This window comes from Leuresthes tenuis, unplaced genomic scaffold (assembly GCF_036924035.1).
Source record: "Leuresthes tenuis unplaced genomic scaffold, fLeuTen1.0.hap1 SCAF_14, whole genome shotgun sequence".
In the NCBI taxonomy this organism is placed as follows: domain Eukaryota; kingdom Metazoa; phylum Chordata; class Actinopteri; order Atheriniformes; family Atherinopsidae; genus Leuresthes; species Leuresthes tenuis.
In genome coordinates, this window is record NW_027325368.1 from 18,725,421 (window position 1) to 18,826,392 (window position 100,972).

Consider the following 100,972-nt stretch of genomic DNA (forward strand, 5'->3'; position numbering starts at 1 on the left):
GATTTTTTCATTGGAAGCCCAAGAACAAGCTGGAGAAATCGTTTATTAAAAAAGTATTTATTAGTGGTCACATAGTAAAGTATATTGCAGCGCTGGACTCGGAGTGCCAGAGCTCCCGCAGGAAATCCGTCAGGCCGAGCCCCGATATCCGGAAACATGTCATATTTATATTCAGCTTTATCTCACAGAAGTTGTTTTCACACTTGTCAGAGTATAATTGGCCAGTTTTGGGTGGCATGATCAGGCCAGTTGCTGTCCTTGTTGTGTTCTTTGGATGTGAGAAACAATGTGTGTGTATGTGTGAGTGCTGTTTTAGGCGTGGATCTAATGTACCAGACCTATCTACTCTACTAGAGATGTTTTGTCTGACCCAGTTGTTTATGTCATTCTAAAGTCTTGGACCCTTTTAAGGTCATCGATTGTGCAGCATGAACAGAGTGGAAAAGTACCAGCTAGGAACATTTAGGAAAATAAAGAATATGAATTTATAATGTCTAAGAACAAAGCCAATCATAACACTAGTCTCTCAAATAATTGAGTGTACCAAAAAAAGAGGGGAAAAATGATGGGAGACTTATTTACATTTACAGTTATACACATTTTGTGTGCTGCCCCCTACAGTAGGCTTTAGTAACATCCAAAGCACTGTGGTATGTTGGGGTGTTGCCACAATACAGGTTCGAATCCCACAAGAAACATGAAAATTAAATGGATTGATAAACCTTGCAATAAGTGCAGAGGTGTGTGTAAACAATGTTGAGAAGATAAGAGAATAGAGAAAAGTGGATATAGTGTACGTTTTCCTCCTTTTTTCTCCTTTTCTTTTTCTCTCTTTTCCCCCCCTCCTTCCTCTTTTTTTTCCTTTTCCCCCCTTTCGGGCAGTCCCTTTTGCCCCATTTTGTAGGGTTCCATGGCCGTACCCGCCGGTTTTCACTTCCGAACACATTCTGTCAGGTCCGAACAAGGTCCGAACACTTTCCTAACGACATCAAAGAGTTCCTAACGAGGTCCGAACAAGGTCCGAACAAGGTCCGAACACAGGTCCGAACACAGCCAAAAATGGGGCAAAAGGGACACGTGACGTGACGTCGAAGGGGGCGCGGTTAACGCTTTTGAGTGTCGGCCATATTTTTCTTCGCATACACTTGTGACAAGCACGGGAACAAGGTTTGTAAACTTGATTAATACTCATAAAAGTAACGCCATGTATAAGCCGAATGTTAAACCGTGGGACAAACAATATGCAATTTAATCTTCCGTCCTCTCGGCACTTTATCCAAGTTGTATTTCAACTTCCTTGTAACGTAGCCATTTTGCCAATGGAAGTTCTGCCTGTAATAGCGTCGCTGTTCATACCAGCATTGTGTGGCGACGGTGGGGATGTTAGTGATATGACAGAATCAGAAGACAAATAGTAACTTATTTTTTTGTTTATTTGCCTTATAAACTCTGCCGATTCCTCGGGGAAAGCCTTAAGATTTGAACTATCTATTTTTGCATTTATTGTCCGTCAGTGCAATAGTAATTAATCGGCTATCTGTGGCGTTTTCTCCACTCTGGTATCGGAGCCTGGTTATGTGTTTGAGCAGAGCAGACAGATGTGTCCAGATGTATTAACCCTTGTTTTCTGGTCATATTTTTGTTACTCAAGCAATGTTTGTTGGTCTGGTGGACCCGCTGCATTTTTGGGGTTTTTAATTCAACACAATCAAACAATTTTATGTTAAAATACTCTACAGATGTTTACTTCATCCCAATTTCAAGCAATATAAACAACAAGGTTTTTTGGTATAACTATCATGTATTATTCATTTACAACTTTTTTAGAACTTTGAACATTTACAAAACATAAGTAAGATCTCAATCTCAGCTTGGCTGCTGACCACTTGGTCCTGGGGCCTGCTGCTGTCTAGCTGTGGTTCATTCTCATTTAGGAGATAGCTGATGATTAATGTCATCCTCTTCTAAAAGTCACTGTCAGACTCTGAATTTGATCTTCATATTCTGAAACCTCCTCCCCCACATTGTCATCAAATGTGTCTGTCTTGACCAAAATCAATTTCAAGGCCTTGTGTGCGATGAATCTTTTGGTTGTTGCGGAGAATCGGTTGTATTAGTAGTTATCACTGGGAAAGCTATATTTATTGCCCCCCCCCCCAAAAAAAGAGGAATATGATAACAGGTGCAAATGCGTGAATGTCGGTTTGACACACGCACATGTGTATAATTACAACAAACAGTTTGAAAGTAGTGTTTGTTTTACAGATCACCAAGAAGCTGGCTGGCGCTATTGGGGACAGTGCTGCATGGATGACAAACATCGGCAACGAGTTTGGCCAGGTTCTGAACTCTGTTCTGACGACGGGTGAAGGTGCAGGGTTGGAAGAGTTGTGCCATGGCATCGTCACTCGATACAAGAATGCGGGCCAAGCTGAACCTGAGGTCATCTATGTTGACCGGGACTGCTGCAGCCAGTCAGGTGGGTAAAAATGATAAAATTCTTTATCAAATATACGTTTGAAAAACTGTGTGCCACACACACACACACTGTTACCACTCCACTTGTGGGAGGAGGGGTACTGGCAATTGGGCAGCGGCTGACTTTGTTTTTCACAGGTGTGTCTTCAGTGGTCAAACTCTTCCACCCACGGAGGTCTGCAGTGCGCTTGGACAGCTTCCATTTCATGCGGCGTTTTAACTGCGGCGTTAAGTTTACATTAAGTGTCTGTCTGTCTGTCTGTCTGTCTGTTCGCAGATGATTGCTCGTCTGTTACTGTGTGATTATTGTTACAATGTTAATAAAGTTTGATAATTTTACTTGAACCAAGAACAGCCTTCACATTTTTATTTAATTTCCATTTGCAAAACAGGACGACAGTGAGTGTGAGTGACATCCATTTAATGCAATTGTCAAAAGTGAAGCCAGAATTACTTGGAGAATTATTTTACATTTATTAATAAAACCCAACACTCTTTGTCTCAACCAAAGATTTTTTAAAAATACTTTCTTTGCTCAATTTGGAATTTGTTTCATTCACTTGTGTTGCACAAATAGTGATACAGATAGATAGCTAGTGTTAGCCCGATTTTTTCATTGGAAGCCCAAGAACAAGCTGGAGAAATCGTTTATTAAAAAAGTATTTATTAGTGGTCACATAGTAAAGTATATTGCAGCGCTGGACTCGGAGTGCCAGAGCTCCCGCAGGAAATCCGTCAGGCCGAGCCCCGATATCCGGAAACATGTCATATTTATATTCAGCTTTATCTCACAGAAGTTGTTTTCACACTTGTCAGAGTATAATTGGCCAGTTTTGGGTGGCATGATCAGGCCAGTTGCTGTCCTTGTTGTGTTCTTTGGATGTGAGAAACAATGTGTGTGTATGTGTGAGTGCTGTTTTAGGCGTGGATCTAATGTACCAGACCTATCTACTCTACTAGAGATGTTTTGTCTGACCCAGTTGTTTATGTCATTCTAAAGTCTTGGACCCTTTTAAGGTCATCGATTGTGCAGCATGAACAGAGTGGAAAAGTACCAGCTAGGAACATTTAGGAAAATAAAGAATATGAATTTATAATGTCTAAGAACAAAGCCAATCATAACACTAGTCTCTCAAATAATTGAGTGTACCAAAAAAAGAGGGGAAAAATGATGGGAGACTTATTTACATTTACAGTTATACACATTTTGTGTGCTGCCCCCTACAGTAGGCTTTAGTAACATCCAAAGCACTGTGGTATGTTGGGGTGTTGCCACAATACAGGTTCGAATCCCACAAGAAACATGAAAATTAAATGGATTGATAAACCTTGCAATAAGTGCAGAGGTGTGTGTAAACAATGTTGAGAAGATAAGAGAATAGAGAAAAGTGGATATAGTGTACGTTTTCCTCCTTTTTTCTCCTTTTCTTTTTCTCTCTTTTCCCCCCCTCCTTCCTCTTTTTTTTCCTTTTCCCCCCTTTCGGGCAGTCCCTTTTGCCCCATTTTGTAGGGAATGGTCAGCACTTTGGACTCTGAATCCAGCGATCCGAGTTCAAATCTCGGTGGAACCTGATCTTTGCTATCAACAACCAATTCTTCCCTTTGTCATGTTTGATGAGAATGCTGAATCTGTCATATATGAATACCTCACTTACAGTTACTCATTTGATGCAAGTTCTCATACACAGCTGCTGCACAAACAGACTCCAACAACACCTTTATCCCCCTGGCCGTAAGACTGTACAACTCTTCTCTGGGTGGCCAGGGATAATCATGATTAAACCCATATTCACATGCATATCAGAACTGTTTGCACATGAGCACATCACACAATTTCATATTCATTTTTTCATACTTATATCCTATTACACTTTTACAGTAATGCGCTGCATTATCATGTTATTATGTTGTTACTAGGGCTGTCAAACGATTATTTTTTAATGGCGATTAATCACACTTTTTCCATAGTTAACTCACGATTATTCTCTATTTTGAAAATTTAGTTAGAATCAAATAAACACAAAGAAAAAATGTCTTTTATCTTTATATCTATAAATTATATAGCCTGTATATACCCTGTAAACCTTTCTTTCTTTGCCTCTGTCACAACTTTGCGATTAATCGCGATTAATCACACTTTTTCCATAGTTAACTCACGATTATTCTCTATTTTGTAAATTTAGTTAGAATCAAATAAACACAAAGAAAAATTGGCTTTTCTCTTTATATCTATACATTATATACCCTGTATATATACCCTGTAAACCTTTCTTTCTTTGCCTCTGTCACAACTTCATTTAAGAGTGCTTCAAACTCATATTATCTAAATGCTTTGAAATAAGTCTTAAGATTAAGAAATAAGACTGAAATAACTCATTTGTGCTTTTCTCTTTTAGATAATGGTTCAAACGAATTAATCAACAATGGTTAATATTTTGTATTAATGGTCATATTCTCCGTTATAATATAAAATAGGCCCATTTTTTATGTAAATGAGTTCATTTTGGGTTACTGAACCAGTCCAGATTTTTATTTTGAACTATCTACCTGAACATTTCCAAGCTTACGGTGAAGACTTTCTGTTTGATTTTTGAATATTCACATTTGAACTGGAAGAAGGGTTTAAAAGTGAAAGCACTTTGATATTTAGTTTATTCTTTTCCAGGAGTTCAGATGTAACTGGGCAAATCGACTTCATTTGGTCAGACCTTTGGCAAAGTGCATAGAGAGGAAGAATTTTTTTTTTTTGAAGTTATGATACTGTATGTAGGGTTCCATGGTGTAATGGTCAGCACTTTGGACTCTGAATCCAGCGATCCGAGTTCAAATCTCGGTGGAACCTGATCTTTGCTATCAACAACCAATTCTTCCCTTTGTCATGTTTGATGAGAACGCTGAATCTGTCATATATGAATACCTCACTTACAGTTACTCATTTGATGCAAGTTCTCATACACAGCTGCTGCACAAACAGACTGCAACAACACCTTTATCCCCCTGGCCGTAAGACTGTACAACTCTTCTCTGGGTGGCCAGGGATAATCATGATTAAACCCATATTCACATGCATATCAGAACTGTTTGCACATGAGCACATCACACAATTTCATATTCATTTTTTCATACTTATATCCTATTACACTTTTACAGTAATGCGCTGCATTATCATGTTATTATGTTGTTACTAGGGCTGTCAAACGATTATTTTTTAATGGCGATTAATCACACTTTTTCCATAGTTAACTCACGATTATTCTCTATTTTGAAAATTTAGTTAGAATCAAATAAACACAAAGAAAAATTGGCTTTTCTCTTTATATCTATACATTATATACCCTGTATATATACCCTGTAAACCTTTCTTTCTTTGCCTCTGTCACAACTTCATTTAAGAGTGCTTCAAACTCATATTATCTAAATGCTTTGAAATAAGTCTTAAGATTAAGAAATAAGACTGAAATAACTCATTTGTGCTTTTCTCTTTTAGATAATGGTTCAAACGAATTAATCAACAATGGTTAATATTTTGTATTAATGGTCATATTCTCCGTTATAATATAAAATAGGCCCATTTTTTATGTAAATGAGTTCATTTTGGGTTACTGAACCAGTCCAGATTTTTATTTTGAAGTATTTACCTGAACATTTCCAAGCTTACGGTGAAGACTTTCTGTTTGATTTTAGAATATTCACATTTGAACTGGAAGAAGGGTTTAAAAGTGAAAGCACTTTTATATTTAGTTTATTCTTTTCCAGGAGTTCAGATGTAACTGGGCAAATCGACTTCATTTGGTCAGACCTTTGGCAAAGTGCATAGAGAGGAAGAATTTTTTTTTTTTGAAGTTATGATACTGTATGTAGGGTTCCATGGTGTAATGGTCAGCACTTTGGACTCTGAATCCAGCGATCCGAGTTCAAATCTCGGTGGAACCTGATCTTTGCTATCAACAACCAATTCTTCCCTTTGTCATGTTTGATGAGAATGCTGAATCTGTCATATATGAATACCTCACTTACAGTTACTCATTTGATGCAAGTTCTCATACACAGCTGCTGCACAAACAGACTCCAACAACACCTTTATCCCCCTGGCCGTAAGACTGTACAACTCTTCTCTGGGTGGCCAGGGATAATCATGATTAAACCCATATTCACATGCATATCAGAACTGTTTGCACATGAGCACATCACACAATTTCATATTCATTTTTTCATACTTATATCCTATTACACTTTTACAGTAATGCGCTGCATTATCATGTTATTATGTTGTTACTAGGGCTGTCAAACGATTATTTTTTAATGGCGATTAATCACACTTTTTCCATAGTTAACTCACGATTATTCTCTATTTTGAAAATTTAGTTAGAATCAAATAAACACAAAGAAAGAATGTCTTTTATCTTTATATCTATAAATTATATAGCCTGTATATACCCTGTAAACCTTTCTTTCTTTGCCTCTGTCACAACTTTGCGATTAATCGCGATTAATCACACTTTTTCCATAGTTAACTCACGATTATTCTCTATTTTGTAAATTTAGTTAGAATCAAATAAACACAAAGAAAAATTGGCTTTTCTCTTTATATCTATACATTATATACCCTGTATATATACCCTGTAAACCTTTCTTTCTTTGCCTCTGTCACAACTTCATTTAAGAGTGCTTCAAACTCATATTATCTAAATGCTTTGAAATAAGTCTTAAGATTAAGAAATAAGACTGAAATAACTCATTTGTGCTTTTCTCTTTTAGATAATGGTTCAAACGAATTAATCAACAATGGTTAATATTTTGTATTAATGGTCATATTCTCCGTTATAATATAACATAGGCCCATTTTTTATGTAAATGAGTTCATTTTGGGTTACTGAACCAGTCCAGATTTTTATTTTGAACTATCTACCTGAACATTTCCAAGCTTACGGTGAAGACTTTCTGTTTGATTTTTGAATATTCACATTTGAACTGGAAGAAGGGTTTAAAAGTGAAAGCACTTTGATATTTAGTTTATTCTTTTCCAGGAGTTCAGATGTAACTGGGCAAATCGACTTCATTTGGTCAGACCTTTGGCAAAGTGCATAGAGAGGAAGAATTTTTTTTTTTTGAAGTTATGATACTGTATGTAGGGTTCCATGGTGTAATGGTCAGCACTTTGGACTCTGAATCCAGCGATCCGAGTTCAAATCTCGGTGGAACCTGATCTTTGCTATCAACAACCAATTCTTCCCTTTGTCATGTTTGATGAGAACGCTGAATCTGTCATATATGAATACCTCACTTACAGTTACTCATTTGATGCAAGTTCTCATACACAGCTGCTGCACAAACAGACTGCAACAACACCTTTATCCCCCTGGCCGTAAGACTGTACAACTCTTCTCTGGGTGGCCAGGGATAATCATGATTAAACCCATATTCACATGCATATCAGAACTGTTTGCACATGAGCACATCACACAATTTCATATTCATTTTTTCATACTTATATCCTATTACACTTTTACAGTAATGCGCTGCATTATCATGTTATTATGTTGTTACTAGGGCTGTCAAACGATTATTTTTTAATGGCGATTAATCACACTTTTTCCATAGTTAACTCACGATTATTCTCTATTTTGAAAATTTAGTTAGAATCAAATAAACACAAAGAAAAATTGGCTTTTCTCTTTATATCTATACATTATATACCCTGTATATATACCCTGTAAACCTTTCTTTCTTTGCCTCTGTCACAACTTCATTTAAGAGTGCTTCAAACTCATATTATCTAAATGCTTTGAAATAAGTCTTAAGATTAAGAAATAAGACTGAAATAACTCATTTGTGCTTTTCTCTTTTAGATAATGGTTCAAACGAATTAATCAACAATGGTTAATATTTTGTATTAATGGTCATATTCTCCGTTATAATATAAAATAGGCCCATTTTTTATGTAAATGAGTTCATTTTGGGTTACTGAACCAGTCCAGATTTTTATTTTGAAGTATTTACCTGAACATTTCCAAGCTTACGGTGAAGACTTTCTGTTTGATTTTAGAATATTCACATTTGAACTGGAAGAAGGGTTTAAAAGTGAAAGCACTTTTATATTTAGTTTATTCTTTTCCAGGAGTTCAGATGTAACTGGGCAAATCGACTTCATTTGGTCAGACCTTTGGCAAAGTGCATAGAGAGGAAGAATTTTTTTTTTTTGAAGTTATGATACTGTATGTAGGGTTCCATGGTGTAATGGTCAGCACTTTGGACTCTGAATCCAGCGATCCGAGTTCAAATCTCGGTGGAACCTGATCTTTGCTATCAACAACCAATTCTTCCCTTTGTCATGTTTGATGAGAATGCTGAATCTGTCATATATGAATACCTCACTTACAGTTACTCATTTGATGCAAGTTCTCATACACAGCTGCTGCACAAACAGACTCCAACAACACCTTTATCCCCCTGGCCGTAAGACTGTACAACTCTTCTCTGGGTGGCCAGGGATAATCATGATTAAACCCATATTCACATGCATATCAGAACTGTTTGCACATGAGCACATCACACAATTTCATATTCATTTTTTCATACTTATATCCTATTACACTTTTACAGTAATGCGCTGCATTATCATGTTATTATGTTGTTACTAGGGCTGTCAAACGATTATTTTTTAATGGCGATTAATCACACTTTTTCCATAGTTAACTCACGATTATTCTCTATTTTGAAAATTTAGTTAGAATCAAATAAACACAAAGAAAGAATGTCTTTTATCTTTATATCTATAAATTATATAGCCTGTATATACCCTGTAAACCTTTCTTTCTTTGCCTCTGTCACAACTTTGCGATTAATCGCGATTAATCACACTTTTTCCATAGTTAACTCACGATTATTCTCTATTTTGTAAATTTAGTTAGAATCAAATAAACACAAAGAAAAATTGGCTTTTCTCTTTATATCTATACATTATATACCCTGTATATATACCCTGTAAACCTTTCTTTCTTTGCCTCTGTCACAACTTCATTTAAGAGTGCTTCAAACTCATATTATCTAAATGCTTTGAAATAAGTCTTAAGATTAAGAAATAAGACTGAAATAACTCATTTGTGCTTTTCTCTTTTAGATAATGGTTCAAACGAATTAATCAACAATGGTTAATATTTTGTATTAATGGTCATATTCTCCGTTATAATATAAAATAGGCCCATTTTTTATGTAAATGAGTTCATTTTGGGTTACTGAACCAGTCCAGATTTTTATTTTGAACTATCTACCTGAACATTTCCAAGCTTACGGTGAAGACTTTCTGTTTGATTTTTGAATATTCACATTTGAACTGGAAGAAGGGTTTAAAAGTGAAAGCACTTTGATATTTAGTTTATTCTTTTCCAGGAGTTCAGATGTAACTGGGCAAATCGACTTCATTTGGTCAGACCTTTGGCAAAGTGCATAGAGAGGAAGAATTTTTTTTTTTTGAAGTTATGATACTGTATGTAGGGTTCCATGGTGTAATGGTCAGCACTTTGGACTCTGAATCCAGCGATCCGAGTTCAAATCTCGGTGGAACCTGATCTTTGCTATCAACAACCAATTCTTCCCTTTGTCATGTTTGATGAGAACGCTGAATCTGTCATATATGAATACCTCACTTACAGTTACTCATTTGATGCAAGTTCTCATACACAGCTGCTGCACAAACAGACTGCAACAACACCTTTATCCCCCTGGCCGTAAGACTGTACAACTCTTCTCTGGGTGGCCAGGGATAATCATGATTAAACCCATATTCACATGCATATCAGAACTGTTTGCACATGAGCACATCACACAATTTCATATTCATTTTTTCATACTTATATCCTATTACACTTTTACAGTAATGCGCTGCATTATCATGTTATTATGTTGTTACTAGGGCTGTCAAACGATTATTTTTTAATGGCGATTAATCACACTTTTTCCATAGTTAACTCACGATTATTCTCTATTTTGAAAATTTAGTTAGAATCAAATAAACACAAAGAAAAATTGGCTTTTCTCTTTATATCTATACATTATATACCCTGTATATATACCCTGTAAACCTTTCTTTCTTTGCCTCTGTCACAACTTCATTTAAGAGTGCTTCAAACTCATATTATCTAAATGCTTTGAAATAAGTCTTAAGATTAAGAAATAAGACTGAAATAACTCATTTGTGCTTTTCTCTTTTAGATAATGGTTCAAACGAATTAATCAACAATGGTTAATATTTTGTATTAATGGTCATATTCTCCGTTATAATATAAAATAGGCCCATTTTTTATGTAAATGAGTTCATTTTGGGTTACTGAACCAGTCCAGATTTTTATTTTGAAGTATTTACCTGAACATTTCCAAGCTTACGGTGAAGACTTTCTGTTTGATTTTAGAATATTCACATTTGAACTGGAAGAAGGGTTTAAAAGTGAAAGCACTTTTATATTTAGTTTATTCTTTTCCAGGAGTTCAGATGTAACTGGGCAAATCGACTTCATTTGGTCAGACCTTTGGCAAAGTGCATAGAGAGGAAGAATTTTTTTTTTTTGAAGTTATGATACTGTATGTAGGGTTCCATGGTGTAATGGTCAGCACTTTGGACTCTGAATCCAGCGATCCGAGTTCAAATCTCGGTGGAACCTGATCTTTGCTATCAACAACCAATTCTTCCCTTTGTCATGTTTGATGAGAATGCTGAATCTGTCATATATGAATACCTCACTTACAGTTACTCATTTGATGCAAGTTCTCATACACAGCTGCTGCACAAACAGACTCCAACAACACCTTTATCCCCCTGGCCGTAAGACTGTACAACTCTTCTCTGGGTGGCCAGGGATAATCATGATTAAACCCATATTCACATGCATATCAGAACTGTTTGCACATGAGCACATCACACAATTTCATATTCATTTTTTCATACTTATATCCTATTACACTTTTACAGTAATGCGCTGCATTATCATGTTATTATGTTGTTACTAGGGCTGTCAAACGATTATTTTTTAATGGCGATTAATCACACTTTTTCCATAGTTAACTCACGATTATTCTCTATTTTGAAAATTTAGTTAGAATCAAATAAACACAAAGAAAAATTGGCTTTTCTCTTTATATCTATACATTATATACCCTGTATATATACCCTGTAAACCTTTCTTTCTTTGCCTCTGTCACAACTTCATTTAAGAGTGCTTCAAACTCATATTATCTAAATGCTTTGAAATAAGTCTTAAGATTAAGAAATAAGACTGAAATAACTCATTTGTGCTTTTCTCTTTTAGATAATGGTTCAAACGAATTAATCAACAATGGTTAATATTTTGTATTAATGGTCATATTCTCCGTTATAATATAAAATAGGCCCATTTTTTATGTAAATGAGTTCATTTTGGGTTACTGAACCAGTCCAGATTTTTATTTTGAAGTATTTACCTGAACATTTCCAAGCTTACGGTGAAGACTTTCTGTTTGATTTTAGAATATTCACATTTGAACTGGAAGAAGGGTTTAAAAGTGAAAGCACTTTTATATTTAGTTTATTCTTTTCCAGGAGTTCAGATGTAACTGGGCAAATCGACTTCATTTGGTCAGACCTTTGGCAAAGTGCATAGAGAGGAAGAATTTTTTTTTTTTGAAGTTATGATACTGTATGTAGGGTTCCATGGTGTAATGGTCAGCACTTTGGACTCTGAATCCAGCGATCCGAGTTCAAATCTCGGTGGAACCTGATCTTTGCTATCAACAACCAATTCTTCCCTTTGTCATGTTTGATGAGAACGCTGAATCTGTCATATATGAATACCTCACTTACAGTTACTCATTTGATGCAAGTTCTCATACACAGCTGCTGCACAAACAGACTGCAACAACACCTTTATCCCCCTGGCCGTAAGACTGTACAACTCTTCTCTGGGTGGCCAGGGATAATCATGATTAAACCCATATTCACATGCATATCAGAACTGTTTGCACATGAGCACATCACACAATTTCATATTCATTTTTTCATACTTATATCCTATTACACTTTTACAGTAATGCGCTGCATTATCATGTTATTATGTTGTTACTAGGGCTGTCAAACGATTATTTTTTAATGGCGATTAATCACACTTTTTCCATAGTTAACTCACGATTATTCTCTATTTTGAAAATTTAGTTAGAATCAAATAAACACAAAGAAAAATTGGCTTTTCTCTTTATATCTATACATTATATACCCTGTATATATACCCTGTAAACCTTTCTTTCTTTGCCTCTGTCACAACTTCATTTAAGAGTGCTTCAAACTCATATTATCTAAATGCTTTGAAATAAGTCTTAAGATTAAGAAATAAGACTGAAATAACTCATTTGTGCTTTTCTCTTTTAGATAATGGTTCAAACGAATTAATCAACAATGGTTAATATTTTGTATTAATGGTCATATTCTCCGTTATAATATAAAATAGGCCCATTTTTTATGTAAATGAGTTCATTTTGGGTTACTGAACCAGTCCAGATTTTTATTTTGAAGTATTTACCTGAACATTTCCAAGCTTACGGTGAAGACTTTCTGTTTGATTTTAGAATATTCACATTTGAACTGGAAGAAGGGTTTAAAAGTGAAAGCACTTTTATATTTAGTTTATTCTTTTCCAGGAGTTCAGATGTAACTGGGCAAATCGACTTCATTTGGTCAGACCTTTGGCAAAGTGCATAGAGAGGAAGAATTTTTTTTTTTTGAAGTTATGATACTGTATGTAGGGTTCCATGGTGTAATGGTCAGCACTTTGGACTCTGAATCCAGCGATCCGAGTTCAAATCTCGGTGGAACCTGATCTTTGCTATCAACAACCAATTCTTCCCTTTGTCATGTTTGATGAGAATGCTGAATCTGTCATATATGAATACCTCACTTACAGTTACTCATTTGATGCAAGTTCTCATACACAGCTGCTGCACAAACAGACTCCAACAACACCTTTATCCCCCTGGCCGTAAGACTGTACAACTCTTCTCTGGGTGGCCAGGGATAATCATGATTAAACCCATATTCACATGCATATCAGAACTGTTTGCACATGAGCACATCACACAATTTCATATTCATTTTTTCATACTTATATCCTATTACACTTTTACAGTAATGCGCTGCATTATCATGTTATTATGTTGTTACTAGGGCTGTCAAACGATTATTTTTTAATGGCGATTAATCACACTTTTTCCATAGTTAACTCACGATTATTCTCTATTTTGAAAATTTAGTTAGAATCAAATAAACACAAAGAAAAATTGGCTTTTCTCTTTATATCTATACATTATATACCCTGTATATATACCCTGTAAACCTTTCTTTCTTTGCCTCTGTCACAACTTCATTTAAGAGTGCTTCAAACTCATATTATCTAAATGCTTTGAAATAAGTCTTAAGATTAAGAAATAAGACTGAAATAACTCATTTGTGCTTTTCTCTTTTAGATAATGGTTCAAACGAATTAATCAACAATGGTTAATATTTTGTATTAATGGTCATATTCTCCGTTATAATATAAAATAGGCCCATTTTTTATGTAAATGAGTTCATTTTGGGTTACTGAACCAGTCCAGATTTTTATTTTGAAGTATTTACCTGAACATTTCCAAGCTTACGGTGAAGACTTTCTGTTTGATTTTAGAATATTCACATTTGAACTGGAAGAAGGGTTTAAAAGTGAAAGCACTTTTATATTTAGTTTATTCTTTTCCAGGAGTTCAGATGTAACTGGGCAAATCGACTTCATTTGGTCAGACCTTTGGCAAAGTGCATAGAGAGGAAGAATTTTTTTTTTTTGAAGTTATGATACTGTATGTAGGGTTCCATGGTGTAATGGTCAGCACTTTGGACTCTGAATCCAGCGATCCGAGTTCAAATCTCGGTGGAACCTGATCTTTGCTATCAACAACCAATTCTTCCCTTTGTCATGTTTGATGAGAATGCTGAATCTGTCATATATGAATACCTCACTTACAGTTACTCATTTGATGCAAGTTCTCATACACAGCTGCTGCACAAACAGACTCCAACAACACCTTTATCCCCCTGGCCGTAAGACTGTACAACTCTTCTCTGGGTGGCCAGGGATAATCATGATTAAACCCATATTCACATGCATATCAGAACTGTTTGCACATGAGCACATCACACAATTTCATATTCATTTTTTCATACTTATATCCTATTACACTTTTACAGTAATGCGCTGCATTATCATGTTATTATGTTGTTACTAGGGCTGTCAAACGATTATTTTTTAATGGCGATTAATCACACTTTTTCCATAGTTAACTCACGATTATTCTCTATTTTGAAAATTTAGTTAGAATCAAATAAACACAAAGAAAGAATGTCTTTTATCTTTATATCTATAAATTATATAGCCTGTATATACCCTGTAAACCTTTCTTTCTTTGCCTCTGTCACAACTTTGCGATTAATCGCGATTAATCACACTTTTTCCATAGTTAACTCACGATTATTCTCTATTTTGTAAATTTAGTTAGAATCAAATAAACACAAAGAAAAATTGGCTTTTCTCTTTATATCTATACATTATATACCCTGTATATATACCCTGTAAACCTTTCTTTCTTTGCCTCTGTCACAACTTCATTTAAGAGTGCTTCAAACTCATATTATCTAAATGCTTTGAAATAAGTCTTAAGATTAAGAAATAAGACTGAAATAACTCATTTGTGCTTTTCTCTTTTAGATAATGGTTCAAACGAATTAATCAACAATGGTTAATATTTTGTATTAATGGTCATATTCTCCGTTATAATATAACATAGGCCCATTTTTTATGTAAATGAGTTCATTTTGGGTTACTGAACCAGTCCAGATTTTTATTTTGAACTATCTACCTGAACATTTCCAAGCTTACGGTGAAGACTTTCTGTTTGATTTTTGAATATTCACATTTGAACTGGAAGAAGGGTTTAAAAGTGAAAGCACTTTGATATTTAGTTTATTCTTTTCCAGGAGTTCAGATGTAACTGGGCAAATCGACTTCATTTGGTCAGACCTTTGGCAAAGTGCATAGAGAGGAAGAATTTTTTTTTTTTGAAGTTATGATACTGTATGTAGGGTTCCATGGTGTAATGGTCAGCACTTTGGACTCTGAATCCAGCGATCCGAGTTCAAATCTCGGTGGAACCTGATCTTTGCTATCAACAACCAATTCTTCCCTTTGTCATGTTTGATGAGAACGCTGAATCTGTCATATATGAATACCTCACTTACAGTTACTCATTTGATGCAAGTTCTCATACACAGCTGCTGCACAAACAGACTGCAACAACACCTTTATCCCCCTGGCCGTAAGACTGTACAACTCTTCTCTGGGTGGCCAGGGATAATCATGATTAAACCCATATTCACATGCATATCAGAACTGTTTGCACATGAGCACATCACACAATTTCATATTCATTTTTTCATACTTATATCCTATTACACTTTTACAGTAATGCGCTGCATTATCATGTTATTATGTTGTTACTAGGGCTGTCAAACGATTATTTTTTAATGGCGATTAATCACACTTTTTCCATAGTTAACTCACGATTATTCTCTATTTTGAAAATTTAGTTAGAATCAAATAAACACAAAGAAAAATTGGCTTTTCTCTTTATATCTATACATTATATACCCTGTATATATACCCTGTAAACCTTTCTTTCTTTGCCTCTGTCACAACTTCATTTAAGAGTGCTTCAAACTCATATTATCTAAATGCTTTGAAATAAGTCTTAAGATTAAGAAATAAGACTGAAATAACTCATTTGTGCTTTTCTCTTTTAGATAATGGTTCAAACGAATTAATCAACAATGGTTAATATTTTGTATTAATGGTCATATTCTCCGTTATAATATAAAATAGGCCCATTTTTTATGTAAATGAGTTCATTTTGGGTTACTGAACCAGTCCAGATTTTTATTTTGAAGTATTTACCTGAACATTTCCAAGCTTACGGTGAAGACTTTCTGTTTGATTTTAGAATATTCACATTTGAACTGGAAGAAGGGTTTAAAAGTGAAAGCACTTTTATATTTAGTTTATTCTTTTCCAGGAGTTCAGATGTAACTGGGCAAATCGACTTCATTTGGTCAGACCTTTGGCAAAGTGCATAGAGAGGAAGAATTTTTTTTTTTTGAAGTTATGATACTGTATGTAGGGTTCCATGGTGTAATGGTCAGCACTTTGGACTCTGAATCCAGCGATCCGAGTTCAAATCTCGGTGGAACCTGATCTTTGCTATCAACAACCAATTCTTCCCTTTGTCATGTTTGATGAGAATGCTGAATCTGTCATATATGAATACCTCACTTACAGTTACTCATTTGATGCAAGTTCTCATACACAGCTGCTGCACAAACAGACTCCAACAACACCTTTATCCCCCTGGCCGTAAGACTGTACAACTCTTCTCTGGGTGGCCAGGGATAATCATGATTAAACCCATATTCACATGCATATCAGAACTGTTTGCACATGAGCACATCACACAATTTCATATTCATTTTTTCATACTTATATCCTATTACACTTTTACAGTAATGCGCTGCATTATCATGTTATTATGTTGTTACTAGGGCTGTCAAACGATTATTTTTTAATGGCGATTAATCACACTTTTTCCATAGTTAACTCACGATTATTCTCTATTTTGAAAATTTAGTTAGAATCAAATAAACACAAAGAAAGAATGTCTTTTATCTTTATATCTATAAATTATATAGCCTGTATATACCCTGTAAACCTTTCTTTCTTTGCCTCTGTCACAACTTTGCGATTAATCGCGATTAATCACACTTTTTCCATAGTTAACTCACGATTATTCTCTATTTTGTAAATTTAGTTAGAATCAAATAAACACAAAGAAAAATTGGCTTTTCTCTTTATATCTATACATTATATACCCTGTATATATACCCTGTAAACCTTTCTTTCTTTGCCTCTGTCACAACTTCATTTAAGAGTGCTTCAAACTCATATTATCTAAATGCTTTGAAATAAGTCTTAAGATTAAGAAATAAGACTGAAATAACTCATTTGTGCTTTTCTCTTTTAGATAATGGTTCAAACGAATTAATCAACAATGGTTAATATTTTGTATTAATGGTCATATTCTCCGTTATAATATAAAATAGGCCCATTTTTTATGTAAATGAGTTCATTTTGGGTTACTGAACCAGTCCAGATTTTTATTTTGAACTATCTACCTGAACATTTCCAAGCTTACGGTGAAGACTTTCTGTTTGATTTTTGAATATTCACATTTGAACTGGAAGAAGGGTTTAAAAGTGAAAGCACTTTGATATTTAGTTTATTCTTTTCCAGGAGTTCAGATGTAACTGGGCAAATCGACTTCATTTGGTCAGACCTTTGGCAAAGTGCATAGAGAGGAAGAATTTTTTTTTTTTGAAGTTATGATACTGTATGTAGGGTTCCATGGTGTAATGGTCAGCACTTTGGACTCTGAATCCAGCGATCCGAGTTCAAATCTCGGTGGAACCTGATCTTTGCTATCAACAACCAATTCTTCCCTTTGTCATGTTTGATGAGAACGCTGAATCTGTCATATATGAATACCTCACTTACAGTTACTCATTTGATGCAAGTTCTCATACACAGCTGCTGCACAAACAGACTGCAACAACACCTTTATCCCCCTGGCCGTAAGACTGTACAACTCTTCTCTGGGTGGCCAGGGATAATCATGATTAAACCCATATTCACATGCATATCAGAACTGTTTGCACATGAGCACATCACACAATTTCATATTCATTTTTTCATACTTATATCCTATTACACTTTTACAGTAATGCGCTGCATTATCATGTTATTATGTTGTTACTAGGGCTGTCAAACGATTATTTTTTAATGGCGATTAATCACACTTTTTCCATAGTTAACTCACGATTATTCTCTATTTTGAAAATTTAGTTAGAATCAAATAAACACAAAGAAAAATTGGCTTTTCTCTTTATATCTATACATTATATACCCTGTATATATACCCTGTAAACCTTTCTTTCTTTGCCTCTGTCACAACTTCATTTAAGAGTGCTTCAAACTCATATTATCTAAATGCTTTGAAATAAGTCTTAAGATTAAGAAATAAGACTGAAATAACTCATTTGTGCTTTTCTCTTTTAGATAATGGTTCAAACGAATTAATCAACAATGGTTAATATTTTGTATTAATGGTCATATTCTCCGTTATAATATAAAATAGGCCCATTTTTTATGTAAATGAGTTCATTTTGGGTTACTGAACCAGTCCAGATTTTTATTTTGAAGTATTTACCTGAACATTTCCAAGCTTACGGTGAAGACTTTCTGTTTGATTTTAGAATATTCACATTTGAACTGGAAGAAGGGTTTAAAAGTGAAAGCACTTTTATATTTAGTTTATTCTTTTCCAGGAGTTCAGATGTAACTGGGCAAATCGACTTCATTTGGTCAGACCTTTGGCAAAGTGCATAGAGAGGAAGAATTTTTTTTTTTTGAAGTTATGATACTGTATGTAGGGTTCCATGGTGTAATGGTCAGCACTTTGGACTCTGAATCCAGCGATCCGAGTTCAAATCTCGGTGGAACCTGATCTTTGCTATCAACAACCAATTCTTCCCTTTGTCATGTTTGATGAGAATGCTGAATCTGTCATATATGAATACCTCACTTACAGTTACTCATTTGATGCAAGTTCTCATACACAGCTGCTGCACAAACAGACTCCAACAACACCTTTATCCCCCTGGCCGTAAGACTGTACAACTCTTCTCTGGGTGGCCAGGGATAATCATGATTAAACCCATATTCACATGCATATCAGAACTGTTTGCACATGAGCACATCACACAATTTCATATTCATTTTTTCATACTTATATCCTATTACACTTTTACAGTAATGCGCTGCATTATCATGTTATTATGTTGTTACTAGGGCTGTCAAACGATTATTTTTTAATGGCGATTAATCACACTTTTTCCATAGTTAACTCACGATTATTCTCTATTTTGAAAATTTAGTTAGAATCAAATAAACACAAAGAAAAAATGTCTTTTATCTTTATATCTATAAATTATATAGCCTGTATATACCCTGTAAACCTTTCTTTCTTTGCCTCTGTCACAACTTTGCGATTAATCGCGATTAATCACACTTTTTCCATAGTTAACTCACGATTATTCTCTATTTTGTAAATTTAGTTAGAATCAAATAAACACAAAGAAAAATTGGCTTTTCTCTTTATATCTATACATTATATACCCTGTATATATACCCTGTAAACCTTTCTTTCTTTGCCTCTGTCACAACTTCATTTAAGAGTGCTTCAAACTCATATTATCTAAATGCTTTGAAATAAGTCTTAAGATTAAGAAATAAGACTGAAATAACTCATTTGTGCTTTTCTCTTTTAGATAATGGTTCAAACGAATTAATCAACAATGGTTAATATTTTGTATTAATGGTCATATTCTCCGTTATAATATAAAATAGGCCCATTTTTTATGTAAATGAGTTCATTTTGGGTTACTGAACCAGTCCAGATTTTTATTTTGAACTATCTACCTGAACATTTCCAAGCTTACGGTGAAGACTTTCTGTTTGATTTTAGAATATTCACATTTGAACTGGAAGAAGGGTTTAAAAGTGAAAGCACTTTGATATTTAGTTTATTCTTTTCCAGGAGTTCAGATGTAACTGGGCAAATCGACTTCATTTGTTCATCTGTCAAACTTTGTTCAGACCTTTGGCAAAGTGCATATAGAGGAAGAATTTTTTTTTTTTTTAGAGTTATGATACTGTATGTAGGGTTCCATGGTGTAATGGTCAGCACTTTGGACTTTGAATCCAGCGATCCGAGTTCAAATCTCGGTGGAACCTGATCTTCGCTTTCAACAACCAATTCTTCCCTTTATCATGTTTGATGAGAATGCTGAATCTGTCATATATGAATACCTCACTTACAGTTACTCATTTGATGCAAGTTCTCATACACAGCTGCTGCACAAACAGACTCCAACAACACCTTTATCCCCCTGGCCGTAAGACTGTACAACTCTTCTCTGGGTGGCCAGGGATAATCATGATTAAACCCATATTCACATGCATATCAGAACTGTTTGCACATGAGCACATCACACAATTTCATATTCATTTTTTCATACTTATATCCTATTACACTTTTACAGTAATGCGCTGCATTATCATGTTATTATGTTGTTACTAGGGCTGTCAAACGATTATTTTTTAATGGCGATTAATCACACTTTTTCCATAGTTAACTCACGATTATTCTCTATTTTGAAAATTTAGTTAGAATCAAATAAACACAAAGAAAAAATGTCTTTTATCTTTATATCTATAAATTATATAGCCTGTATATACCCTGTAAACCTTTCTTTCTTTGCCTCTGTCACAACTTCATTTAAGAGTGCTTCAAACTCATATTATCTAAATGCTTTGAAATAAGTCTTAAGATTAAGAAATAAGACTGAAATAACTCATTTGTGCTTTTCTCTTTTAGATAATGGTTCAAACGAATTAATCAACAATGGTTAATATTTTGTATTAATGGTCATATTCTCCGTTATAATATAAAATAGGCCCATTTTTTATGTAAATGAGTTCATTTTGGGTTACTGAACCAGTCCAGATTTTTATTTTGAACTATCTACCTGAACATTTCCAAGCTTACGGTGAAGACTTTCTGTTTGATTTTAGAATATTCACATTTGAACTGGAAGAAGGGTTTAAAAGTGAAAGCACTTTGATATTTAGTTTATTCTTTTCCAGGAGTTCAGATGTAACTGGGCAAATCGACTTCATTTGTTCATCTGTCAAACTTTGTTCAGACCTTTGGCAAAGTGCATATAGAGGAAGAATTTTTTTTTTTTTTAGAGTTATGATACTGTATGTAGGGTTCCATGGTGTAATGGTCAGCACTTTGGACTTTGAATCCAGCGATCCGAGTTCAAATCTCGGTGGAACCTGATCTTCGCTTTCAACAACCAATTCTTCCCTTTGTCATGTTTGATGAGAATGCTGAATCTGTCATATATGAATACCTCACTTACAGTTACTCATTTGATGCAAGTTCTCATACACAGCTGCTGCACAAACAGACTCCAACAACACCTTTATCCCCCTGGCCGTAAGACTGTACAACTCTTCTCTGGGTGGCCAGGGATAATCATGATTAAACCCATATTCACATGCATATCAGAACTGTTTGCACATGAGCACATCACACAATTTCATATTCATTTTTTCATACTTATATCCTATTACACTTTTACAGTAATGCGCTGCATTATCATGTTATTATGTTGTTACTAGGGCTGTCAAACGATTATTTTTTAATGGCGATTAATCACACTTTTTCCATAGTTAACTCACGATTATTCTCTATTTTGAAAATTTAGTTAGAATCAAATAAACACAAAGAAAAAATGTCTTTTATCTTTATATCTATAAATTATATAGCCTGTATATACCCTGTAAACCTTTCTTTCTTTGCCTCTGTCACAACTTTGCGATTAATCGCGATTAATCACACTTTTTCCATAGTTAACTCACGATTATTCTCTATTTTGTAAATTTAGTTAGAATCAAATAAACACAAAGAAAAATTGGCTTTTCTCTTTATATCTATACATTATATACCCTGTATATATACCCTGTAAACCTTTCTTTCTTTGCCTCTGTCACAACTTCATTTAAGAGTGCTTCAAACTCATATTATCTAAATGCTTTGAAATAAGTCTTAAGATTAAGAAATAAGACTGAAATAACTCATTTGTGCTTTTCTCTTTTAGATAATGGTTCAAACGAATTAATCAACAATGGTTAATATTTTGTATTAATGGTCATATTCTCCGTTATAATATAAAATAGGCCCATTTTTTATGTAAATGAGTTCATTTTGAGTTACTGAACCAGTCCAGATTTTTATTTTGAAGTATTTACCTGAACATTTCCAAGCTTACGGTGAAGACTTTCTGTTTGATTTTAGAATATTCACATTTGAACTGGAAGAAGGGTTTAAAAGTGAAAGCACTTTTATATTTAGATTCTTCTTTTCCAGGAGTTCAGATGTAACTGGGCAAATCGACTTCATTTGGTCAGACCTTTGGCAAAGTGCATATAGAGGAAGAATTTTTTTTTTTTGAAGTTATGATACTGTATGTAGGGTTCCATGGTGTAATGGTCAGCACTTTGGACTCTGAATCCAGCGATCCGAGTTCAAATCTCGGTGGAACCTGATCTTCGCTTTCAACAACCAATTCTTCCCTTTGTCATGTTTGATGAGAATGCTGAATCTGTCATATATGAATACCTCACTTACAGTTACTCATTTGATGCAAGTTCTCATACACAGCTGCTGCACAAACAGACTCCAACAACACCTTTATCCCCCTGGCCGTAAGACTGTACAACTCTTCTCTGGGTGGCCAGGGATAATCATGATTAAACCCATATTCACATGCATATCAGAACTGTTTGCACATGAGCACATCACACAATTTCATATTCATTTTTTCATACTTATATCCTATTACACTTTTACAGTAATGCGCTGCATTATCATGTTATTATGTTGTTACTAGGGCTGTCAAACGATTATTTTTTAATGGCGATTAATCACACTTTTTCCATAGTTAACTCACGATTATTCTCTATTTTGAAAATTTAGTTAGAATCAAATAAACACAAAGAAAAAATGTCTTTTATCTTTATATATATAAATTATATAGCCTGTATATACCCTGTAAACCTTTCTTTCTTTGCCTCTGTCACAACTTTGCGATTAATCGCGATTAATCACACTTTTTCCATAGTTAACTCACGATTATTCTCTATTTTGTAAATTTAGTTAGAATCAAATAAACACAAAGAAAAATTGGCTTTTCTCTTTATATCTATACATTATATACCCTGTATATATACCCTGTAAACCTTTCTTTCTTTGCCTCTGTCACAACTTCATTTAAGAGTGCTTCAAACTCATATTATCTAAATGCTTTGAAATAAGTCTTAAGATTAAGAAATAAGACTGAAATAACTCATTTGTGCTTTTCTCTTTTAGATAATGGTTCAAACGAATTAATCAACAATGGTTAATATTTTGTATTAATGGTCATATTCTCCGTTATAATATAAAATAGGCCCATTTTTTATGTAAATGAGTTCATTTTGGGTTACTGAACCAGTCCAGATCTTTATTTTGAAGTATTTACCTGAACATTTCCAAGCTTACGGTGAAGACTTTCTGTTTGATTTTAGAATATTCACATTTGAACTGGAAGAAGGGTTTAAAAGTGAAAGCACTTTTATATTTAGATTCTTCTTTTCCAGGAGTTCAGATGTAACTGGGCAAATCGACTTCATTTGGTCAGACCTTTGGCAAAGTGCATAGAGAGGAAGAATTTTTTTTTTTTGAAGTTATGATACTGTATGTAGGGTTCCATGGTGTAATGGTCAGCACTTTGGACTCTGAATCCAGCGATCCGAGTTCAAATCTCGGTGGAACCTGATCTTTGCTATCAACAACCAATTCTTCCCTTTGTCATGTTTGATGAGAACGCTGAATCTGTCATATATGAATACCTCACTTACAGTTACTCATTTGATGCAAGTTCTCATACACAGCTGCTGCACAAACAGACTGCAACAACACCTTTATCCCCCTGGCCGTAAGACTGTATAACTCTTCTCTGGGTGGCCAGGGATAATCATGATTAAACCCATATTCACATGCATATCAGAACTGTTTGCACATGAGCACATCACACAATTTCATATTCATTTTTTCATACTTATATCCTATTACACTTTTACAGTAATGCGCTGCATTATCATGTTATTATGTTGTTACTAGGGCTGTCAAACGATTATTTTTTAATGGCGATTAATCACACTTTTTCCATAGTTAACTCACGATTATTCTCTATTTTGAAAATTTAGTTAGAATCAAATAAACACAAAGAAAAAATGTCTTTTATCTTTATATCTATAAATTATATAGCCTGTATATACCCTGTAAACCTTTCTTTCTTTGCCTCTGTCACAACTTTGCGATTAATCGCGATTAATCACACTTTTTCCATAGTTAACTCACGATTATTCTCTATTTTGTAAATTTAGTTAGAATCAAATAAACACAAAGAAAAATTGGCTTTTCTCTTTATATCTATACATTATATACCCTGTATATATACCCTGTAAACCTTTCTTTCTTTGCCTCTGTCACAACTTCATTTAAGAGTGCTTCAAACTCATATTATCTAAATGCTTTGAAATAAGTCTTAAGATTAAGAAATAAGACTGAAATAACTCATTTGTGCTTTTCTCTTTTAGATAATGGTTCAAACGAATTAATCAACAATGGTTAATATTTTGTATTAATGGTCATATTCTCCGTTATAATATAAAATAGGCCCATTTTTTATGTAAATGAGTTCATTTTGGGTTACTGAACCAGTCCAGATTTTTATTTTGAACTATCTACCTGAACATTTCCAAGCTTACGGTGAAGACTTTCTGTTTGATTTTAGAATATTCACATTTGAACTGGAAGAAGGGTTTAAAAGTGAAAGCACTTTGATATTTAGTTTATTCTTTTCCAGGAGTTCAGATGTAACTGGGCAAATCGACTTCATTTGTTCATCTGTCAAACTTTGTTCAGACCTTTGGCAAAGTGCATATAGAGGAAGAATTTTTTTTTTTTTTAGAGTTATGATACTGTATGTAGGGTTCCATGGTGTAATGGTCAGCACTTTGGACTCTGAATCCAGCGATGCGAGTTCAAATCTCGGTGGAACCTGATCTTCGCTTTCAACAACCAATTCTTCCCTTTGTCATGTTTGATGAGAATGCTGAATCTGTCATATATGAATACCTCACTTACAGTTACTCATTTGATGCAAGTTCTCATACACAGCTGCTGCACAAACAGACTCCAACAACACCTTTATCCCCCTGGCCGTAAGACTGTACAACTCTTCTCTGGGTGGCCAGGGATAATCATGATTAAACCCATATTCACATGCATATCAGAACTGTTTGCACATGAGCACATCACACAATTTCATATTCATTTTTTCATACTTATATCCTATTACACTTTTACAGTAATGCGCTGCATTATCATGTTATTATGTTGTTACTAGGGCTGTCAAACGATTATTTTTTAATGGCGATTAATCACACTTTTTCCATAGTTAACTCACGATTATTCTCTATTTTGAAAATTTAGTTAGAATCAAATAAACACAAAGAAAAAATGTCTTTTATCTTTATATCTATAAATTATATAGCCTGTATATACCCTGTAAACCTTTCTTTCTTTGCCTCTGTCACAACTTTGCGATTAATCGCGATTAATCACACTTTTTCCATAGTTAACTCACGATTATTCTCTATTTTGTAAATTTAGTTAGAATCAAATAAACACAAAGAAAAATTGGCTTTTCTCTTTTTATCTATACATTATATACCCTGTATATATACCCTGTAAACCTTTCTTTCTTTGCCTCTGTCACAACTTCATTTAAGAGTGCTTCAAACTCATATTATCTAAATGCTTTGAAATAAGTCTTAAGATTAAGAAATAAGACTGAAATAACTCATTTGTGCTTTTCTCTTTTAGATAATGGTTCAAACGAATTAATCAACAATGGTTAATATTTTGTATTAATGGTCATATTCTCCGTTATAATATAAAATAGGCCCATTTTTTATGTAAATGAGTTCATTTTGGGTTACTGAACCAGTCCAGATTTTTATTTTGAACTATCTACCTGAACATTTCCAAGCTTACGGTGAAGACTTTCTGTTTGATTTTAGAATATTCACATTTGAACTGGAAGAAGGGTTTAAAAGTGAAAGCACTTTGATATTTAGTTTATTCTTTTCCAGGAGTTCAGATGTAACTGGGCAAATCGACTTCATTTGTTCATCTGTCAAACTTTGTTCAGACCTTTGGCAAAGTGCATATAGAGGAAGAATTTTTTTTTTTTTTAGAGTTATGATACTGTATGTAGGGTTCCATGGTGTAATGGTCAGCACTTTGGACTTTGAATCCAGCGATCCGAGTTCAAATCTCGGTGGAACCTGATCTTCGCTTTCAACAACCAATTCTTCCCTTTGTCATGTTTGATGAGAATGCTGAATCTGTCATATATGAATACCTCACTTACAGTTACTCATTTGATGCAAGTTCTCATACACAGCTGCTGCACAAACAGACTCCAACAACACCTTTATCCCCCTGGCCGTAAGACTGTACAACTCTTCTCTGGGTGGCCAGGGATAATCATGATTAAACCCATATTCACATGCATATCAGAACTGTTTGCACATGAGCACATCACACAATTTCATATTCATTTTTTCATACTTATATCCTATTACACTTTTACAGTAATGCGCTGCATTATCATGTTATTATGTTGTTACTAGGGCTGTCAAACGATTATTTTTTAATGGCGATTAATCACACTTTTTCCATAGTTAACTCACGATTATTCTCTATTTTGAAAATTTAGTTAGAATCAAATAAACACAAAGAAAAAATGTCTTTTATCTTTATATCTATAAATTATATAGCCTGTATATACCCTGTAAACCTTTCTTTCTTTGCCTCTGTCACAACTTTGTGATTAATCGCGATTAATCACACTTTTTCCATAGTTAACTCACGATTATTCTCTATTTTGTAAATTTAGTTAGAATCAAATAAACACAAAGAAAAATTGGCTTTTCTCTTTATATCTATACATTATATACCCTGTATATATACCCTGTAAACCTTTCTTTCTTTGCCTCTGTCACAACTTCATTTAAGAGTGCTTCAAACTCATATTATCTAAATGCTTTGAAATAAGTCTTAAGATTAAGAAATAAGACTGAAATAACTCATTTGTGCTTTTCTCTTTTAGATAATGGTTCAAACGAATTAATCAACAATGGTTAATATTTTGTATTAATGGTCATATTCTCCGTTATAATATAAAATAGGCCCATTTTTTATGTAAATGAGTTCATTTTGGGTTACTGAACCAGTCCAGATTTTTATTTTGAAGTATTTACCTGAACATTTCCAAGCTTACGGTGAAGACTTTCTGTTTGATTTTAGAATATTCACATTTGAACTGGAAGAAGGGTTTAAAAGTGAAAGCACTTTGATATTTAGTTTATTCTTTTCCAGGAGTTCAGATGTAACTGGGCAAATCGACTTCATTTGTTCATCTGTCAAACTTTGTTCAGACCTTTGGCAAAGTGCATATAGAGGAAGAATTTTTTTTTTTTTTAGAGTTATGATACTGTATGTAGGGTTCCATGGTGTAATGGTCAGCACTTTGGACTTTGAATCCAGCGATCCGAGTTCAAATCTCGGTGGAACCTGATCTTCGCTATCAACAACCAATTCTTCCCTTTGTCATGTTTGATGAGAACGCTGAATCTGTCATATATGAATACCTCACTTACAGTTACTCATTTGATGCAAGTTCTCATACACAGCTGCTGCACAAACAGACTCCAACAACACCTTTATCCCCCTGGCCGTAAGACTGTACAACTCTTCTCTGGGTGGCCAGGGATAATCATGATTAAACCCATATTCACATGCATATCAGAACTGTTTGCACATGAGCACATCACACAATTTCATATTCAATTTTTCATACTTATATCCTATTACACTTTTACAGTAATGCGCTGCATTATCATGTTATTATGTTGTTACTAGGGCTGTCAAACGATTATTTTTTAATGGCGATTAATCACACTTTTTCCATAGTTAACTCACGATTATTCTCTATTTTGAAAATTTAGTTAGAATCAAATAAACACAAAGAAAAAATGTCTTTTATCTTTATATCTATAAATTATATAGCCTGTATATACCCTGTAAACCTTTCTTTCTTTGCCTCTGTCACAACTTTGCGATTAATCGCGATTAATCACACTTTTTCCATAGTTAACTCACGATTATTCTCTATTTTGTAAATTTAGTTAGAATCAAATAAACACAAAGAAAAATTGGCTTTTCTCTTTTTATCTATACATTATATACCCTGTATATATACCCTGTAAACCTTTCTTTCTTTGCCTCTGTCACAACTTCATTTAAGAGTGCTTCAAACTCATATTATCTAAATGCTTTGAAATAAGTCTTAAGATTAAGAAATAAGACTGAAATAACTCATTTGTGCTTTTCTCTTTTAGATAATGGTTCAAACGAATTAATCAACAATGGTTAATATTTTGTATTAATGGTCATATTCTCCGTTATAATATAAAATAGGCCCATTTTTTATGTAAATGAGTTCATTTTGGGTTACTGAACCAGTCCAGATTTTTATTTTGAACTATCTACCTGAACATTTCCAAGCTTACGGTGAAGACTTTCTGTTTGATTTTAGAATATTCACATTTGAACTGGAAGAAGGGTTTAAAAGTGAAAGCACTTTGATATTTAGTTTATTCTTTTCCAGGAGTTCAGATGTAACTGGGCAAATCGACTTCATTTGTTCATCTGTCAAACTTTGTTCAGACCTTTGGCAAAGTGCATATAGAGGAAGAATTTTTTTTTTTTTTAGAGTTATGATACTGTATGTAGGGTTCCATGGTGTAATGGTCAGCACTTTGGACTTTGAATCCAGCGATGCGAGTTCAAATCTCGGTGGAACCTGATCTTCGCTTTCAACAACCAATTCTTCCCTTTGTCATGTTTGATGAGAATGCTGAATCTGTCATATATGAATACCTCACTTACAGTTACTCATTTGATGCAAGTTCTCATACACAGCTGCTGCACAAACAGACTCCAACAACACCTTTATCCCCCTGGCCGTAAGACTGTACAACTCTTCTCTGGGTGGCCAGGGATAATCATGATTAAACCCATATTCACATGCATATCAGAACTGTTTGCACATGAGCACATCACACAATTTCATATTCATTTTTTCATACTTATATCCTATTACACTTTTACAGTAATGCGCTGCATTATCATGTTATTATGTTGTTACTAGGGCTGTCAAACGATTATTTTTTAATGGCGATTAATCACACTTTTTCCATAGTTAACTCACGATTATTCTCTATTTTGAAAATTTAGTTAGAATCAAATAAACACAAAGAAAAAATGTCTTTTATCTTTATATCTATAAATTATATAGCCTGTATATACCCTGTAAACCTTTCTTTCTTTGCCTCTGTCACAACTTTGCGATTAATCGCGATTAATCACACTTTTTCCATAGTTAACTCACGATTATTCTCTATTTTGTAAATTTAGTTAGAATCAAATAAACACAAAGAAAAATTGGCTTTTCTCTTTTTATCTATACATTATATACCCTGTATATATACCCTGTAAACCTTTCTTTCTTTGCCTCTGTCACAACTTCATTTAAGAGTGCTTCAAACTCATATTATCTAAATGCTTTGAAATAAGTCTTAAGATTAAGAAATAAGACTGAAATAACTCATTTGTGCTTTTCTCTTTTAGATAATGGTTCAAACGAATTAATCAACAATGGTTAATATTTTGTATTAATGGTCATATTCTCCGTTATAATATAAAATAGGCCCATTTTTTATGTAAATGAGTTCATTTTGGGTTACTGAACCAGTCCAGATTTTTATTTTGAACTATCTACCTGAACATTTCCAAGCTTACGGTGAAGACTTTCTGTTTGATTTTAGAATATTCACATTTGAACTGGAAGAAGGGTTTAAAAGTGAAAGCACTTTGATATTTAGTTTATTCTTTTCCAGGAGTTCAGATGTAACTGGGCAAATCGACTTCATTTGTTCATCTGTCAAACTTTGTTCAGACCTTTGGCAAAGTGCATATAGAGGAAGAATTTTTTTTTTTTTTAGAGTTATGATACTGTATGTAGGGTTCCATGGTGTAATGGTCAGCACTTTGGACTTTGAATCCAGCGATGCGAGTTCAAATCTCGGTGGAACCTGATCTTCGCTTTCAACAACCAATTCTTCCCTTTGTCATGTTTGATGAGAATGCTGAATCTGTCATATATGAATACCTCACTTACAGTTACTCATTTGATGCAAGTTCTCATACACAGCTGCTGCACAAACAGACTCCAACAACACCTTTATCCCCCTGGCCGTAAGACTGTACAACTCTTCTCTGGGTGGCCAGGGATAATCATGATTAAACCCATATTCACATGCATATCAGAACTGTTTGCACATGAGCACATCACACAATTTCATATTCATTTTTTCATACTTATATCCTATTACACTTTTACAGTAATGCGCTGCATTATCATGTTATTATGTTGTTACTAGGGCTGTCAAACGATTATTTTTTAATGGCGATTAATCACACTTTTTCCATAGTTAACTCACGATTATTCTCTATTTTGAAAATTTAGTTAGAATCAAATAAACACAAAGAAAAAATGTCTTTTATCTTTATATCTATAAATTATATAGCCTGTATATACCCTGTAAACCTTTCTTTCTTTGCCTCTGTCACAACTTTGCGATTAATCGCGATTAATCACACTTTTTCCATAGTTAACTCACGATTATTCTCTATTTTGTAAATTTAGTTAGAATCAAATAAACACAAAGAAAAATTGGCTTTTCTCTTTTTATCTATACATTATATACCCTGTATATATACCCTGTAAACCTTTCTTTCTTTGCCTCTGTCACAACTTCATTTAAGAGTGCTTCAAACTCATATTATCTAAATGCTTTGAAATAAGTCTTAAGATTAAGAAATAAGACTGAAATAACTCATTTGTGCTTTTCTCTTTTAGATAATGGTTCAAACGAATTAATCAACAATGGTTAATATTTTGTATTAATGGTCATATTCTCCGTTATAATATAAAATAGGCCCATTTTTTATGTAAATGAGTTCATTTTGGGTTACTGAACCAGTCCAGATTTTTATTTTGAAGTATTTACCTGAACATTTCCAAGCTTACGGTGAAGACTTTCTGTTTGATTTTAGAATATTCACATTTGAACTGGAAGAAGGGTTTAAAAGTGAAAGCACTTTTATATTTAGATTCTTCTTTTCCAGGAGTTCAGATGTAACTGGGCAAATCGACTTCATTTGGTCAGACCTTTGGCAAAGTGCATAGAGAGGAAGAATTTTTGTTTTTTGAAGTTATGATACTGTATGTAGGGTTCCATGGTGTAATGGTCAGCACTTTGGACTCTGAATCCAGCGATCCGAGTTCAAATCTCGGTGGAACCTGATCTTTGCTATCAACAACCAATTCTTCCCTTTGTCATGTTTGATGAGAACGCTGAATCTGTCATATATGAATACCTCACTTACAGTTACTCATTTGATGCAAGTTCTCATACACAGCTGCTGCACAAACAGACTGCAACAACACCTTTATCCCCCTGGCCGTAAGACTGTACAACTCTTCTCTGGGTGGCCAGGGATAATCATGATTAAACCCATATTCACATGCATATCAGAACTGTTTGCACATGAGCACATCACACAATTTCATATTCATTTTTTCATACTTATATCCTATTACACTTTTACAGTAATGCGCTGCATTATCATGTTATTATGTTGTTACTAGGGCTGTCAAACGATTATTTTTTAATGGCGATTAATCACACTTTTTCCATAGTTAACTCACGATTATTCTCTATTTTGAAAATTTAGTTAGAATCAAATAAACACAAAGAAAAAATGTCTTTTATCTTTATATCTATAAATTATATAGCCTGTATATACCCTGTAAACCTTTCTTTCTTTGCCTCTGTCACAACTTTGCGATTAATCGCGATTAATCACACTTTTTCCATAGTTAACTCACGATTATTCTCTATTTTGTAAATTTAGTTAGAATCAAATAAACACAAAGAAAAATTGGCTTTTCTCTTTATATCTATACATTATATACCCTGTATATATACCCTGTAAACCTTTCTTTCTTTGCCTCTGTCACAACTTCATTTAAGAGTGCTTCAAACTCATATTATCTAAATGCTTTGAAATAAGTCTTAAGATTAAGAAATAAGACTGAAATAACTCATTTGTGCTTTTCTCTTTTAGATAATGGTTCAAACGAATTAATCAACAATGGTTAATATTTTGTATTAATGGTCATATTCTCCGTTATAATATAAAATAGGCCCATTTTTTATGTAAATGAGTTCATTTTGGGTTACTGAACCAGTCCAGATTTTTATTTTGAAGTATTTACCTGAACATTTCCAAGCTTACGGTGAAGACTTTCTGTTTGATTTTAGAATATTCACATTTGAACTGGAAGAAGGGTTTAAAAGTGAAAGCACTTTGATATTTAGTTTATTCTTTTCCAGGAGTTCAGATGTAACTGGGCAAATCGACTTCATTTGTTCATCTGTCAAACTTTGTTCAGACCTTTGGCAAAGTGCATATAGAGGAAGAATTTTTTTTTTTTTAGAGTTATGATACTGTATGTAGGGTTCCATGGTGTAATGGTCAGCACTTTGGACTTTGAATCCAGCGATCCGAGTTCAAATCTCGGTGGAACCTGATCTTTGCTATCAACAACCAATTCTTCCCTTTGTCATGTTTGATGAGAACGCTGAATCTGTCATATATGAATACCTCACTTACAGTTACTCATTTGATGCAAGTTCTCATACACAGCTGCTGCACAAACAGACTCAACAACACTTTTGTCCCCCTGGTCATAAGACTGTACAACTCTTCTCTGGGTGGCCAGGGATAATCATGATTAAACCCATATTCACATGCATATCAGAACTGTTTGCACATGAGCACATCACACAATTTCATATTCATTTTTTCATACTTATATCCTATTACACTTTTACAGTAATGCGCTGCATTATCATGTTATTATGTTGTTACTAGGGCTGTCAAACGATTATTTTTTAATGGCGATTAATCACACTTTTTCCATAGTTAACTCACGATTATTCTCTATTTTGAAAATTTAGTTAGAATCAAATAAACACAAAGAAAAAATGTCTTTTATCTTTATATCTATAAATTATATAGCCTGTATATACCCTGTAAACCTTTCTTTCTTTGCCTCTGTCACAACTTTGCGATTAATCGCGATTAATCACACTTTTTCCATAGTTAACTCACGATTATTCTCTATTTTGTAAATTTAGTTAGAATCAAATAAACACAAAGAAAAATTGGCTTTTCTCTTTATATCTATACATTATATACCCTGTATATATACCCTGTAAACCTTTCTTTCTTTGCCTCTGTCACAACTTCATTTAAGAGTGCTTCAAACTCATATTATCTAAATGCTTTGACATAAGTCTTAAGGTTAAGAAATAAGACTGAAATAACTCATTTGGGCTTTTCTCTTTTAGATAATGGTTCAAACGAATTAATCAACAATGGTTAATATTTTGTATTAATGGTCATATTCTCCGTTATAATATAAAATAGGCCCATTTTTTATGTAAATGAGTTCATTTTGAGTTACTGAACCAGTCCAGATTTTTATTTTGAAGTATTTACCTGAACATTTCCAAGCTTACGGTGAAGACTTTCTGTTTGATTTTAGAATATTCACATTTGAACTGGAAGAAGGGTTTAAAAGTGAAAGCACTTTTATATTTAGATTCTTCTTTTCCAGGAGTTCAGATGTAACTGGGCAAATCGACTTCATTTGGTCAGACCTTTGGCAAAGTGCATAGAGAGGAAGAATCTTTTTTTTTTGAAGTTATGATACTGTATGTAGGGTTCCATGGTGTAATGGTCAGCACTTTGGACTCTGAATCCAGCTATCCGAGTTCAAATCTCGGTGGAACCTGATCTTTGCTATCAACAACCAATTCTTCCCTTTGTCATGTTTGATGAGAACGCTGAATCTGTCATATATGAATACCTCACTTACAGTTACTCATTTGATGCAAGTTCTCATACACAGCTGCTGCACAAACAGACTCCAACAACACCTTTATCCCCCTGGCCGTAAGACTGTACAACTCTTCTCTGGGTGGCCAGGGATAATCATGATTAAACCCATATTCACATGCATATCAGAACTGTTTGCAAATGAGCACATCACACAATTTCATATTCATTTTTTCATACTTATATCCTATTACACTTTTACAGTAATGCGCTGCATTATCATGTTATTATGTTGTTACTAGGGCTGTCAAACGATTATTTTTTTAATGGCGATTAATCACACTTTTTCCATAGTTAACTCACGATTATTCTCTATTTTGAAAATTTAGTTAGAATCAAATAAACACAAAGAAAAAATGTCTTTTATCTTTATATCTATAAATTATATAGCCTGTATATACCCTGTAAACCTTTCTTTCTTTGCCTCTGTCACAACTTTGCGATTAATCGCGATTAATCACACTTTTTCCATAGTTAACTCACGATTATTCTCTATTTTGTAAATTTAGTTAGAATCAAATAAACACAAAGAAAAATTGGCTTTTCTCTTTATATCTATACATTATATACCCTGTATATATACCCTGTAAACCTTTCTTTCTTTGCCTCTGTCACAACTTCATTTAAGAGTGCTTCAAACTCATATTATCTAAATGCTTTGAAATAAGTCTTAAGATTAAGAAATAAGACTGAAATAACTCATTTGTGCTTTTCTCTTTTAGATAATGGTTCAAACGAATTAATCAACAATGGTTAATATTTTGTATTAATGGTCATATTCTCCGTTATAATATAAAATAGGCCCATTTTTTATGTAAATGAGTTCATTTTGGGTTACTGAACCAGTCCAGATTTTTATTTTGAAGTATTTACCTGAACATTTCCAAGCTTACGGTGAAGACTTTCTGTTTGATTTTAGAATATTCACATTTGAACTGGAAGAAGGGTTTAAAAGTGAAAGCACTTTTATATTTAGATTCTTCTTTTCCAGGAGTTCAGATGTAACTGGGCAAATCGACTTCATTTGGTCAGACCTTTGGCAAAGTGCATAGAGAGGAAGAATTTTTTTTTTTGAAGTTATGATACTGTATGTAGGGTTCCATGGTGTAATGGTCAGCACTTTGGACTCTGAATCCAGCGATCCGAGTTCAAATCTCGGTGGAACCTGATCTTTGCTATCAACAACCAATTCTTCCCTTTGTCATGTTTGATGAGAACGCTGAATCTGTCATATATGAATACCTCACTTACAGTTACTCATTTAATGCTTGTTTTGATACACAACATCCACTACACTCAATTCTGATGAGACAGAGGAGCATCATCAGCAGCAGGCTGCTGTCTCTGAGCTGCTCCACAAACAGACTCAACAACACTTTTGTCCCCCTGGTCATAAGACTGGACAACTCTTCTCTGGGTGGCCAGGGATAATCATGATTAAACCCATATTCACATGCATATCAGAACTGTTTGCACATGAGCACATCACACAATTTCATATTCATTTTTTCATACTTATATCCTATTACACTTTTACAGTAATGCGCTGCATTATCATGTTATTATGTTGTTACTAGGGCTGTCAAACGATTATTTTTTAATGGCGATTAATCACACTTTTTCCATAGTTAACTCACGATTATTCTCTATTTTGAAAATTTAGTTAGAATCAAATAAACACAAAGAAAAAATGTCTTTTATCTTTATATCTATAAATTATATAGCCTGTATATACCCTGTAAACCTTTCTTTCTTTGCCTCTGTCACAACTTTGCGATTAATCGCGATTCATCACACTTTTTCCATAGTTAACTCACGATTATTCTCTATTTTGTAAATTTAGTTAGAATCAAATAAACACAAAGAAAAATTGGCTTTTCTCTTTATATCTATACATTATATACCCTGTATATATACCCTGTAAACCTTTCTTTCTTTGCCTCTGTCACAACTTCATTTAAGAGTGCTTCAAACTCATATTATCTAAATGCTTTGAAATAAGTCTTAAGATTAAGAAATAAGACTGAAATAACTCATTTGTGCTTTTCTCTTTTAGATAATGGTTCAAACGAATTAATCAACAATGGTTAATATTTTGTATTAATGGTCATATTCTCCGTTATAATATAAAATAGGCCCATTTTTTATGTAAATGAGTTCATTTTGGGTTACTGAACCAGTCCAGATTTTTATTTTGAAGTATTTACCTGAACATTTCCAAGCTTACGGTGAAGACTTTCTGTTTGATTTTAGAATATTCACATTTGAACTGGAAGAAGGGTTTAAAAGTGAAAGCACTTTTATATTTAGATTCTTCTTTTCCAGGAGTTCAGATGTAACTGGGCAAATCGACTTCATTTGGTCAGACCTTTGGCAAAGTGCATAGAGAGGAAGAATTTTTTTTTTTTGAAGTTATGATACTGTATGTAGGGTTCCATGGTGTAATGGTCAGCACTTTGGACTTTGAATCCAGCGATCCGAGTTCAAATCTCGGTGGAACCTGATCTTCGCTTTCAACAACCAATTCTTCCCTTTGTCATGTTTGATGAGAATGCTGAATCTGTCATATATGAATACCTCACTTACAGTTACTCATTTGATGCAAGTTCTCATACACAGCTGCTGCACAAACAGACTCCAACAACACCTTTATCCCCCTGGCCGTAAGACTGTACAACTCTTCTCTGGGTGGCCAGGGATAATCATGATTAAACCCATATTCACATGCATATCAGAACTGTTTGCACATGAGCACATCACACAATTTCATATTCATTTTTTCATACTTATATCCTATTACACTTTTACAGTAATGCGCTGCATTATCATGTTATTATGTTGTTACTAGGGCTGTCAAACGATTATTTTTTAATGGCGATTAATCACACTTTTTCCATAGTTAACTCACGATTATTCTCTATTTTGAAAATTTAGTTAGAATCAAATAAACACAAAGAAAAAATGTCTTTTATCTTTATATCTATAAATTATATAGCCTGTATATACCCTGTAAACCTTTCTTTCTTTGCCTCTGTCACAACTTTGCGATTAATCGCGATTAATCACACTTTTTCCATAGTTAACTCACGATTATTCTCTATTTTGTAAATTTAGTTAGAATCAAATAAACACAAAGAAAAATTGGCTTTTCTCTTTATATCTATACATTATATACCCTGTATATATACCCTGTAAACCTTTCTTTCTTTGCCTCTGTCACAACTTCATTTAAGAGTGCTTCAAACTCATATTATCTAAATGCTTTGAAATAAGTCTTAAGATTAAGAAATAAGACTGAAATAACTCATTTGTGCTTTTCTCTTTTAGATAATGGTTCAAACGAATTAATCAACAATGGTTAATATTTTGTATTAATGGTCATATTCTCCGTTATAATATAAAATAGGCCCATTTTTTATGTAAATGAGTTCATTTTGGGTTACTGAACCAGTCCAGATTTTTATTTTGAAGTATTTACCTGAACATTTCCAAGCTTACGGTGAAGACTTTCTGTTTGATTTTAGAATATTCACATTTGAACTGGAAGAAGGGTTTAAAAGTGAAAGCACTTTGATATTTAGTTTATTCTTTTCCAGGAGTTCAGATGTAACTGGGCAAATCGACTTCATTTGTTCATCTGTCAAACTTTGTTCAGACCTTTGGCAAAGTGCATATAGAGGAAGAATTTTTTTTTTTTTAGAGTTATGATACTGTATGTAGGGTTCCATGGTGTAATGGTCAGCACTTTGGACTTTGAATCCAGCGATCCGAGTTCAAATCTCGGTGGAACCTGATCTTCGCTTTCAACAACCAATTCTTCCCTTTGTCATGTTTGATGAGAATGCTGAATCTGTCATATATGAATACCTCACTTACAGTTACTCATTTGATGCAAGTTCTCATACACAGCTGCTGCACAAACAGACTCCAACAACACCTTTATCCCCCTGGCCGTAAGACTGTACAACTCTTCTCTGGGTGGCCAGGGATAATCATGATTAAACCCATATTCACATGCATATCAGAACTGTTTGCACATGAGCACATCACACAATTTCATATTCATTTTTTCATACTTATATCCTATTACACTTACAGTAATGCGCTGCATTATCATGTTATTATGTTGTTACTAGGGCTGTCAAACGATTATTTTTTAATGGCGATTAATCACACTTTTTCCATAGTTAACTCACGATTATTCTCTATTTTGAAAATTTAGTTAGAATCAAATAAACACAAAGAAAAAATGTCTTTTATCTTTATATCTATAAATTATATAGCCTGTATATACCCTGTAAACCTTTCTTTCTTTGCCTCTGTCACAACTTTGCGATTAATCGCGATTAATCACACTTTTTCCATAGTTAACTCACGATTATTCTCTATTTTGTAAATTTAGTTAGAATCAAATAAACACAAAGAAAAATTGGCTTTTCTCTTTATATCTATACATTATATACCCTGTATATCTACCCTGTAAACCTTTCTTTCTTTGCCTCTGTCACAACTTCATTTAAGAGTGCTTCAAACTCATATTATCTAAATGCTTTGAAATAAGTCTTAAGATTAAGAAATAAGACTGAAATAACTCATTTGTGCTTTTCTCTTTTAGATAATGGTTCAAACGAATTAATCAACAATGGTTAATATTTTGTATTAATGGTCATATTCTCCGTTATAATATAAAATAGGCCCATTTTTTATGTAAATGAGTTCATTTTGGGTTACTGAACCAGTCCAGATTTTTATTTTGAAGTATTTACCTGAACATTTCCAAGCTTACGGTGAAGACTTTCTGTTTGATTTTAGAATATTCACATTTGAACTGGAAGAAGGGTTTAAAAGTGAAAGCACTTTGATATTTAGTTTATTCTTTTCCAGGAGTTCAGATGTAACTGGGCAAATCGACTTCATTTGTTCATCTGTCAAACTTTGTTCAGACCTTTGGCAAAGTGCATATAGAGGAAGAATTTTTTTTTTTTTTAGAGTTATGATACTGTATGTAGGGTTCCATGGTGTAATGGTCAGCACTTTGGACTTTGAATCCAGCGATCCGAGTTCAAATCTCGGTGGAACCTGATCTTCGCTTTCAACAACCAATTCTTCCCTTTGTCATGTTTGATGAGAACGCTGAATCTGTCATATATGAATACCTCACTTACAGTTACTCATTTGATGCAAGTTCTCATACACAGCTGCTGCACAAACAGACTCCAACAACACCTTTATCCCCCTGGCCGTAAGACTGTACAACTCTTCTCTGGGTGGCCAGGGATAATCATGATTAAACCCATATTCACATGCATATCAGAACTGTTTGCACATGAGCACATCACACAATTTCATATTCATTTTTTCATACTTATATCCTATTACACTTTTACAGTAATGCGCTGCATTATCATGTTATTATGTTGTTACTAGGGCTGTCAAACGATTATTTTTTAATGGCGATTAATCACACTTTTTCCATAGTTAACTCACGATTATTCTCTATTTTGAAAATTTAGTTAGAATCAAATAAACACAAAGAAAAAATGTCTTTTATCTTTATATCTATAAATTATATAGCCTGTATATACCCTGTAAACCTTTCTTTCTTTGCCTCTGTCACAACTTTGCGATTAATCGCGATTAATCACACTTTTTCCATAGTTAACTCACGATTATTCTCTATTTTGTAAATTTAGTTAGAATCAAATAAACACAAAGAAAAATTGGCTTTTCTCTTTATATCTATACATTATATACCCTGTATATATACCCTGTAAACCTTTCTTTCTTTGCCTCTGTCACAACTTCATTTAAGAGTGCTTCAAACTCATATTATCTAAATGCTTTGAAATAAGTCTTAAGATTAAGAAATAAGACTGAAATAACTCATTTGTGCTTTTCTCTTTTAGATAATGGTTCAAACGAATTAATCAACAATGGTTAATATTTTGTATTAATGGTCATATTCTCCGTTATAATATAAAATAGGCCCATTTTTTATGTAAATGAGTTCATTTTGGGTTACTGAACCAGTCCAGATTTTTATTTTGAAGTATTTACCTGAACATTTCCAAGCTTACGGTGAAGACTTTCTGTTTGATTTTAGAATATTCACATTTGAACTGGAAGAAGGGTTTAAAAGTGAAAGCACTTTGATATTTAGTTTATTCTTTTCCAGGAGTTCAGATGTAACTGGGCAAATCGACTTCATTTGTTCATCTGTCAAACTTTGTTCAGACCTTTGGCAAAGTGCATATAGAGGAAGAATTTTTTTTTTTTTAGAGTTATGATACTGTATGTAGGGTTCCATGGTGTAATGGTCAGCACTTTGGACTTTGAATCCAGCGATCCGAGTTCAAATCTCGGTGGAACCTGATCTTCGCTTTCAACAACCAATTCTTCCCTTTGTCATGTTTGATGAGAACGCTGAATCTGTCATATATGAATACCTCACTTACAGTTACTCATTTGATGCAAGTTCTCATACACAGCTGCTGCACAAACAGACTCCAACAACACCTTTATCCCCCTGGCCGTAAGACTGTACAACTCTTCTCTGGGTGGCCAGGGATAATCATGATTAAACCCATATTCACATGCATATCAGAACTGTTTGCACATGAGCACATCACACAATTTCATATTCATTTTTTCATACTTATATCCTATTACACTTTTACAGTAATGCGCTGCATTATCATGTTATTATGTTGTTACTAGGGCTGTCAAACGATTATTTTTTAATGGCGATTAATCACACTTTTTCCATAGTTAACTCACGATTATTCTCTATTTTGAAAATTTAGTTAGAATCAAATAAACACAAAGAAAAAATGTCTTTTATCTTTATATCTATAAATTATATAGCCTGTATATACCCTGTAAACCTTTCTTTCTTTGCCTCTGTCACAACTTTGCGATTAATCGCGATTAATCACACTTTTTCCATAGTTAACTCACGATTATTCTCTATTTTGTAAATTTAGTTAGAATCAAATAAACACAAAGAAAAATTGGCTTTTCTCTTTATATCTATACATTATATACCCTGTATATATACCCTGTAAACCTTTCTTTCTTTGCCTCTGTCACAACTTCATTTAAGAGTGCTTCAAACTCATATTATCTAAATGCTTTGACATAAGTCTTAAGGTTAAGAAATAAGACTGAAATAACTCATTTGTGCTTTTCTCTTTTAGATAATGGTTCAAACGAATTAATCAACAATGGTTAATATTTTGTATTAATGGTCATATTCTCCGTTATAATATAAAATAGGCCCATTTTTTATGTAAATGAGTTCATTTTGAGTTACTGAACCAGTCCAGATTTTTATTTTGAAGTATTTACCTGAACATTTCCAAGCTTACGGTGAAGACTTTCTGTTTGATTTTAGAATATTCACATTTGAACTGGAAGAAGGGTTTAAAAGTGAAAGCACTTTTATATTTAGATTCTTCTTTTCCAGGAGTTCAGATGTAACTGGGCAAATCGACTTCATTTGGTCAGACCTTTGGCAAAGTGCATAGAGAGGAAGAATTTTTTTTTTTTGAAGTTATGATACTGTATGTAGGGTTCCATGGTGTAATGGTCAGCACTTTGGACTCTGAATCCAGCGATCCGAGTTCAAATCTCGGTGGAACCTGATCTTTGCTATCAACAACCAATTCTTCCCTTTGTCATGTTTGATGAGAACGCTGAATCTGTCATATATGAATACCTCACTTACAGTTACTCATTTGATGCAAGTTCTCATACACAGCTGCTGCACAAACAGACTCAACAACACTTTTGTCCCCCTGGTCATAAGACTGTACAACTCTTCTCTGGGTGGCCAGGGATAATCATGATTAAACCCATATTCACATGCATATCAGAACTGTTTGCACATGAGCACATCACACAATTTCATATTCATTTTTTCATACTTATATCCTATTACACTTTTACAGTAATGCGCTGCATTATCATGTTATTATGTTGTTACTAGGGCTGTCAAACGATTATTTTTTAATGGCGATTAATCACACTTTTTCCATAGTTAACTCACGATTATTCTCTATTTTGAAAATTTAGTTAGAATCAAATAAACACAAAGAAAAAATGTCTTTTATCTTTATATCTATAAATTATATAGCCTGTATATACCCTGTAAACCTTTCTTTCTTTGCCTCTGTCACAACTTTGCGATTAATCGCGATTAATCACACTTTTTCCATAGTTAACTCACGATTATTCTCTATTTTGTAAATTTAGTTAGAATCAAATAAACACAAAGAAAAATTGGCTTTTCTCTTTATATCTATACATTATATACCCTGTATATATACCCTGTAAACCTTTCTTTCTTTGCCTCTGTCACAACTTCATTTAAGAGTGCTTCAAACTCATATTATCTAAATGCTTTGACATAAGTCTTAAGGTTAAGAAATAAGACTGAAATAACTCATTTGTGCTTTTCTCTTTTAGATAATGGTTCAAACGAATTAATCAACAATGGTTAATATTTTGTATTAATGGTCATATTCTCCGTTATAATATAAAATAGGCCCATTTTTTATGTAAATGAGTTCATTTTGAGTTACTGAACCAGTCCAGATTTTTATTTTGAAGTATTTACCTGAACATTTCCAAGCTTACGGTGAAGACTTTCTGTTTGATTTTAGAATATTCACATTTGAACTGGAAGAAGGGTTTAAAAGTGAAAGCACTTTGATATTTAGTTTATTCTTTTCCAGGAGTTCAGATGTAACTGGGCAAATCGACTTCATTTGTTCATCTGTCAAACTTTGTTCAGACCTTTGGCAAAGTGCATATAGAGGAAGAATTTTTTTTTTTTTAGAGTTATGATACTGTATGTAGGGTTCCATGGTGTAATGGTCAGCACTTTGGACTTTGAATCCAGCGATCCGAGTTCAAATCTCGGTGGAACCTGATCTTCGCTTTCAACAACCAATTCTTCCCTTTGTCATGTTTGATGAGAACGCTGAATCTGTCATATATGAATACCTCACTTACAGTTACTCATTTGATGCAAGTTCTCATACACAGCTGCTGCACAAACAGACTCCAACAACACCTTTATCCCCCTGGCCGTAAGACTGTACAACTCTTCTCTGGGTGGCCAGGGATAATCATGATTAAACCCATATTCACATGCATATCAGAACTGTTTGCACATGAGCACATCACACAATTTCATATTCATTTTTTCATACTTATATCCTATTACACTTTTACAGTAATGCGCTGCATTATCATGTTATTATGTTGTTACTAGGGCTGTCAAACGATTATTTTTTAATGGCGATTAATCACACTTTTTCCATAGTTAACTCACGATTATTCTCTAATTTGAAAATTTAGTTAGAATCAAATAAACACAAAGAAAAAATGTCTTTTATCTTTATATCTATAAATTATATAGCCTGTATATACCCTGTAAACCTTTCTTTCTTTGCCTCTGTCACAACTTTGCGATTAATCGCGATTAATCACACTTTTTCCATAGTTAACTCACGATTATTCTCTATTTTGTAAATTTAGTTAGAATCAAATAAACACAAAGAAAAATTGGCTTTTCTCTTTATATCTATACATTATATACCCTGTATATATACCCTGTAAACCTTTCTTTCTTTGCCTCTGTCACAACTTCATTTAAGAGTGCTTCAAACTCATATTATCTAAATGCTTTGACATAAGTCTTAAGGTTAAGAAATAAGACTGAAATAACTCATTTGTGCTTTTCTCTTTTAGATAATGGTTCAAACGAATTAATCAACAATGGTTAATATTTTGTATTAATGGTCATATTCTCCGTTATAATATAAAATAGGCCCATTTTTTATGTAAATGAGTTCATTTTGAGTTACTGAACCAGTCCAGATTTTTATTTTGAAGTATTTACCTGAACATTTCCAAGCTTACGGTGAAGACTTTCTGTTTGATTTTAGAATATTCACATTTGAACTGGAAGAAGGGTTTAAAAGTGAAAGCACTTTTATATTTAGATTCTTCTTTTCCAGGAGTTCAGATGTAACTGGGCAAATCGACTTCATTTGGTCAGACCTTTGGCAAAGTGCATAGAGAGGAAGAATTTTTTTTTTTTGAAGTTATGATACTGTATGTAGGGTTCCATGGTGTAATGGTCAGCACTTTGGACTCTGAATCCAGCGATCCGAGTTCAAATCTCGGTGGAACTTGATCTTTGCTATCAACAACCAATTCTTCCCTTTGTCATGTTTGATGAGAACGCTGAATCTGTCATATATGAATACCTCACTTACAGTTACTCATTTGATGCAAGTTCTCATACACAGCTGCTGCACAAACAGACTCAACAACACTTTTGTCCCCCTGGTCATAAGACTGTACAACTCTTCTCTGGGTGGCCAGGGATAATCATGATTAAACCCATATTCACATGCATATCAGAACTGTTTGCACATGAGCACATCACACAATTTCATATTCATTTTTTCATACTTATATCCTATTACACTTTTACAGTAATGCGCTGCATTATCATGTTATTATGTTGTTACTAGGGCTGTCAAACGATTATTTTTTAATGGCGATTAATCACACTTTTTCCATAGTTAACTCACGATTATTCTCTATTTTGAAAATTTAGTTAGAATCAAATAAACACAAAGAAAAAATGTCTTTTATCTTTATATCTATAAATTATATAGCCTGTATATACCCTGTAAACCTTTCTTTCTTTGCCTCTGTCACAACTTTGCGATTAATCACACTTTTTCCATAGTTAACTCACGATTATTCTCTATTTTGTAAATTTAGTTAGAATCAAATAAACACAAAGAAAAATTGGCTTTTCTCTTTATATCTATACATTATATACCCTGTATATATACCCTGTAAACCTTTCTTTCTTTGCCTCTGTCACAACTTCATTTAAGAGTGCTTCAAACTCATATTATCTAAATGCTTTGACATAAGTCTTAAGGTTAAGAAATAAGACTGAAATAACTCATTTGTGCTTTTCTCTTTTAGATAATGGTTCAAACGAATTAATCAACAATGGTTAATATTTTGTATTAATGGTCATATTCTCCGTTATAATATAAAATAGGCCCATTTTTTATGTAAATGAGTTCATTTTGAGTTACTGAACCAGTCCAGATTTTTATTTTGAAGTATTTACCTGAACATTTCCAAGCTTACGGTGAAGACTTTCTGTTTGATTTTAGAATATTCACATTTGAACTGGAAGAAGGGTTTAAAAGTGAAAGCACTTTTATATTTAGATTCTTCTTTTCCAGGAGTTCAGATGTAACTGGGCAAATCGACTTCATTTGGTCAGACCTTTGGCAAAGTGCATAGAGAGGAAGAATTTTTTTTTTTTGAAGTTATGATACTGTATGTAGGGTTCCATGGTGTAATGGTCAGCACTTTGGACTCTGAATCCAGCGATCCGAGTTCAAATCTCGGTGGAACCTGATCTTTGCTATCAACAACCAATTCTTCCCTTTGTCATGTTTGATGAGAACGCTGAATCTGTCATATATGAATACCTCACTTACAGTTACTCATTTGATGCAAGTTCTCATACACAGCTGCTGCACAAACAGACTCAACAACACTTTTGTCCCCCTGGTCATAAGACTGTACAACTCTTCTCTGGGTGGCCAGGGATAATCATGATTAAACCCATATTCACATGCATATCAGAACTGTTTGCACATGAGCACATCACACAATTTCATATTCATTTTTTCATACTTATATCCTATTACACTTTTACAGTAATGCGCTGCATTATCATGTTATTATGTTGTTACTAGGGCTGTCAAACGATTATTTTTTAATGGCGATTAATCACACTTTTTCCATAGTTAACTCACGATTATTCTCTATTTTGAAAATTTAGTTAGAATCAAATAAACACAAAGAAAAAATGTCTTTTATCTTTATATCTATAAATTATATAGCCTGTATATACCCTGTAAACCTTTCTTTCTTTGCCTCTGTCACAACTTTGCGATTAATCACACTTTTTCCATAGTTAACTCACGATTATTCTCTATTTTGTAAATTTAGTTAGAATCAAATAAACACAAAGAAAAATTGGCTTTTCTCTTTATATCTATACATTATATACCCTGTATATATACCCTGTAAACCTTTCTTTCTTTGCCTCTGTCACAACTTCATTTAAGAGTGCTTCAAACTCATATTATCTAAATGCTTTGACATAAGTCTTAAGGTTAAGAAATAAGACTGAAATAACTCATTTGTGCTTTTCTCTTTTAGATAATGGTTCAAACGAATTAATCAACAATGGTTAATATTTTGTATTAATGGTCATATTCTCCGTTATAATATAAAATAGGCCCATTTTTTATGTAAATGAGTTCATTTTGAGTTACTGAACCAGTCCAGATTTTTATTTTGAAGTATTTACCTGAACATTTCCAAGCTTACGGTGAAGACTTTCTGTTTGATTTTAGAATATTCACATTTGAACTGGAAGAAGGGTTTAAAAGTGAAAGCACTTTTATATTTAGATTCTTCTTTTCCAGGAGTTCAGATGTAACTGGGCAAATCGACTTCATTTGGTCAGACCTTTGGCAAAGTGCATAAAGAGGAAGAATTTTTTTTTTTGAAGTTATGATACTGTATGTAGGGTTCCATGGTGTAATGGTCAGCACTTTGGACTCTGAATCCAGCGATCCGAGTTCAAATCTCGGTGGAACCTGATCTTTGCTATCAACAACCAATTCTTCCCTTTGTCATGTTTGATGAGAACGCTGAATCTGTCATATATGAATACCTCACTTACAGTTACTCATTTGATGCAAGTTCTCATACACAGCTGCTGCACAAACAGACTCCAACAACACCTTTATCCCCCTGGCCGTAAGACTGTACAACTCTTCTCTGGGTGGCCAGGGATAATCATGATTAAACCCATATTCACATGCATATCAGAACTGTTTGCAAATGAGCACATCACACAATTTCATATTCATTTTTTCATACTTATATCCTATTACACTTTTACAGTAATGCGCTGCATTATCATGTTATTATGTTGTTACTAGGGCTGTCAAACGATTATTTTTTAATGGCGATTAATCACACTTTTTCCATAGTTAACTCACGATTATTCTCTATTTTGAAAATTTAGTTAGAATCAAATAAACACAAAGAAAAAATGTCTTTTATCTTTATATCTATAAATTATATAGCCTGTATATACCCTGTAAACCTTTCTTTCTTTGCCTCTGTCACAACTTTGCGATTAATCGCGATTAATCACACTTTTTCCATAGTTAACTCACGATTATTCTCTATTTTGTAAATTTAGTTAGAATCAAATAAACACAAAGAAAAATTGGCTTTTCTCTTTATATCTATACATTATATACCCTGTATATATACCCTGTAAACCTTTCTTTCTTTGCCTCTGTCACAACTTCATTTAAGAGTGCTTCAAACTCATATTATCTAAATGCTTTGAAATAAGTCTTAAGATTAAGAAATAAGACTGAAATAACTCATTTGTGCTTTTCTCTTTTAGATAATGGTTCAAACGAATTAATCAACAATGGTTAATATTTTGTATTAATGGTCATATTCTCCGTTATAATATAAAATAGGCCCATTTTTTATGTAAATGAGTTCATTTTGGGTTACTGAACCAGTCCAGATTTTTATTTTGAAGTATTTACCTGAACATTTCCAAGCTTACGGTGAAGACTTTCTGTTTGATTTTAGAATATTCACATTTGAACTGGAAGAAGGGTTTAAAAGTGAAAGCACTTTTATATTTAGATTCTTCTTTTCCAGGAGTTCAGATGTAACTGGGCAAATCGACTTCATTTGGTCAGACCTTTGGCAAAGTGCATAGAGAGGAAGAATTTTTTTTTTTTGAAGTTATGATACTGTATGTAGGGTTCCATGGTGTAATGGTCAGCACTTTGGACTCTGAATCCAGCGATCCGAGTTCAAATCTCGGTGGAACCTGATCTTTGCTATCAACAACCAATTCTTCCCTTTGTCATGTTTGATGAGAACGCTGAATCTGTCATATATGAATACCTCACTTACAGTTACTCATTTGATGCAAGTTCTCATACCCAGCTGCTGCACAAACAGACTCCAACAACACCTTTATCCCCCTGGCCGTAAGACTGTACAACTCTTCTCTGGGTGGCCAGGGATAATCATGATTAAACCCATATTCACATGCATATCAGAACTGTTTGCAAATGAGCACATCACACAATTTCATATTCGTTTTTTCATACTTATATCCTATTACACTTTTACAGTAATGCGCTGCATTATCATGTTATTATGTTGTTACTAGGGCTGTCAAACGATTATTTTTTAATGGCGATTAATCACACTTTTTCCATAGTTAACTCACGATTATTCTCTATTTTGAAAATTTAGTTAGAATCAAATAAACACAAAGAAAAAATGTCTTTTATCTTTATATCTATAAATTATATAGCCTGTATATACCCTGTAAACCTTTCTTTCTTTGCCTCTGTCACAACTTTGCGATTAATCGCGATTAATCACACTTTTTCCATAGTTAACTCACGATTATTCTCTATTTTGTAAATTTAGTTAGAATCAAATAAACACAAAGAAAAATTGGCTTTTCTCTTTATATCTATACATTATATACCCTGTATATATACCCTGTAAACCTTTCTTTCTTTGCCTCTGTCACAACTTCATTTAAGAGTGCTTCAAACTCATATTATCTAAATGCTTTGAAATAAGTCTTAAGATTAAGAAATAAGACTGAAATAACTCATTTGTGCTTTTCTCTTTTAGATAATGGTTCAAACGAATTAATCAACAATGGTTAATATTTTGTATTAATGGTCATATTCTCCGTTATAATATAAAATAGGCCCATTTTTTATGTAAATGAGTTCATTTTGGGTTACTGAACCAGTCCAGATTTTTATTTTGAAGTATTTACCTGAACATTTCCAAGCTTACGGTGAAGACTTTCTGTTTGATTTTAGAATATTCACATTTGAACTGGAAGAAGGGTTTAAAAGTGAAAGGACTTTTATATTTAGATTCTTCTTTTCCAGGAGTTCAGATGTAACTGGGCAAATCGACTTCATTTGGTCAGACCTTTGGCAAAGTGCATAGAGAGGAAGAATTTTTTTTTTTTGAAGTTATGATACTGTATGTAGGGTTCCATGGTGTAATGGTCAGCACTTTGGACTTTGAATCCAGCGATCCGAGTTCAAATCTCGGTGGAACCTGATCTTCGCTTTCAACAACCAATTCTTCCCTTTGTCATGTTTGATGAGAACGCTGAATCTGTCATATATGAATACCTCACTTACAGTTACTCATTTGATGCAAGTTCTCATACCCAGCTGCTGCACAAACAGACTCCAACAACACCTTTATCCCCCTGGCCGTAAGACTGTACAACTCTTCTCTGGGTGGCCAGGGATAATCATGATTAAACCCATATTCACATGCATATCAGAACTGTTTGCAAATGAGCACATCACACAATTTCATATTCGTTTTTTCATACTTATATCCTATTACACTTTTACAGTAATGCGCTGCATTATCATGTTATTATGTTGTTACTAGGGCTGTCAAACGATTATTTTTTAATGGCGATTAATCACACTTTTTCCATAGTTAACTCACGATTATTCTCTATTTTGAAAATTTAGTTAGAATCAAATAAACACAAAGAAAAAATGTCTTTTATCTTTATATCTATAAATTATATAGCCTGTATATACCCTGTAAACCTTTCTTTCTTTGCCTCTGTCACAACTTTGCGATTAATCGCGATTAATCACACTTTTTCCATAGTTAACTCACGATTATTCTCTATTTTGTAAATTTAGTTAGAATCAAATAAACACAAAGAAAAATTGGCTTTTCTCTTTATATCTATACATTATATACCCTGTATATATACCCTGTAAACCTTTCTTTCTTTGCCTCTGTCACAACTTCATTTAAGAGTGCTTCAAACTCATATTATCTAAATGCTTTGAAATAAGTCTTAAGATTAAGAAATAAGACTGAAATAACTCATTTGTGCTTTTCTCTTTTAGATAATGGTTCAAACGAATTAATCAACAATGGTTAATATTTTGTATTAATGGTCATATTCTCCGTTATAATATAAAATAGGCCCATTTTTTATGTAAATGAGTTCATTTTGGGTTACTGAACCAGTCCAGATTTTTATTTTGAAGTATTTACCTGAACATTTCCAAGCTTACGGTGAAGACTTTCTGTTTGATTTTAGAATATTCACATTTGAACTGGAAGAAGGGTTTAAAAGTGAAAGCACTTTTATATTTAGATTCTTCTTTTCCAGGAGTTCAGATGTAACTGGGCAAATCGACTTCATTTGGTCAGACCTTTGGCAAAGTGCATAGAGAGGAAGAATTTTTTTTTTTTTAGAGTTATGATACTGTATGTAGGGTTCCATGGTGTAATGGTCAGCACTTTGGACTTTGAATCCAGCGATCCGAGTTCAAATCTCGGTGGAACCTGATCTTCGCTTTCAACAACCAATTCTTCCCTTTGTCATGTTTGATGAGAACGCTGAATCTGTCATATATGAATACCTCACTTACAGTTACTCATTTGATGCAAGTTCTCATACACAGCTGCTGCACAAACAGACTCCAACAACACCTTTATCCCCCTGGCCGTAAGACTGTACAACTCTTCTCTGGGTGGCCAGGGATAATCATGATTAAACCCATATTCACATGCATATCAGAACTGTTTGCAAATGAGCACATCACACAATTTCATATTCGTTTTTTCATACTTATATCCTATTACACTTTTACAGTAATGCGCTGCATTATCATGTTATTATGTTGTTACTAGGGCTGTCAAACGATTATTTTTTAATGGCGATTAATCACACTTTTTCCATAGTTAACTCACGATTATTCTCTATTTTGAAAATTTAGTTAGAATCAAATAAACACAAAGAAAAAATGTCTTTTATCTTTATATCTATAAATTATATAGCCTGTATATACCCTGTAAACCTTTCTTTCTTTGCCTCTGTCACAACTTTGCGATTAATCGCGATTAATCACACTTTTTCCATAGTTAACTCACGATTATTCTCTATTTTGTAAATTTAGTTAGAATCAAATAAACACAAAGAAAAATTGGCTTTTCTATTTATATCTATACATTATATACCCTGTATATATACCCTGTAAACCTTTCTTTCTTTGCCTCTGTCACAACTTCATTTAAGAGTGCTTCAAACTCATATTATCTAAATGCTTTGAAATAAGTCTTAAGATTAAGAAATAAGACTGAAATAACTCATTTGTGCTTTTCTCTTTTAGATAATGGTTCAAACGAATTAATCAACAATGGTTAATATTTTGTATTAATGGTCATATTCTCCGTTATAATATAAAATAGGCCCATTTTTTATGTAAATGAGTTCATTTTGGGTTACTGAACCAGTCCAGATTTTTATTTTGAAGTATTTACCTGAACATTTCCAAGCTTACGGTGAAGACTTTCTGTTTGATTTTAGAATATTCACATTTGAACTGGAAGAAGGGTTTAAAAGTGAAAGCACTTTTATATTTAGATTCTTCTTTTCCAGGAGTTCAGATGTAACTGGGCAAATCGACTTCATTTGGTCAGACCTTTGGCAAAGTGCATAGAGAGGAAGAATTTTTTTTTTTTGAAGTTATGATACTGTATGTAGGGTTCCATGGTGTAATGGTCAGCACTTTGGACTTTGAATCCAGCGATCCGAGTTCAAATCTCGGTGGAACCTGATCTTCGCTTTCAACAACCAATTCTTCCCTTTGTCATGTTTGATGAGAACGCTGAATCTGTCATATATGAATACCTCACTTACAGTTACTCATTTGATGCAAGTTCTCATACACAGCTGCTGCACAAACAGACTCCAACAACACCTTTATCCCCCTGGCCGTAAGACTGTACAACTCTTCTCTGGGTGGCCAGGGATAATCATGATTAAACCCATATTCACATGCATATCAGAACTGTTTGCAAATGAGCACATCACACAATTTCATATTCGTTTTTTCATACTTATATCCTATTACACTTTTACAGTAATGCGCTGCATTATCATGTTATTATGTTGTTACTAGGGCTGTCAAACGATTATTTTTTAATGGCGATTAATCACACTTTTTCCATAGTTAACTCACGATTATTCTCTATTTTGAAAATTTAGTTAGAATCAAATAAACACAAAGAAAAAATGTCTTTTATCTTTATATCTATAAATTATATAGCCTGTATATACCCTGTAAACCTTTCTTTCTTTGCCTCTGTCACAACTTTGCGATTAATCGCGATTAATCACACTTTTTCCATAGTTAACTCACGATTATTCTCTATTTTGTAAATTTAGTTAGAATCAAATAAACACAAAGAAAAATTGGCTTTTCTCTTTATATCTATACATTATATACCCTGTATATATACCCTGTAAACCTTTCTTTCTTTGCCTCTGTCACAACTTCATTTAAGAGTGCTTCAAACTCATATTATCTAAATGCTTTGAAATAAGTCTTAAGATTAAGAAATAAGACTGAAATAACTCATTTGTGCTTTTCTCTTTTAGATAATGGTTCAAACGAATTAATCAACAATGGTTAATATTTTGTATTAATGGTCATATTCTCCGTTATAATATAAAATAGGCCCATTTTTTATGTAAATGAGTTCATTTTGGGTTACTGAACCAGTCCAGATTTTTATTTTGAAGTATTTACCTGAACATTTCCAAGCTTACGGTGAAGACTTTCTGTTTGATTTTAGAATATTCACATTTGAACTGGAAGAAGGGTTTAAAAGTGAAAGCACTTTTATATTTAGATTCTTCTTTTCCAGGAGTTCAGATGTAACTGGGCAAATCGACTTCATTTGGTCAGACCTTTGGCAAAGTGCATAAAGAGGAAGAATTTTTTTTTTTGAAGTTATGATACTGTATGTAGGGTTCCATGGTGTAATGGTCAGCACTTTGGACTCTGAATCCAGCGATCCGAGTTCAAATCTCGGTGGAACCTGATCTTCGCTTTCAACAACCAATTCTTCCCTTTGTCATGTTTGATGAGAACGCTGAATCTGTCATATATGAATACCTCACTTACAGTTACTCATTTAATGCTTGTTTTGATACACAACATCCACTACACTAAATTCTGATGAGACAGAGGAGCATCATCAGCAGCAGGCTGCTGTCTCTGAGCTGCTCCACAAACAGACTCAACAACACTTTTGTCCCCCTGGTCATAAGACTGGACAACTCTTCATTGGGTGGCCAGGGATAATCATGATTAAACCCATATTCACATGCATATCAGAACTGTTTGCACATGAGAACATCACACAATTTCATATTCATTTTTTCATACTTATATCCTATTACACTTTTACCGTAATGCGCTGCATTATAGTGTTATTATGTTGTTACCAGGGCTGTCAAACGATTATTTTTTAATGGCGATTAATCACACTTTTTCCATAATTAACTCACGATTATTCTATTCTTGATTTTAGAATATTCGCATTTGAACTGGAAGAAGGGTTTAAGAGTGAAAGCACTTTGATATTTAGTTTCTTCTTTTCCAGGAGTTCAGATGTAACTGGGCAAATCGACTTCATTTGTTCATCTGTCAAACTTTGTTCAGACCTTTGGCAAAGTGCATATAGAGGAAGAATTTTTTTTTTTTTAGAGTTATGATACTGTATGTAGGGTTCCATGGTGTAATGGTCAGCACTTTGGACTTTGAATCCAGCGATCCGAGTTCAAATCTCGGTGGAACCTGATCTTCGCTTTCAACAACCAATTCTTCCCTTTGTCATGTTTGATGAGAACGCTGAATCTGTCATATATGAATACCTCACTTACAGTTACTCATTTGATGCAAGTTCTCATACACAGCTGCTGCACAAACAGACTCCAACAACACCTTTATCCCCCTGGCCGTAAGACTGTACAACTCTTCTCTGGGTGGCCAGGGATAATCATGATTAAACCCATATTCACATGCATATCAGAACTGTTTGCAAATGAGCACATCACACAATTTCATATTCGTTTTTTCATACTTATATCCTATTACACTTTTACAGTAATGCGCTGCATTATCATGTTATTATGTTGTTACTAGGGCTGTCAAACGATTATTTTTTAATGGCGATTAATCACACTTTTTCCATAGTTAACTCACGATTATTCTCTATTTTGAAAATTTAGTTAGAATCAAATAAACACAAAGAAAAAATGTCTTTTATCTTTATATCTATAAATTATATAGCCTGTATATACCCTGTAAACCTTTCTTTCTTTGCCTCTGTCACAACTTTGCGATTAATCGCGATTAATCACACTTTTTCCATAGTTAACTCACGATTATTCTCTATTTTGTAAATTTAGTTAGAATCAAATAAACACAAAGAAAAATTGGCTTTTCTATTTATATCTATACATTATATACCCTGTATATATACCCTGTAAACCTTTCTTTCTTTGCCTCTGTCACAACTTCATTTAAGAGTGCTTCAAACTCATATTATCTAAATGCTTTGAAATAAGTCTTAAGATTAAGAAATAAGACTGAAATAACTCATTTGTGCTTTTCTCTTTTAGATAATGGTTCAAACGAATTAATCAACAATGGTTAATATTTTGTATTAATGGTCATATTCTCCGTTATAATATAAAATAGGCCCATTTTTTATGTAAATGAGTTCATTTTGGGTTACTGAACCAGTCCAGATTTTTATTTTGAAGTATTTACCTGAACATTTCCAAGCTTACGGTGAAGACTTTCTGTTTGATTTTAGAATATTCACATTTGAACTGGAAGAAGGGTTTAAAAGTGAAAGGACTTTTATATTTAGATTCTTCTTTTCCAGGAGTTCAGATGTAACTGGGCAAATCGACTTCATTTGGTCAGACCTTTGGCAAAGTGCATAGAGAGGAAGAATTTTTTTTTTTTTAGAGTTATGATACTGTATGTAGGGTTCCATGGTGTAATGGTCAGCACTTTGGACTTTGAATCCAGCGATCCGAGTTCAAATCTCGGTGGAACCTGATCTTCGCTTTCAACAACCAATTCTTCCCTTTGTCATGTTTGATGAGAACGCTGAATCTGTCATATATGAATACCTCACTTACAGTTACTCATTTGATGCAAGTTCTCATACCCAGCTGCTGCACAAACAGACTCCAACAACACCTTTATCCCCCTGGCCGTAAGACTGTACAACTCTTCTCTGGGTGGCCAGGGATAATCATGATTAAACCCATATTCACATGCATATCAGAACTGTTTGCAAATGAGCACATCACACAATTTCATATTCGTTTTTTCATACTTATATCCTATTACACTTTTACAGTAATGCGCTGCATTATCATGTTATTATGTTGTTACTAGGGCTGTCAAACGATTATTTTTTAATGGCGATTAATCACACTTTTTCCATAGTTAACTCACGATTATTCTCTATTTTGAAAATTTAGTTAGAATCAAATAAACACAAAGAAAAAATGTCTTTTATCTTTATATCTATAAATTATATAGCCTGTATATACCCTGTAAACCTTTCTTTCTTTGCCTCTGTCACAACTTTGCGATTAATCGCGATTAATCACACTTTTTCCATAGTTAACTCACGATTATTCTCTATTTTGTAAATTTAGTTAGAATCAAATAAACACAAAGAAAAATTGGCTTTTCTCTTTATATCTATACATTATATACCCTGTATATATACCCTGTAAACCTTTCTTTCTTTGCCTCTGTCACAACTTCATTTAAGAGTGCTTCAAACTCATATTATCTAAATGCTTTGAAATAAGTCTTAAGATTAAGAAATAAGACTGAAATAACTCATTTGTGCTTTTCTCTTTTAGATAATGGTTCAAACGAATTAATCAACAATGGTTAATATTTTGTATTAATGGTCATATTCTCCGTTATAATATAAAATAGGCCCATTTTTTATGTAAATGAGTTCATTTTGGGTTACTGAACCAGTCCAGATTTTTATTTTGAAGTATTTACCTGAACATTTCCAAGCTTACGGTGAAGACTTTCTGTTTGATTTTAGAATATTCACATTTGAACTGGAAGAAGGGTTTAAAAGTGAAAGCACTTTTATATTTAGATTCTTCTTTTCCAGGAGTTCAGATGTAACTGGGCAAATCGACTTCATTTGGTCAGACCTTTGGCAAAGTGCATAGAGAGGAAGAATTTTTTTTTTTTGAAGTTATGATACTGTATGTAGGGTTCCATGGTGTAATGGTCAGCACTTTGGACTTTGAATCCAGCGATCCGAGTTCAAATCTCGGTGGAACCTGATCTTCGCTTTCAACAACCAATTCTTCCCTTTGTCATGTTTGATGAGAACGCTGAATCTGTCATATATGAATACCTCACTTACAGTTACTCATTTGATGCAAGTTCTCATACACAGCTGCTGCACAAACAGACTCCAACAACACCTTTATCCCCCTGGCCGTAAGACTGTACAACTCTTCTCTGGGTGGCCAGGGATAATCATGATTAAACCCATATTCACATGCATATCAGAACTGTTTGCAAATGAGCACATCACACAATTTCATATTCGTTTTTTCATACTTATATCCTATTACACTTTTACAGTAATGCGCTGCATTATCATGTTATTATGTTGTTACTAGGGCTGTCAAACGATTATTTTTTAATGGCGATTAATCACACTTTTTCCATAGTTAACTCACGATTATTCTCTATTTTGAAAATTTAGTTAGAATCAAATAAACACAAAGAAAAAATGTCTTTTATCTTTATATCTATAAATTATATAGCCTGTATATACCCTGTAAACCTTTCTTTCTTTGCCTCTGTCACAACTTTGCGATTAATCGCGATTAATCACACTTTTTCCATAGTTAACTCACGATTATTCTCTATTTTGTAAATTTAGTTAGAATCAAATAAACACAAAGAAAAATTGGCTTTTCTCTTTATATCTATACATTATATACCCTGTATATATACCCTGTAAACCTTTCTTTCTTTGCCTCTGTCACAACTTCATTTAAGAGTGCTTCAAACTCATATTATCTAAATGCTTTGAAATAAGTCTTAAGATTAAGAAATAAGACTGAAATAACTCATTTGTGCTTTTCTCTTTTAGATAATGGTTCAAACGAATTAATCAACAATGGTTAATATTTTGTATTAATGGTCATATTCTCCGTTATAATATAAAATAGGCCCATTTTTTATGTAAATGAGTTCATTTTGGGTTACTGAACCAGTCCAGATTTTTATTTTGAAGTATTTACCTGAACATTTCCAAGCTTACGGTGAAGACTTTCTGTTTGATTTTAGAATATTCACATTTGAACTGGAAGAAGGGTTTAAAAGTGAAAGCACTTTTATATTTAGATTCTTCTTTTCCAGGAGTTCAGATGTAACTGGGCAAATCGACTTCATTTGGTCAGACCTTTGGCAAAGTGCATATAGAGGAAGAATTTTTTTTTTTTAGAGTTATGATACTGTATGTAGGGTTCCATGGTGTGCCGAGTGGTTAAGGCGATGGACTGCTAATCCATTGTGCTTTGCACGCATGGGTTCAAATCCCATTCTCGTCGGCTTTCCATCTAAAGCAGTGTTGTCAACACTTGTTTCTGATTCCACTTTGTGCAAATGCATTTTTCAAACAATGCTTATGTGGCAATATTTTTATTTTAGCTTACATTAGGGGGATTGAATGTGTCATGAACAATTTGTTTTCTGACTTCAGGGTAATCATGCTCTGAAAGATTACTTTTGCTTTCAGTTTACACCCACCTTTGACTTGTATATTAGCTGCAATCAGCTGTAAATGACTTTCTCCACAGAGCACAAGCAAGTTAAAGCTTCCTGGAGAATGCGGGCATCCCGCTATGTCTCGCATGTTAAGCAGGCGCTCTACCACTTGCGCTAATTCCCCTTTCATTGTTGAGTAGAGACTGCAGATATCATGGAACCCTAGCACCCCCCCAGCACCACCCCACCCCACCCCCCCGTGCTTGTCCTAGGGTCATTTGCATTGATTTATGCTTTTTGAAGGTAATTGACTCTAATCCATTTCCATGCAAGTGGGTCAACTCCGGTCCTGATGGGCACTTATTTGCAAATCAGATGATGTGTTCAGGAGCTATGTCAGTCTTTACTTAGTGCTTCCAAATCAACGACCATTTCTGACCAAAAGATCTATTCCTCGATCCATCAAAAGGAATAGATCTCACGATTGTGGCTTGTTGGTTTTACTCAGTGTGTTTTTCAGACTGGTTGAATGTATCAAGAAGAGTCTTGCATCCGATTAGTGAGACACAGGAATTCCGTAGTGTTTCATGCTTTCAGTTTTTAAACAAATTTGAATTTGCATATTAGTTGGTCTGCCTTTATAAGACCACCATTTAGACCTCTCACTAGAAGAGCACCTAAAAGATTTCTGAGGAATGAGGACATGAATCCCGCCACATTTTGCATGGAAAGCAAGCCCTTTATAGTTTGACCCAATTTGCCTTCCATATTTGAGTATATACTGAAGAGACTTAAACCCTAAATTTGAATTGCCCTAAATCCAACTGCATTTGTTTTGCCCTATTTGTAAATCAAAGAACCTCAAAGATCCCTACATGAAAACATATTTAGATCATAATGATTCTCCTTTTGTGAAAGGAGGAATTCATATGCTCTGCCCACAAGGCCTTTGTACCTTGTGACGCGCTCATGTGAGATTGAAATTTTACAAAGGCAACACAAGACCAAACGATGACAATAACCTCCAATGATCATGTCAAAGCTTCCTGGAGAAGGCATGAATGGATCACAACATGCTCAACGAGCTCTTCGATTCGAACACCATCCCCTATGGTTGTAGGGCTCACGATGCAGATTGAAATTTTACAAAGGCAACACAAGACCAAACGATGACAATAACCTCCAATGATCATGTCAAAGCTTCCTGGAGAAGGCATGAATGGATCACAAGATGCTCAACGAGCTCTTCGATTCGAACACCATCCCCTATGGTTGTAGGGCTCACGATGCAGATATCGCAAAACCCTAAGCCAACTTCAGCTGTACCACCACAGCTGTTGATGATTTCCTCCACTGAAATGTGAAGCTAAGGAAGGATTCCTGGAGAATGCAGGTATAGATCCCGCTACCTCTCACATGCAAAGCGAGCGCTCTACCACTTGAGCAAATTCCCCTTTTTTTCCTTTTGTGAAGGAAGGGAGAATTGATTTCCTCCTTTCACAGCCCTGCGTTACTAATGAGGCTGCAATGTGAGACTGAAATTTTAGCAGCTGTTGTTGAGGACGCGAATTTTTAGCATCAAAACAACAGATGAGGGGACGAGGTGGCCGAGTGGTTAAGGCGATGGACTGCTAATCCATTGTGCTTTGCACGCATGGGTTCAAATCCCATTCTCGTCGGCTTTCCATCTAAAGCAGTGTTGTCAACACTTGTTTCTGATTCCACTTTGTGCAAATGCATTTTTCAAACAATGCTTATGTGGCAATATTTTTATTTTAGCTTACATTAGGTTCATTAGGGGGATTGAATGTGTCATGAACAATTTGTTTTCTGATTTCAGGGTAATCATGCTCTGAAAGATTACTTTTGCTTTCAGTTTACACCCACCTTTGACTTGTATATTAGCTGCAATCAGCTGTAAATGACTTTCTCCACAGAGCACAAGCAAGTTAAAGCTTCCTGGAGAATGCGGGTATCCCGCTATGTCTCGCATGTTAAGCAGGCGCTCTACCACTTGCGCTAATTCCCCTTTCATTGTTGAGTAGAGACTGCAGATATCATGGAACCCTAGCACCCCCCCATCACCACCCCACCCCACCCCACCCCACCCCCCCCCCCCGTGCTCGTCCTAGGGTCATTTGCATTGATTTATGCTTTTTGAAGGTAATTGACACAAATCCATTTCCATGCAAGTGGGTCAACTCCGGTCCTGATGGGCACTTATTTGCAAATCAGATGATGTGTTCAGGAGCTATGTCAGTCTTTACTTAGTGCTTCCAAATCAACGACCATTTCTGACCAAAAGATCTATTCCTCGATTCATCAAAAGGAATAAATCTCACGATTGTGGCTTGTTGGTTTTACTCAGTGTGTTTTTCAGACTGGTTGAATGTATCAAGAAGAGTCTTGCATCCGATTAGTGAGACACAGGAATTCCGTAGTGTTTCATGCTTTCAGTTTTTAAACAAATTTGAATTTGCATATTAGTTGGTCTGCCTTTATAAGACCACCATTTAGACCTCTCACTAGAAGAGCACCTAAAAGATTTCTGAGGAATGAGGACATGAATCCCGCCACATTTTGCATGGAAAGCAAGCCCTTTATAGTTTGACCCAATTTGCCTTCCATATTTGAGTATATACTGAAGAGACTTAAACCCTAAATTTGAATTGCCCTAAATCCAACTGCATTTGTTTTGCCCTATTTGTAAATCAAAGAACCTCAAAGATCCCTACATGAAAACATATTTAGATCATAATGATTCTCCTTTTGTGAAAGGAGGAATTCATATGCTCTGCCCACAAGGCCTTTGTACCTTGTGACGCGCTCATGTGAGATTGAAATTTTACAAAGGCAACACAAGACCAAACGATGACAATAACCTCCAATGATCATGTCAAAGCTTCCTGGAGAAGGTATGAATGGATCACAACATGCTCAACGAGCTCTTCGATTCGAACACCATCCCCTATGGTTGTAGGGCTCACGATGCAGATTGAAATTTTACAAAGGCAACACAAGACCAAACGATGACAATAACCTCCAATGATCATGTCAAAGCTTCCTGGAGAAGGCATGAATGGATCACAACATGCTCAACGAGCTCTTCGATTCGAACACCATCCCCTATGGTTGTAGGGCTCACGATGCAGATATCGCAAAACCCTAAGCCAACTTCAGCTGTACCACCGCAGCTGTTGATGATTTCCTCCACTGAAATGTGAAGCTAAGGAAGGATTCCTGGAGAATGCAGGTATAGATCCCGCTACCTCTCACATGCAAAGCGAGCGCTCTACCACTTGAGCAAATTCCCCTTTTTTTCCTTTTGTGAAGGAAGGGAGAATTGATTTCCTCCTTTCACAGCCCTGCGTTACTAATGAGGCTGCAATGTGAGACTGAAATTTTAGCAGCTGTTGTTGAGGACGCGAATTTTTAGCATCAAAACAACAGATGAGGGGACGAGGTGGCCGTACCCGCCGGTTTTTGGACTGCCTCAGAGGTCCTAACACTTCCGAACACATTCTGTCAGGTCCGAACAAGGTCCGAACACTTTCCTAACGACATCAAAGAGGTCCGAACGAGGTCCGAACAAGGTCCGAACAAGGTCCGAACAAGGTCCGAACACAGGTCCGAACACAGCCAAAAATGGGGCAAAAGGGACACGTGACGTGACGTCGGAGGGGGCGCGGTTAACGCTTTTGAGTGTCGGCCATATTTTTCTTCGCATACACTTGTGACAAGCACGGGAACAAGGTTTGTAAACTTGATTAATACTCATAAAAGTAACGCCATGTATAAGCCGAATGTTAAACCGTGGGACAAACAATATGTAATTTAATCTTCCGTCCTCTCGGCACTTTATCCAAGTTGTATTTCAACTTCCTTGTAACGTAGCCATTTTGCCAATGGAAGTTCTGCCTGTAATAGCGTCGCTGTTCATACCAGCATTGTGTGGCGACGGTGGGGATGTTAGTGATATGACAGAATCAGAAGACAAATAGTAACTTATTTTTTTGTTTATTTGCCTTATAAACTCTGCCGATTCCTCGGGGAAAGCCTTAAGATTTGAACTATCTTTTTTTGCATTTATTGTCCGTCAGTGCAATAGTAATTAATCGGCTATCTGTGGCGTTTTCTCCACTCTGGTAACGGAGCCTGGTTATGTGTTTGAGCAGAGCAGACAGATGTGTCCAGATGTATTAACCCTTGTTTTCTGGTCATATTTTTGTTACTCAAGCAATGTTTGTTGGTCTGGTGGACCCGCTGCATTTTTGGGGTTTTTAATTCAACACAATCAAACAATTTTATGTTAAAATACTCTACAGATGTTTACTTCATCCCAATTTCAAGCAATATAAACAACAAGTTTTTTGGTATAACTATCATGTATTATTCATTTACAACTTTTTTAGAACTTTGAACATTTACAAAACATAAGTAAGATCTCAATCTCAGCTCGGCTGCTGACCACTTGGTCCTGGGGCCTGCTGCTGTCTAGCTGTGGTTCATTCTCATTTAGGAGATAGCTGATGATTAATGTCATCCTCTTCTAAAAGTCACTGTCAGACTCTGAATTTGATCTTCATATTCTGAAACCTCCTCCCCCACATTGTCATCAAATGTGTCTGTCTTGACCAAAATCAATTTCAAGGCCTTGTGTGCGATGAATCTTTTGGTTGTTGCGGAGAATCGGTTGTATTAGTAGTTATCACTGGGAAAGCTATATTTATTGCCCCCCCCCCCAAAAAAAAGAGGAATATGATAACAGGTGCAAGTGCGTGAATGTCGGTTTGACACACGCACATGTGTATAATTACAACAAACAGTTTGAAAGTAGTGTTTGTTTTACAGATTACCAAGAAGCTGGCTGGCGCTATTGGGGACAGTGCTGCATGGATGACAAACATCGGCAACGAGTTTGGCCAGGTTCTGAACTCTGTTCTGACGTCGGGTGAAGGTGCAGGGTTGGAAGAGTTGTGCCATGGCATCGTCACTCGATACAAGAATGCGGGCCAAGCTGAACCTGAGGTCATCTATGTTGACCGGGACTGCTGCAGCCAGTCAGGTGGGTAAAAATGATCTTTATCAAATATACGTTTGAAACACTGTGTGCCACACACACACACACACACACACTGTTACCACTCCACTTGTGGGAGGAGGGGTACTGGCAATTGGGCAGCGGCTGACTTTGTTTTTCACAGGTGTGTCTTCAGTGGTCAAACTCTTCCACCCATGGAGGTCTGCAGTGCGCTTGGACAGCTTCCATTTCATGCGGCGTTTTAACTGCGGCGTTAAGTTTACGTTAAGTGTCTGTCTGTCTGTTCGCAGATGATTGCACGTCTGTTACTGTGTGATTATTGTTACAATGTTAATAAAGTTTGATAATTTTACTTGAACCAAGAACAGCCTTCACATTTTTATTTAATTTCCCTTTGCAAAACAGGACGACAGTGAGTGTGAGTGACATCCATTTAATGCAATTGTCAAAAGTGAAGCCAGAATTACTTGGAGAATTATTTTACATTTATTAATAAAACCCAACACTCTTTGTCTCAACCAAAGATTTTTTAAAAATACTTTCTTTGCTCAATTTGGAATTTGTTTCATTCACTTGTGTTGCACAAATAGTGATACAGATAGATAGCTAGTGTTAGCCCGATTTTTTCATTGGAAGCCCAAGAACAAGCTGGAGAAATCGTTTATTAAAAAAGTATTTATCAGTGGTCACATAGTAAAGTATATTGCAGCGCTGGACTCGGAGTGCCAGAGCTCCCGCAGGAAATCCGTCAGGCCAAGCCCCGATATCCGGAAACATGTCATATTTATATTCAGCTTTATCTCACAGAAGTTGTTTTCACACTTGTCAGAGTATAATTGGCCAGTTTTTAGTGGCATGATCAGGCCAGTTGCTGTCCTTGTTGTGTTCTTTGGATGTGAGAAACAATGTGTGTGTATGTGTGAGTGCTGTTTTAGGCGTGGATCTAATGTACCAGACCTATCTACTCTACTAGAGATGTTTTGTCTGACCCAGTTGTTTATGTCATTCTAAAGTCTTGGACCCTTTTAAGGTCATCGATTGTGCAGTATGAGCAGAGTGGAAAAGTACCAGCTAGGAACATTTAGGAAAATACAGAATATGAATTTATAATGTCTAAGATCAAAGCCAATCATAACACTAGTCTCTCAAATAATTGAGTGTACCAAAAAAGAGGGGAAAAATGATGGGAGACTTATTTACATTTACAGTTATACACATTTTGTGTGCTGCCCCCTACAGTAGGCTTTAGTAACGTCCAAAGCACTGTGGTATGTTGGGGTGTTGCCACAATACAGGTTCGAATCCCACAAGAAACATGAAAATTAAATGGATGATAAACCTTGCAATAAGTGCAGAGGTGTGTGTAAACAATGTTGAGAAGATAAGAGAATAGAGAAAAGTGGATATAGTGTACGTTTTTCTCCTTTTCTTTTTCTCTCTCCCCCCCCCCCCCCTTCCTCTTTTTTTCCTTTTCCCCCCTTTCGGGCAGTCCCTTTTGCCCCATTTTTGGCCGAGTGGTTAAGGCGATGGACTGCTAATCCATTGTGCTTTGCACGCATGGGTTCAAATCCCATTCTCGTCGGCTTTCCATCTAAAGCAGTGTTGTCAACACTTGTTTCTGATTCCACTTTGTGCAAATGCATTTTTCAAACAATGCTTATGTGGCAATATTTTTATTTTAGCTTACATTAGGTTCATTAGGGGGATTGAATGTGTCATGAACAATTTGTTTTCTGATTTCAGGGTAATCATGCTCTGAAAGATTACTTTTGCTTTCAGTTTACACCCACCTTTGACTTGTATATTAGCTGCAATCAGCTGTAAATGACTTTCTCCACAGAGCACAAGCAAGTTAAAGCTTCCTGGAGAATGCGGGTATCCCGCTATGTCTCGCATGTTAAGCAGGCGCTCTACCACTTGCGCTAATTCCCCTTTCATTGTTGAGTAGAGACTGCAGATATCATGGAACCCTAGCACCCCCCCATCACCACCCCACCCCACCCCACCCCACCCCACCCCACCCCACCCCACCCCACCCCGTGCTCGTCCTAGGGTCATTTGCATTGATTTATGCTTTTTGAAGGTAATTGACGCTAATCCATTTCCATGCAAGTGGGTCAACTCCGGTCCTGATGGGCACTTATTTGCAAATCAGATGATGTGTTCAGGAGCTATGTCAGTCTTTTCTTAGTGCTTCCAAATCAACGACCATTTCTGACCAAAAGATCTATTCCTCGATCCATCAAAAGGAATAGATCTCACGAATGTGGCTTGTTGGTTTTACTCAGTGTGTTTTTCAGACTGGTTGAATGTATCAAGAAGAGTCTTGCATCCGATTAGTGAGACACAGGAATTCCGTAGTGTTTCATGCTTTCAGTTTTTAAACAAATTTGAATTTGCATATTAGTTGGTCTGCCTTTATAAGACCACCATTTAGACCTCTCACTAGAAGAGCACCTAAAAGATTTCTGAGGAATGAGGACATGAATCCCGCCACATTTTGCATGGAAAGCAAGCCCTTTATAGTTTGACCCAATTTGCCTTCCATATTTGAGTATATACTGAAGAGACTTAAACCCTAAATTTGAATTGCCCTAAATCCAACTGCATTTGTTTTGCCCTATTTGTAAATCAAAGAACCTCAAAGATCCCTACATGAAAACATATTTAGATCATAATGATTCTCCTTTTGTGAAAGGAGGAATTCATATGCTCTGCCCACAAGGCCTTTGTACCTTGTGACGCGCTCATGTGAGATTGAAATTTTACAAAGGCAACACAAGACCAAACGATGACAATAACCTCCAATGATCATGTCAAAGCTTCCTGGAGAAGGCATGAATGGATCACAACATGCTCAACGAGCTCTTCGATTCAAACACCATCCCCTATGGTTGTAGGGCTCACGATGCAGATTGAAATTTTACAAAGGCAACACAAGACCAAACGATGACAATAACCTCCAATGATCATGTCAAAGCTTCCTGGAGAAGGCATGAATGGATCACAACATGCTCAACGAGCTCTTCGATTCAAACACCATCCCCTATGGTTGTAGGGCTCAGGATGCAGATATCGCAAAACCCTAAGCCAACTTCAGCTGTACCACCGCAGCTGTTGATGATTTCCTCCACTGAAATGTGAAGCTAAGGAAGGATTCCTGGAGAATGCAGGTATAGATCCCGCTACCTCTCACATGCAAATCGAGCGCTCTACCACTTGAGCAAATTCCCCTTTTTTTCCTTTTGTGAAGGAAGGGAGAATTGATTTCCTCCTTTCACAGCGCTGCGTTACTAATGAGGCTGCAATGTGAGACTGAAATTTTAGCAGCTGTTGTTGAGGACGCGAATTTTTAGCATCAAAACAACAGATGAGGGGACGAGGTGGCCGTACCCGCCGGTTTTTGGACTGCCTCAGAGGTCCTAACACTTCCGAACACATTCTGTCAGGTCCGAACAAGGTCCGAACACTTTCCTAACGACATCAAAGAGTTCCTAACGAGGTCCGAACAAGGTCCGAACAAGGTCCGAACACAGGTCCGAACACAGAAAAATGGGGCAAAAGGGACACGTGACGTGACGTCGAAGGGGGCGCGGTTAACGCTTTTGAGTGTCAGCCATATTTTTCTTCGCATACACTTGTGACAAGCACGGGAACAAGGTTTGTAAACTTGATTAATACTCATAAAAGTAACGCCATGTATAAGCCGAATGTTAAACCGTGGGACAAACAATATGCAATTTAATCTTCCGTCCTCTCGGCACTTTATCCAAGTTGTATTTCAACTTCCTTGTAACGTAGCCATTTTGCCAATGGAAGTTCTGCCTGTAATAGCGTCGCTGTTCATACCAGCATTGTGTGGCGACGGTGGGGATGTTAGTGATATGACAGAATCAGAAGACAAATAGTAACTTATTTTTTTGTTTATTTGCCTTATAAACTCTGCCGATTCCTCGGGGAAAGCCTTAAGATTTGAACTATCTATTTTTGCATTTATTGTCCGTCAGTGCAATAGTAATTAATCGGCTATCTGTGGCGTTTTCTCCACTCTGGTATCGGAGCCTGGTTATGTGTTTGAGCAGAGCAGACAGATGTGTCCAGATGTATTAACCCTTGTTTTCTGGTCATATTTTTGTTACTCAAGCAATGTTTGTTGGTCTGGTGGACCCGCTGCATTTTTGGGGTTTTTAATTCAACACAATCAAACAATTTTATGTTAAAATACTCATACAGATGTTTACTTCATCCCAATTTCAAGCAATATAAACAACAAGGTTTTTTGGTATAACTATCATGTATTATTCATTTACAACTTTTTTAGAACTTTGAACATTTACAAAACATAAGTAAGATCTCAATCTCAGCTCGGCTGCTGACCACTTGGTCCTGGGGCCTGCTGCTGTCTAGCTGTGGTTCATTCTCATTTAGGAGATAGCTGATGATTAATGTCATCCTCTTCTAAAAGTCACTGTCAGACTCTGAATTTGATCTTCATATTCTGAAACCTCCTCCCCCACATTGTCATCAAATGTGTCTGTCTTGACCAAAATCAATTTCAAGGCCTTGTGTGCGATGAATCTTTTGGTTGTTGCGGAGAATCGGTTGTATTAGTAGTTATCACTGGGAAAGCTATATTTATTGCCCCCCCCCCCCAAAAAAAAAAGAGGAATATGATAACAGGTGCAAGTGCGTGAATGTCGGTTTGACACACGCACATGTGTATAATTACAACAAACAGTTTGAAAGTAGTGTTTGTTTTACAGATTACCAAGAAGCTGGCTGGCGCTATTGGGGACAGTGCTGCATGGATGACAAACATCGGCAACGAGTTTGGCCAGGTTCTGAACTCTGTTCTGACAACGGGTGAAGGTGCAGGGTTGGAAGAGTTGTGCCATGGCATCGTCACTCGATACAAGAATGCGGGCCAAGCTGAACCTGAGGTCATCTATGTTGACCGGGACTGCTGCAGCCAGTCAGGTGGGTAAAAATGATCTTTATCAAATATACGTTTGAAAAACTGTGTGCCACACACACACACACACACACACACACTGTTACCACTCCACTTGTGGGAGGAGGGGTACTGGCAATTGGGCAGCGGCTGACTTTGTTTTTCACAGGTGTGTCTTCAGTGGTCAAACTCTTCCACCCATGGAGGTCTGCAGTGCGCTTGGACAGCTTCCATTTCATGCGACGTTTTAACTGCGGCGTTAAGTTTACATTAAGTGTCTGCCTGTCTGTCTGTCTGTTCGCAGATGATTGCTCGTCTGTTACTGTGTGATTATTGTTACAATGTTAATAAAGTTTGATAATTTTACTTGAACCAAGAACAGCCTTCACATTTTTATTTAATTTCCATTTGCAAAACAGGACGACAATGAGTGTGAGTGACATCCATTTAATGCAATTGTCAAAAGTGAAGCCAGAATTACTTGGAGAATTATTTTACATTTATTAATAAAACCCAACACTCTTTGTCTCAACCAAAGATTTTTTTAAAATACTTTCTTTGCTCAATTTGGAATTTGTTTCATTCACTTGTGTTGCACAAATAGTGATACAGATAGATAGCTAGTGTTAGCCCGATTTTTTCATTGGAAGCCCAAGAACAAGCTGGAGAAATCGTTTATTAAAAAAGTATTTATCAGTGGTCACATAGTAAAGTATATTGCAGCGCTGGACTCGGAGTGCCAGAGCTCCCGCAGGAAATCCGTCAGGCCGAGCCCCGATATCCGGAAACATGTCATATTTATATTCAGCTTTATCTCACAGAAGTTGTTTTCACACTTGTCAGAGTATAATCGGCCAGTTTTTAGTGGCATGATCAGGCCAGTTGCTGTCCTTGTTGTGTTCTTTGGATGTGATAAACAATGTGTGTGTATGTGTGAGTGCTGTTTTAGACGTGGATCTAATGTACCAGACCTATCTACTCTACTAGAGATGTTTTGTCTGACCCAGTTGTTTATGTCATTCTAAGGTCTTGGACCCTTTTAAGGTCATCGATTGTGCAGTATGAACAGAGTGGAAAAGTACCAGCTAGGAACATTTAGGAAAATACAGAATATGAATTTATAATGTCTAAGATCAAAGCCAATCATAACACTAGTCTCTCAAATAATTGAGTGTACCAAAAAAAGAGGGGAAAAATGATGGGAGACTTATTTACATTTACAGTTATACACATTTTGTGTGCTGCCCCCTACAGTAGGCTTTAGTAACGTCCAAAGCACTGTGGTATGTTGGGGTGTTGCCACAATACAGGTTCGAATCCCACAAGAAACATGAAAATTAAATGGATGATAAACCTTGCAATAAGTGCAGAGGTGTGTGTAAACAATGTTGAGAAGATAAGAGAATAGAGAAAAGTGGATATAGTGTACGTTTTCCTCCTTTTTTCTCCTTTTCTTTTTCTCTCTTTTCCCCCCCTCCTTCCTCTTTTTTTCCTTTTCCCCCCTTTCGGGCAGTCCCTTTTGCCCCATTTTTGGCCGAGTGGTTAAGGCGATGGACTGCTAATCCATTGTGCTTTGCACGCATGGGTTCAAATCCCATTCTCGTCGGCTTTCCATCTAAAGCAGTGTTGTCAACACTTGTTTCTGATTCCACTTTGTGCAAATGCATTTTTCAAACAATGCTTATGTGGCAATATTTTTATTTTAGCTTACATTAGGGGGATTGAATGTGTCATGAACAATTTGTTTTCTGACTTCAGGGTAATCATGCTCTGAAAGATTACTTTTGCTTTCAGTTTACACCCACCTTTGACTTGTATATTAGCTGCAATCAGCTGTAAATGACTTTCTCCACAGAGCACAAGCAAGTTAAAGCTTCCTGGAGAATGCGGGCATCCCGCTATGTCTCGCATGTTAAGCAGGCGCTCTACCACTTGCGCTAATTCCCCTTTCATTGTTGAGTAGAGACTGCAGATATCATGGAACCCTAGCACCCCCCCAGCACCACCCCACCCCACCCCCCCGTGCTTGTCCTAGGGTCATTTGCATTGATTTATGCTTTTTGAAGGTAATTGACGCTAATCCATTTCCATGCAAGTGGGTCAACTCCGGTCCTGATGGGCACTTATTTGCAAATCAGATGATGTGTTCAGGAGCTATGTCAGTCTTTACTTAGTGCTTCCAAATCAACGACCATTTCTGACCAAAAGATCTATTCCTCGATCCATCAAAAGGAATAGATCTCACGATTGTGGCTTGTTGGTTTTACTCAGTGTGTTTTTCAGACTGGTTGAATGTATCAAGAAGAGTCTTGCATCCGATTAGTGAGACACAGGAATTCCGTAGTGTTTCATGCTTTCAGTTTTTAAACAAATTTGAATTTGCATATTAGTTGGTCTGCCTTTATAAGACCACCATTTAGACCTCTCACTAGAAGAGCACCTAAAAGATTTCTGAGGAATGAGGACATGAATCCCGCCACATTTTGCATGGAAAGCAAGCCCTTTATAGTTTGACCCAATTTGCCTTCCATATTTGAGTATATACTGAAGAGACTTAAACCCTAAATTTGAATTGCCCTAAATCCAACTGCATTTGTTTTGCCCTATTTGTAAATCAAAGAACCTCAAAGATCCCTACATGAAAACATATTTAGATCATAATGAATCATAATGTGACGCGCTCATGTGAGATTGAAATTTTACAAAGGCAACACAAGACCAAACGATGACAATAACCTCCAATGATCATGTCAAAGCTTCCTGGAGAAGGCATGAATGGATCACAACATGCTCAACGAGCTCTTCGATTCGAACACCATCCCCTATGGTTGTAGGGCTCACGATGCAGATTGAAATTTTACAAAGGCAACACAAGACCAAACGATGACAATAACCTCCAATGATCATGTCAAAGCTTCCTGGAGAAGGCATGAATGGATCACAAGATGCTCAACGAGCTCTTCGATTCGAACACCATCCCCTATGGTTGTAGGGCTCACGATGCAGATATCGCAAAACCCTAAGCCAACTTCAGCTGTACCACCGCAGCTGTTGATGATTTCCTCCACTGAAATGTGAAGCTAAGGAAGGATTCCTGGAGAATGCAGGTATAGATCCCGCTACCTCTCACATGCAAAGCGAGCGCTCTACCACTTGAGCAAATTCCCCTTTTTTTCCTTTTGTGAAGGAAGGGAGAATTGATTTCCTCCTTTCACAGCCCTGCGTTACTAATGAGGCTGCAATGTGAGACTGAAATTTTAGCAGCTGTTGTTGAGGACGTGAATTTTTAGCATCAAAACAACAGATGAGGGGACGAGGTGGCCGTACCCGCCGGTTTTTGGACTGCCTCAGAGGTCCTAACACTTCCGAACACATTCTGTCAGGTCCGAACAAGGTCCGAACACTTTCCTAACGACATCAAAGAGTTCCTAACGAGGTCCGAACAAGGTCCGAACAAGGTCCGAACACAGGTCCGAACACAGCCAAAAATGGGGCAAAAGGGACACGTGACGTGACGTCGGAGGGGGCGCGGTTAACGCTTTTGAGTGTCGGCCATATTTTTCTTCGCATACACTTGTGACAAGCACGGGAACAAGGTTTGTAAACTTGATTAATACTCATAAAAGTAACGCCATGTATAAGCCGAATGTTAAACCGTGGGACAAACAATATGCAATTTAATCTTCCGTCCTCTCGGCACTTTATCCAAGTTGTATTTCAACTTCCTTGTAACGTAGCCATTTTGCCAATGGAAGTTCTGCCTGTAATAGCGTCGCTGTTCATACCAGCATTGTGTGGCGACGGTGGGGATGTTAGTGATATGACAGAATCAGAAGACAAATAGTAACTGATTTTTTTGTTTATTTGCCTTATAAACTCTGCCGATTCCTCGGGGAAAGCCTTAAAATTTGAACTATCTTTTTTTGCATTTTTGTCCGTCAGTGCAATAGTAATTAATCGGCTATCTGTGGCGTTTTCTCCACTCTGGTAACGGAGCCTGGTTATGTGTTTGAGCAGAGCAGACAGATGTGTCCAGATGTATTAACCCTTGTTTTCTGGTCATATTTTTGTTACTCAAGCAATGTTTGTTGGTCTGGTGGACCCGCTGCATTTTTGGGGTTTTTAATTCAACACAATCAAACAATTTTATGTTAAAATACTCTACAGATGTTTACTTCATCCCAATTTCAAGCAATATAAACAACAAGGTTTTTTGGTATAACTATCATGTATTATTCATTTACAACTTTTTTACAACTTTGAACATTTACAAAACATAAGTAAGATCTCAATCTCAGCTTGGCTGCTGACCACTTGGTCCTGGGGCCTGCTGCTGTCTAGCTGTGGTTCATTCTCATTTAGGAGATAGCTGATGATTAATGTCATCCTCTTCTAAAAGTCACTGTCAGACTCTGAATTTGATCTTCATATTCTGAAACCTCCTCCCCCACATTGTCATCAAATGTGTCTGTCTTGACCAAAATCAATTTCAAGGCCTTGTGTGCGATGAATCTTTTGGTTGTTGCGGAGAATCGGTTCTATTAGTAGTTATCACTGGGAAAGCTATATTTATTGCCCCCCCCCCCCCCCCCCCCCCCAAAAAAAAAAGAGGAATATGATAACAGGTGCAAGTGCGTGAATGTCGGTTTGACACACGCACATGTGTATAATTACAACAAACAGTTTGAAAGTAGTGTTTGTTTTACAGATCACCAAGAAGCTGGCTGGCGCTATTGGGGACAGTGCTGCATGGATGACAAACATCGGCAACGAGTTTGGCCAGGTTCTGAACTCTGTTCTGACGACGGGTGAAGGTGCAGGGTTGGAAGAGTTGTGCCATGGCATCGTCACTCGATACAAGAATGCGGGCCAAGCTGAACCTGAGGTCATCTATGTTGACCGGGACTGCTGCAGCCAGTCAGGTGGGTGAAAATGATAAAATTCTTTATCAAATATACATTTGAAAAACTGTGTGCCACACACACTGTTACCACTCCACTTGTGGGAGGAGGGGTACTGGCAATTGGGCAGCGGCTGACTTTGTTTTTCACAGGTGTGTCTTCAGTGGTCAAACTCTTCCACCCATGGAGGTCTGCAGTGCGCTTGGACAGCTTCCATTTCATGCGGCGTTTTAACTGCGGCGTTAAGTTTACATTAAGTGTCTGTCTGTCTGTCTGTCTGTCTGTTCGCAGATGATTGCACGTCTGTTACTGTGTGATTATTGTTACAATGTTAATAAAGTTTGATCATTTTACTTGAACCAAGAACAGCCTTCACATTTTTATTTAATTTCCATTTGCAAAACAGGACGACAATGAGTGTGAGTGACATCCATTTAATGCAATTGTCAAAAGTGAAGCCAGAATTACTTGGAGAATTATTTTACATTTATTAATAAAACCCAACACTCTTTGTCTCAACCAAAGATTTTTTAAAAATACTTTCTTTGCTCAATTTGGAATTTGTTTCATTCACTTGTGTTGCACAAATAGTGATACAGATAGATAGCTAGTGTTAGCCCGATTTTTTCATTGGAAGCCCAAGAACAAGCTGGAGAAATCGTTTATTAAAAAAGTATTTATCAGTGGTCACATAGTAAAGTATATTGCAGCTGGACTCGGAGTGACAGAGCAGGAAATCCGTCAGGCCGAGCCCCGATATCCGGAAACATGTCATATTTATATTCAGCTTTATCTCACAGAAGTTGTTTTCACACTTGTCAGAGTATAATTGGCCAGTTTTTAGTGGCATGATCAGGCCAGTTGCTGTCCTTGTTGTGTTCTTTGGATGTGAGAAACAATGTGTGTGTATGTGTGAGTGCTGTTTTAGGCGTGGATCTACTGTACCAGACCTATCTGCCCTAATAGAGATGTTTTGTCTGACCCAGTTGTTTATGTCATTCTAAAGTCTTGGACCCTTTTAAGGTCATCGATTGTGCAGTATGAACAGAGTGGAAAAGTACCAGCTAGGAACATTTAGGAAAATACAGAATATGAATTTATAATGTCTAAGATCAAAGCCAATTATAACACTAGTCTCTCAAATAATTGAGTGTACCAAAAAAAGAGGGGAAAAATGATGGGAGACTTATTTACATTTACAGTTATACACATTTTGTGTGCTGTCCAAGTAACGTCCAAAGCACTGTGGTATGTTGGGGTGTTGCCACAATACAGGTTCGAATCCCACAAGAAACATGAAAATTAAACGGATGATAAACCTTGCAATAAGTGCAGAGGTGTGTGTAAACAATGTTGAGAAGATAAGAAAATAGAGAAAAGTGGATATAGTGTACTTTTTTCTCCTTTTCTTTTTCTCTCTTCCCCCCCCCTCCTTCCTCTTTTTTTCCTTTTCCCCCCTTTCGGGCAGTCCCTTTTGCCCCATTTTTGGTGTAATGGTCAGCACTTTGGACTCTGAATCCAGCGATCCGAGTTCAAATCTCGGTGGAACCTGATCTTTGCTTTCAACAACCAATTCTTCCCTTTGTCATGTTTGATGAGAACACTGAATCTGTCATATATGAATACCTCACTTACAGTTACTCATTTAATGCTAGTTTTGATACACAACATCCACTACACTAAATTCTGATGAGACAGAGTAGCATCATCAACAGCAGGCTGCTGTCTCTGAGCTGCTCCACAAACAGACTCAACAACACTTTTGTCCCCCTGGTCATAAGACTGGACCACTCTTCATTGGGTGGCCAGGGATAATCATGATTAAACCCATATTCACATGCATATCAGAACTGTTTGCACATGAGCACATCACACAATTTCATATTCATTTTTTCATACTTATATCCTATTACACTTTTACCGTAATGCGCTACATTATCGTGTTATTATGTTGTTACTAGGGCTGCCAAACGATTATTTTTAATCGCGATTAATCACATTTTTTCCATAGTTAACTCACGATTATTCTCTATTTTGAAAATATAGTTAGAATCAAATAAACACAAAGAAAAAATGGCTTTGATCTTTATATCTATATAGTATACACCCTGTATATACCCTGTAAACATTTCTTTCTTTGCCTCTGTCACAACTTCATTTAAGAGTGCTTCAAACTCATAATTTCTAAATGCTTTGAAGTAAGTCTTAAGATTAAGAAATAAGACTTAAATCACTCATTTGTGCTTTTCTCTGTTAGATAATGGCTCAAACGAATTAATCAACAATGGTTAAAATTTTGTATTAATGTTCATATTTTCCATTATAATATAAAAAAGGCCCATTTGTTATGTAAATGAGTTCATTTTGGGTTACTGAACCAGTCCAGATTTTTATTTTGAACTATTTACCTGAACATTTCCAAGCTTACGGACAACTCTTCATTGGGTGGCCAGAGATAATCATGATTAAACCCATATTCACATGCATATCAGAACTGTTTGCACATGAGCACATCACACAATTTCATATTAATTTTTTCATACTTATATCCTATTACACTTTTACCGTAATGCGCTGAATTATCATGTTATTATGTTGTTACTAGGGCTGTCAAACGATTATTTTTGAATCGCGATTAATCACATTTTTTGTTAGTTAACTCACGACTCTTTTCTATTTTGAAAATATAGTTAGAATTTGTTCATTAGTCAAACTTTGTTTAGACCTTTAGTAAAGAACACATAGACGAAGGATTGTTTTTTTTTTTGTAATAATGACGTAATGGTAACGTTTTCAAGGTTCCATGGTGTAATGGTTAGCACTCTGGACTCTGAATCCAGCGATCCGAGTTCAAATCTCGGTGGAACCTGATCTTTGCTTTCGAGCAACAATTATTGATGCACTTGCGCTGGCCGGTTGCGAATAGCTGTAACAGAGTGACAGTCAGTGAAATTGTTGATTAGACCATTTTAATTATTTCTATCAAGTTACAATCCAGTTAAAAATGTAAATGTCACAATACAGTGAATGTTTTCTCTTTCTCATTAGGCCATTATAATAGTACATTTAGTTTCAAAATATTAACATAAAAATATTCTTGTATGACAAGAACACGTCCATCTTTTGTGAGACTTATCTTGAAACGTCTTTCGTTGTCAGACAACAGTTACTTGGTGTTCACACGTTCTCTGTTTTGTACAGACGGCTACCGGAAGCAGAACAGCTGAGACGGAAGAGAAGAGGAACAGCGAGCCTTCCCTTGACTGTATCGTGAACGTGTGGACAACGTGAATATTATATAATTGAGCTTTTCTGCGCGGCCTTAGAACAGGAATTGACTCATCAATTGTGCCACCTCGTCTCCGGAATCCATGATGTTTAACAGACAGAACAGCCTGTGGATGGGTGATGTAAGTCTGAAGTCTTCGTTTCGTTTTGTGTGTGGACATTAGCTTAGCTAAGCGTGCTGGTCGCAAGCTGAGTTCGCCTAGATGTCGTTAAACACAAAACTAAACTCTGCGTCTCAGTGCTTGGTTTGGGTGACTTGTCGTTGAACATTTTAGGAGAAGCACAAGTCAATGTGCAGCTGTAATGTACCAGTGGTTTGGAAAACACTCCCTCCATCAGTATTTTTTCTGGATAAGCGCTTAGTCGTCGTCCAGCAAGAGTTAGCTAAATAAGTGACTGCATTCAAGCTATAGTTAATGCATAATGCTGATTTTTTTGGATTGCAAAAAAAAAAGTGTATTAAAATGCGCCATGTAAGACCTTACGTCGTGTAACTCTTAATATAGCTGAGGACAGATTTTGGCGGCTTGTTGTGCCTGAACGAAAATACGAAAATAACAAGTGATAATTAGTTCGAAGTGTGTTCCTGGCAATGGTCTGGTTATATGGCCAGCTTGTGAACACAGTGTTCATTTAAGGACTTGGTAGTTAACCAGCTATCAAACGTTTATCAAATGTTAAGTTAACAGAAAGTAGTTAACTAGCTGTTACGATGTGGACCACTAGTCGCTTGTGACACTCTTAACTCGACCGGATGATATTAGCCTAAGTGACACTTTTTTTCCAACAATAATTACGGTCTAAAAGCAACTAAACGAATAAGATTTTTTTTAAACTAACAAATGCTTTAATCTAGGCAATCAGGCTGAGAAGTCCTTCCCAGGCTGTAGACGCCCCTCAGGGTTGTCATGACGCTTTTGTTTGTTGGCAGTATTTTCGCTGCCAGCGAATAAGCTTTACATTGTAACAGTGAATCCCCCTTCTGTTTTATAAAATAAAAATAAGAAACTCAAAGGCATTCTGCTAAGAAGACACACCGTTATTTCGTCAGCTGGTGGTCAGCAGGGTAGACTGTAAAAGGTTTAATGTGCAGAAGAGAACAATGGTAAAGCAATTGAGAACCAGAGGAATGACGCCTGTCCGCACCATCTTACCCTGACCCAAGTCTGAACAGCAGCATTTGTTCACAGCGAAAGCTTGTAACAGCTAAGGGAACGTTTTATCCTCCATGCAAGCTTTTTTTTTTTTTAAGTGAAAAGCTAATTCTAACCAACATTTTAAAACTGTAATTTGCTATGTCAGTAATGGAAACTGATCACTACACTGTATATATCTGCACTGAAACATTTAAAAGCAGAATGTGTTCAACAAATGTTAAGAACGTGAGCTATTCTAACTTTGAAATCTTTTTCTACAACCTATACATATCCACGCTGTGCACAAATGACACTGTGTTCTGCTGTGTGAAATATTTGTCTTTAGTTTAATGTGTTTCACTTAATTTCTTCATTTACTTGCAGCTGGACCCATACATGGATGAGAACTTCATCAAGCAGGCCTTTAGCGCTATGGGAGAATCACCATTTGGAGTCAAGATCATCACTCACAGGATAACAGGGTAAGTAATGCAGAGTTAGTTGATCGCCACATGTAGTCTGGAGTGAATACTGCGTACGTTTGCATTATCATATGCCGGCCTTCCAGGCCAAGCCATCAAAAATTTAGATTTGTATTTAATGCTCTTGTATTGGACAAGTCCTATTTAGTCCCTCAGGCGAGGTTCTGATTTACAGTCCAGCCACAGACTCATGTTCACGACGTTGCTGTCTTGTTGTGCAGTGGTTCAGCAGGATACTGCTTTGTGGAGCTGGCAGATGAAGCAAGCGTCGACCGCTGCGTCCAAAGACTCAATGGAAAACTGGTTCCCGGATCAAACCCGGTAAGTTCTATTGTATAGTTGCAAAATTCCTAATCATGTCTATGTTGTACTTCTTACAACAATATTTTTTTTTACCATTGTTTCTCCATAAATATATACTTTATTGATAATGTAATGCCACCTTCCTTTTTTTCAGTGTTAGACTCATGTTATCAAGCAGTGTTTACTTTTTGATTTGACTGTGGATGGTGGAGCTCTACTAGCCTTGGTCTTGCTTTGTTATAGCAGAAACACAATAGTATTGGATGCTTAAAAAGTCATTACAGCAGACTGTTTTTTGTCACAACACCAGGTTTTTAAAGACCATCGGTGAATCTGCCGGATCCGGTAGATTGTCTGTTAGTGCTGTCACCAGCGAGCTCTTCAGGCTTTAGTAAGATGCCAACTGAATACTTGTTACATACATTAGCATTTATCCGTTTGGCTGAAGTGACAGCAAGCTCACATGTGAAGGTCTGATGATGTCAAACAAACAAGTTGTGACCTATTGGGAATGCTGAGGCCCCTGTGGGCTGGCCAAGCTACTGGGCTCCCCTGTTCACCGGCCTGTATCTGCTGCTGAAGGTGGCTAAGAGGCTGCTTGTACATGAATGTACTTTGTTTGAAGCTGGTGAATAGAGTCTCTGGTAGGAACTAACTGAGGAAGGGGCTAAAGGCTGGTCTGGGTGGTGGAGGTATGTAAACCTAAATAACAATAACAATAACTCCACTCTTTATTTCCAGCAATATCAGAGCTATACTACACGTCATTGGTGTGTGAAGTTGGCTTTATGTGTGTGTTTTGTCTCTTTCTGCGCAGCCCCGCAAGTTTAAGCTAAACTATGCCACGTATGGGAAACGACCAGAGGCAGGGTAAGATATGGTTTACATTCAGCCCTGTTTGTTAATACAAGAGTCCAGAAAAAGTAAAGAAACGCCTCCATACTTTTAAAAAAATGGCTGTCCTTACAACTTAACATTTGAGACTGTGGTTTAATTCAAAAAAGTTATATAGATATACAGGTGGTGGAGGTGTTGTAGAGTAGCTCTAGACCTTTGCACAGAACTGTTTATTTTCTTTTTCTTCGTATGTTTATTTGAAAACAAGTTTTCCAAAAGAAGTTTAATAGATTTGTGAGAAGAAAAAAAGACCTAGAAGTTACATCTCAGACTGATTATTGTTTGATTATTTAAAAAATCTAATCTGTCATGCTGGTTTAGAAATTGCTACAGTGTAAAAAGAAAGGAGAGATTATCAGAGCTGTCAGTGGATTTTGATTTGAATCCAACCTCGAAACAACACCAAAATTGGCTTATCTCATTGAATGTACATCTATACATGGCTGCCTCTGTACAGTGTCATGGACGGGACAGGGTGGAGTGTTCATGATGGGTGAACATGCTTCAGCAGATGGATGAAGGTGTTGTCTAAACCCACAATTAGATATTGTGATAATCAAACTGGGGAGAGTCAAAGAGCAGGTTTCAGCTTTGCTCCAAGGTGGTCTAGAACCGGTTTCTCCAGTCCCTTTGGAACACATGAGGTGGCGGCGACATGAAGCTGCACCCTTTACATAAAAGACAGATACTTCCATCATTTGTCTAGTTCTAAATAAAGTGGCGAAAATATAGTATTCTCTTTACTTCTTCACAGCAATCGAGCCTTTTTTTTCTTCTTTTTTTTTCTTTTTTCAGGCCAGAGTTCTCAGTGTTTGTGGGTGATTTGGCCTCTGAGGTGGACGATTTCCAGCTCCATCAAGTTTTTAAGAAGTACCCCTCCTGCAAAGGAGCCAAAGTAGTCACCGACCAGTATGGGTACTCCAGGTATGTCAGCTCCTGTTGGTGGACCATACAGCAGCGGAACTATGGTGTGATTATAGGATTTCTTTGATGTGATGCAATACATTGTGACTTATTAAACTTTTGTTAAGAAGTATACAATACTCAATCAAGTGTTTTCTGTGGTGTAATGATTATTAGGATAGCAGTGTTATGGACGTTGACCACCAGTGCATCTTCATCTATTTTCGAAGAAAGGCTGAAGAAATGTTTTCTTGCCGTCTTATGCTAAAACTATTGTTTTCCCCATATAGGCTAAGCAAGAGCAACTCACAATTCAAGTGATGCTACCTCATGTTAAAAAGTAAAACAGCAAGTTTCAGTTCTACCATAATAATACCCATTATATTCTCTTTCTCATTATAAGTGGCTATTACATGGCAAGTATGTGGCGCTTGTTGTTGGGCAGAGGAGGTGTAACTCTCGTCTGACTTTCAGAGGTTACGGTTTTGTCAAGTTCGGGGAGGAAAGCGAGCAGAAGAAGGCGATTGAGGAGTGCCAGGGTACGATGCTGGGAGGAAAGCCACTCAGGCTTAGTATCGCTGTAGCCAAGAGGTAAGACACAAGGTGACAGAACGAGATTGGTGGTTTTGAAATCAAAATCTGTAAGACCACGCTTAAAATGCACGGCTTCTATTGTGTGGGGTTTTTCACTGCTCTACACTGTTCGTTCTGAAAGTTTTTTTATAATCGCTGGTTAAGTTTCTACTATAAATGTTAGCAATAAGAATAAAAACTTAAAGAATACTAAATGTAACCTATTTCCCACAGAGCCCTCAGTCGCAGTTGAAACTTTGAAACCACAACAAAGTTCAAGTACAACTTGAACTTATAGAGGTTCATAAGTTTGTGCTGTAGCAAGTTGTCAAAGCACCTGTCCTCTCATGTCGCTGTGATACGCTCGCTGATGACAGTAGGCGGAGCTCTTGACAAGAAGCCCTCCTTCTCAGATAGCACTGAAGACTCTGCCCTCCTCTCCTCTTCTCTTCCCCTCCCAACACCCTGACCTTTTGCATTCTCACTTGTCTTTAATGCCGTCTTTACCACTGGCGTGTGCGCGGGTTCAAACTGAAAAGGCTGAACAACAAGACTCATACCAAGTCCCACATGCTCTACTGCACATGTCAGCAAAGCACCAAATGTCAATTAATCTGCAGCTGAAAATGATTCCTATCCACTGTCGTATTTCTTGTTTGAGCATCATATCTGATGTGGCAGATCTTAAAGACTTTGTAAATACTTGTTCTTTACTTAATTCCTTGTTGTATTTATGAAACTTTGTTGCATTTGTTGTTTTGCAGCCAGAAGATGAGTAACTACCATGGAACCCAGGGCCAGAGTTACCATAGCAACTACAACCAGACTCAGTCGGGATACTATGGCAATCATACAGGTGGCAGTCAAAGCGGTTACTATTCTCAGTGGGGTGGCTATGACCAGTATGGTGGCTACAACAGTAGTGGCTACGGCAGCGGTTATGGCAGTGGCTACAACAGCGGCTACAACTACAACTACGGGCCCTATGGTTACCCTCCACCAGGCCACATGATGCCACCGCCTCCCATGGGGATGCCACCCATGTCCACGGACATGTCAGGAGCTGCAGAGGTGAGAGAAGCTCTGCTAAACTCTCAAGGATGCAGACCCTTTAAATGAAATGACATAAGCTACTCAAATAAAAGCTAAAAATCCTAGAGTAGTCGTGGTCGTTTCTGATCTTACAGCCTCATTGGGTTTCATGGGATACTTCTCGTGTTCAAGAAATGTTTCCTAATGTTGGGTGTGTTTCTCCAGCAGAGCCACGAGCAGTCTGAAGAGATAGAGGATGATAATGCCGAAGGTAAAACCCTGTTTGCATTTAAATGGTCTTTATTTTTTTATCTGCTGTGATGTGAAAGCGACTCAGGAACCGTTTATTACTGATCTCAGGAACCGTTTATTACTGATCTCGTGCTCCGCATGTTAACCGTTTACTTTTGTTATATACTTGGCACCTCAAAGTGTTTCATTATGAAAGTTTTTGGAACATCTCTTTAGTTTCCGTCATGATGAGTAACATTTGAGCAGGTGAACAGCTTGTTGAAACCACAGCTGCAGGCATGGTGTTGTGGCACAGGCGGCTTCTCCCCATCACATTGCTCTTTGGCTAGATGTTGCTATGCTGCTATTGGTGTTTTTCTCCTTGTATGTCATATTTCTTCAATGTGTGTTTAAATATGTGCTCGATGGCATTTTACAGAGCCCATCCCTGAATGTGACGTGGAGCAGTGGAACAAAGATTTTATGCAGCGCAGTGAGGAGCTCTATGACGCCATGATGAACTGTCACTGGGAGCCGCTGGACTCTGTGGACTCCCCCATCTCTTCCCTTTCTTGATAACTCTTTTTTTTTTTTTAAACCTCTATCTCCTTTACTGTTCAATACGTAATTTTTAATGATTTTGTAATCCCAGATCTTTCCACCACACTGACACCTTATAGGAGCCAGCAGGAGTTCACCATCTCAGTACTCATCTAAGTACAGACTGGCTGTATGTACAAATGTACTTGTTCCTCTCCAAATACTTTTAAGTGCACACAAACATTCACTTGACTGAGTCATTTACCATGTTGGTAACAAAGAATAAGTTGGTCAATAATCAGTGCAGTTGCTGTGTAAGGGCGTGCCATCACCAGAGCTACAGAGATGAAGTGCTGAAGCCTATTGGCACACGAGAGCTGTAGAGTTGTAAACTGGATGTAGTCTTTACGTTTCACCACTTAATGATGTCACAGAGGAACTAACGCCACGGGTCATTCATTGTTGTTGATCCTTGTTGTAATGATCCGCCAAAAAGGACTTGGCTCATCAGTCCTCAAAAAAACAAAAACTATGCCTTTGTTGTCTTTTGCCTCCTGTCCTCCTGTCAGTCCAGGATGGTCAATAGAATTATATTGTAGATAAAGGACATGCATCCTAATTGGCTTCTTCAGATTTTAATGAAGGACCTCTACACATTTTCTTTTCTTTTCTTTGCTTTTAGATTTGTTGAACTTGATCTGACTTTCGTGCGCAGTGTGGGAACGCTGGTGATATTGAGTATTTCAAAAGACAAAATGTTATTTATCACTATTTTCACACAAGAAGCTCAATGTCCTTATGTAACGAATGAATGCTAGAACCTGATATGTTTGAGTGCTGTTAAACTGTCCACAAGGTTTTTGTGCATCCGATGTCAAGGTAGCATTTATTTTCTGCTTGTAAATGTCTTTACATTTTGTACATAATTTCTTTCTGGAGATGTTTTATCAATAAAACAAATTTAGGAAGAAAGCGTGACTGTCCCTACCACGGCGATCTTTTTGCCTTCACCCATTTTCTATCTACTGCAGTTTTACATTCATTCATGTAAAATTTTGTAACACATACTTAGACTCGATAAATCAGATCTGAGGACTGATCCACAAAAGCCTTAGCCTGCAACCAACAGTATCTGAAAAAATCTGTTTCTACCCGTGGGGCCACAGGTCACCATGGATTTGCATTCAGTAAGTCCCCACTGGGCATATCAAACGATATGCTCTAAAGCTGTAACTAAGTGTAACTCCTGAGCAGATGACATGGCTGTAGTCATCTGTTAGTTGTGTATTTAATCATCTTAAAATGTTTCATGCAACAGCTGGTTTATCACGTGACTATATTTAAGTTGAAATCAGTATATTTCACATTAATACAAGGAGGAAAAACAAGCCAAACTCAACCAGCATCTCTGTGAAGTCTTGTGCTCTCAACTTATTTATTTTTTAGCTGGTTTTGTGTCATTAAGCAAATGCTGTCCATGTGGAGACTCTCCTGGCATCTGCTCCCCATAACCTCTGCATAGAAAAGACACTGATGATTTAGCATGTGTTTGCTCCACAAGTGTACAGATAAAGAGGAGCACAAATACACATTCACTATCATTGTTGATAGCGTAATTCATTTGAAACTGAATGCACAAGTGTTCACATTTTTGTTCTATTCAGTTAACTGTAGTGATTGTGGTTTAGTGCATCCTCTGTCTCAGTGCTGCTCTTGGTTTTAAGAAGTCCCTGACCCGGCCTCCCAGGGCAGTACCAACGGGGCCCCTGGCGGAACCAGCCCTGATACAGTCCCCTCCAACTGAGACAACCTAGAGCTCCCCCTAACAGCTGTGTAGGGAACTGAGGGAAGTAAGCTAAGAGACATAGCAGCAGAAAGATCCAAAGGCAGAGCAGGAGAACACAGAACAGGAAGAGGATCCTCAGGGGGGCGTCTGAGATGCCCCCAAGGCTCAGATAAGGGCCAAACACAGCCGTCTCTTCTGCCAGCACCAGGCAGCACAGACAGAGGAGGAAGACGTCTTCTGAAACTTCATACCCCCTCCACAGCATCCCAGCTTTCATGCACTCAGATTTGCTCGCCCCCTCTCGCAATACCAACAGAGGCTGCCCATTGGTGACCTCTGGGCCAGTGTGTAGAGGTTCATAGCAGCTTCCTGTAGTGTTCTCCAGCAGATCCAGGAGTTTGCAGAAACCAAACCACAGTCCACCAGCCACCACGAGCCTGGAGAGATGACGGATTGAGAGAGAGATGGAGCGCCTGATGGAAAAGGAGAGGACGAAAACAAAAGAACCGACGAAGATGCAGGTCCAGCCCCAACCAGAGCGCAAGAACAGCCTGCAGGAAGGAGAGGAAAGTTATACATTATAAAACCCATATTAATAATTCCCATACAAAATGTTACAACAAATTTTCTGATGATGACAAGGCACACAATCTTTTGATGATGCATGAATCGCATATGATCATAATATAAATATATAAAAGTGCATTCCTACAAGAGAGGTTAAACAAATCTTTGTGTGTCAGCTGAGTTCATCCTGTGTAACATAAGCTACTCTCCTTAAGCTACTGAGTTACTTTTTGAGAGCCATATAATTTGGCAGGCAAATCTGCATCATATGTGGTCGCATTTTAGAGCATTTGGAAACAGTTTTAAAGGTTAGAGTCTCCTTTTGTTTGATAGAAAGTTGCACTGTTCAACGGTTTGGTGCCTGTTTTGTCTTACTTTTTCCATAATGCATCAAATGTTTTCAGTGCATAACGGGTCCAGACTGCACAGAGGTCAGTTTAGCTCCAGGACTCTTTTACTGAACAGAATGTGGTTTGACAATGTCTTGCTGAAATAAGCAAAGCCTTCATTAACAAAGAGGTCATTTAGGTCGCAATATGTGTTACTCCAAAACCTGTAGACATGCAAAATGCACAAATGCAACCCTAAATCATCATCATCCATTCTGGCTGATAACAAGATGGTCCTGTTCTGTATTCAGTACTTAAAGGAAAGGCGGTTTTCAGTTTGAACCATTCTAGAGCCAGCGTTGGGCTTTCCTTCATAGGCCACTACAGGAACATGGCAGTAATGACACTGGCCACAGGGAACAACCCTCCATTACCCCACCCACAAACTGGGTTAATAAGAGGTTTGTGTGACTAAAATCAAGAAGCAACTTGCATCAGGTTGTAAGCCTACGCCATCTGTAGATATAAAGAACTTAATACTTAATACTACAAAGATGAAGAAATGTATTTAACATGCAACATGTTCCCAATGCAGATTTGACCAAACCATTTAAAAAAACTCACATTTTCCAGATGCTGGAAATTTTGATACACAATGTGATAGATCCTCCATGAGTAATACACAGACACAGAATTGTACAATGACACAAGTGGGCCAAAGTACATAACCGTAAACAGGAAGTGGTCTCACCTGTAGAGAAAATGACTTCTCTTGGCAAAAATGCTGTGCGGAGATACCCAGAGGCTCAGTGCAGGGCCAAACATCACCATCGCTGACAGCAGCAGGTGGAAGTGCCGCCGGAACAACGTGTTACCCAGCAACCTGGCTGCCAGGTCCGTTAGTACCACTAGCACCTTGTTGAGGAACATCTGAACCCACGTCCAAAACGCTGACCAGATCTAAGCTAATACAGGAGAGTTACCTACTGTATCCAGCAGTGGGTTTGTATAGATTATCCACTTCAGACCCAACAACATACACTGTTTTCATGTGATAAAGCTGTAATCCTCTATAGAATGCACTGAAAACAGTAGGTGTGGGTTACCTCCGTTGCAAGCAGGAACAATTTAGCATCTTTTATAGTCCAGAAAAAAGCCCAGCTTGAAATCCACCAGTTTAGACAAACTAAACTATATTTTTAAAGCTTGAGATCAGATCCTTCTGTGCTTTGATGGTTAATCCAGCAAAATCCAAAACTGCTGGCTGTGCATTGAAAATAGTTGAAGTCCAAAGATATGAGCAGTTACGTTTCTGTATCCATGTGTTGGTGTTGCACTGTGTAACCTGAATGAAGTGACAACTGGTTTCTAGCATTCCACAGACTCCAAATATGTGCACACAGTGTGAAATCCAGCCCCGAAATTCTCTAGTCCAGGAGGTTCCAACTGTGACTCAGAGCAGGTTACTTTTATGGGCTCGTAGTTTTAGCTGCAGCTCAGCAACGTTTGTGCAGGGTTTCCCTTCTTGTTTTCTTGCTGTGGAGTGACTGTCGTTGCTCACCTCTGTTTGCCTCTGTTGGAGGGCAGTGTCCTCTGTTGTGTTACATTATGAGTTGTCCAGCAGTTGTAGCTTCAGAATACTCTTCTATTTCCACTGTAACTGTAGCCTCTCTGCTCTTCTCTTGACATTGACACCCGTCCTCTTCAGCACACACATTTAAAAGTCTGTAGTTCTCACCCTGACATATGCCTCCTGAGCCTTGAAGGTGTCAAATTACTCCTACTGAGATGAGGTTGGAGCAATGAAAGAAATCCCCCCGCAGTGATGGGACAGTTTATGACCAACCTCACTTTAATGCAGAGGGGATTAAGAGGCTGGGAGATGAGAAGAACAATATCATTAATTAAAAGAGACATCAATTAGATGCAACGTGTCTCATTATGTGTGTTTGAAAATGGATTCATGTGTATTAATAGCAGTAACCTTTGCACTGTATCTGGTCTCAGACTCAGCTGCTGCAGCAGTCTGTCTCTGTCAATCACAGAAAGCCAACACACACACAGAATTCACACAGATCACAGTTATTGTCTTTTCTCTCTTGTTCTCCTCCCACCCTGAAATCTTTCTGTTTAATTTGCTTTTGTTTAATTAACCCTAAATTATTTCCATCAGTTAACTGGATTGTCACCTCAAATCCACAAAGCTCCTCTCACAAGCAAAGCAGCTTATGTGAACATCCGGCACATGTAAAGTATATACATTCCTCATAAGGCTGTGCTGTGTAAGAAAACTCTGAATAAGTTAGATTGCTAAGAGGTTTGAGGTTCTTTGTTTTTTCTTCAGGCAACCCTTTCCCTTGACATTTACAGAGAGGTGATCAAAGCTAGAGGAGAACAGCTTAGGAAGGTAAATTAAATTAAAGCAATTACAGTATATCACTAAAGACAGAAATAAATAAAAGAATGAATGTATCTATAGTAACAGAGAAAGAAAGACATTTTGTTTTGAACAGACACAGCCTGACCAGAAACTTAACAGATTTAATTTAACAGACCAACGCCTCTAACACTCTAACCCAAAATGTGGGGTCATTCTGCCATGTGGGTGGTCTCACAAGGGCCACCCACCGTTGAATTTATTCAGTGCAACGCTCTCGTCACACCAAGGATAATGATCATGTTGACCAGACGTTGGTAAAAAGTCATGTTTTAAATCTTGTAACGGATTAAACAAGCTTTGAATGATTTGTAATTGATTTTGTTGATGCATTTGGCAGACAATACAAAGACAGGAAGTTTTGTAGTTGCATCATTCCTAATTTCTGACTTAGCCAAACCCTTGCTGCCTGCTGCTGTTTTGCTGCTTGCACAAAAGTGAAGAATGAACTGGTTTCAAAGTGTTAAATGTCCTCCTTCTCTTTTTTTAACCACATGCTGAGAAGATGAGCAGTCTTGTCATGGAAGCACCTCTTAGGTTACAGACATAATTCAATCAACTCGTCACTGAATCTGTTATGCAACCTCTAACTGCTATAAATAATATGCTGGAATTGAGGAAATGGATTAACATGGGTTCTCTCCGGGTTCTCCGGCTTCCTTCCACCGTTCAAAAACATGCATGTTGGGTTAATTGGTGACTCTAAATTGTCCTTAGGAGTGAGTGTGAGCGTGTGTGGTTGTTTGTCTCGTTTGTCTCTGTGTGGCCCTGTGATGGACTGGCGACCTGTCCAGGGTGTACCCCGCCTCTCGCGGGGACGGATTAGATGGTATAGGAAATCGATGGATGGATGGATGGATTAACATGTTTGAGGACACTGCTTGTTTTGTTTTTTTTTTCCCAGCCATTCTTACAGTTAACAGTCAGTTATAAATTCATGCACATCCACTACAAGAAAATGCAATTCTGATTGAGGTAATTTGCCATTATCAGATATCCTCCATTCATTAATTTTCTTACTGATTAGCGGACCATGTTCAGCTTCAGGTTTTACAGTTTACAAAATGATGTTTTCTTAAATGCAGACCTGTGTTATTGTGAAATGTTTCTCTCTCATTTTTGTACATTTGGTAATGAAAACAAGGAAACTTCTTTCAAAATTATGTGTAATGAACAGTGGCTGGAAAGGGAGTCAAACCCCTTCTTCTCCACAGTATTTTAAGTAAATTTCACCTAATGTGAAGGTGAAAAAAGCAGAGCATCTATTTTGTAATGGGTGAGGTGCAGGTTGCATGCAACAGCTTAAAAAAAAAAAGTATAGGAGGTCATTCCTGTCCATTGCAATGATTAATGACTTATTGATTCTTTATGCAGCAAACTAATTTCTCATTTGGGCTCACTAAGGTGGTTGTTTATGATTGAACCCAGAGCTCTGACCTCCTGCTACCATAATCTCAATCACCATTTAGAGCAGTGCATATCATCCCGTCTGGCAATGGTCTGTCAAAACTGAGACTCTAACAATATTACTGTCACTAAAATAAATAGGTTGTTGTTGTTGTATTCCATGGGGATCTATTTATTTTTACATCAAAGAGGTTCTGATACTAATCATTATCAGGTGCTACAGAATCTTAAAAAGCAGCGCTGCGGTCTAATGATATTTCTGCAATACTGCTGACGTCTAGAAGCGTACTACGGTGGCCGAGAAGGGTCAAACAGACGTCAACTACTCCATACGTGTCAGCTCGAGAGAACAGCTTCAAGTACAGAAACGATGCAAAATCACAAACTCAAACACAAGTCTAAACGAGATACAAGACGAGGAAAGTGGTGCAAATGAAAAAAAAGTGCTGCAAAAAACTGACACATGCATCATTATCAAACATGCTGCAAATAGAAAATCGATTTGCAAACGAAAAGCGATGGTACTCCAAACCTGCAGGGGGCGCTCTCAGCGTAACAGCTTAATATAGAGACACGCGGGATGGAGAGAGAAGGAACAGCTGACTGAACCACAACAGTGCATGAAAATACAGCGGGAACGGTAATGTGACTTTTACTTAAGGTGACCAGACGTCACCAATTTCCCCGAAAACGTCCCTGATTTTGACACTGAATGGGGCGAAGTGCGCGCAGACTCAAAGTAACACCAGTTACTATGGTAGCAAATTAACACATCGCCAGAGAAGACGTCGTATGACGTTTAAACGCAGCAGCGTAAACAACAACAATCTAGAGGTGGCAAAAAGGAAAGAAAAGGGGACCAGCGGCCGCGATAAATGGTATGTTGTGTATTAACTTATTTATTTTTGGAAGTTTTTTTTTTTGGCAGATTTTTCACCTCCGCATTGAAAATATCCCCGATTTTCATTTCACAAATCTCGTCACCTTACTTTTACTTGATGTATATATATACATCAAGTAAAAGTAAGGTGATATATATGGTATATATGGTATATATATATATATATATATATATATATTACGTTCATATCACAGCACAACGCTGCACATTTACATGTAGATTAGCCTGCTTCGTAAAACAAAATGATTAGAGATTGATATGAAACACCTGTTTTAATAGTACATCAAAAGGCCTTCTTACCATACAACGGTGCACATTACAGCTTGTTAATGGCAGCAGTTAGCTTGTAAGCAGTTATGAATTATCTCCATTGTGTGTCAAGAGGTAGTGAAGAGTATTAGGCTAATACTCACCTCAACAACGTTACTTAGGCTATCAAGATTCTCATTTTTAGTTTTCTAGATTATACTGGTCTTCTTTTTTCCAGGCTATGTTTTGCCCTTACTGTGGACTAGATCTGGGAACAATTTACATGTTCTGTGGCTCATGTGCATTTTTTGGCAGAATATGCAGACAACAGTGAGTGGACTCATGTCCAGTTTGTTAATAACATTGATGTAGTTCACACCACATCTTTATGTAAAATGCATTATATTTGACTTTTAACAGCTTGTGTTGTGTAATAAAGTTACAGTGCAAACTAACCAAATCTTGAGCTGTGTGTCATTGAGATGCAGATAGTGAGTTTCACTGCCATATGGGTAGAAAATTTGCATTTGTGCAGGTTCTGATGTTAAAGGACCTCCACTGTCCACCAGAGGCAAAGTGTAATAATTCTAATAAAATTCAATCTCTGCCTTTATCCCACTTAATGTTTGTCAGGATCAGCATCAGATGACACTCTCCATAGGCAAAGTGGTGTAACGCAGCCAATGACCTGGGAGACCTGTGTGGAGCTTTATATGACATTGAAGAACATGGCTGATTTGTAACAGAACTGAAAATACAGGTATTAACTGCTGAACTTTAGACACTAAAGGTCAACCTAACAGTTTGTTATACAATAAAAAAAAATTAGTACAGTCTAAAACCAGGTGAGTTTTCTATTCCGAAGTCCATGTCCTTTGCAAACTCTTCATCAGTCATTGACAGTGGAATTTCCATTGTGTTTGCACAGGTTCTGCTGCAGGGGAAGCGAGACTTCCTTTGAAACACCAGCTTTGGTCTTGGGTTAATCCGAGATGGGGGCAGAGAACTGAGTCCTGTGGCAAACATCAGGATGTCAGCCAGGGAAAGTCCTGTTTTTTTATCTGGGAAAAAACATAAAGTTATAATGTGTTTTATTAAACCTGTCATTCATAAAAGATGAGAGAAATGGGAACAATTGTATGACATGCAATTGTAATAAACCTGTATCGAGGAGATAGTCTCTCCAGAATGCTGGTACTCTGGTTTCCTCTTGGCGTCTTGTAGTGCCTTGTTCACTGAGTTGAACCTCAAAAAGGTTACCCAGTGTTGTGGATGTCAGCTGTTCCACACTTGAGCACATAAACGCCTTGAATGTGGATGCATGCTGCTCCAAAGCAGGACTCATATAAAGTGCTGAAAGCCCATCCTTGAACCTACAAAATATTCAGAGAGAAAAAAACACTGTAAAATTACAAGAAAAATAGCAGTATCAGAGAAGACTGGTAACATTAAAGGGTATTTCAACAGTTTCGTAAATTGGCCTAATGCTATAATCCCTATAGTCATATGAATAGGTGCATTACCTTCTATTATCAGTGCCTGTAATAGCAATAGGTCAATTTGCCAAAATGTTGAACTATCGCTTTAAGCACACTAATTACTTGATACAATTAACTTTATGTAAAAGTCTTAAAAAATTTGATGAATGAATATGTGAAAATAAAGAACATTACCTTTGTATTGAGAAATGGTTGCGGTAAATGAAGTACCACTGCATGAAGTCCTTAATGATAATCTTCTTGTCCACCACAACATTTGGGTACTGAAGACAACCAGCAGTCTGCAACAGACCTGAATGTTTGTCGATCACTGGATGCAGTTCATCCAGTGTTGCTGCACTGGATATCTGGGAGACAATTACCACACATCTAAGTGAAATGCCACAAATTTCCCATACTGAAAGATAAATATGAAAAGAAATCAAACTATTTGCCATGCCATAAAATAGGAAGGAGGGGCTTAATTTAGCTAATGTTCTGAGATGGTGTAAACTGGATTTTACAACAAATGGTTGGGTTGTTAGATTCCAAGTATTTACTATTCATGTTTAAAAAAAGACGGAAAAAATACCTAAGAACAGACATTTGGTTTAAAAAAGGGCCCAATTAGTCAAAATTTTGTTTCGGGGGATTGGATAGACAGTTGGGAAAGTTGTTTTGTGATAATACTTTGTGAACTATGTTGATTTGACAACACACCTCAAGCAAGGACGCTTGGTATGGTATCATCTGTGATGTACTCGATCCTTGCTTCAGCATCAACGGTTGATTTTCCCATGAGGTGGTCGTAGAGAATTTCTGACAAAAATCGAGGGCCTGGACCACTGTGGACTATAGATGTAGCGATCATCCTCCCGACATGAAAATATTCATCATCTCTGGCAGCTGTTAATATTTTACCATCCATTAGTGCCACTATTAAAATCAGTTTCAAATCCACATGAAAATGCATGAATAAGTTAATTTCACTGAATCCAGGTGCAGAGCTAATGAATTTCCAGAATGAATTCCAAAATTATTTTCAGAAATACAATGTACTTAGTAGTCTGAAACAATCAAATGTTTACTTGCACAGTCAAACGTGAGAAATTTCCTATCTTCTGCACCATCAAAGATTCTCCTTGATCTACGGCAGTCCATCAGCAGGGTGAGGAACTCCCGTTGAGGACCACCAGTGTCTACTGCATCTTCTGCTCGCCCCTCATCATCAGTGAATTTAACCAAATTCTCATGTGATGGGTCATAAGATGGTTGCTTAAAGCCTCTGAGTGCTCCATCCCATATATTTGTCCTGTTGATGTTGAACCTGATGTATTGGTAATCCTGGAGGCCAGTTCTGAAACAATGTTTTCAGCACTCAAGCTCAAACCCTGTGGACTGTAAGAGAATATCAGTGTCCATGATTTCTAATAATGGAGCCAAAAATAACATTGAGGTACTAACTGGTAATACATCATACCTTTCCACTGCAGGATAGTCTGTGTGGTCATCTGCATCAGACTCACTGTCAACAACTATTGGTGCATAACACGTTGGTGTACTTTCTGCAAGAAAAGAGTTTGTAGACTCAACTATAAAATGCACAGTTAACTGTTTTAAAAAAAATATAAAGGGATTGTAGGAAATAAGCTAAATGTTAGCATAACACCTTCCTTTTTTAACTATCTATTATTTTCTTCATTCGACACCGCTGTATTTCCATGCACTGTTGTGGTTCGGTCAGCTGTTCTGTCTCTCTCCAGCTCATGTGTCTCTCTATTGACTGCACTGAGAGCGCCTCCTGCAGGTTTGTAGCACGATCGTTTTCGTTTGCAGATCGTTTTTGTTTGAAAATCGTTTCTTGGTTTGCAGATCGTCTCTCCATTTGCAGATCGTTTGATGATGATGCATATGTCTGTTTTTTGCAGCACTTTTTTTTTTTTTTACTTTGCACCAATTTCCTCGTTTCATACCTCGTTTAGACTTGTGTTTGTGATTTTGCATCGTTTCTGTACTTGAAGTTGTTTTCTCGAGCTGAGACGTTTTGAGCAGTTGCCGCACTGCAAAGAGACAAGGTGCAGCACTGTGTCCAGAGAAAAATCAGACTTGCAGGTGATAAATGGAAACATATGCCCTCTGCTGGTGGCTGGCATCAAATACAGCAAATCTGGTGTTTATTTGACAAAAATGATGATATTCTGTTAAACAGAACCCTTACCAGTTATTGTCTTGTATACGTACATACTGTATGCTGTAACAGAAACCAAACTCAACTCATTAACAAGCACCACTGTGGTCTTTAGGAAGAAATGCAAGACAGTAGAAGAGCCTATTCCAGCTGTCATTTGGCGAGAGGCGGGGTACATCCTGGACAGATCGCCAGTCCATCACAAGGGCCACATGGAGACAAAACTCCACACACAACCATACATGCTCACACTCACTCCTTGGTACAATTTAGAGTCACCAATTAACCTCATATGCATGTTTTTGGATGGTTGGAGGAAGCCGGAGTACCCGGAGAGAACCCACTTATACACAGGGAGAACATGCAAACTCCACACAGAAAGGCCCCAGCCGGGAATCTGTACTTTAACACTGGTTCCTAAATATGTCTGAAACCCATCAAATGATTACTAGAGACTGATTGTAATGTGAATTTAAGAAAACTAGGACTTGTGAGCGTACACTGCACCAGTTACAACAGTCCTTCACCTGCTCAGAATGGTTGTTATTCAGAAAACCTGCTGCCTGATAAATCCAGAAAAATATGTCACAAAGGGTCAATTTATAAAAACGTATTATCTTTTTTGTTTTGGTTATCAAGCAGTAGTAATGGTAATGTTCTGAAAGTCCTCTGTTTGAAATGGAATATTTGTCATTCTGGTTTCTGTTTTTGCACTCTTCAGTGCATTTCTGTTGTATTTACATTGCTCCAAATTTGAACATATATTTCCTTTTATATGGGGATATTTGCCTCCTTATGAGTTTTAACTTATGTTGTCAGATATGATTTTTAACATTACCTTTTTTTGTGTTTATAGATTCCTATTGGCTGCAGTATGAAAAGATACAGTGGTGACATTTTGCTTTTATTGAGGGGGGAGGTGCATGTCTGAACTCAAGATTGTGACATGTACATGTTATACCTGACGTTATGCACATTAACCACAGCTCTGCTGCATCTCTGAAGTTCTGGGGAGCAGAAAAAAATCCAATCTTCCTCTTGTGGAGGGGACATCATCAACTCCCAGTTCCACAGAGAAGCATATTAAATCCATGCATCATCGGCAACAGTGAAGAATTTAATTAGTCTGTTTTCAGTGCTGTACTGTACATGTTACATGATGTTCACAAGATGTTTGTATTTCTTTTTTTCGTCATTGGAACTTTGAAAGATATTTGTTCTTCTGTGTCTGACGGTATTAGCTGTGTGGCATTTGGACACTTGGTCCACTGTTTGTCTATGCGTCAGCTGGCTAAATGTGATTTAGAGCAACCAGGGAGGAGTTTATCTTTTAAATAGAAGGAAATACGTATAGCTGCACGAGGGGGCGTCAGTTTAAGAAAACCATGTTATCAGTGCTACGTTTGTCAGTGTTTATGTCATTAATTGTTGACCAGATAAAAGGCGCCGCAGAGAAAAAAAAAGTAGCAACAATTTGCTGGTTAATATACAGCCAAGAATGAAACATATTCAGTTGATGATTTAGTTAATTAATTTAACACCATGTTTTTTCTTCAGCTAAGCACCTGATTCAGTTGCAAGCTGCTGCAAGACATGGAAAATGCTGTTCTTAAACTATAAGTCATTTCAGTTCATTTGGATGGCAATCTGACATGAAAAAAAGGCTTAGGATAGAGAATCAACAAACAAAGTAGACTAAGCAGGTTATTGGCCCCCAGTAAGAACATGTCAGATACCCACAGAAATGTAAAGGTAGTATACAGAGAGGAAAAAGCACAGACTAAAGGAGAGAGAACATTACTAAAACTAATATTATGAAATGAAGCAGGCTGTACCTCCACCGACCTCTCCCTCTACTGCCTCTCAGGGCAGATCTATTGAAAGACCTGTATCTGTGTGGCGTCCAGGCAGTCAGAGGAACTGTAAGCGGTAGGATCTCACCCCTAATCCCCCATAAAGCAAAGACTGACAACACAAACAGCTGCCTGCCTCACTGTCTCTGCCCTGTCCTGCTGCTGAAAATGTTCCAAGCAATAAGCCAGAAAGGATGGATGTGGACGGACGTGCTAGAAGCATTGCGTTTGCTCCTATAAAGAATTTGTGACAATAGTATTTAAAATAAAAAAAAAAGAGAATAGCTTTTCTCTGCCACAGTGTTTGGCAAGTACACCTAGTGATTCATGGGTACAGCTCTGTGACTTAAAAAGTTATTTCCATCAGTATTTAGAAATATTCAGCAGCCTAACAGCTTCATACAACTTTCAACATATGAAATAAACCAGTGTGAGAATAAATAAATAGAAGTTCTTTGTCTAGTCATGGTGGTTATTTTTTCCCCCATGACGGTGTCTTCTGTGCATGGCTCCAGTCAGTCCTTTTAAAAGGGAACCTTTATCTCCTTGGCTGCTGTTAAGCTGAAAATGCCCATTGATAATGTGGCCAGCAAACAGGCTCTAACACAGCTGGTGTGGTTTGTTTATACAGCAGAGGACAGCGAGGTCAGGCAAGGTATCAAACAAAAGGTCTATTAATATCCATCACACCCAAAGTATTAATAAGAGCACACATGCTCGATACCAAAACAGTGAGACAATACCAGTGAGCACAGCTTTTTATGGACAGAGTGCTTTTATTTAAAGCGCTGCTACAAATCTAAAACAGATCATGCACTCTGTCTTTCTTTTGAGATTTCGATGTTTAAGTGGACAAATGATGGGTCAATAATTCTTAAGACTGTCATTCACTTAAGAAAAAAAGTAGCTGGAATTGAAAACATGTTTATAACGCTTGCAACCATAATAAAGTTAGTGTGAAGGTCACTTTGTTATTCTGGGGTGCAGAGATGTGTCCAAGAGGACATATTTTCTTCACTTGCTGTAAATCATTTGGATAAAAACAGCTAATCCCTGTCATCTGATCACAGCTGGTGTTAATCCTCACACTCATTCAATGCATGACACTCTGTGCAGAAGGCATTTTTCTGGGTGGGGCTTTTTCAGCTTTCCAATGTTTTATGTGGAAAATCAATGTCAGTTTCCTTTTATCTAGCACATTTCAATTTATGTAAACCCAATGTGCTGAACATAAGCAAAGTATGAGAGAACCATACAAATAACAAAATATACAGCAGTACAAGTGCACTTACTCAAACTCACATGAATGTAGACACAGGTGTATGAAGCTCAGGCCAGAAGGCAGCTTGCTCTGGAGATATGGACCACAGTGACTGAAAGCACCCTCAGAGGACTTGGATTTAATTCTGTAAACAACTAAAACAGCTGCATCTGATGAGCTGTGAGACTTGATAACCTCATAAAAATAAGCCCCGGACAGCTGCTTACCCTCACTTGTGAATGCCTGAATTTCTGCTCTTTAAAAAAATTCTGATGCATGGTCAGATACCTGCACTGCAGAAATAAAAGTGATCAAAACGGTATTATATCTGCGGCAGGACTGATCACAGAAAAATAAATAATGTTTTTTGTTTTTTTTTTACTTCACACTTTACTACACATTTTCACCCACCCAAGTGTTTTTTCCACCCTGAGTAAAAACGCTTCCTGTTTTATGGTTTAATCATCTAAATGTTCATGTAAACTCTTGGCTGAAACAATGTCTGCCACTATGGGACATATCCGCTGTGACTGCTTCAGATGTCAGATGGCTAACATGAAAGAGGCCAGACGCCAGAGATTCTCTTTGAGTGTTGATGTTTGGAACAACTGCTCTTTAACAGCTGATGTGCATGTGATAATCCCACTGCGGGTAAATTCAGATTTCCATCATTTGGTATTCATTCTTTGAGAGCTGTCCATGTGTTTCAGATATATTTTATCAATTCATGAGAACACATTCAATAGGTAATGACAGAGCTGTCACTGAAATGTCAGTAAGTGGCTACTGACAGGATGCCAACTACATGTTGCTTGACCGGCCGACATTAGATACAATGGTCTTAAAACTTGGCACTGCCTAAACACATCGTAATGACAGAAGTGTTAAGTTAAAGGTATTACTCGAACACTCAACTCAACCCTTAAGGGAGGAGTGACAAGAAAGGCAACAAGCACACAGTGGCTGTCTGCAATACCTTTCTATCAACTCTGCATAGATCAGAGTAGAGGTTATGGGAGTATGTGAAACATCACAGCTCAAGTAACTGCAAGTTGAAAAATAATTGAATTACTAAGATTAACACTGCAGAAAGGTATTTCAGCTGATCTAAGAAAAAATACAGCGGGAAATTATTAAAAACACTTCAAACGGAGCCTGACTCAAGCAGATGGTGGGAAGACATTCCCAGAAAGAAAGAATACACCCATGATGGATTTCAAATTAGATCAACAAATCAGTCCACCATGATGTGACAGATGGAGCTGTATGCTGCCAAGCATACAAGGAAGAGCCAGCTGACGATGGCCTGTGCTTCCTATATACATGTACAGTGGAAATAATATCATCTTAATTGAAAATAGCAATCAAAATCAAATCAGAGATGGCAAAGACAGTTGTTTACTGTGAGCTTTTTATTACATACATTCATTAATAACACCACGCAAACTGGGAACTGAATGTATTTGAATGCAATTCAAAGTTTTCTATAAATGATAGCTTCGAGGTTTGTAGTGGAGTGAATTCAAATACAAATTTACTTACAAACAGACCTTACAGACCGAAACAAGGTTATTCAAAGTTCTTCAGAAAGTCAAAAGATTTAAAAAGAAGAAATGATAAATTAATAAAGAATAAACAAGTTTCAATCAGAATTGACAGTATAGAATAAGTATGTGGTCTTAAAAAAGGGAAATTATGAGCAGTGGTAAAAACAACAGTTAGGTCAAATCTAAGATAGACTGGGAGTTGGTTCCAGTTGTGTGCAGCATAATGGCTGAAAGCCATTTTACCTTGTTTGGTTTGAACTCTGGGCACCACCAGCTGACCAGTCATTGCAGCTCTGAAACACTTGTTCAAAGCAAACATATCCCTGATATATTTGACTCAAACCACTCAAAGCCTCATAGATTTTGAACAGGGACATTTTTTAATTGAAATCTATGTTTAACTGGAAGTGCAAGTTCTAGGAATTGTGGTTATCTCTTGTGGTCCCTCCTCCTGGTGTTTGTCAGCAGTCTGGCAGCATTACTTTGAATGAGTTAAAATTATCTAACGGTGTCATGATAAGACCTGTAGGAGGTGGATTTTAATAGTTCATCTTCAAAGAAATACATGAATTTACTTTTCAAAAGCTAAACTGACTCAGGCAAGAGGGTTAGTGGTTCCAGACCGAGCTGCCATTTGCTTTTTACTTTTATAGCTTAGGACCAGCAAAAAAGGAAAAGTGAAAAACAACTGGAAGACGGTGAAAGCAATAGCAAATAAAAAATAAGATGATAAGTTAGAAAATAGATAAAAATATACAAGAAATTTACAAAGAATTATTTAAAGAACGGTTATATAAAATAAAATCCTTGAGTAATACATTTTTATTTATTTATCTCTCATGTATTTCTCTGTTCTTTTTTACTTATTAATTATTTTCACAGCCCTCCCTGAGAAGACCCATTAAGAAAAAAACATTCTTAAACAATGTGGTCATGTCTCAACTGTGTTGAGTGTATCTAATATGATATATAATATATAATCTATTTGTCTTTGGGCTGTTTATTTAAATATTAAAGTCAGAAGTAAAAATAAAATCATGTTTAAAAGAACCCTGCAAAATGGTGTGGTGGTTTGCACTGTCGCCTCACAGCAAGAGGGACCCTGGTTTGAATCCCAGCTGGGGGCCATCTGTGTATTAATGTGTGGTTTTGTATGCTATTTAAGGAAAGGTTACATCCTCATATATATATATACATCCCCATGTAGCTAATCTGCTGAGGTAATGCAGGGTTTGTCTAGCCTTTATCTGACCACTACAGCCCTGTTTAAAAGGTTTCCAAAATATTATGTCCTCTTCCTGACAGTATCCTCAGACACACTCTGGTCCTTCAGAAAAAGCTGTAAAGACTTTCTTCCCCCACTTCACAGCTTTTACCACTGGTAATAGTGAGTTTAGAACCAATGACAGGCATGGGATTCTAGCTACATGATGACTCCGACTGTGTCTATAAGATTCAACAATATCTCAGATTCAAACTGATCCACTCACAGTCCTTAGTTGGATGTTCCCGGTTCACCACTCGATTTATTGAAGATGAGGAGGTTCAACGTGAAAATCATTGTTATTCACAGTAGAGCAAATAGGCTGCTCAGCTTAGTCATTGGGTCTGGTCGAATAGTCTATTTTGCTTAGAAACCTTGACCTGAATAATTTTGGAAAAAGACTCTAGAAGGTTTTCTTTTGACTATTTGACCGAACCCATCCTCTCCTCTTATGGCAACATCTTAACAGTGTTGAATCACTGTGACATAGGTGCACTCTTAAAGGCACAAATGCTATATCATAAACTAAATGTTAGAAGCATAACGTGCAGAGGGCAAGAGTGGTTCCTTTAACTTTTTCTTCACAATATAAGTTGAGATGAAGTGTAGAGAGTATAGAGTCATGGTTTTGTACCTAGAGCCCCAAGACACAATCATTGTAGTAATGTGTGCAAAACGTTGACTCTATAGTTGGGCAAGGCAAAGTTATTTGAACAACTAGGTAGTGTTCAACTAGTATCTAAGGTGCTTCACATAGAACATAGAAATAGTAAAAACAAAATGGTGTTACCCTGACCCAACTCATCATTGCTGTCCACTGACCACATAGATTAATCAGTCCACTGAAAATGACGTACAAACATGACAAAACTGAGTTGTTGTTTTTGTTTTTGATACCTTTGTTGTTTCACTCTTCCTCTTTGCTCCTCTTCACATGCAATGAATGGAATCTGGTTTCTGTCCATGGCCAGTCCTCACATGGAAAAGGAATTCAACCCAAGAGATGACAGGGAAAAGTGTGGCAGAATTAGAGATAGAGACGCTATGCTTGGGTGAGTCACAGATGAGTTATGCTGCAGAAAGTTCCTGGCACGGCTCCCGAAAAATCACATTATTTGGACGTGAGAGGCAGAGACAAAAG

At 36.5% G+C, this 100,972-nt stretch overlaps 2 protein-coding genes and 48 non-coding genes across 51 annotated transcripts; 49 read left to right on the forward strand and 1 right to left on the reverse strand.

Annotated features, from left to right (window-relative positions):
- Window positions 1–5,248: 5,248 nt before the first annotated feature.
- trnaq-cug (transfer RNA glutamine (anticodon CUG)) lies at window positions 5,249–5,320 on the forward strand. The gene has a single exon. It is a non-coding gene; the product is annotated as a tRNA-Gln (tRNA).
- Window positions 5,321–6,339: 1,019 nt separating this feature from the next.
- On the forward strand, window positions 6,340–6,411 carry trnaq-cug (transfer RNA glutamine (anticodon CUG)). Its single transcript has one exon. It is a non-coding gene; the product is annotated as a tRNA-Gln (tRNA).
- Window positions 6,412–7,610: 1,199 nt separating this feature from the next.
- On the forward strand, window positions 7,611–7,682 carry trnaq-cug (transfer RNA glutamine (anticodon CUG)). Its single transcript has one exon. It is a non-coding gene; the product is annotated as a tRNA-Gln (tRNA).
- Window positions 7,683–8,701: 1,019 nt separating this feature from the next.
- Window positions 8,702–8,773, forward strand: trnaq-cug (transfer RNA glutamine (anticodon CUG)). Its single transcript has one exon. It is a non-coding gene; the product is annotated as a tRNA-Gln (tRNA).
- A 1,199-nt stretch (window positions 8,774–9,972) lies between these two features.
- trnaq-cug (transfer RNA glutamine (anticodon CUG)) lies at window positions 9,973–10,044 on the forward strand. Its single transcript has one exon. It is a non-coding gene; the product is annotated as a tRNA-Gln (tRNA).
- A 1,019-nt stretch (window positions 10,045–11,063) lies between these two features.
- On the forward strand, window positions 11,064–11,135 carry trnaq-cug (transfer RNA glutamine (anticodon CUG)). The gene has a single exon. It is a non-coding gene; the product is annotated as a tRNA-Gln (tRNA).
- A 1,019-nt stretch (window positions 11,136–12,154) lies between these two features.
- trnaq-cug (transfer RNA glutamine (anticodon CUG)) lies at window positions 12,155–12,226 on the forward strand. Its single transcript has one exon. It is a non-coding gene; the product is annotated as a tRNA-Gln (tRNA).
- Window positions 12,227–13,245: 1,019 nt separating this feature from the next.
- On the forward strand, window positions 13,246–13,317 carry trnaq-cug (transfer RNA glutamine (anticodon CUG)). The gene has a single exon. It is a non-coding gene; the product is annotated as a tRNA-Gln (tRNA).
- Window positions 13,318–14,336: 1,019 nt separating this feature from the next.
- trnaq-cug (transfer RNA glutamine (anticodon CUG)) lies at window positions 14,337–14,408 on the forward strand. The gene has a single exon. It is a non-coding gene; the product is annotated as a tRNA-Gln (tRNA).
- Window positions 14,409–15,607: 1,199 nt separating this feature from the next.
- Window positions 15,608–15,679, forward strand: trnaq-cug (transfer RNA glutamine (anticodon CUG)). Its single transcript has one exon. It is a non-coding gene; the product is annotated as a tRNA-Gln (tRNA).
- Window positions 15,680–16,698: 1,019 nt separating this feature from the next.
- trnaq-cug (transfer RNA glutamine (anticodon CUG)) lies at window positions 16,699–16,770 on the forward strand. The gene has a single exon. It is a non-coding gene; the product is annotated as a tRNA-Gln (tRNA).
- Window positions 16,771–17,969: 1,199 nt separating this feature from the next.
- On the forward strand, window positions 17,970–18,041 carry trnaq-cug (transfer RNA glutamine (anticodon CUG)). The gene has a single exon. It is a non-coding gene; the product is annotated as a tRNA-Gln (tRNA).
- A 1,019-nt stretch (window positions 18,042–19,060) lies between these two features.
- On the forward strand, window positions 19,061–19,132 carry trnaq-cug (transfer RNA glutamine (anticodon CUG)). Its single transcript has one exon. It is a non-coding gene; the product is annotated as a tRNA-Gln (tRNA).
- A 1,219-nt stretch (window positions 19,133–20,351) lies between these two features.
- On the forward strand, window positions 20,352–20,423 carry trnaq-uug (transfer RNA glutamine (anticodon UUG)). Its single transcript has one exon. It is a non-coding gene; the product is annotated as a tRNA-Gln (tRNA).
- A 1,037-nt stretch (window positions 20,424–21,460) lies between these two features.
- Window positions 21,461–21,532, forward strand: trnaq-uug (transfer RNA glutamine (anticodon UUG)). Its single transcript has one exon. It is a non-coding gene; the product is annotated as a tRNA-Gln (tRNA).
- Window positions 21,533–22,731: 1,199 nt separating this feature from the next.
- trnaq-cug (transfer RNA glutamine (anticodon CUG)) lies at window positions 22,732–22,803 on the forward strand. Its single transcript has one exon. It is a non-coding gene; the product is annotated as a tRNA-Gln (tRNA).
- A 1,199-nt stretch (window positions 22,804–24,002) lies between these two features.
- Window positions 24,003–24,074, forward strand: trnaq-cug (transfer RNA glutamine (anticodon CUG)). Its single transcript has one exon. It is a non-coding gene; the product is annotated as a tRNA-Gln (tRNA).
- A 1,219-nt stretch (window positions 24,075–25,293) lies between these two features.
- On the forward strand, window positions 25,294–25,365 carry trnaq-cug (transfer RNA glutamine (anticodon CUG)). Its single transcript has one exon. It is a non-coding gene; the product is annotated as a tRNA-Gln (tRNA).
- Window positions 25,366–26,584: 1,219 nt separating this feature from the next.
- Window positions 26,585–26,656, forward strand: trnaq-uug (transfer RNA glutamine (anticodon UUG)). Its single transcript has one exon. It is a non-coding gene; the product is annotated as a tRNA-Gln (tRNA).
- Window positions 26,657–27,875: 1,219 nt separating this feature from the next.
- Window positions 27,876–27,947, forward strand: trnaq-uug (transfer RNA glutamine (anticodon UUG)). Its single transcript has one exon. It is a non-coding gene; the product is annotated as a tRNA-Gln (tRNA).
- Window positions 27,948–29,166: 1,219 nt separating this feature from the next.
- On the forward strand, window positions 29,167–29,238 carry trnaq-uug (transfer RNA glutamine (anticodon UUG)). Its single transcript has one exon. It is a non-coding gene; the product is annotated as a tRNA-Gln (tRNA).
- A 1,219-nt stretch (window positions 29,239–30,457) lies between these two features.
- Window positions 30,458–30,529, forward strand: trnaq-uug (transfer RNA glutamine (anticodon UUG)). The gene has a single exon. It is a non-coding gene; the product is annotated as a tRNA-Gln (tRNA).
- A 1,199-nt stretch (window positions 30,530–31,728) lies between these two features.
- Window positions 31,729–31,800, forward strand: trnaq-cug (transfer RNA glutamine (anticodon CUG)). Its single transcript has one exon. It is a non-coding gene; the product is annotated as a tRNA-Gln (tRNA).
- Window positions 31,801–33,018: 1,218 nt separating this feature from the next.
- Window positions 33,019–33,090, forward strand: trnaq-uug (transfer RNA glutamine (anticodon UUG)). The gene has a single exon. It is a non-coding gene; the product is annotated as a tRNA-Gln (tRNA).
- Window positions 33,091–34,288: 1,198 nt separating this feature from the next.
- On the forward strand, window positions 34,289–34,360 carry trnaq-cug (transfer RNA glutamine (anticodon CUG)). Its single transcript has one exon. It is a non-coding gene; the product is annotated as a tRNA-Gln (tRNA).
- A 1,199-nt stretch (window positions 34,361–35,559) lies between these two features.
- On the forward strand, window positions 35,560–35,631 carry trnaq-cug (transfer RNA glutamine (anticodon CUG)). The gene has a single exon. It is a non-coding gene; the product is annotated as a tRNA-Gln (tRNA).
- A 1,263-nt stretch (window positions 35,632–36,894) lies between these two features.
- On the forward strand, window positions 36,895–36,966 carry trnaq-uug (transfer RNA glutamine (anticodon UUG)). Its single transcript has one exon. It is a non-coding gene; the product is annotated as a tRNA-Gln (tRNA).
- A 1,218-nt stretch (window positions 36,967–38,184) lies between these two features.
- On the forward strand, window positions 38,185–38,256 carry trnaq-uug (transfer RNA glutamine (anticodon UUG)). Its single transcript has one exon. It is a non-coding gene; the product is annotated as a tRNA-Gln (tRNA).
- A 1,217-nt stretch (window positions 38,257–39,473) lies between these two features.
- trnaq-uug (transfer RNA glutamine (anticodon UUG)) lies at window positions 39,474–39,545 on the forward strand. The gene has a single exon. It is a non-coding gene; the product is annotated as a tRNA-Gln (tRNA).
- Window positions 39,546–40,763: 1,218 nt separating this feature from the next.
- Window positions 40,764–40,835, forward strand: trnaq-uug (transfer RNA glutamine (anticodon UUG)). The gene has a single exon. It is a non-coding gene; the product is annotated as a tRNA-Gln (tRNA).
- Window positions 40,836–42,034: 1,199 nt separating this feature from the next.
- Window positions 42,035–42,106, forward strand: trnaq-cug (transfer RNA glutamine (anticodon CUG)). Its single transcript has one exon. It is a non-coding gene; the product is annotated as a tRNA-Gln (tRNA).
- A 1,217-nt stretch (window positions 42,107–43,323) lies between these two features.
- trnaq-uug (transfer RNA glutamine (anticodon UUG)) lies at window positions 43,324–43,395 on the forward strand. The gene has a single exon. It is a non-coding gene; the product is annotated as a tRNA-Gln (tRNA).
- A 1,199-nt stretch (window positions 43,396–44,594) lies between these two features.
- On the forward strand, window positions 44,595–44,666 carry trnaq-cug (transfer RNA glutamine (anticodon CUG)). The gene has a single exon. It is a non-coding gene; the product is annotated as a tRNA-Gln (tRNA).
- Window positions 44,667–45,854: 1,188 nt separating this feature from the next.
- trnaq-cug (transfer RNA glutamine (anticodon CUG)) lies at window positions 45,855–45,926 on the forward strand. The gene has a single exon. It is a non-coding gene; the product is annotated as a tRNA-Gln (tRNA).
- Window positions 45,927–47,113: 1,187 nt separating this feature from the next.
- On the forward strand, window positions 47,114–47,185 carry trnaq-cug (transfer RNA glutamine (anticodon CUG)). Its single transcript has one exon. It is a non-coding gene; the product is annotated as a tRNA-Gln (tRNA).
- Window positions 47,186–48,384: 1,199 nt separating this feature from the next.
- Window positions 48,385–48,456, forward strand: trnaq-cug (transfer RNA glutamine (anticodon CUG)). The gene has a single exon. It is a non-coding gene; the product is annotated as a tRNA-Gln (tRNA).
- Window positions 48,457–49,655: 1,199 nt separating this feature from the next.
- Window positions 49,656–49,727, forward strand: trnaq-uug (transfer RNA glutamine (anticodon UUG)). The gene has a single exon. It is a non-coding gene; the product is annotated as a tRNA-Gln (tRNA).
- Window positions 49,728–50,927: 1,200 nt separating this feature from the next.
- Window positions 50,928–50,999, forward strand: trnaq-uug (transfer RNA glutamine (anticodon UUG)). The gene has a single exon. It is a non-coding gene; the product is annotated as a tRNA-Gln (tRNA).
- Window positions 51,000–52,198: 1,199 nt separating this feature from the next.
- On the forward strand, window positions 52,199–52,270 carry trnaq-uug (transfer RNA glutamine (anticodon UUG)). The gene has a single exon. It is a non-coding gene; the product is annotated as a tRNA-Gln (tRNA).
- Window positions 52,271–53,468: 1,198 nt separating this feature from the next.
- trnaq-cug (transfer RNA glutamine (anticodon CUG)) lies at window positions 53,469–53,540 on the forward strand. The gene has a single exon. It is a non-coding gene; the product is annotated as a tRNA-Gln (tRNA).
- A 689-nt stretch (window positions 53,541–54,229) lies between these two features.
- trnaq-uug (transfer RNA glutamine (anticodon UUG)) lies at window positions 54,230–54,301 on the forward strand. The gene has a single exon. It is a non-coding gene; the product is annotated as a tRNA-Gln (tRNA).
- Window positions 54,302–55,501: 1,200 nt separating this feature from the next.
- On the forward strand, window positions 55,502–55,573 carry trnaq-uug (transfer RNA glutamine (anticodon UUG)). Its single transcript has one exon. It is a non-coding gene; the product is annotated as a tRNA-Gln (tRNA).
- A 1,199-nt stretch (window positions 55,574–56,772) lies between these two features.
- trnaq-uug (transfer RNA glutamine (anticodon UUG)) lies at window positions 56,773–56,844 on the forward strand. The gene has a single exon. It is a non-coding gene; the product is annotated as a tRNA-Gln (tRNA).
- Window positions 56,845–58,046: 1,202 nt separating this feature from the next.
- trnas-gcu (transfer RNA serine (anticodon GCU)) lies at window positions 58,047–58,132 on the forward strand. Its single transcript has one exon. It is a non-coding gene; the product is annotated as a tRNA-Ser (tRNA).
- A 1,751-nt stretch (window positions 58,133–59,883) lies between these two features.
- trnas-gcu (transfer RNA serine (anticodon GCU)) lies at window positions 59,884–59,965 on the forward strand. The gene has a single exon. It is a non-coding gene; the product is annotated as a tRNA-Ser (tRNA).
- Window positions 59,966–64,824: 4,859 nt separating this feature from the next.
- On the forward strand, window positions 64,825–64,912 carry trnas-gcu (transfer RNA serine (anticodon GCU)). Its single transcript has one exon. It is a non-coding gene; the product is annotated as a tRNA-Ser (tRNA).
- A 4,887-nt stretch (window positions 64,913–69,799) lies between these two features.
- Window positions 69,800–69,887, forward strand: trnas-gcu (transfer RNA serine (anticodon GCU)). Its single transcript has one exon. It is a non-coding gene; the product is annotated as a tRNA-Ser (tRNA).
- A 6,089-nt stretch (window positions 69,888–75,976) lies between these two features.
- On the forward strand, window positions 75,977–76,048 carry trnaq-cug (transfer RNA glutamine (anticodon CUG)). Its single transcript has one exon. It is a non-coding gene; the product is annotated as a tRNA-Gln (tRNA).
- Window positions 76,049–76,404: 356 nt separating this feature from the next.
- trnau1apb (tRNA selenocysteine 1 associated protein 1b) lies at window positions 76,405–83,540 on the forward strand. Of its 2 annotated transcripts, none has more exons than XM_072363281.1 (9): window positions 76,405–76,589; window positions 77,988–78,085; window positions 78,307–78,406; window positions 79,206–79,258; window positions 80,081–80,209; window positions 80,663–80,779; window positions 81,526–81,832; window positions 82,019–82,064; window positions 82,464–83,540. In XM_072363281.1, exons 1-9 carry the CDS (start codon window positions 76,551–76,553, stop codon window positions 82,598–82,600), a joined length of 1,026 nt encoding a protein of 341 aa, XP_072219382.1. In that variant the 5' UTR covers window positions 76,405–76,550; the 3' UTR covers window positions 82,601–83,540. The 2 variants fall into 2 exon arrangements, with proteins under 2 accessions (XP_072219382.1, XP_072219383.1); XM_072363282.1 differs by having other exon boundaries at window positions 82,022–82,064.
- A 679-nt stretch (window positions 83,541–84,219) lies between these two features.
- Window positions 84,220–86,780, reverse strand: fitm1l (fat storage inducing transmembrane protein 1, like). The gene is made up of 2 exons (XM_072363777.1): window positions 85,998–86,780; window positions 84,220–84,901 (listed from the first exon to the last, which is right to left on the reverse strand). Exons 1-2 carry the CDS (start codon window positions 86,174–86,176, stop codon window positions 84,229–84,231), a joined length of 852 nt encoding a protein of 283 aa, XP_072219878.1. The 5' UTR covers window positions 86,177–86,780; the 3' UTR covers window positions 84,220–84,228.
- Between the last annotated feature and the right edge of the window lie 14,192 nt (window positions 86,781–100,972).

Bases quoted from the DNA above. Each gene is read 5' to 3' on its own strand.
- trnau1apb (XM_072363281.1), top strand. From the start codon at position 76,551: ATGATGTTTAACAGACAGAACAGCCTGTGGATGGGTGAT. The intron at 78,086-78,306 runs GTAAGTAATGCA...CTTGTTGTGCAG, and splicing joins ATCACTCACAGGATAACAGG to TGGTTCAGCAGGATACTGCT. The intron at 80,210-80,662 runs GTATGTCAGCTC...TCTGACTTTCAG, and splicing joins GACCAGTATGGGTACTCCAG to AGGTTACGGTTTTGTCAAGT.
- fitm1l (XM_072363777.1), bottom strand. From the start codon at position 86,176: ATGTTCCTCAACAAGGTGCTAGTGGTACTAACGGACCTGGCAGCCAGG. The intron at 84,902-85,997 runs GTGAGACCACTT...TCCTTCCTGCAG, and splicing joins AGAAGTCATTTTCTCTACAG to GCTGTTCTTGCGCTCTGGTT.